Here is a 119,850-nt window from a genome sequence, read left to right as displayed (position 1 = left end):
CTTTACCCCCTTCCGGCCCTTCCAAGGCCACGTACTGGGCGGGAGGGAGAGGGAACGAGCAACCCCCGTTGCTCACAGGAGGGGAGAATTGGGTGGAACTGCCCTGAGCTGCTGGGCACTTTCTGTTCCCTCTTCCCTGCTCCCCTCCCATTAGAGGGCCAGATTAACCTTTTTTGGGCCTGGCACCAAACATATTTGTGGGCCCCCATGGGGGCCATGGAGCATGGTGCAGGGGGGGTAGGTCCCTGGAGTGAGGGGCTGGACAGGGGCATGGCATGGCAGGGGTGGCCCTGCTTCGCCCAGCCCAGTGCGAGGCCACTATTTACAAACTGGCAGTTGACAAGCGCACAATGGCCCACCCGGCCCTGTGCTGCCAGCATGCCCCTTCCCCTTGGGGGTGGGCCCATGCCATGCCATGCCATACCACACAGCCCCTCCCCAACACCGGAACCCCCCCCGATTCCCTATGGCCAGCACCCCCCCAGACCCTGCCACAACTGCCCAGCACCCCACCCAGAATCCTCACTCCCTAGTGCCCCAACACACAGAGGTCTTCCCCGCCCCATCACAGCCTAACAGTACCCCCACAGGCCCACCAGATACCCACTCCCCCATGCCCTGCCTCCCGGCCACACTCACCTGCTCTGCTGGGAAGTGACTGTGTCTGCCGAGCTGAGATGGCAGTGCAGCCAGCGCTGGTCCCGGGGTGGGGAATCGCTCTGGCCCCTCGGGAATGGCGCAATCAGCCAGGCCAGGGCCTGTCCCCACCAGGCTCCCTCAGGACCCACTTGCCTGGAATGGCCTAGCCAAGCCCCCCAACACTGTCCCCACCCAACTGGCTGAGACTTGCTGGGCTTCTGCACCAGTCCCATGAGGCTCAGCTCCAGGGAGACAGGTAGGGCCCCACAGGTGGTAGGAAGCAGAGACTGCCCGGAGCCAGAGGTGTACTGGGGTCCGGGCAGGAGGCAGAGAGAAGATGGCAGGTGGGGCCAGGGGACGGAGAGGTGCCCTGGGCCGGGCAGGCCAAGAGGAGCATGTGGTGGGCGGGGTGGGGTGGAGGAGGGAGCCAGCGGGCTAACAGGGTCTCAGGGTGCAGTGCAAGCAGAGCAGGCCGGGGCCCCTTCTGAGCATGGGCCCAGCTCCATGGCTCCATTGTAAACCCGGCACTCAGAACGGATTGGGCCCCTGAGGGGAGAGTTTTGCCTGCTTCCTGCAGCAACGCTGATTGGCTACTCTTCCATGGTGTCGGGGCAGTGCGAGAAGCAGCCAATCCGAAGCGGAGCTGATTTTTGCACAAGGGCTGGAGCATTTCATATCATCACTAGATGGGCTCCTGCCCTGGCTGAAATCATAAGAGTTGGCAACATTCCAACTGAACTTTTTCATGCAGTAATTAGTTCTAAAGCCAGATTCTGCCTTTTACAGCATCAAGCAAACCCTGCCAGTGGAATCACCACGGTAGGGGAGATCAGCAGGTGACAGAGGATCAGGTTGGCTGGCCCTGTGCCAATCTCTCCTTCCTAGCTTGGGAAAGGAGAGCATGGCCAGGGAGCCACTGTATCCAACTGATTCCCAGTGGCTGCAATAGCCCCTCAGGGCCACAGACAGCAGGTGTAAGCGTAGTCCTGAGGTTATTCTACCATGTGCCAGGAAGTTCAGGCCCACATGCACTGGCCCAGGATAGGGGAGCCTCAGAGGCAGCTGAATGCCCAGCTCAGCCAGCCTGCTCAATTTGGCCCTTCACTTTTAAGTTAGTGTTTTGCAGACACAAATATTTTTGGCAATAGAAATACATCTCTCTTGAGGCAGTTCAATAATGAAACTTTCTTAATAAAAACACAGATCTTATCTAGCACTTTTCAGCTGTAGATCTCAATGCGCTTTACAGAGGAGGGCAGGCTTGGTATCCCCATTTTACAGGGGAAAACTATGACCCGGGGAGGGAAAGTGACTTTCCCTAGATCATCCAGCAGACTGGCCTACAGCTGAGAATTGTACATAGGTCTCTGAGTCCCATTCTAGTGTCCTATTCATTAGGCAACAATGTTTAGTGGCATAGGGAAAATAAGAACCAGCCCAAACTACTGCCTGAAACTCAGACAGAATGAGTTTTGAGGTTCAAAACATTTACATAGAGATAATAATCTAACTGCACTTCTGTATTCTGGCTGGGACCAGTACTGCAAGAAGGGCTGTTCTCACAATGTCTCCAGCCTGACCAGAAGTGGGAAGGATTGGGAATCTGGCAATGCACAATAATTTTAACCCCACTTTCACACCATCCAGAGACTTAGGGCTTGGCTACACTTACGGTTTGCAGCGCTGGTCATCCAGCTGTGTAGGAGCAGCGCTGGTGTGTGGCCACACTCACAGCTACCAGCGCTGGTGTGTGGCCACATTTGCAGCATTTCCAGCGCTGTTGGGAGTGATGCATTATGGGCAGCTATCCCAGCGTTCAAGTGGCCGCAACGTGCTTTTCAAAAGGGGGGGTGGAGTGGGGTCTAGTGTGACAGGGAGCGGGGGGAGAGAGAGAGAGAGTGGATTTTTGGAGCCAACACTGTGTGTTAGCTTCCTGACTTGAAAAATCAGAATATTTTTCCGACCCCTTAGTCTTAACTCTTAATTGCAAACAGCCTGCAGGCAACACAACACGACTCCCCGCTGTTTCCCTGCCTGCCTCTCATTTGATTGTTTACAGCCAGGTAAGATGATCACAGCAAACAGGAGCTCTATTTGTTTTTTAGATAGCAGCAGCGGCAACGGAGGAGCTCCACAGAGCTGTTCACAACAGGGAGGAGGATCTTATTTGATTGTTCACAGATTGATCACAGCAAACAGGAGCTGATAAGCAGCTCCGGTAGAAACGGAGCTCCGGAGGTTCACAACAAAACAAAGAGAGGCTGCATAACAAAACAAAGGGAGTAATTTAGTTAAAAGCATTCTGGGGTATCTCCTTATTCCCTGGAGGCCAATAAAAGCGCTGGTGTGTGTCCACACTTGATGAGCAGCGCTGGATCACCAGCGCTGCAATCGCTACACCCCAACCTGGCCAGGTGTACAGCCAGCGCTGCAGCCAGGGAGTTGCAGCGCTGGATGTGCCTTGCAGGTGTGGACGGTTACTAATTGCAGCGCTGGAAAGCCTCTACCAGTGCTGCAACTTGCAAGTGTAGCCAAGCCCTTAGATGGTTTGAAGAAGCATCCAGCTGCTTGGGTATTTACCTAAACTGGACTGTATCTTCCCCAACTTTTATCTATCATTTAGAGCTGTACATGTCTCAACTTTCTAACAGCACCGGCCATGACCCTTAGAGGTGGGATGCACCGAGTCATCTGGGAGTCCAGAACAGTGAGGGACTAGCAACAAAATGATGATTTATTATTTATACCTTAACATATTGATGATCACAATTCCATTTGAGTTCCAGGCTTTGTAAATTGGTCTGTGATTGACGGTTGGTAGTAGGAATAAAAGGGGTAACTAAGTAGGTGACTAGCTACTGGACAGGGACTGAACATATGCCTAAATTAGTGGCATATGTTCACTGGGAGGGAAGACTTGGAATTAGGTCATGAATGAACGAACAAGGCTTGGAGAGGAAACATGGGATGGTATCAGCAGGAAGAGTGGAAACAAAAACGTGTGTGTCTTGGCAATTTAACAACATTATGGTAACCTTTGTCCTCCTCCTACGTAGGGCTCTGTCCCTCCCCAAACACATGCATGTGTTTGTTACTCCCTTGCTTTGTCTCGTCGTCTCTTCTGAGTTTGTGGAAATTTTCAGGACAAGAGCACGCCTCTCTCGTTTGTTTGTGAAGCCCCTAGCACACTTCTGGGTGGCCAGAAATATATTTTGGGTGACTTCAAGAATATGCTCAAGTATATTGAAAACGGGGTGTTTACGGTCTGAGGAAGCTGCCATTTGTGAACCCAAATCTCATTTTCAGGACACAGGTGGGGCTATGGTTTTACTTTGGGCAGTTAAGGGATTACATTGTTAAATCAAATATTAACAAGAAAAACTTTTTTTTGTTTATTCTGCAGAAACTGCTCTTTCATATTGTAAGTGGCATAATGCCATCAGCAACAAGTCTGGAGAAACCATGTGCTAGGACAAATGTTCCCTCGATGGGGTCAACAGAATGAATGCAGGCAGGGCAGGGGTGTTTTTTACTTAATAAAAATAAGATGTTTACAAGTCAACTGTGTAGCCCTGTTCAGTAACGGAATCAACATCCTGCCTAGATTAAATGAGAAGCTGTAAAATGGCCACAGGGGCTGCACAGGATTTTCTCCTTGCATTCATTTTCCAAACCAGTTCTAATCAGAGAGCTGATGGGGGTATAGTCTTTAACCTCGTTGTCAGGAACAGTAAAGATATGCAGAGCGTAACCATGGGACACTGTGACACCAATACCCTAGCAACTGAAATCTACAAACAGCAGCTGGAGAGCACATTCTTTCATCATTTCATTGAATTATTGATTTGTTTTTAACACAGAGAATACTGCACACATTTACAGGGATTTTTTTTCCCAGTGTAAACAAGTCTCATTAGAAAGCTCATAAAACAAACATTTCAGATATAGATGGGTAATTTGGTCTTGGAGTGTTGCCCTGTGCAGATGTCAGAGAACACAGGGCCTTATCTCCTTTGGATAAGGAATGATGTCAACAGTAGCTGTGTTAACAAAGAGGTCAATAATGACCAGTAAACATAACCCAAACAATTGAATAACTGAGGAGTGGAGCATTTGGGGGGAGGGGAGGCTGATGCTATCAGAATGGCTTTAAAACAAAAAACGTCATTGCTTTTGTTGGGGAAAACACAAGACCGGGGAAGGCTGAAGGATCAAGTTAGCTACAGATTTTATCATGGCAGAGAGATTTATAAATCTCATGTATACACCATATCACATCTATTCCCAAATACCACTGGGGCTGAAGGCCTTACAAATAGTCTCTCACCATATAAAGTAAGATGTGCTGATACGACTGTGTATGTGAAATCTCCCACAGAGTGCCTGCTAGAAAGACAAATCACTTAGGAAAACACTAAGATCTAATTAGATCACAACCCAGATTTTAACAATAGTTGCCATTCATGTACAAAAGCAATTCTGTCCTCTCCCCCCGCCCCCACCCCCTTTCTCATCAGCCAGTTCTTCAAACATTTCTAGGATTCCTCACCTTGTATTCCCCAGCTCATTATTTCCTCTTCAGACTTTTAATGATCAGTTCCTCTCTCTACTAAGTTATGTCTTCACGGCCAATATCACAATATCCCAGGAGGCAGGTGAGCAAGTGGTTTCTTTTACAAATCATGTCAGTAAGAATCTGGACATCAGTAAAAAGGTGCCTGGAGAAGTCATCACTATTGTGCAATGCTGTTTAGTGCCATGGCCCTGCTGTGACAGTCTCAAAGCCACTTGAACCATGTATCCATGTGCTGCCACCAAGCCACGCGGGTGGCCGGCATCTCTTGTCATCACGTCAGAGTGAAAGATTATGCCCCTATTCTTGGAATTTTCTTGTTAATTGGCTGAAACCTTAAAGAAAACTAATCAATCTCACATGTCACCTACAGTAATCATTAAAGCTCATTGCTTTCCAGCAGTTACCACATACTGGAATCTGAAATCCTGCAGTCTTTCCCTATAGGAGGAGATAGCAGTGTTAATTGTTGGCAAAGGTTGAATTTTTAATGGTTTCCATTGTAGAGAACCCTTTTACAATCTATCTTCAAATTTCTGAACAAACTTTCAAGCACACCTTTAGCTGTTGAACATAACCTGCAGTTTTCTTCTCCATCCCTTTTTCCTGCCCCTCTCAAAGCGATCAACCCTACATTTCGGTATCGCTGCGAATTCAATACATAGGCAGCTCTGCTTTTACTTTGCACATGTACTGGACCACTGAAGAATATGTATAATGAGATGTTTGTCTCTTTGTCAAGAGTTTTGAGAAGTATCTAAAATGGGTAACCAATCTTTGACGGACATGGCACTGCAAAACAGAGTGGAAAAGGGCCATAGAATTATTTTGTGTGCTTTCAAAGGTGTGTACGCTACAAACCCAAATACTTCGAGCAGATGACTGCATGATGTATTTACTTGAGATGTTGCCAAACATTGCTTCAAGTGGCTAGCCCAGTTTCTCTTTTATTGTTTTATTGAACTGCCTTCTAAAAGGTCTGAGTCAGGGCATGCATCAGGGAAGAAGTTTAGAGGTTAGGCTGCAACTCGAAAGGCTTAACCTTCAAACAGGATTATGGATTTATCTCCTCAGTTTCTAACTGTTGAAAGAACTCGCCTTTTAAAAATAAAAATAATTAAGGCCTCTCTTGCAAACACACTCATTAGTCATTTTATCCAGGACAGTCGTCCCATTAAACTCAGTGGGGTTTTTCAGCTGTGTGCAGATACTCATGTGTTTACCTGTCTGCAGAACTGAACCTAAGCAAATGGATGCCTAATTCAAAAGAACAGGAGTACTTGTGGCACCTTAAAGACTAACACATTTATTTTAGCATGAGCTTTCGTGAGCTACAGCTCACTTCTTCGGATGCATAGAATGGAACATACAGACAGGAGATATTTATACATACAGAGAACATGAAAAGGTGGAAGTATGCATAACAACAGGAAAAGTCTAATTTGTTAGTCTTTAAGGTGCCACAAGTACTCCTGTTCTTTTTGCGGATACAGACTAACACGGCTGCTACTCTGAAACCTGTCATAATTCAAAAGAGTATCCCAATTTGGGAAAGTACTGAAACTCACCTTTAATTCCCTGTGACCGAATACATTGCTGTATTCACACCCTACACACTACTATAATCATCTTTGTACAAGGTTTGCCGTGTAAGGTATTTGAAAACTCAATTTGCTGGTCAGTATTGTCCTGATAAAATGTGTGGTAAACATTGTATGTGAAGTTATAAGAGTTCCCTGCATGATGCTACCAACCCATGTTCCAAACCCCACACCCCTGTCTTGAACAAAGGAGTGTATGTTTGCCTTAATTTGCATTTAAGTAGTAAATAGACTCTCTGGTGGGGGGCAGGTCCTGACCTGAAGAATATGGTCAGTAACCTTGCTGGAAGCATGTGCTGAGACATTCAGCTTGACTTTAATGTAGTTTAAGTTGGGCACTAGTAAAAGTGTTTTATTTTTATTTTTCTTGTAACCATTTCTGACCTACGCCTCAGTACCTGTACTCAAAGTCTCTCTTTTATAATTAATTAACTTGTTTTATAGTTTCATCTAATCCAGTGTGTTTAAGTTGAAGTGTCTGGGTAACTATTTAAGATAAGATGGTATAATATTCCCTGAAAAGAATAATGGACTTAAAATATTTGTACTGTCCAGGAGAGGGCTGGGCAGTACAGGACATACATTTTTGGGGGAAGATCCAGGACTGGGTATGTCACAGTCTCTCTGAGGCAGGTGTTTAAGGTGCTTTAAATGGTCAAATGCATAACTGAGACCTGTTGGCTGCACTTGTCTGCTGTGTCCATCTGCCACACAAGTTATAGCATGAGCAGGAATGCCTTAAGTGAACTCTGTCCCTCCCCTGTGCCTCATTCTTGATCAGGCAGGACTGTGGGTAGGGCTGTGATGGCATTTAGCCTCCACCTCACTGAAAATGTCAGTAAGTATTAGCTAGGCAAGAACTGCAAATCATTACAGCAAATATTCACTCACATATTTAAACAAGATAATTCAATTTGTTTGGCCTTTTTGTGTGTACAGTTTCTATGACTATTCCAACCAATTAGCCTCCTGTCAGGAATGCTTGTCAGAAGAGGGGATTTTAAGCCTTTATTGCACAATAGTCACTCAAAGTACATTTCAAATTTGTAACCTGATTTTCAAGGTTAAATGTACCCACTCAGGGAAAAGCAACTTGAATTTTGAATACTCAGAGCTAATTGCTCATGGACAAGGTACAGATCAAGAATCATTCACAGACAGTATTGAGGGTGAAATTTACCCAGTGCAGAGGATCTGCAAGAGGCCTATGTACCACTTATGCCCTCAGAATAGGACTTAAATCCAATTTAATTGATGCACAGACCTTTGCACTAGGTGAATTACACTCAGGAAGAGCAGCCACTACAGGAATTTTGACCAGCAGTGAATAATTTCAAATACAGAATAAAAAGAGAAAGCCTTGAGCCAGTCATGGCCAATCTGCAACCAGAGTAAGGTAAACACTGAATACACTATTCACATAGATTATTCACCCATCTCCAGTTAAGATGCCAGTTCATGTTAGCTATGGTGGGAGACAAGAGCTGCCTCACAAAACCATTAGGAACTTGACTACCAACAACTCATTTCACATGGGCAGTTGAAACGCCATAAGAGGACATTTCAAAATTCATAACTTTGTAGATGCTAAAAATCCTCATCTAAGGCTGTAGTGTAGACATTGCCTATGTCACTCGTGGGTGTGAATAAACCACCCCTCTGAGTGACATAAGTTACACCAGTATAAGCGCTTGCGTGCCCAGTGCTATGACTCCCACTGACATAGCTTCTGCTGCTTGCAGAGGTGGTTTTATTATACCAACAGGAGAGCTCTCTCCCATCAGCATAGAACATCTTCACCATGCCCGCTGCAGCAGCACAGTGGCATCAGTACAGCTGCAGCACTGTACGTGTACACTTGGCTGCACAGACACTGGATTTATGGCTTATTACAGCAATCTGTAACCCCTAAGCCCCCTTTTTGTCCTCTGACCACAAGGGAGTTAGTGAGCCACTTCACCTCGAATGGTCTCTTATGCTGAACTATCTGTTCGATCTTGCATTTAGCTGTCGCACTCTGGGTATCTTTCCCAGACCAGAGGAAGAGCTCTGTGTGGCTCGAAAGCTCATCTCTCTCACCAACAGAAGTTGGTCCAATAAAAGATATTACCTCACCCACCTTGTCTCTGTAATAAGAGGACAGTGACTTCTGATCACCAATGACCTGGGCTTCATTTAACTGGCGGTACCACTGTGCAAACACTGCTCTTCATTTGGTGAGAGGCTGGCTGCAAACCAAACCCTTAATATTAACTTGGAGGATTAACATCTAGATGAACATTCTCATAGCAGGGCAACTTGTGTGACTGGGAGAGAGACATTTTGAAGTACAGCCCTATGTGCTGATGCTTCAGGGATTAGGAGTTAAGTTTCATATACTGTAAACTCTTTGGGGCAGAAACATTGTTCTATGGTTGTACTGCACCACCCAACAGAATGGTCCATGATTAGGGCTCCTAAGCCCTACAGTAATACAAACAACAAAGAGTTTCAGTATCGGTTGATTATGTGCTTGAAGTAAAATGCTTTAAAACTTACAGCTTCACATTTGAAAGAGTCCAGCTCGGATTCCATCAGTAAGGCGTGACAAGAAGGTTTTGTACGTTGTTTTTAGATCAGAGTTTTAGAAAATATGCCTTTCCCCTTTAATTTAATGGGTAGCAACTTTCCCATATCAACTCCTACTAAGCCAACAAAAGAGCAATGCAGCCACAATCTGAAGAATATCAAACAATGAGAAACTCAGGAAATGACTGGTATGATCAGTCCAGCAGCTGAAAGAATTTTTTAATAAATAAGAGTGGAAAAATCTAATACGTATCCCAACAGAGGTGGAAATATTGTCTCTGGTTTCATTAGTGAAGCAGCAGCAGCTAATCTTAATATCAGTCTCTGCCTCATGATAAAAGTTGTGTAAGTACTAGCACAAAAAACGCAGTCTAGCCTATTTTAAAAGCATCTACACTCATAGGAAGGCACCAACTTCTTGGGTGTGAGGGGAGAAGATTTGATACTGTACTTGGAAATTCCCAATATTTAAAAAAATGGCTTTCCTTATTAGAGAATAATTTCCTTACAATGGTCAGTTAAAAACCCAACATTTATACAGGTACCACAGAGTAGGTATCTGACCTTACCCCAGCTTTTGCCTTTACTCAGGACAGGAAACAGCTAGAGAAATAGCTGAGCAAATTTCATATATGGCAGTGGGGTAATTGTTCCTAAATACTGAAATAATGTATTCATTTATTATTTTATTTTATAAATGAGCCCCTAAGTAAGCCTCCAATCACATGAACAATGAATCACACAAACATCAGTTACACAATTACCTCTGAACAGGGTCAAATGATAAGCTCAGGAGAAGTTCATAATATGAAAAGACAGAGACCAACATTCCCTCTATTTTTTTCCATCCATGTGCGGAATGAATTTTGCGGTGTGCACGAATATGGAGGTGTGGCAGGGGCGGGGCCAAGAGGTTTGGAGTCTGGGAAGGGGCTCAGGGCTGGGGCAGAGGGTTGGGGTGCAGGCTCTGGGGTGGGGCCGGGGCAGAGGGTTGAGGCGGGTGAGGGCTCCAGCTGGGGGTGTGGGCTCTGCGGTGGGTTCAGGGTGCAAGCTGCCCTGGGGCTGCAGCAGGGAGCGAGAACTCCCCTCAGCCTTCTCTTCCCACAGCAGCACCTGGGCTGGGGGAGAGTGTCTCTTGCCGCTGCAGCAGGGCTGGGGGCGTGGACGAGGCACCTCGCCCCACCACAGCCCTGGAGCTGGGAGGGAGAGGTGTCTCTCCCCATCGCAGCCTTGGAGCTGGGGAGAAGCGTGTGTCCTTGCCATGTCGCAGCCCGGGGTTGGGGGAGTTACGTGTGTGGCCCCCTGCACGGCCGCGCAGGCAAGCATCTTAGAGAGAATTTAGACAGAGACGTGATAACAAGAAAAAGCACAAAGAAAAACAAAGTACATAAAAATACATTCCAGTCAAAAAATTAAATATCAGATATGAATGTGTAAGAAGAATGAGACAATTTACTACAACTAGGGCAGCAAAGCATTAGGGACATCAGTTTGCCAATTTTCCCTGTTTATTTAGCCCAGAAAACTCGTTTCAGCCAGCCTGGAGGCCAGAGAATAGGTATAACTTAGATACAGGTGCTGAGTCTTGGTCTTCTGGGATGGGGGGGGAGGGGGTTAAGTCCCTAGGCACAGAAACAAACCACTGTGACAACACTCAAAAGGTTAAGAAGTGTATGGCGAGAGAGGGGGAAGATTTACAAAGCACAAGTATTTTCCAAAGTCTTGATTCTTCAATGTAAAGAAACACTATCTTGAAACTGTTTGGGCCTGGGGAGAGGCAAGTTTACTTGCTGTGCACTCTCTTTTTGTAGGAAAAAAATTGAGAATTTAGATCATTTCTTTCCCACGTTCCATAGGCCAGGTGCAGAGGATGGAATCAAATCCAGCTTCTGTTCCATCTGTAACAAGGCCACAGTCATTCAAAATCATTTTTTTGATTGACCAAAAGGGAGGCTGGGGTTGCACGGCATTCAGAAAAGCACTCAATTTCTATTCAACAACTGTTTAGAAGTTGTAGAAGACTTTCCCCACCATCTAATGCAGCTGATTCTTAAAAGGACCCTGAAGACTGAATCTTCACCATAGCTCTGTATAGAGTAGGGGTGGGAAAACTATGGCCCGGGGGCCGCATCCGGCCCTTCAGATGTTTTAATCCAGTACTCGAGCTCCCGCCAGGGAGCAGGGTCCAGGGCTTGCCCTGCTCCAGCACTCCAGCCAGGGAGCGGGGCTGGGGGCTTGCCCCGCTCCGCATGGCTCCTGGAAGCAGTGGCTTGTCCCCGCTCCAGCTCCTACACGCAGGGGCAGCCAAGGGGGCTCCGCATGCTGCCCCCGCCCCAGCACCACCTCCACAGCTCCCATTGGCCAGGGACTGTGGCCAATGGGAGCTGCCGGGCCATTCCTCCACATTGGAGTCAGAGGGGAGACATGCTGCTGCTTCTGGGAGCCGCTTGAGGTAAGCACCACCCAGAGCCCGATCCCCTCCTGTGCCCCAACCCCCTGCCCCTGCCCTGATCCCCCTCAGTCCCAGCCCGGAACACCCTCCTGCACCCCCAACCTCTCATCCCCAGCCCCACCCCAGAGCCCTCCCCCCCATCTGGAGCCACACACCCCAACCCCCTGCCTCAGCCCAGAGCCTCCTCCTGCACCCTGAACTCCTCATTTCTGGCTTCACACCAGAGCCCACACCCCCAGCTGGAGCCCTCACCCCCTCCCAGCCCCCAATTTTGTGAGCATTCATGACCCACCATACAATTTCCATACCCAGATGTGGCCCTTGGGCCAAAAAGTTTGCCCACCCCTGGTATAGAGAATCCCTATGGAATGGCTAATCCCCTTGGCAGTGCCTTATTCCCGACTTAGGAGTTGTCCATTCCTGTTTGCACTGAACTATACTGGATGAGCGGAAATATCCCCAAAAGTACAAAATAAAATATTAAATGAGTAAACAGAGAAAAACGTTAGAATGAAATTAACCCATCCGGGACTCTACAACTTCATAAGTTGTTCGCTCTGTGTGTGTCTTAAAGAAAAAAGTGTCCTCAAAAGTATACCTAATAATAATACCTAGCTCAGTGGTCCCCAACCTTTCCGTGAGGCGGGCACTGGATGACTAGCCGCTGAGGAGCGTGGCCGCCGTACAAGCAGCCGCCAAAATGCCGCTGAGAAGCAGCAGCATCAAGAGACGTTGCCACTGAAAATCAGCAGCATTTCGGCGGCAACGCTTCTGGTGCCATGGTGCCCGCGGGCACCGCATTGGGGACCTCTGGCCTAGCTCTTACAAGGGCACTTTTCAGCAGTAGATCTCAAAGCACTTTACTACAGAGGCCAGCGCCATTATCCCCATTTGACAGAGGGGGAAAACTGAGGCACAGAGGGGGAAAATGACTTACCGAAGGTTGCCAAGTAGGTCACTGGCATAACCAGAAACAGAACCCAGGTCTCCTGAATCCCAGGCCTTTGCTCTTTCCACTAAGTCAAATGGATGTAGAATAGTCAGGGAACAGTTTGCTTATAGCTGGATTGCAACTAGTGTGCTTGTGGCAGATTTTTCTAGTATTTTAGATATTACCAAAAACATTTAAAATGTTATTGCCCCCATGTGTGCAACAAGAACATTGTTTAATAAAATAAAGTTTGAACTTTTAGAACATTTTTACAATTCATATCAAAAAACCTGAATTTATTAGATGACCACATTCCTTTAGAACAATTCACTTCAACTCATACAAATAATAAAAATTAAATAAATCAGCAAAACTCCTCTGTATAAATAAAATATATTTTGTCTATATATAGTGAATTTCAAATAGGCCCCTTTCCCTGTGAAAACTATAGGTAGATGTAAATTTTCAAAATGAAGATTGATCTTAAAAAGGAAAACTGTAATTTAGAGACCACCACACTAATTGAGAGTTCATTAAAATGTTTCAATATCAAAAACAAATTAGGAAAAATCACTTTTTGTATAAATAAAACAAGCCATTTGAGAAAATGAGAAATAGTTCAAAATACAAGTACAGAGAACTTCACCCATTTTCTTCCAAAAAGTGGATTTGGGAAGAGGCTACCCTAAGGCAAACGTCTCTAACTGGAATTTTGGCAATTTGTAGCAGTAATTTTGAGAAACAAGTTTTACTTTCTTTAAAACAGTTTGAAATGTGCATATAGAAAACAGACTTGTGATATCTCGGAGACCTGTCATGTTACCCAAAGGATGATTATTCATCCTGGCTGCCTTGACCATCTGATCCCCCCCAAACCCATCCCCCTCTTTGGTCTAGTGCCCTCTCTCACATCCTCTTCAAAATGGTCCTTGCCCCTTCAACTAGCCTCTCCTCAGCAGCTGAATGGCCTCATTCTCACTGCCCAGCTGCTATTGCCCATTGGCTACTTCTTCAGCAAGAGCTGCTATGATCTCCATGCCAAAAGTCCTCCCTAAGTCTCTACGGCCACCCATCTGCTGTCATGACAGGGTGGACGACGGGGTAGGGCCAGGCAGTAGGAAATGATTACTCATGTGAAGAGTGCAGGCAGGAAGACAGGGTGACTCTGAACAGGGGGAGGCAGGTCTGGATAAAAGTTATCATAGTTATTCCACCTTGGCCCTCAAAGTGGCTACACCCTCTTCTGCCTCTTATAATACCCCGTAAACGGCTCGCATAAAATCAGGAATTCAGCCATTCCCCAGAAGATATTGTGTATCAAAATTGTTCATCCCTCACAAGCCAATTGTAACTAGGATATCTGCTTTCCTAAAGGCCCTCTCATCTGCCTTTTTAGATCTGTACTTCTGGCTACTTCCCAGTATGAAAAAGGTTCCAGTTGCTCAAGTCTTTATATTAGTATCTTGAATTGTTCTTTGAGCAGTCTGCCTTCAGTATATCATAGCACTGCTGTTTCTCAGAACGGAAGATGTGATGCATCAGACTGCAAGGGAACTTTGTGTTGAAATTGGCTCTGAGGAGTCATTTTGTTTTGGTGAAGAAAAAGTGGCAGTTCCACTTTGTGCCATTTCAATGCCTTCTTTTGCCAGTGCTGTCCTTTTGAAATGATTGGTAGATTCCGCTATAGAAGCATCTGGTCTTCCGCTTTCAGGGGGACTCAGTACCTGATCAGAGATGGCCAAACTGTTTGCATTCATAGAACACACCAGAAGAGTGCTGTTTCTTGTGGATCCCTCATGGAGATTTTGCAGAGATGGGATCTGCTTCATGGAGCCAAGACTTCCCCAGTGAGATTCCTCTAACGACTGGTTGCAGTTAGACTGTAAGTCTGCTCAGAAGCAAAAGTGAAAATTAATCTTGAAAGTGCTCTGTAGGCTAGCTTTCAAAAGTGAGATTCAGTCCCTGAACATCAGATAGCAGAGATTTACTTTTTACGTTTTACTTTAAAAGCAGAAGAAAATAGACAGTCACAAGTGAATATTTTCGTTCTGTTTTAGTTGAATTATTCAAAGAAAAATATAACAGCATTTCAATGTAAGGTAGTTCAATTCAGTGATACTCAGACTGTGGTTCGTGAGCCGCAAGTGGCTCTATAATGCAGCTTGTTGCAACACATGATATTAAAACACTGTGCGACTTAGTTATTAACCAAAGTTATTAACCAATCAGGATGCTTTTACTATGTTATTAACCAATTAAGTTATGATGTTAACTTAGTGTAAATTGATATTTGCTGTTATATATATATATATATATACACATATATATATACACATATATATACACACACACACTCTAAGTATTTCCCCTGTCATACTGTTTAAATATGAATAGTACTCTAGTAAATGAAACAATGAATTCATGCTACTGTGGCTCTTCTGGGTAAAGATGATTGCTAATTTGGCTTCTGAACCACTTTGGTCTGAGTATCACTGGTCTAATCATATGCAAGGAGCCAGCCAACAGAGCTGGAAAAAGGGGAGTTTGAGTGGGAATTAGTAGGAGGAGTTGGGGGTCAGGGGAAAAAGGGGAACGTGTGTGTTTGTCTCTCTGTTGCTGAGCTTAGGTGGGAAGGCTATGACAGGCTGCAGAAGCAGGAGGGGTAGTGAGCCAAGGAATGGAAGAGGCAATGTGGATGACTAGATGTGGAAGCTGAGGAATGTACATTATCCTGGAGCGGGTACCTGAAAGGTGCTTTGTTTGGTGTAAAATGCTGCCTGATCAGATGGAAGAGAAGATTGGAGAGTTGGAAATCCAGGCAGAAACTATGGTTGAGTTTTGAGGGAACTTGAGCAGATGATGGAGGAAAGGCAAGTGGAGGTTGAATGGAAAACTTCAAAACTTGCAGATACAAGCTGGACGGGGGAACTTTGAGGGTGGATTGCAGGATGAGGAAAGTGGGCAGTAGAAGCATGTGATAAAAGTATCAGGCAGAGGAAATAGAAAGGATAGTGAAGGAGAAATAGAGCTCAGGGATAGGTTTACTGAGTTGGAAAATTAAGAAGGGGCGTAGCAGGCAGTAACAGAAGATGGGAGGGCAAGGAAGAAGAAAAAAGTAGCTAGTTCTAAAAGAAGAGGGGAAGAGTCAATGGAGACAGCCAGAGGTCAGAGCCCCAGAAGGACAGAGGATGAGTTGCAGAAGATTGCATGTGAGAACAAAAGACAAGAGGGCTTGCAGCCAGAAAGAACAGAAAGAGGAAGGCCAGAGAGCTGCACCAGGAAGAGGCAGGGCTACATGACTGGGGACTCCCTACCAAGAAGAACAGACAGACCTGTCACCAGAGCTGATCTGAAGAACAGAAGGGTGTGCTGGCTACTGGGAGTAATATATGGGATGTGGACATAAGGCTGAAAAGGATCCGAATTGGAGCAGGAAAGAATCCACAGATTATCTTTACAAGGGGACAAATGACACAGCCAGATTCTCAACGGAATGCATCAGTAGAGACTATGCCAAGCTGGGGAAGACACTTAAAAAAATGGAGGCTCAGGTGATCTTCAGTGGGATTCTACCTGTCCCTAGAGGAGGAGAATCAAGGAGAGACCAGATTATGATGATTAACAGATGGCTCAAGGAAGTGGGGCTATAAGAAGGGCTTTGGGATGTTCAACCGCTGGGAGGCATTCCTGGGCAGAGGACAGTTCTCATGGGATGGACTCCACCTGAGTAGGCAGGGAAATAGACTGCTGTGATGGAGGTGATTAAAAGAGCTTTAAATTGGGAGACTGCTAGGAGATGCTCATGTAATCTCCATGCCTGATTCTAACATTGAGTGGGAGGAAAATTACAGAAAGGGCCCAGCAATGGAACCACAGAGGGTCAGAAAATGGACATCAAGAAGAAAAGATTGTTACTGTCAGTGGTATTGGCACTGTCAGGCAGGCGATACTGGCAGTAGAATGACTGTACCAAATTGAGTGAGGAATCTGGGTGACGCCAAGTACAAACAACGAAGATATCTGTACACCAAATACAAGGATCCTGGGTAACAAAATGGAGGAACTAGAACTTCTAGTACAGTAAAACCAGATATTATAGGAATAACAGAAACACGGTGGAATTGTAGTCATGACCAGAGTACAGTTATGGATGGGAATGTGCTGTTCAGAAAAGATAGAAATAAAGGTAACGGTGGAGCAGCAGCATTGTACATTACTGACAAGATAGACTGTAAAGAAATTAAAAGTGATGGAATGGATAAAGTGGTATCTGTTTGGGTCAAAATCACTTTGGGAAAGAAAGCTAATACAGGCGCCACTGTGATAGTGTTTGGAGTATGCTACAGATCCCCAGGATCCAATCTGGGATATGAATAGTGACCTTTGATATCTTTAATGAAATAAAGATTACAGGGAATTGTGTGATTATGGATGACTAACTTCCCAGATATAGACTGAGGAACGAGTACTACTAATAATGGTAGGGCTCGGATATTCCTGGATTTGATAGCTTACAGATTTCTTCACCAAATCAACATTTTAGATTTAATATAAGTAAATTGCAAGGTCCTCATAGAAGAACTGGTTGTACAGAACAATCTTGGTTCAAGTGATCATGAGTAATTCAGTTTAAACTAAATGAAAAGAAAAAAAAATAGGTCAGCAAGTAGGGTCCTTGATTTCAAAAGGTCAAACTTCAAAAAATAAGCAAAGTAATAAGGGAAATGGATCTGAATGTGGAAGAGGCTTGAAATTACTTTAAGTCAAAGTTGCAGAAGCTATTTGAAGTCTGCATCCCAAGCAAAGGGAAGAAAATTCATAGGAAAGGTTGCAGACCAAAACAGGATGAACAAGCATCTCAAACAGGTGATTAAGAGGAATCAGAAAGCCTGCAAGGAATGGAAGATGGGATGGATCAATAAGGAAAGCTCTCTCTTGAAGGTCATAAAATGTAGGGTTAAAGTGAGAACTGCCAAAAGCCAAGCAGAGTTGGACCTTGCAACTGAAATTAAAACCAATAGTAAAAGGTTCTTTAGCCATACAAATAAAAAGAAAATAGGGAAAGAAGTGGGACCACTAAGTGCTGAGGACAGGATGGAGATTAAAGATTATCTAGGCATGACCCTACACCTACATGAATACTTTGCCTCAGTTTTTAATAAGGGTAATGAAGCGCTATGGGGTAGTGGCTAATGGAAATGAGGATGTGGAAGTAGAAATTACTATCACATCCAAGGCTGAAGTCATTCTCAAACAGCTTAATGGGAGCAATCGGGGAAGGGGGAGAAGTAAAAATCTCCATCCAAGAATATTAAAGGAACTGGCTCCTGCAGATAACACAAAGTTGGGAGGTATTGCCAACAAGGAGGAGGACTGGAATATGTAAAAAGATCTGGACAACCTTGAAAACTGGAGTAATAGAAATGGGATGAAATTAAATAGTTCAAAGTGCAAGGTCATGCATTTAGGGACTAACAACAAGAATTTTAAGTTGGGGACTTATCAATTGGAACTGACAGAGGAGGGGAAAGACCTGGGCGTATTGGGCAATCACAGGATGACTATGTGCCACCAGTGTGATGCAGCCATGAAAAAGGCTAATGCAATTGTAGGATGCATCAGATGAGGTATTTCTAGTAGAGACAGAGAAGAGTTAGTACCATTATTTTGATAAGTTTTGAGGCACTGATGAGATCTCATCTGGAATACTGTGTGCAATTCTGGTCTCCCATGTTTAAGAAAGATGAATTCAAACAAACAGGTGCAGAGAAGGGTTGCAAGGACAGCAAAGGAATGGAAAATCTATCTTACAAGAGAAGACTCAAGGAGCTTGGCTTGTTTACCTTACCCAAATGAAGGATGAGAGGAGAGATGATTGCTCTCTATAAATACATCAGAGGGATCAATAGCAGGGAGTTATTTAACTTAAGGGTCCACGTTGGCACAAGAGAAAATGCAGATAAACTGGCCATCAACAAGTTTAGACTTGAAATTAGATGAAGGTTTCCAACCATCAAGAGGAGTGAAGTTCAGGAACAGCCTTCCAAGGGGAGAAGTGGGGGCAAAACAAACTCTAATTGGTTTCAAGACTGAACTTAATAAGTTTATAGAGGGGATGGTATGAGGAGGTTGCAGACAATGGTATGTGGCCCATCTGCAAGTGCTAGCAGCAAATATCTCCACTGGTTGGAGATTGGGCCTTCGATGGAGAGAGCTCTGAGTTAATACTGTACAGTGAATTCTTTCCCAAGTGTCTGGCTGGTGGATCCTGCTGACATGCTCAGGGTCTAACTGATTGCCATATTTGGGGTCGAGAAGCAATTTTCCCTCAAGTCAGATTGGCAGAGACTCTGGGAGGTTTTCACCTTTCTCTACAGAATGGGGCATGGGTCACTTGCAGGTTTGAACTAGAGTAAATGGTGGATCCTCTGAAACTTGAATCATGATTTGAGGACTTCAGTAACTCAGCCAGAGGTTATGGGTCTATTACAGGAGTGGGTGGGTGAGGTTCTGTGGCCTGCAATGTGAAAGAGGTCAGACTAGATGATCATGATGTTCCCTTCTGGCCTTAAAGTCTGTGTGTCTAATGTAATGTTTATTTCTCGACTGTCTATGTACATACAATACATCAGAGTAATGAAATAATGGTGAAACTGAGTTGTGATAGTTTATAGATTTTCAAGATTTATGGTAAAATATAAAGTTTTAAATTTTCAGAACCCAAAAAATTATTTGTGACAAAAGTACGCCATTGTGGCATTATTTTTATAAAGAATGTTAAAATGCAGATTTTGGGATATTAGTTTTTTTACAAACTTATAAATCTCACTGTTACAGCTGCAACAGAGCAAGTTGCAATAAATACCTATTAGAAATGAATGTATTATGCAGTGATTGTCACTGAAAATCTATTTACCAACTCTAACTTCTCTGTGTTATGTGATACCTAAAAATATTTCTTATATTTAAAATCGGAAATAGCTTCAGTAACTTATCTGTTGGAAAACACTGACTTTAGTCAACAATATCAAGTTTGTACTAAAAATTGATTTAAGAAAAAAAAAGGAACTAATCATACATGCATAGGAATTACTTTTTAAAAAGTTATCTTAGTATGGATGTTTATGATCAGTTCAGCCCTGGTGGAAATTTATGCCACTCCACTGAAGTCAACAGAGTTGCCTCAAAATTTCTCCTGAAAATACCCAAAGTGATTACTCCACATTAGCCAAGCACATTTAAAGTTAGAAGAATGAAAAATGCATTAAAAACTATCCACTTTACTTTGACATTCTTACAATAATGGATTTTCTATAAAGAAAAAAAATACTTCCTGGCTAAGCCTTATAAGAAAGGTGGTACTCCATAGCAAATATCATGGCAGTTACAGTACAGTATTCACTGTGGTGATCAGGATATAGTATAAGTTAAGATTGGGCTAAATGAATATTTAGACCTTAGGGGGGAAAACTGCACAGTAATTCTTCTGTAATTAAAATCAAGTGTTATAAAAAGATCTTACCTCCAAAGTCTGCCATTTCAGTATCACTTATGTCCTTGTTCTGATGAATATTCTCACACAGAGTTTCTTTAGTACTTTTTGGCATAGTCTACAAAAAACAAATCAGATCTGTAAATTAATTCCATCTATAGATTGCCAGGTCACTTGGGCATAGGCACCAACTTTCTCCAGCACCGGTGGGTGCCCACGCCCCTCCGCCCCTTTCCCCACCCCTGGCCCTGCCCCGACTCCACCCCATCCCCGCCCCTGGCCCCGCCCCCATTCCAATCCCATTCCCAAGGTCCCAGCCCTAACTCCACCCCCTCCCTGCCCCTATTGGATCCCTTCCCCAAATCCCCGCCCCAGCCCCGCCTCTTCCCCCAGTGTGCCACGTTCCCCTTCCTCCCCGCCCTGCGAATCAGCTGTTTCATGGCGCAAGCGCTGGGAGGGAGTGGGGAGAAGCAGGACATGGCAGTACGCTCGTGGAGGAGGCAGAGGCGAGCTGGAGCAGGGAGGTGGGGCGGGGCCATGGGGAGCTGCGGGTGGGTGCTGAGCACGCACCAATTTTTCCCCATAGGTGCTCCAGCCCCGGAGCACCCACAGAGTCGGCGCTTATGCACTTGGGCAGAGTCTAATGCCGATATAGCATGCCACTGCAGCTTTTCAGAATGATGAAGGCCTCTCCTCTAACAGCCTCTCAGAAGTTTTTCCAATATACTCTCTGAGTATGCAAAACCAGGAGTCACCTTGACTTAAATTGTACAATGAGCTTTTACCCAGTATGCCCACTATCACTACTTTTTACCACAATGGTGATCTCCGTAAGTTAGAGCACAGCAGGTAAATAGGAGCACAGGATCACTGGTCGGGTCTAGTATGGTAATGCCTGTCTAACAGTGGCCAGTACTTAGTGCTGCACAGGAAGGCCCAATGAGCACTGCTGTCGATAATTATAAAATAATTTGCTCACCAGAAAAGTTTCATTTGAGGTATTGGCAGTTAGGGTCCAATTTTACTGCCAGTTAAATCAGAACAAAAACACCCATTGGCTTCAATAGTGCCCGATCAGGACCTTTAGGATACAGCATGCAGCAGTGAGTCTCAGAGCCCAGGTCGACAGACACGGGCCTGCAGGGCTCAGGCTACCACTCCAAAAATAGCCGGGTAGACACTGCGGCTCGGGCTTTATCTCCCTTTCTAAAAGCCTAACTAATGTAATGTCAGAGGTTCTTGTTACTAATATAAGCGTCTAATCCTCCGGGCTGCCACGAGAGGCAATGTGGAAAGCTCTCCACTGCTCTACGATTCCTCTGCCCTCCACTGTTTGTATCTTCACCTCCCAAGAATATCACCAGCATGGGCAGCGGGTGAATCGCAGGCTTGGGGAGGCTAGCCCCCGGCCAGCCTGCCCATCTCCCTTCCCCCGCTGGAGCTCAGAGCCCCCCCTCCCTGACAGCCCCAGGCCCCGGAGCACTCAGGGAGCGGGCAGGCAGCGCAGCCCCCGGCCCTGGAACGCCGGGTGGGCAGGCAGCACAAGGACCGGCTCCCGCTGCTCAGAGTTCCTGGCTATAGACTGGCTCCCAGTGGCCCCAGCCCAGGGCAAGGGCACTGGAGCCCTCCCAAAAGTGGGGGGGGCCAGGGGCCCCCACCCAAGGTGGAGGCAAAAACAGTTCCCTGCCCATGTCCCAGGCCCCCCGCCCAGGGCAGGTGGAGGGACCCCAGCTCCCCACAAGGCTCTCCTCATGCCAGGCTGCGGCTCTGAGGCCCTTTGGCCCAAGATGGATCAGGGAGAGCCACAACGGCAGCTGGCATGAAGTCGCGGACCCCCCTCCTGCCCCGGGTAGCTGTGGAGCCTGGGAGATGGGGACATAGGCCGGGGGCTGCTCTCAGCCCCCACGCACCTCGAGCAGGTGGAGGGTCTGCTGTGGCCAGTGGTTTCCCCACGAATTGAAATTAGGGGGAGTGTTTGAATTTGCAGGGGGTGTGTGTCAGGGCCGATGAGGGGTGAGACTGTGAGGGTGAAGGTGGGCTGTATGGCACCATAGTAAAAACTGAAAAATGTTTCATGACCATTTTATTAGATTTAACGGATGTTTTAAAATCATCACACAAATTAAAGTTGGCTACTCAAGCCTTCTATGAAGCACTACATCTACATCCTTGGTTTCTTGTTATAATTTTGCATAACTCTGTTAATGAACTTCTTGAATGCAGTATGTTCATCTTTGGTGGCTTCTATTCAATTCCATTCAATGATGAAAAGGAACGCTCAACTGAAGCTGTTGCGACTGGGAGTAGCAAGAGATGAATGCTTACTTCTTTCATCCCAGGAAACATAGCACAAAGATCAGGTTGAGCCACTAGTGATGATAAAAAAGAAGTTGAAGTCAAATCTTCATTCATTTGTCATATGATATTCCACTCTATGTTCAAATTCTCTATTCTGTCCTGATCACATGGCAGCCCCATTGCTGGTAGTACCTCACTCCACTCAACTGTCAGTGTTTTATAGGACAGGTAGATTTTTAAGAATCAAGTCTGTGTACTTTTTCAGTTTTCTTAACAAACACTTCGTGTCTTCACGTAAGGATTCAATATAAATGCCTTCATTAGTCAACTTCTGGATTGAAGTCTTTGGGTACGTCTACACTACAGGATTATTCTGATTTTACATAAACCGGTTTAGTAAAACAGATTGTATAAAGTCGAGTGCACGCAGCCACACTAAGCACATTAATTCGGTGGTGTGCGTCCATGGTCCGAGGCTAGCATCGATTTCTGGAGCGTTGCACTGTGGGTAGCTATTCCGTAGCTATCCCATAGTTCCCGCAGTCTCCTCCGCCCCTTGGAATTCTGGGTTGAGATCCCAGTGCCTGATGGGGCAAAAATCATTGTCGTCGGTAGTTCTGGGTAAATGTCGTCAGTCATTCCTTCCTCTGGGAAAGCAACGGCAGACAATCATTTCGCGCCCTTTTTCCCTGGATTGCCCTGGCAGACGCCATAGCATGGCAACCATGGAGCCTGTTTTCCCTTTTGTCACTGTCACCGTATGTGTACTGGATGCCGCTGACAGAGGCGATACAGCAGCGCTACACAGCAGCATTCATTTCCTTTTGCATGATAGCAGAGACGGTTATCAGTTGTTCTGTACCATCTGCTGCCATTGTAAATTGGCAAGGAGATGACGGTTATCAGTCATTCTGTACTGTCTGCTGCTGTCATGGGTACCCCTGGCTGAGGTCGGCCGGGGGCACAAAGACAAAAATGGGAATGACTCCCCGAGTCAATCCCTCCTTTATGGTATCTAAAAATAGAATCAGTCCTGCCTAGAATATGGGGCAAGTGTACTAGAGAACCAGTGTATCAGAGAACCAGAGAGCACAGCCGCTCCGTGTCAGATCCCACAGAAATGATGAGCTGCATGCCATTCACAGGGGGTGCCCCTGCAACAACCCCACCTGTTGCTTCCCTCCTCCCCCAGCCTTCCTGGGCTACCGTTGCAGTGTCCCCCCATTTGTGTGATGAAGTAATAAAGAATGCAGGAATAAGAAACAGTGACTTGTTAGTGAGATAAAATGAGGGGAAGGCAGCCTCCAGCGGCTATGATAGTCCAGGCAGGACATTAAGCAGTGTGGGGGAGAGGAGCCCAGCATCCCGCTGCTATGATAGTCCAGGCAGTACAGAATCTTTTCTTTACACATGAAGGGCGGGGGCTGATGGAGCTCAGCCCCCAGTTGCTATGATGAAGATGGTTACCAGCCGTTCTGTACCATCTACTGGGAATGACCGGGAGTCATTCCTATTTTTACCCAGGCGCCCCTGGCTGACCTCACCTGAGGCCAGCCAGGAGCACTCACGGGCTGATGATGATGATGGATAGCAGTCATATTGTACCATCTGCCACCACGGGGGGCGGGGGGATGCTGCAGTTCACTGCTGCAGCATCGCGTCTACCAGCAGCATCCAGTAGACACAGGGTGACATTTAAAAGAGTCAAGAGACGATTTTTTTTCCCTTTTCCTTCTGGGGGTGGGTGAGGGGGGTAAAGTGATGAGCTATGCCCTGAACCACCCCGGACAATGTGTTTGACACTACAGGCATTGGGAGCTCAGCCAAGAATGCAAATGCTTTTTGGAGACTGCAAGAACTGTGAGATAGCTTGAGTCCTCAGTCCCCCCTCCCTCCCTTCATGAGCGTCCATTTGATTCTTTGGCTTTCCGTTACGCTTGTCACGCAGCAGTGTGCTGAGTCCCTGCTGTGGTCTCTGTCTGGAGATTTTTTTAAAATGCTTTGGCATTTCGTCTTCTGTAACGGAGCTCTGATAGAACAGATTTGTCTGCCCATACAGTGATCACATCCGTACGGTCCATGCTGGAGCTCTTTTTGGATTTGGGACTGCATCGCCACCCGTGCTGATCGGAGCTCCACACTGGGCAAACAGGAAATTATATTCAAAAGTTTGCGGGGCTTTTCCTGTCTACCTGGCCACTGCATCCGAGTTCAGATTGCTGTCCAGAGTGGTCACAGTGGTGCACTGTGGGATACCGCCCGGAGGCCAATACCGTCGATTTGCGGCCACACTAACCCTAATCCGATATGGTAATACCGATTTCAGCGCTACTCCTCTCGTCGGGGAGGAGTACAGAAACCGGTTTAAAGAGCCCTTTATATCGATATAAAGGGCCTTGTAGTGTGGATGGGTGCGGCGTTAAATCGGTTTAACGCTCCTAAAATCGGTTTAAACGCGTAGTGTAGACCAGGCTTTTGCTTCTTCCAGTACTTTTTCAATGGATGGCTCTCCGATTGATCCAAATGTAGCTTCTATTGTTGGACAAAGATCTACTACTGTTGTAGCAGATGCCTGGATGGCATTGTTTTATGACCCAAGTGGTTTCAACAGTAGATTTATGAGAGAGAGAACAGCAATAGTCACCTCTGAACGTAGTAGCAAAAGTAATCCACCAACCTCACTACTTAGATCCATCCCATCTTGGTAGATACTTTCCAAAGCCAATAACAATGGCTGGAGTAATTTTAAGACAACAGCCAAGGATCGCTCATGAGAAAGCCAGTGGGTTTTCCCAGGTTGGACTAATTTGAACTTCAGTCCCAGTGTATCTTCTATATTTTCCAAGATATTCAGTCTTTTTGGACTCTTGCTGAAAAAAGAATATAATCAAGACATTACATTTATAGCTTTTTAATTGTCTTTTGAAGATTCTGCAATTCGTACTAGTGCTAGTTGGAGTAGATAGCCTCTGCAGTGTGTATAGGAGAGATTAGGGTTACACTTTTCTCTAAGCAAAGCTTGTACTCCACCATGTCTTCCAGAGAAGTTTGCAGCTCCATCAAATGCACAAGCAGCCATCTGTTTGGGGTCCAATTGACAAGAATTTAACTCTTCTAAGATGTGGGTTGTCACACATGCAGCCGATGTGTCTTCTATAACTTGAACATCTAGAAATGCATCTACTGGCCTACCACTGATATCAAGATAACGTACACAGTGACTTAATAATTGATGCCCATTTGCATCGGTGCATTCATCAGCTATGTATGCAAATTTTTTGAATGTGGTGAGAGAGTTCGTCACTTTTTCAACAGCTGAGTCTTTCACTGTTGCACTGCATGCTTCTAGCCAGTCAGCTGAGTTTCTTGCTGAAAGACAGTGAGCATTTGCTGGTCTTGTTCAGAACCAGTGTTCAGTTTCAGGATGAACAAGAGACAATGCACTTAACATTGACTTCCAGTTTATAGTGTGTGGTATCTCTTGCTTAAATAGAAAGTATGATGCCACAGCCATGTTTATTTGCATGAACTGTGTTGTGTCTCCAGCATTCTTAACAGCCTCATTAAGTACTTCTAAAATTGGCTTTGAAAATGGGCTTATAAGGCTTTCTGCATGTTGATGCACTACAGAGGCCTGGTGTTCTGCTGCCTTTTCACGTAGTTTGTCAGCATTGGCTTTGCTGATCGGTCTGACAAACCAAGCTCCTCCACTTTTACCAATCATAGCATTGGAAAGCTTTCCTTCTTCGCCAGAGGTGCACCAGTAGCCATCTTTTGTAACTTCAGTAAATGGGAACTGTAGTGGGGTGGACCCCCACTCCTGCCCTGAAGGGGTAAAAAAAGCCCTGGGAGGGGGCTGTGGCTGGAGAAAGTAGTTTTTAGGCTGGGCTGATTGGGGGAAGTGGCTACAGCTGGGGCCACACCCCAAACAGACTCAGCTGGCCCTATAAAGGCAGAGAAGCCAGGGGCAGACAGGAGTCTCTCTCTGTTTGTAGAGGGAAATGGGCCTGGCTGCAGGGGGCTAGAGACAGGGTACCTGAGTGGAGCAGGGCTGGGGAAAGGCAGAGGAGCTGGGGAGCTCCAGCCTGGAAAGCCCCAGGCTGCAGCCTAGCCGAAGACCAAGGGATACTAGGGGTTGCAGAGGGCAGCCCAGGGGTAGGCCAAGGCAGCAGGTCCAAACCCAACCTTGCCAGTGATGAGTGGGCTGATACTGCAGTCTGCCCCAGGGCGCAGGGGCTAGACAATGACTGGCAGTAGCCATATACTGAGGCGAGGTGGGGATAGAGGATGGGGGTTCCCCAGGGAGGGGGGGACCCTGAGAGAAAGGGGTTACTGCCAGAGGGCAGCACCCCATGTAAAAGGGCACTGGGTCCAGGGAGGGACACAGGGGCCAGAGGACAGATGGATCACTGGCCTGCAGAGGGCGCTCTGGAGCTGGAACGAGCTAATTCCCAGGAGTCACCAGCAGGAGGCGCTGCTGGGGTGAATCCGCCCATCTACAGGAACACTTTGACCGACAAACATCGGGAACTGCCTTTACTTTTTGGAGACACTGTTTCTTCAGTAGGTAGCTGTATTTGTGCTTTGGGCTGGTTGGATGTAGATACACCACTTGAACCGTCAGATGACATGATATATTCTTGGTTCTTGATGTGTTCTTCACCTTGGTTAGTTTTTGAGGCCTTTGAGTGGAAAAATTGTTGTATTGTTTTTTGTCTTTTCATTTTCACTTTGACCTGCAACATATAAAAGAGATATGAATGAAGTAAATGTTTTGTTAGGATAATGCAGATTTAACATAAGGATAATGCAAAATCCACCAAAACACATAACAGGTCTAGATTTCTTAAAACAACATCATTTAATTTAAATTGGCTTTTGAAAAGTAAGCCATCATGGGATAAGAGGGAAGTCCTCTCATGGATCAGTAACTGGTTAAAAGATGGGAAACAAAGGGTAGGAATAAATTATCTATTTTCAGATAGGAGAGAGATAAATAGTGGTATCCCTGAGTGGTCGGTACTGGGACCATTACTGTTCAACATATTCATAAATGATCTGGGAAAAATGCATAAACAGTGAGGTGGCAAAATTTGCAGATGATACAAAACTATTCAAGATAGTTAAGTCCAAAGCAGACTGTGAAGAGTTACAAAGGGATCTCACAAAACTGGGTGACTGGGCAACAAAATGGCAGATGAAATTCAATGTTGATAAATGAAAAGTAATGCACATTGGAAAACAATCTCAACTATACATACAAAATGATGGGATCTAAATTAGCTGTTAACACTCAAGAAAGATCTTGGAGTCATTGTGGATGGTTCTCTGAAAATATCCACTCAATGTGCAGCAGCAGTCAACGAATCAAACAGAATGCTGGAAGTCATTAAGAAAGGGATAGATAATAAGACAGGAAATATCATATTGCCTCTATATCAGGGATCGGCAACCTTTCAGAAGTGGTGTGCCGAGTCTTCATTTATTCATTCTGATCTAAGGTTTCGTGTGCCAGTCATACATTTTAACATTTTTAGAAGATCTCTTTTCATAAGTCTATAATATATAACTAAACTATTGTTGTATGTAATGTAAATAAGGTTTTTAAAATGTTTAAGCAGCTTCCTTTAAAATTAAATTAAAATGCAGAGCCCCCCGGGCCGGTGGCCAGGACCCGAGCAGTGTGAGTGCCACTGAAAATCAGCACGCGTGCCGCCTTTGGCACGCATGCCATAGGTTGCCTACCCCTGCTCTATATAAATCCATGATACATGCACACCTTGAATACTGTGTGCAGATATAGTCACCCCATCCCAAAAAAAGATATATTGGAATTGGAAAAGGTACAGAGATGGGCAACTAAAATGATTAGGGGTATGAAAGAGGAGGAGAGATTAAAATGACTGGGAATTTTCAGCTTAGAAAAGCGACGACTAAGGGGGGGATGTGATAGAGGTCTATAAAATCTTGACTGGTGTGAAAAAAGTGAATAAGGAAATGTTATTTAATCCTTCATGTAACACAAGAACTAGCAGTCACCCAATGAAATTAATAGGCAGCAGGTTTTAAAAAATAATAATAAAAGGAAGTACTTCTTCACACAACATAAAGTCAACCCGTGGAACTCTTTGCCAGGGGATGCAGTGAAGACCAAAACTATAACTGGATTAAAAAAAGAACTAGATAAATTCCTGGAGAATAGGTCCATCAGTGGCTATTAGCCAGGATGGGGAGGGATGCAACACCATGCTCTGAGTGTCCCTAGCCTGTTTGCCAGAAGCTGGGAATGGGCAACAGGGGATGGATCACTGATGATTACCCGTTCTGTTCATTCCCTCTGAAGCACCTGGCCTTGACCACTGTCGGAAGACAGGACACTGGGCTATATGGACAATTGGTCTGACCCAGTATGGCCATTCTTATGTAAAAGTTAATTATAATAATAAAAATGTTTAGTACAGAAACTCCCCAATATAATGACCTCTCAAGATAGCAACTATGTGAGATAACAACTTTGGCAAATAATGCATTTTAAAAATCTTGGCCATATTTATATTTATGTAAGTTTCCATTCACAGTCACAAATCTAGCATTCTGGAGCAAAGTCACTAAAATATAGTCCAACAAACAAATGTTATTTAACATGCCCCTCACTTTCCCCTCCACCGCACCCCACTCACCGGTGCTGTCCTTGGTCAGTGGAGACTCAGAGTTCAGAGGTGCTTTCACGTGAGTTCACCTCCCAGGTGGGGGGCAAGAAGGCACCTTGCTTGTTCCTCCAGCTGCTCACTGTTCGCTCTGGCCACTGTTGTTCGTTGTGCCACCGTTCACTTCATTGCTCTGTTGCCAATGGCCCTGCACAGTCACCTTCTGCTGCCACCTGCCACTGTGACCTCTGCTAGTTGGTCTCTTGAGGTTCCACCCAGCTCTCAGAGATTTCAGCTAAGCTCTCAGTAGGGGAAACCTCACTGCTAGTGCAGTCTGGACTGTCTCTTCCACAGAAACACCGTCCCGCAGCAGGTCCAAGCATTTAGACCTGATTATCAGTCATTTCAGCTGTAGTGGTCATTTAACAAGACTATCTATGGAGCCTAATCAGCTTTGTCTTTAAACAGTGGAGAAGGGCAGGTCAAATAATATTGTGACTCAGACAGACCATCAAGCCAAACACCTGTCCCCACCCTCTCTCTTGATGCCCTCAATCAGCACAGGCTAAGTACAGTTCTACTGCCCTTTACTCATACAATAAGAATGACAACATTTCATTATCCACCCACCCACCCCACCCCCACATTCAAGTGATTTGTAACCCAACCCCAGCCAAAATCTATCACTTGGGCAACACAGCTCTGTTTGCTGGATACCTAGGTAGATTAGGTGTGAATGTAAATACAATCTCGTCCTGAAGCATTTCCCCCCAGCTCATCACTAGCTGTCAGGGAGAGTTCATTTAGACTTTGCTTACAAATCATAATTTGAAATTATTAGGTTGGCCAACATCACTGAAATGAATGCACTGACATTGTCATAAAAAACAACAGCTGTATAGAATGTCAGGGTTGGAAGGGACCTCAGGAAGTCATCTAGTCCAACTCCCTGCTCAAAGCAGGACCAATAAGGAAGCTAGTCTATGTTCATATTTTTCAAATCTATTATACTTTTTCAGATACACTTATTTTATCATACACTTTAAAAGTATATAAAGTGTGTATTAATGTTTCAATTTCAATTCAAATTTCCAAACAGTCACTAAATTGGCATGTAACTAGTTCACAAAACTCGGTGTGGGGGGTGTTGGGGAAATTCAGGGGGGATGTAGGGAAATCACTGGCTGTGGGCTCCCCACAGCTGCCCTGGCCCAGGGTGGAGCCTTGGGGGGGAAGAGGCCGGGGTCTGCCCCGGCGAAAAGTGGACGGGCCAGGCCAGACCCGTCCACTTTCAAAAAGTGGGAGTGCTATGAACCCCCCGCCACCCCACCCCCCGGTTCCAGTGCCACTGGCCCAGGGCCTCAGCCACATGGGAAGGAAGAGCCACAGCAGAGCACGGCGGGAAGCAGGAGGTGGTCTGGGAGTGGAGTGTGGGCAGGGCTATGCAGGCAGTTTGGGTAGGCTTAGCCTTCCCCCGCCTTTGATACTCGCTGCCCATTATCACCAGTGTCCGCCATCGCAACTTATCAGTGCTGTTCCCAGAAGCAGTGGGAAGTCAACGTGATTCATGACAGTTCTGACAAATTTGCCCACAAGAATCTAAATAGCAGAAGTGAAACTGATCAGTGCCTTCTCATCTTTGCGCAGCTGCTGCTTACAGAGCTAAGAGCACCAGTAGATATACTGTGTCCTGTGGCACCTTATAGACTAACAGAAGTATTGGAGCATAAGCTTTTGTGGGTGAATACCCACTTCGTCACCACAGGTGCCACAGGACTCTGTCGCTTTTTACAGATCCAGACTAACACGGCTACCCCTCTGATACAGTAGATACACTGGGGCTGCTAGTGGACAGCATTGCATCTGTTGTATTCAGATGATATTTGGAAAATTATTTTCATTTTCTAAAAGGTCCTTATGGTTATGAAAATCAAGTTCTGGAGAAAGGCCTGGCAAGGGAATGAGTGGATTTTTCAAGCCCTATCAATATATAGGGAATTTATTTTTACGAAGTTTTAAAAAAAATCAGAACTGGCACACAAAGAATTAAGTGATAGTATTACTTGGATGATTACCACTTTTACTTTAATGCTTTTTTTTTAAGTCTTCACATATTTCCAGTAAAGAGCTGTCTACAGACTTCCACCTTTCCTTATCTCAACAGTCATCAGAAAAACATGTGGCTGCAAAAATAAATAGCTGTGAATAAATTAGTGAACAATGAATGGCTCTTTTATGCTAAGGTCTGGAACACTTTATGGTTTGCCTAACCATTGGGAAAGGGACTATCTAAAATAAGTTTGCTATGACAACGAACAGACTGTTTACTTATCCTTCCTCCTTTTCCATTACTCTTCAATAATATTAACATCTGATAAGGATGAAAATTAGAAACTATGTATAAACTAACACACCAGATTGTAAACTTTTCAGGGCAGCGATTGTGTCTTCTTCTCGGGTCTGGACAGTGTCTAGCACCCTTTGGACACAACCACGATCTAAAATAATGTTAGGTGAAGATCAGCAAATCTTCTCAAATGTTAATTTGAACGTAAGGACAGTTTGCAGACCCCAAGGAAACAATGTTCCCAGGCACTTAAATTCGTAAATTTACCCTCTGTAGGCGGGAGCCATACAATTCCCCATTATTCAATGAAGACTGAAGAAAAGTAAGACAAGAGAGCAGAGGAGAGTTCTGTGTTTTTTCCACCTTACTATCCACTCTGATACTGGTTGGAGTGTTTTATTGTGGGCAGGACACTGACAGCCATTTGCTCCTGAAACTTCTGGGTTCTTATCAGATCGCGGTTATTTTTATGTCAGGAATTTTTCCTTGTACAACAAGTACCCCAGTGCAGGTGTCCAGTCAGTCACTTCTCCATAGTTTAGATGTTTCATCATTTCCTGGTGCTGTCAAGTGTCTTCTGTTGAGTGAGGATTAGAGGAGCAGGGCAAGCCCTGAAGAACAGCCTCTACGTGCAGTGTGCCTCATTTCCGAATTCTCTCCAGGCTGTACCAACCAGCGTGTAGTATGTCCAGACTCTACTTCTATAAGCTAACCAGCTCAAAGACAGCAGTTCTTCTCTGTGGCAAGAAGGGCGTCCCCAACCACTGTTCCATCTCCTTTCCTGTCCTGCTCAACTCATGCCTCCCATGTACCTTTGTTGTCCATAACTCTGGAATCATCATTGACTCCGAACTCCCTTCTTCTCCTGAAAATCTGCCTTATCACTGTGGTGACTGACTATCTGTTACTCACCCCTTTAACAGATTGTGCCAGATCTTAAAAGTCTTGTTATCTGCAGTTGGAGTTGGAGAATGAACACAGGGATGGAGTGGACTTGCTGCAGTATAGAATAAGGGCCCTAATGCTGTGCTAACTTAGTTCACTTTGTTACGACTGTTGTTTCTTACTCCAGTTGAAGTAATTTGCATTTACTTGAAGGCATGACTGACTTATCTCGATCAGGAGACAAATCACTACCTCCACAACAATGCTCATGTATGCTACTGTCTCTACTCCACCTCTGCTGAAACTCTCATCCATGTCACCGCCATAACTACTGCAACTCCATTAGCCATGGCCTACCCAAGTCCCAGCTCTCCCAATTCCAGCCCAGAGATGGCTGATGCTTTCCTATTCTTCATGTACAAAGCAGCACCACTTTATCTCCTCACTTTCCTCAAATAGTTCCACTGTCTCCCCATTCATTTCAGGCTCCAGTTCAAAATACCCATTCCTGTTTATTAAAACCCTACATGGACTTGTGCCAACCTCTCTCTTTGCTTCTGCTTTAACACTTTCTTATACAACACCTGCCTCCTCTTTGTCCCCTCACACAGCTGGGTCCAGGAGTCTCCTCTCCTGCAGCTCATCCCATCTGGAATAAGATTTCACACTACTTCTCATGCCTCTTCTACATGTCTCAATATTTTGAAGAAGTATAGGTTCTGCTGATGTCCCTGCCAGATCATGGTCCCTGTCCTCCTTCCTGAGAGACAAAAGCAAGTGACATGACACCCTGGTTACTTACTTGTTACCTACCAATGGAGAGACAGCCACCTGTGCTCCAAAAAGATGCCACTGAGAGAATTTATGGTGCAGAAAGAGCACAGGCAACATCTTACACATCTGTATTTTCAGAATGAACTATACAGAATGCTCCTGCCTGTTGCACAACTTAAAGGCACACCTTAGAACACAGATGCATAGGATGGTCATTATTTCTCTTCTGGTGCACTTCCTGGGCAGATGGAGACACTCTGCCATACACCTTAGGTATTCGCCAGCAGCCAAGTAACGTATGCTCTCTTGTACGTAATGCCTGAACTAAAATACTCAGAGCCCTGCCCCCTGGGCTTCAGATAAGTCTTTATCTTCTTTAGATAATCCACAGGAAAATATAGATCAGTTTAAGCCTCTAGAAGACTATTCTCCTCATCCTTGCTATTACACTAATACTGCAACAGAAAGAAAGCTCATTATGCATATGCATGTGTACACACACACACACCACCCAAGCTTCCCAGGTAAATCAGTGAGCTCAGCGGTTCTCAACTGGAGGTCTGTGGCACCCTGGGAGTCCGCAAGACTTTTCAGGGGAGGTGCAGGACCCCCTGGCTGAAACGTGGTGCCCAAGCCCTGGCAGTGGCGCGCGGCAGAAGCTGGGAGCCCCAGCACTTCCCCCCAGGGCTGAAGCCGGGAGCAGCAGAGGAGCCCTGGAATGTCCCCCCACCCAGGGCTGAAGCCGGCAGTGGTGTGGGGGAGAAGCCAGGAGCCCTGGTGTCCCCCTGGTTTAAGCTGGGAGCGGTTTAAGCTGGGAGCAGCACAGGGCTGAAGCTGGGAGTCTCAGTGCCCCCTGCCGAAACTGGGAGCAGCGGGGGAGCCCTGGCGTCCCCCCCTCAGGGTGCACCTCCCAGGCTGAAGCTGTGAGCAGCACAGGGCTGAAGCCCTGAGCCCCGGTGTTGCCCCCACAAACTGCAGTGCCTTACCCAGAGTGGGGCAGTCTCAGGGGCATCTCCCCCCATCTCCAGTCCCTTTCAGGCCCCATACTCTGGCCAAGTCATAGGTCAGAAGTCAGAGCCAGGCAGTGCAGGGCAGCTGCTCCTCTGGCTGGTGGTGCCATGGAGCAGGCAGTTGTGGCATTCCCCCGTCTGCTGCTGGTGCCCAGGGTTGTGGCTGCTTCTCAGCTCCCAGATATCTTTGACCGCTCATGCAGCCGGTAAGAGCTGCCTGGGTGGGGGGGACTCTGCTCGAGGGCGGCAGAGCCTTCGGGACGCAGCCACCGCAGGGGGAGCCCTCCCAGCACACAGCCCCCACCTACACCCTCCCTGTACCCTGAGCTACCCTCTGCCCACGTCCAGCCCCTAGCTACCCCATCCCTGCACCCTGAGCTACCCCCCTGCCCACGCCCAGCCCCTAGCTGCCCCCTCCCTGCACCCTGAGCTACCCCCCTGCCCACGCCCAGCCCCTAGCTACCCCCTCCCTGCACCCTGAGCTACCCCCCTGCCCACGCCCAGCCCCTAGCTGCCCCCTCCCTGCACCCTGAGCAGTTTTCAAACTTTTTGAACTGAGTCTCCCCTTTGAGTTATATTTTTTGGTTGCATCACCCCTGGATGGCCTGCTGAGGTGAGTCCGGGAGTGGAGGTGGCACTCCCTTCCTGGACCACATTGTGCAGGGCAGCCCTGCCGTCCCTTCCCCCGCCCCCAAACAGAAGTCAAACTGTGCCTATGCCCAAGGATCCCCCCTGCCGTCCCGGAGCCCCGAGTCCCTCCACCCCCACCCCTGCTGGGCGCTGGAGTTTTTATAGCATGTCAAGGGGGGCCTCAAAGAGGAAAAGGTTGAGAACCCCTGAGTTAGATAAAAGGCATATGTTAATCCACATGATAGAGGGATCAATTAGGTGACAAGTTTTAAATTAGCATCCCTCGATCTATAACATTTAGCTATAAATAAAAATATTACTGAAAGAAAATTCTGCACTTTAATTAGAAGGTTTACAAAAAAGGAGACTGCACGGAGGACAGTAATATTATATTATAATATTATAAATAATATTGTAACAATATTATTTGAATGTAATCAGAGCATCTAATTACCCACCTTGCTCTGGTTGGGTAAGATTGTTTACTGGCTAATCAAGCTATTTATGGATAATTTAAAGTTCATCTCTGCTTATTAGGATTTTTTTTGCTGAATTACTACGACTGCCAATTTCTCCAAAAGCCTTCTGATGCAATTGTAAGAGAGGATAATGACATTAAGGATTTCATAAGGAGACTCCAGTAATTTTATTAACTGATTTTCATCTCTCTAATTAAAAGTCTTGTGCTCAGCTGTAAACATTTTGAAAGTGGAGGTCGGGGCACTGGATTAGGCGCTACATTTATAGTTCTGACTGTGCTAAAAATTAGTACAGTGCGCACCTGCTCTTATCTCTGCAAGGCTTGCATCTGCTTCATCTTTTTAAGATGGTCTGAATTCTGATGGTAAGATTCATTGCTGATAAATTAAGACAGAACATTTTTGCTTGTAAGTAATAAATGTATCATCATTACCTCTGGACCAGGAGACAAATTGGTAAAGGAAGCAATATCAGATGGTTCAGTACAGATGATGCTTGGGGGTTTAATGGAGAGCTGTCCAGTTTCCTGATACTGTAGAGCACTAGAAAAAAAGCAAGAGGAAATAAAAAGAAATGTCAGCTAAGAATTGAATTTCACCCTGATTTTACAGTCTCTATATTCAAGCAATACTTCTATTTACTCCCTGCGCAGGACAAGACTGAACCCTTATTTGTGAAAAGTGGCTTATGTGCAAGCATCTGGGTATTTATTACTTTTTAGCTAAAAGTTTCTCAGTGCCTACAGTAAAATTTCATTGGTATCCCAGAGTTGCATAACATGTAACAAGTCTGTAAAAACAAATGCCTTTTAAAACATGATTTAAAAGAAACCTTCCTTTACCTCTAACTCATCATTAGACATATAAAACTAAGTTGAGGCCTGGTCTACACTAGGACTTTAATTCGAATTTATCAGCGTTAATTCGAACTAACCGCTCAACCGTCCACACCAGGAAGCCATTTAATTCGAACTAGAGGGCTCTTTATTTCGAATTCGGTACTCCACCCCGACAGGTGGAGTAACGCTAAATTCGACATGGCTAGCTCGAATTAGGCTAGGTGTGGATGCAAATCGAACTTAGTAGCTCCGGGAGCTATCCCACAGTGCACCACTCTGTTGACGCTCTGGACAGCAGTCGGAGCTTGGATTCTCTGAGCAGCCACACAGGAAATGACCCGGGAAAATTTGAATTCATTCTCCTGTCTGGGCACTTTGAATCTGACGTCCTGGCTGGACATCGGGGGGAGCTCCGCAGCACCTGCAACGATGCAGAGCTCTCCAGCAGAGGAGTCCGGCCAATCCAAGAATAGAAAGAGGTCCCCAGCATGGACAGACCGGGAAGTCCTGGATCTGATCGGTGTGTGGGGCGAGGAGTCTGTGCTGTCGGAGCTGCGCTCCAGCAAGCGGAATGCAAAAACCTTCGAGAAGGTCTCCAAAGCAATGATAGAGAAAGGATACAGCCGGGATGCAATGCAGTGCCGCGTGAAAATCAAGGACCTGAGACAAGGCTACCAAAAAGTCAGAGCGGCAAACGGACGCTCCGGAGCCCGGCCCCAGACATGCCGCTTCTACAAGGCACTGCATGCCATTCTAGGTGGCACTGCCCCACCAGTGACCGTGGACTCAGTGGATGGCATAGTGAACCTGGACAGTTCCTCCTCGATGTTCGCCGATGGGGAAGATGAGGAAGGGTCTGTGGAGGACGGCGCAGGCGACAGCGAACACAAAACCGCTTTCCCTGACAGCCAGGATCTCTTCATCACCCTTACAGAGATCCCCTACCAAACCTCCCCGGCCGTTAACCCGGACTCTGAATCAGGGGAAGGATCAGGCGGTAAGTGCAATAAACATGGAAACATTTATTTTTTATAAAACAGGTATAAAAAAATAGAAATGCTATATATAAAATTTTCAATGAAAAACTATACGAAAAGTAGGTCCACACATATAGGGATTGAACAATAATCCTCCAGGGACAATTCAAGAAAGGTCTCATTTAGGTCCTCGAAAAGCCTCCGCAGGAGGTTCCTGGGGAGAGGTGCCTTGTTGGGTGCTCCGTGGAAGCACACTCTTCCGCGCCAGGACATCCTTATGTAGATGGGAATCATCGCCTCCACAAGCATGGCCGCATATGGTCCTGGTCTCTGCAGGGCTTCCCTTAGCATCCGCTCTTTGTGACTCCGAGGGACCCGCATCAGGGTGATCTCGTTCATGAAATGCTGCATCTAATTAGGGCAATTAGTGTATTGTTACTGTTGTGAATGGTTGACTTTTACTTTGCATAACAATGACCCTCGCTTAACAGCCACGTGTTGTAGGCCACATAGGAAAAGCATACATTGATCTTTCCCGTGCACTGGCGGGAGTGGCTGGAAAAGGGTCAGAGTATATGATTTCCAGATTGCCTTTAGCGGGAGGGCACAGCTGTCCATTAACTGATAAGCAGAATGTACTGTAAGGCTTACCAGGACTGTCTGCTAGACGGATTCAGCTGTCTCTCCCCACTTGTCCGCTCTCCTGTGCAATGCCGCAGCCAATGAGAGCGTATTCCGAAATCTCGAACTTGTCCTGAGATCTCATGAGACTTGTTGCCCTCTATGGTCTTGTTCAGAGAAACTGACTAGACTGTGTTCACTTTTCGCAAACATGTATCTGTTCAAGGAAATCAGTTACTTTTCCCATCACACAGCTTCAGCTCTTTCCCGGACTGCCCCGGCATCCCCCTCGCAGAGGCTGGCGCAGATTAGGCGGCGAAAGAAAAAGACTAGGGACGAGATGTTTGCGGAACTGATGGCCTGCTCCAGAGCCGAGGCGGCAGAGCAGAGACAGTGAAGGGAGACCCTATGTCAACAGCATCGCACACACATCAAACGGGAGGATAGCTGGCGGCAGGAAGACCAGCAGGCGACTCAAACGCTGCTTGGCCTAATGAGGGAGCAAACGGACATGCTCCGGCGCCTTGTTGATGTTCTGCAGGACCGCAGGCAGGAGGACAGAGCCCCCCTGCAGTGTATCTGCAACCGCCCTCCCCCGCCAAGAAGTCCTGCCCCCCCCACCCAAAAGTACAAGACGGAGGGGCGGTAGGGGCCGTGAGAACTGTCACTGCACCACTGCATAGCGCTAATGTACCACACACCTCTCACGCTATACATTTGTAGAAGTGCTTCCCTTACAGGCTCACCCAGTCCCAAATCCGAGTTTCATCCCCCCACTGTGTATTAGATTATTAAAAGCTGTTTGCTGTTATTCACTGTTTCGGTCACGTCTTTCGTGTCAGAGGATTTTTTTGTGTATGGGTGGGGGAGGGGATTTGTAATTGCACGGTATAGCCTACATTACCAGGGTACAGACTTGGGGGCATGATCAACTGCAGGGCACACACACACTGCAGTCAGTAGGCACCAGGGTCACTCTGTGTGGTGTATGCTGCCCTGGGTCATTCTGTGATGTGTATGCTTGTCCAGGGTCCTAGCGCCTGCCACCCCCTTAATGTTAAGGCACGCTGCCCTTACCATGAACTTCCACCGTAGCCCCGAGCCTCTCCGCTGCCCTGAGCCCCAACAAGAGCCCTCATCCACGGACAGATACTCACCCTTCCCCCACACCCCTCACCCCTTCCTACGCCCAAACCTGCAGCCCACTGCCGTCATCCAAACCCCTATCCAAAGAAGGCACCACTCGCCCCTTCCTGCAAACCCACCCCTTCCTGCAATCCCTCCCCTTGATGCACAACCACTTGCAACCCTCCCCCACCCCAGAGACCTATGTAGGAGCAGGAGGATGTCATTCCTCTATGGAACAAGCGGTCTGTACATCAGTGCACACCGTGCCCAGCACAGTATGCGTCCATGTTTCAACACCTGAACAGAAATGCAAAGTAAAACAAAGATTTATTAATAATGAGTGTAACAATTAATTTGCTTTAAAACGTGCTTTGGAAGTGGGGGAAACTTGGAGAACGGGGTATGTAACCGCAGATCGAAATCGACACATACAGACACAGGCCCAGGGTCAGTTTCTCTTGAAAGCAAGTGGAGAGTCATAGGTTACCCTGCTCTCCGAGGAAACTTGCTTTCAAAGCCTCCCCGATACACAGCGCTTCCCGCTGGGATATTCTCTCGGCACGGGTGTCTGGCTGAGCGTAAACTGCAGCCAGGCGATTTGCCTCAACCTCCCATCCGGACAAAAAGGTCTCGCCCTTGCTCTCACAGAGATTGTGGAGCACACAGCAAGCAGCAATAACTACGGGGATATTCTTTTCGCTGATGTCCGAGCGAGTCAGTAAGCTCCGCCATCTCCCCTTGAGACGTCCGAAAGCACACTCCACCACCATTCTGCACTTGCTCAGCCGGTAGTTGAAGAGTTCCTTCTCTCTGTCCAAGGCGCCTGTATAGGGCTTCATGAGCCAGGGCATTAGCGGGTAGGCTGGGTCCCCGAGGATCACTGTAGGCATCTGCACATCCCCAACCGTTAGTTTGTGGTCCGGGAAGAAAGTACCTGCCTGGAGGCGTTTAAAAAGACCAGAGTTCCTGAACACACGCGCGTCATGAACCTTGCCCGCCCACCCAACGAAGATGTTGGTAAAACGTCCCCTATGGTCTACCAGTGCTTGCAGCACCATTGAAAAGTAGCCCTTTCGGTTAATGTACTCGCTGGCCTGGTGGGCTGGTGCCAGGATAGGGATGTGAGTCCCATCTATAGCCCCACCGCAGTTTGGGAATCCCATCGCAGCGAAGCCATCTATGATGTCCTGGACGTTTCCGAGAGTCACTACCTTTGAGAGAAGTTGCTCAACGATTGCGTGGGCTACTTCAATCACAGCAACCCCCACGGTAGATTTGCCCACGCCAAAGTGGTTCGCTACTGACCGGTAGCTGTCTGGCGTTGCAAGTTTCCAGAGGGCTATGGCCACTCGCTTCTGCACACTCAGGGCTGCTCGCATCCGGGTGTCCTGGCGCTTCAGGGCAGGGGACAGCAAGTCACAGAGTTCAAGGAAAGTGCCCTTACGCATCCTGAAGTTTCGCAGCCACTGTGATTCATCCCAGACCTGCAGCACTATGCGGTCCCACCAGTCCGTGCTTGTTTCCCGGGCCCAGAATCGCCGTTCCACACCATGAACTTGACCCATTGCCACCATGATCTCCACGGCGCGGCGTACCCTGCTTTGTGAGAGGTCTGCGCCACTCTGTGAATTCCTGTCCTCACCGCGCTGCCGGAGCCTCCTCGCCCGATTTCTCAGCAGCTGACTGTGGAAGAGGTGGACGATAAGGTGCAAGGAGTTGACAACGGCCATAAGTGCAGCGATGATCGCAGTGGGCTCCATGCTCGCAGTGCTGTGGCGTCCGCGCTGTAACCGACCAGAGAAGGGCGCGAACAGATTTCCCGCCGGAGCTTTCAGGGAGGGAGGACGTGATTGACGGTTCAATGACAACAGTTACCCAAAAGCACCCTCGACACATTTTTCCCCCAGGAGGCATTGGGAGCTCTACCCAGCATTCCAATGGGCAGCGGGGACTGCGGGAACTGTGGGATAGCTTCCCACAGTGCACCGCTTCCAAAGTCGACGCCAGCCCCGTTACTGTGGACTCAGAAATTCGAATTAGTGTATTTACTGTGGATACACAAATTCGACTTCATAAGGTCGAATCCACAAATTCGACTTAAGTAGATTCGAAATAGTCTTGTAGTGTAGACAAGGCCTCAGAGAAAGTCAACTTAATCTTTTAAACCCAAAATTACAAAATATTTTTACTAGACCTTAATTTCTGCAATCGCTGATTTGAAAGGTCTTTGTGCCTAAAGTTAAGCATTTAAATCCATATTTAGGGTCCCAGGTAAGACGTTTGATTTTCAGAGGTGCTAAATACAAATATTTCTGCTTAAAGTCAGCAAGACTTGTGAATGTTTAACTCTGAAAATCAGGACACTTATGTACCTGGATAATTTAGGCAATTCAGTTTAAAAAATCTGGCTGCTTCGCACTTAGATGGCATCTTTCCTCAAGTGATCTTGAAGTGCTTTGCCTACAGTCATTACGTTTCCTAACACCCTATGGAGGCATTCCATCCACTTTACAAATTGATCACCAGGCACAGAGAGTACCACAACACATATAGTATCCTCTGCTGGCCTCACCACAGAGATATGCTGCCAGCAATTTAGTAGAAAGCTCCAATTCCTATCTTACTGGAAGTAGCGATGCAGAACAGAATCAGGCAGAACAGTGGATTGTGAGAAGATCTCTGCAGTACCACATCTTAATACTATCAGTAAAAATCTTTGCAGTTCTCCCACTGCAAAGACACTTCCCTGATCAGAGATAATTTCATATAATGTAATTTTATAAGTACAGTTAAAAGTATGGTATCTTTACTTCCTTGGATTGTGGGATACAATACAAGAAGTAACATTTCTTTAAACAAGTGGTTTTGTTAGGGGTATCCATTACACATATGACTGTCTTCTAGAAGACAGGTTTCAGAGTGGTAGCCATAGGCAGACTCCATGGGTGCTCCGGGACTGGAGCACCCACAGAAAAAAAATGTGCGGGTGCTCATCACCCACCGGCAGCTCCCCGCCCCACCCCCCCTGCTCCAGCTTACCTCCACCTCCACCTCTTCCGCGAGCGCACTGCCGCATCCTGCTTCTCCCTGCTCCCTCCCAGCGCCGCAAAACAGCTGATTTGCGGGGCAGGGACGGAGGGGGGAGAAGGGGGAACGCAGCGCACTGGGGGAAGAGGCAGGGCCAGGGCGGGGGTTTGGGGAAGGGATCCAATAGGGGCAGGGACTTTGGGGATGGGGTTGGAATGGGGATGGGGAAAGGGTGGAGTCAGGGCGCGGCCAGGGGCATGGGCACCCACTGGCACTGGAGAAAGTTGGCAACTATGGTGATAGCCGTGTTAGTCTGTATCAGCTAAAACAATGAGGAGTACTTGTGGCATCTTAGAGACTAACAAATTTATTTGGGCATAACCTTTTGTGGGCTAGAACCCACTTCATCAGATGCATGGAGTGGAAAATACAGTAGCCAGGTATAAATACACAGTACATGAAAAGATGGGAGTTGCCTTAATTAGCATCGACTCCCCACTTGGTAAGGCAACTCCCATCTTTCCATGTACTGTGAACCAATTTAGTTTAGTGGAGAAGTTCAAGGTTAGTTTAAATCCCGTGACATAGAACGTGCTATGAGAATACCTGGTTTCACAGCATTCTGCTCTTACATGTACTTTTGCTGCAGGAGAACATTACATCAGAGTTAACATTATAAAACCACAGTCTTCTTTTAGTGTTATTCTCTGTTGCTTATCTATAGCTTGAGTCAATTAACAGCTCAAAGGCAGCCAATACAAAATATTTGGATTTTCATGAATACTTTCCAAGCCTCAAGACAAAGAAAATGCCTTAAAAACAAAACTTTAAAATAGCAGTTAAATTTGATATTGACATCAGTGACGCAGAGGTTACACATGCCTAATTACAGAGCATGTTTGTGCACATACCTCTGAACACCAGGCTGTTATATAATTCACGCTGTTAATGGCCAATTAGTTTTAATTTTTACAAGCAGCTGAAACAATAATTCTTCAAAATACCAGTGTTATTTCATCCCCTAAGTATGCTGCTTCAGGTTTTGTTGCATCTTATCATCAGAGAGTTAAATCAAGCCTACAGGAGTTATATTTCAGGTTTCAGAGTAGCAGACGTGTTAGTCTGTATCTCGCAAAAAGAACAAGAGTACTTGTGGCATCTTAGAGACTAAAATTTATTTGAGCATAAGCTTTCGTGGGCTACAGCCCATTTCATTGGATGCATGCAGTGAAAAATACAGTAGGAAGATATATATATATCTTCCTACTGTATGTGTATATATATATATATATATATATATATATATATATATATATATATATACACACACACACACACACACACATACATACAGTAGGAAGATATATATATATCTTCCTACTGTATTTTCCACTGCATGCATGAATAGCTGTATTTGTTTCATTGGATGCATGCAGTGGAAAATACAGTAGGAAGATATATATATATATTTTCCTACTGTATGTATGTAATATATATATATATATATATATATATACATACATACATACATGTATATATACATACATACATACATGTATATATACATACATGTATATATATATATACATACATACATACAGTAGGAAGATATATATATATCTTCCTACTGTATTTTTCACTGCATGCATCCAATGAAGTGGGCTGTAGCCCACGAAAGCTTATGCTCAAATAAATTTTAGTCTCTAAGATGCCACAAGTACTCCTGTTCTTTTTGCGAGATACAGACTAACACGTCTGCTACTCTGAAACCTGAAATATAACTCCTGTAGGCTTGATTTAACTCTCTGATGATAAGATGCAACAAAACCTGAAGCAGCATACTTAGGGGATGAAATAACACTGGTATTTTGAAGAATTATTGTTTCAGCTGCTTGTAAAAATTATATATATACACAAAGAACATGAAACAAATACAGCTATTCATAGTCATTGTTGGGTTAAAAAGAAATTTAGGTCACTAAAATAATAATTAAAAAATCACCCATTCATGCAGCCGACCGAAGCAGCTTTGGACATTTTTTTTTTACATTTCTTGTTGCCAAGGGCTTGTCCCTTAGCTACTTTAATTAATATTTCCTTGGAATAAATTCCTTATTAGCAGAGTGATTATTCATTGTGAGTAAGAGCTAAGATTACTCAAATCAAACAGCTGTTCCTGGGTCCTGATTTGAAATCGTACCAAGAGGTATGTAATAATGTAAACACTGAAATATGGGAGCTTTATATTTACATGTCAAACATTTTATTGTGAAATCTGGATATAAGGTGGCTCCATCTAGACCTTTAACCATATTGGAGGAGTTAACCCAAGAGCAAGCTGAAACAAAAAGTTTAATTTCTAAGATATATACAATTTTGATTGAAAAAGATGTTGATAAACGGTGGGAGAGGGATTTGGACAAAGAAATTGATCTGGATGAGCGAGTATATCGTTAAGGGAATATACATCTTCAATTTGTGTAACTCAAAGAAAATGTTTATAAATTGCTGTATAGATGACATTTGATTCCAGTTAAGAGTCATCATATTTTTGCTATTAAGGAGGTGCTTTGCTGGAGGAGTTGTAGGGAAAGGAGAAAATATGTGGGGAGGAGGGATAGCTCAGCGGTTTGAGCATTGGCCTGCTAAACCCAGGGTTGTGAATTCAATCCTTGAGGGGGCCACTTAGGGATCTAGGGTAAAAATCAGTACTTGGTCCTGCTAGTGAAGGCAGGGGGCTGGACTCGATGACCTTTCGAGGTCCCTTCCAGTTCTAGGAGATTGGTATATCTCCAATTATTTTAGTCAGAGGATGGAGATGGATGGCAGGAGAGTGATCACTTGATCACTGCCTGTTAGGTTCACTCCCTCTGGGGCACCTGGCATTGGCCACTGTCAGTAGACAGGATACTGGGCTAGATGGACCTTTGGTCTGACCTGGTACAGCCGTTCTTATGTATGTGGGAACACATGTTGAGTTTATGTCCAGGAAAAAGAAGGTTTGGGAAGGAATTATTAGAAGAGATTCATGTTATGACAAAAATCTGGCTTTCTAGAGATCCCCCGATCTGCTTACTTAATGCTCCAGTAAAGGATCTACATTTTAAACAGAACAACAAATTAATTTTTTTATTGTTAGCAGATAGACTTTGTATTGCACATTACTGGAAAATGTGATTCCTCCTCCTATGTAATAATGGTATAGCAAAATATGGACTGTCCTTGTAATGGAGAAGTTTTCATGCCAAGGATATACACAAGAGAAGCACCAAAAAAAAGGATAGGCATTTAGAAGTGTGGTCATCCTTTCTAGTGTACTCAAAGGAGGGAGGATCCCCCACTAGCAAACCAGAATCTTCAGCCAGGTTGTTTGAATATTAACCTGATCCTGAATATGTACAATGTAGCATGTACATGTTTTATTGTACAGTTGCCTTAATAAAAAGATGGAAGGTTTCTATCTTCAGGCAAGCAAGATAAATCAGGAATCATGGAAGAAGCCAGTCTCAACTTGCTGCCTCTATTGCAAGAAGTCATTTACTCTAACCTGTGCTCCCAGTGTGATCTGCCTCCTCACTGCTTGTACCAAATTCCTCCTTTAAACTGGGAACCACTAATGGGGAGCTGGATTATATCAGAGAGGTCAGGCAGGAGAGAGGAGACTTGGGTTGAAATCCTGGCCCCAGTGAAGTCAATGGGAGTTTTGATATGGATTTCAATAGAACCAAGATTTCACTATATGGTGCAAGGACGGGGAGATAAAGCCAACAGCAGAGTGCAGAGAGCATGAAGATGTCAATCATGTTGAGTGCTAGGACAACAAATTGGTTTCTCATTTGGGAGAGAAAGGGAAAGGAAGACAGATTTTAAGCCCTCCCGCACAGAGCTTTATGGAGGAGTGCACTCTACTAGGCTTATCATCCTGGACAGCTACCCTTCTCCTATCTCTTCTGCCTCAGAAGTCCCTCTCTCATTGCCTGCCTTCTGATCAGCCTGTCCTAGCAGGCTGTTTGTGCTGAGCACAGCTGCAGCCAGGAAAGCAGGCTGACAGCGTTCCAAGAATGGAGACCACCATTTCCACTAAGTTACCATTGTGGAGAAGTAAATTATGAGAAAAAAGGAATACTTTAGTTTTTTTTTAAATGCAGCCATGCTTGAGATGTTACCAAAGGTGTGTGTAAAGTCTGGAGTTGGTATGGACTCTAGTCTGTTAGCTCTGAAGAGACAAAAGTGTTAGGCTCCCAGGACCAAATCTTATACAGGGGCCACTTTTCAATGCTTCCTTTTCAAATTTTGCAAGATGATTGTCTGAAAACGTCATAGAAAATTCAATTGTCCTCTAAGAAATTAATATGCTAAATTCGGTGAAGCAATCTAATCTTTAAGGTATTTAAAAGAGGGATTTTACCCCCGAATTTCCTACAAATCACAATATTACCTTTACTGTGAAGCTGCTACCACCACGATTTGTCTTTATATGATACAAAGTCATTATTGCTAAATACTAATAATGAGCATGGTATTACACCACACATGATCCCTGTCCCAGACATCACAGTGTTGATTTGAATCGAACACCAATTTTTAAATCTTCAGACAAAAGTTATTCACTGTAGTTATGCACAGCTAAGGGAGGCTTTAAACATGGATACATTCTATTAATTTTTATATTTAACTCACCCAGATCGAGATGAAACTGAAACCTCACACGCCTTTTGTTGACTTGCTAAAGACAAATCCTAAAAAAATCCAAAAAACAAACAAAACCCCCACCACGTGTTAGAATTTTGTAGCTCTAGACAGTCTCTAGACAATAGTTTTGGGAAGTTTTATATTGCTTTGAGCAAATGAGGCAAAACAAATATTTGTATAATGCTATTAAAATACATTTTTAAAATGGTATACTAATCTATTAAACAAATAAACAAACTCTTTACTTGTTACTGAATAAGCCTCATTCTGTGGGTGGGCAAACTCTCCTGTTTTAATACAAATAATTGATCTTATTTATCCAGCACTCAACAATATGCTAGGTATCTCTCACACGCACACGCACACACACATGCACGCACTCTGTGCCGCAAAAGGCTTACAATCTAGAGGTCAGAAACCACATTACACAGAAGAAAACAAGAAATGGGAAGATTAGAGAAAAGCAGGAGGAATGGGTGGCAACATTTTTACAGTAAGTTATGCATTCTTCTTAAGAGTGTAGATGTTGAGGTTTCGTTTTACATGTTGATAGGATCAAATGTTCAAAACAATATTTGTACCTGAAAGTCAGAACACACGACATCTAGTAACTCTTTGAATATAAAGATGACTATTAAAGAAAGAAGTTATTATGATGGACAATAGCATTTGCCATTTTTAAGACCAAGAGAAGAGGCACTCATTCCCACATGAATACATTATTAGATGATTCACAGTCAGCTGCAAGATTTTTGTCTTCTGGTGTTGTTGTTACAGTGTTGCCATTTATGATTTTAATCAGAAGTCATGATATTTGGTGCTTTTCTTAAACCTCCACCTCTTAGACTCAAGTGATTGAACAAGTCAGCTTTCATTTAAGGAAAAAAAAAAGGTAGTAAATTTATAGCCCTCATGATTGGGAAGGAAAGCTTGAAAACATAAACCTGAAGAGCTCAAAAACTGGAAGGCAAATAAAAAGAACTCCACCTTAAAAACAAAACGGAATGCTCAGAATTTTTAAGCCAATCTCATACATTTTGGGGGGCATGAATCAAGACTTCTAAATGCTAGGAGGTGGCAATACCGATGAGACAGAGTTTTAGGTTAAACTGCAGACAGTCCTCAACTCTTTTATAATGTTTGCCTTGTTTGCTTCCCTAGCTTCAGCTCAGAATGTTGGCATTCTGTAGCCCTTCAGCTGCTAACTAGTAACAATTTTTAAATGTGGACACAAAGCTGAACTCTAATCATATGACCTCAGTGTTTATGGTCTTTCTGTGCTTCGGCACCTCAACATTGGTGATTTTGCACTGCCACTTAGCTGGTGGAACTTGTCAGGTGGACATACTGAAACAAACCCAACATGCCCAGAATGCACATCCATATAAATGGGTGGTGCAGGCAACAGTCGGGTACACCATCAGCTTGTTTTTTTAATTTAAACCCATGCTGGATGCAAACTGATTTTTGCAGGGGGTTTTTTGGTTTAAGGTCCATCCTTCATCATGAGATAGCACTTACCAAGCATTTCCCAAGCTACCTATAGTAAGACAATTTGTTGGGAAAAAAATCCCTTATCAGCATTTTAGCTGACTTGGTGTAAACTTTTCCTGAGCTCATCTGTTAGCTATCAAAGAATCCTTCCTTCTCAGGTGATGGAATCCCTAGATTTCTGGCCCACCATATCAATTTCCAACGCTAACTTTGCAGAACTCACAGGCACCAGAAAGAAGATGGATTTCTGGATGCAAGAGGGGGAAACAAGGTCCTACCTGTAGGGGATCCATTCTGACAGATGTATTTTCTGTGATTTCCACATCACTTTCTAGGTCCCTGGTATTCTGCGTGTGTCGCTGCTCTGTCATATACTCAAAAGTACTCAGCTTCTTGCCCACTGTTTACAACAAAGAATATAAAACTACAATTTAATTTAAACTTATCCCATGTAGCTATGCAATTTACAGCGCACACACACAAAAAACCCCACAGCACCACATTTTAAATAGGAGACTATCCAACCTTCCTACGCCATCTGAATCAAGGACCCACAATGTGTATTTCTTTGTTTCTGCATTTATATTTAGCACACTTGAAAGGACGTGAAGTGGCCATTTTGTTTCATCTCTATCATCAATAGCATCTAGTCATCGTAGTACTTGGTAGAATTGTATTTCCTTATGGATATTCTGTTGTAATGAACTTCAGCTTCATCGATCATCATCATGTGGGATTTGGCATTAGAAACTGTAAATCAACACACTTATAATGATGTATAAGTGGAAAAGTGTCCCTGAAATGTTGTACAGCGTGATGCAGCTGCAACCAGTTGTTACTGGCAGAATGACAGACAAGTTTTCAAGAGGCTGCACTATACCATGTTCAGAGCACAGGAAGTCCTGAAAAGATTGTGAACACCTAATATTTCTTTCAAAGAGGGGAAGATAGAGTTAAGAAACTTCCATCTAAGCTTTGAATAGCAAGTAGAGCTGTTCAAACTGAGCTATTTCATTCTGGCTGTGTCTCTGTGTGAAAGTTCTCTTCAATTTCAATCCATGCTGATGGAAACTTTGAAGTTTCACTTTGGAATTTCCTGTTAGAAAGAACCCAATATCACTGAGTACTTCTCCACACAAAGCATGGTCAATCTGTGGAACTCATTGCCAGGGGATGTTGTGAAGACCAAAAGTATAACTGGGTTAAAGAAGAATTAGATAAGTTGATGGAGGAAAGATTAATCACTGGCTATCAGCCAAGATAGTCAGGGATGATACTTCATGCTCTGGGTGTCCCTAAGCCTCTTACTGCCAGTTCCTGGGATGACAGGGGATGACTCACTCAATTACCCTGATCTGTTCATTTCCTCTGAAGCATCTGACATTGGCCCCTATTGGAAGATAGGACGCTGGGCTAAATAGACCATTGCTCTGACCCAGCATGGCCATTCTTGTGTTCTTAAATAAAATGCACTCAAAATGGCCAACTTTCAACACTGAAAACAGGCCAAAAGTCTGTACAATTTTGATACAAGCTAAAAAATTTACCCCAATTGATTGTTAATCTTAGCAACTCTGTCTGCATATATGATTGGTATTTCAAGATGGTGATGAAACATGAAACCAGATGAGATTCATGTGGTTTTACATTTCAATAAAACTTTCTTTTGTCAATTTCTACCATCCAGTCTCACACAGTAACCAGATACTGGTACATTTCCCCAAGAACAAGGAAAATGTAATGGAGCAGGAATCTGATTGCTTTTTCTCATCCATTGTCTCTGAATCAATACATTTTGAAATGAATACATTTAAGGAAAAACAAGTGATTTAACTTTTTAGATCTGCTTGCTGTACCAGTAGTTCTAGCAGATTTGGAAGAAAACCAAGCCACAAATTCCTTTCTCCCCGTCATAAACAGATATTTAAGGGTTAAGGTCTCTTTTACCTGTAAAGGGTTAACAAGCAGTAACCTGATGAACACCTGACCAGAGGACCAATCAAGGGACAAGATAATTTCAAATCTCTGTGGAGGGAAGGCTTTGTCTGTGTTTTTTGTTTGGGTAGCCGTTCTCTTTTTGGATCTAAGAGAGGCCAGACATATCTTCAAGTTCTCCAAGTTTTCCTGAAGTATTTTCTTCTATTCAGTATAGTGAGTATTAGAAAGGCGGTTTAGTCTTAAAATTACTTTCTACATTTGCAATTGTGTGTTTGCTGGAAAAATATCTTTATTTCTGTTTGCTGTTACTTTGATTATTCTGAGGAGGAGGGAGGGGAAAAGTCTCTCCAGGTTTATAAGTTAAACCCTGTAATATATTTTCCATCTTGGTGTTACAGAGATAGTGTACTTTCTTTCTTCCTTTTAATAAAATCTCTTCTTTTTAGAACTTGATTGATTCCTTCCCTTGTTTGGATTTTCAGGGGAAGGGGAGGGGGGGAAAAGTGAATCCCTCTTTGTTTGATTCAATAAGTTTGAATCAAGGTATCTTTCCCAAGGACTAGGGGAAGGGGAAAGGAAGGGGGATAGGAAATCCCTCTTTGTGTTAAGAGTCAAGGAGTTGGATCTGTGTTCCCCAGGGAAGGTTTGGGGGAACAGGGAGTGTGCCAGACACTAAAAACCTGGCTGGTGGCAGCAAGAACCAGATCTAAACTAGGATTTAAGTTTAGAGGAGTCCATGCAGGTCCCCATATTGGGGACGCTAAAGTTCAAAGTGGGGAACAAACCTATGACACCCCCGTTCCTAATCAACAGCAACAACAGGCCAAGCAGCCTGAAGACAAGACGGAAAAAATCCTGATACCTTTTTAAACAAGTTTTTTCACCATTTCCCATAGCAGTTTCTGTGCAGGCTGAGGCACTGCTCTAGAGAAATAGGCTGTGTACATAGGCACAGAGGCACCACTCAAAATTTTTCCCTGTGTACACACTGTCAAACCCTGTGGAGCCATCCCCACTGCACCTGATGGCCCCAGCACCTTGCCTGCCTGGTCTGCACCATCATCAACCCTGGTCTTCTAGCCCAGCCCACCCAACTGCAGTGTTCCTTCCCACCTTGAGAGAGGATGCAGGCTGTTGGAAGTGGGGCGAGGATGGGCAGGAGTCCTGATGAGGAGGAGCAACACTGGCTGCCCCACTGCCCACTATGACCATGCCTCCTCCATCACGACAGAGAGGCTGTGAGGCCAGAATTGAGTGGCATTGTGGCCCACACCCCCATGCACAACACCATTCACACAATTTTGGTCCCTTTTCCCTCTTTTCACGACAAGGTTTGTGGGGCCAAGGTTTGGTGGGGCCAAACCTGAATGGGTAGTGGGTCAGCTAGTGCTGCTTCTCCTTGCCGCTACCAGAGGTATGCGCGATTGCAGGCCCCACTGCATGGGCACCTGGAGCATGGGACCAGACATCATGAACCCCCTTTTTTTCCCCCTGCGCCAAGGTTCTCTTTGTGTCAGGTCTGGGTGACCTCATTATCCTTACAATGGACATTTCTACACAAGGATTTTCAGCAAGTACCTTTGCATTCATTCTGGAAAACAAGTACAACTGACTTGGTTAGCCTGTTTGGTAGTTCCCATCCCCGGACAATCCCTGTGCCTGACTCACGGATGAACTGGAAGTGCTTGCAAAGATCTGCAGGAGCTTGATAGGAGATTACTGGGTAATTCTGGCAGGTGTTTGGGTTTTTTTAAGCCAGAGTATTTTCCTTTTTCCTGCACTTGCGGAATTCCTGAGGCCGTTTTCACCGTTCCCTGTTCTCACTCTGTTGTTTTCTTTGCGCACCTCACAGCCAACACAGCTGCCCTCGAGTCCAAGCCATGAGTACACTGCAGCTCTCCCTGGCTCCATGCGGGGGTCCCGGGAGGAGGGACGTGTGCGGGGGGAAGAAGCAGCCCCAGATTTGTCCCCTAACTCTGGGAGCAGAGAAAGAGGAGCTGTGGCAGAGTTTAAATGTGTGGCCAGTTCTGGGATGTTTGAAAGCACAGAAGAGGCTGCCCTGCAGCAAGGAAAAGAGCCTCTCTGGGGGGCATGAGGTTCAGGTGACTCAGGAGGGGCTCCCTGGCTTGGAAGCATGCTGCCCACAAAAGCAGGAGTTAGAGCCATAAACCTACCAATACCCTGCCAGGGGTAACCAGCCAGCTACAGGAGTCCTCTCCCATGAGTGACTCCAGGCCCACTTCTCTTTTTTCAGGGCACTGTGTAGCTTTCTCTACCTGCCTGAGAGAGAACTAGACCTGTGGTGAACAAGCAAGCCCCTCATATAGAGGGATGACACCACCAAAAGTGTTCCTTGTATTGCCTCCACCTGCTGGCTGGGAGGTACTATTCCCAAACATCTGCATTGATTGACCAAGAATCAGCAAACTTCTCTCTAATCATAGCCTGGCTGAGAAAAGTAGCTATAAATGCAAATATACAACAGTGTAATATTAAGTTGCACTAAAATATAACTGTTTTTTTCTTTGTCAAAGCCTTTTACATATACTAGTTTATTCTTTTTGGGTGCATTGCAACAATAAAGTGCACATACCTCAGTGCTTCAAAACATTAGAGTGGAATTATGTATCTCAGTAGCAATTCCATAGTTAAGGTGTTAAGACTTTTTCATAAAGCTAAATTTTATACCATTTGCCCTCTAACATCCATCAAAAAGTGTCTTTCCACTTGATTTTTGTATGTTTGATGTCCTGCCAGAGAAGAATCATGTATTCTAAAGTTAGAGATGGACTATACGCTGGCCATTTAAGATCTGAAACCTCCAAACATTACTAGTATTTCATTTTGCAAAAAGTTTTAACTTATTTGCCATTTCATTTAAACAAATAAAAACAACAACAACAACAACATTAGCCTATGAATTCCAAATGTGTTGCATTTACTAATCCTTAAGGAGAGTTAGCAAACCAGGTTCTATTAAAAACTTTGCTGGGAGGTTAACTGAATACTGTGTGCACGGTAGGGAAAAACATTCCAAGTGCTTCAGAAATTCTTCACGAAAATGATAACTTTCCATCAAGAACCATGCATAGTTTTCAGCGTCATAGCAACTTTTATGCATAGACAGACATTTACAATTAGATCATAAACTACAGTGACAAATCCTGTACTGCCGGAGAGTTCTATTTGATGACACAATAAGTCACTTCCATCTCTTCTACAAAGGAGAACTGACATGAAAAAAATGAAGCATAGCATTATGTTTGCATTTACAGCAAGTGATTTCAAAGGGTGATTGTGGAAACATACTATACATTTCCTAATTTTCAAATGTTTGTTTGGAATTCAGATGTTCTAAAAATTTTATATTAAAATAAGTAAATAAATAAATGAATCTCTATTTACCACCTTTACTAAATTAAAAGTTTTCTGGGAATAGAAGTTTTGTGGCTATTAAGTTCAAAAAATATTTGCAATGTTGTAAATATCATGGATATTTAATTATATCTTCCAACCTACCTACACAGCCCAAAGAGTTAATTTTCAAGAGGTATGTGAATATCTATTTCAACAGGTATGGATAATTTTTAAATGTATCATGTTTTGCCAAAGCAATCAAAGGATGATTAAAAAAATATTATAAAAAGTCAAAGTCTGATTTCTTGAGTAGTCATGGGACTATGGCAAAACATTATCAAGAAGCACATTTAAAAAGGTCAAATATCTTGGTAATAATTATTTTAGTACTACCCCATACTCTGGACTTTAAAAAGAAAAACATGAAGAAAGCTAGGCTACCGGTGAAGTACTCTGGAACCTTTAATCTGATCAAATACAGTAAGAAGGTAAGAGAGTCACTCGAAAAAGCATAGAATGCTGTGGATTTCAATAAAGATGCACCCACGTCACTGGTAATTAATCAGTTTCCTTCTTGAAAAACGAAAAACACTCAAAAGCCCCCAATTTTTTTTTTTAAAAGCTTAGGTCAAAATATCTACACAGAGAAAAAACAGTACAATTAAAGTATGGAATGCAGTTTTGCAAAGCACGCTGTACAAGAGAACCTTTCAATGCTTAGCACACTTCTTGACATGCCAATATCTAGAATGCTTTTCCATCTCAGATATTTGAAAAAAGCTGGTTCTTCTCACCCCACATTCTTGCACAAACAGAAAGCACAACTGGCAAGGTCAATTGGCTATATGATCAAGTTCAAAACGCCATTACATCTGATATCACTTCAACTGAAGTGCATTTGTGGAAGTGAGGCAGGAAGAGGTGATGATCAAGAGAGGGGTGGAAAGAGTGAAGGTTCCATTCAGAAGCTTTGAAATTACATGTACTTCATATTATTTTGAAAACCGGTTAGGGAAACAAATTTGGGGAAAAAAATATGAATATTTTAAATGCTACTTAAAATATATTTAGTTTGTAATTGCAAGAAGATGCTTTAAGTGATGCACTGACACTCAATATACTCTAGATGTTCTCCCCCACTCAAGTGGCACAGAGAAACTTTCAACTTCACTGTACCTAAAAACATACATTGGATGCATTTGCATTTTATTGTTAATGAACTGTTATGTATATCCACCAAAGCAGTGGAAAATTAAAAATAAAATAAACAAATACTAAAGAAAATAGTCTTCCAGCACTTCTGAATGTCTGCATGTCAAACAACATGCAAATAAGAATCAAGTTCTTTTCTTTGGAAAACCAAAAAGTTGAAGGGACACAAGATTACAAATATTGGTCCAATATTGACCAAAAGAAGATACTGAAAGATAGTTAACCACATGAAAAGTATGTATTTGTAGATTAATAGATTTTTAAGGCCAGCAGGGATTATGATTATCTAGTCACAAACTATAGAATTTCATCCCATAATTCATGCATCAAGCCCAGAACTTCTCATTGAACTATCATATCTTTAGGAAAGGCATACAAACTTGATTTTAAACTGCCAAATAAAGTGCATCTTTGATCCCTCTTTAGACCTTCTTAAAAGTAAACCCTTTAAAAGGAAGCAGAACTATTTCTTTCCGCTTTATAGGAAGAGTATACATTGCATTTTGTATGCAGAATCTTCCCCAGGGTGATGTTCACTCTTTGGTAATTAAGCTAATTCAAATAATCAAGTCTTTGTCTTTTTCTGTCATTGGTAAATTTCCTGGCCAAACTGCATTTGTGCATGCAAAATGTAATGCATTATTGGGGACAGAGTTGCCTAACACTTTCAATTATAACTCTCTGTTCTCAGTTGCTTATAACTAACGCGCTTCAGCCACTGAGGCTGAAGTTCTCCATACCTGGGTTTATAGATATTTAAAAGAAAGTTAAAAGATGGAACCTTTGTAGTCGTTGATCGCAACAGACTGAGAAGGATTTTCCTGAAACAATCACTGCCCACCTGCTTATAGAGAAATATTACATACAGAGGTAAAGATGAAATATCAACAAGTGTCCCAGCAGCAGGAGCGATGCCATTCCCAGGAGCACAGTGATCACCGCTATAGCCAGGATTCCAGCTGCTGTAGTCTCCGCAGGAGCAACTGGGAGAAAGGCCAACCACGTGTTGTTTCCAATGACTCCTACCAAGGCAAAGTAAAGGGGGAAATAAAACACTTCGTCCTTCTGGTAATGGAAATAGGAAAAAACAAGCTACCCACAGTCTCTCCTACAGCTCAAGTAACTCTCTTTTAACTGGGCTTTTTGACTGGTCTTTGCACAAGACTATTCACCTCTTATTTGTTTTGATCTAAAAAGAAATTCTAAAACAGAACCAGAAGGATAAATAGACTTTCCTAGCTCTGTTTACTTGGACTACTCATGGGTCCTCAAAAACTGAAGAGTGCAGGAGTGTAACAGGCTGGGGGTAAAATTTTCCAAAGCAAGTAAGTGAATTAGGAGCCTAAGGTCTCATTGACAGTCAATGGGACGTAGGAGGCTAAGTACTTCATCACTTTTGAAAAAATGGTACTTAGAGGTGCTTTGGAAAATTTTACCCTAAAGCACTGTCCCAGCATTTCTGGAGATCTGGATTCACATATTGATTCAGGTCACAAATCTAGTGGTCTGAGCCAGATCCACCTCACAAAGCTCTGGCTAACCATGGCACAATTACCTTCTGCTCAAAGAGAATCTCAGAAATGGAATGGTAGGAAGGTATTACAGGTCAGGATCATGGTGTAACTAGAAGAGTTACATGGGGAAGCTTTGCATCACACACATCTTGCTCCAGCAAAGCCTCTCTTGCATGAGTGCCAGATTGACCTATACTTCTCCCCCATCTCCCCAACTAATTTTTGGAAGTCTAGAAATCATACATCTCTCTAAATCATTTAAAATAGCCATGCGTTTAAATCTCCATTTCCAGTGTTATGGAAGACAGAAAAATTGATATAAATATCTTTTTTAGATATTAGGTATTTAAGAGCATTTCTCATACAGCTAGAAACAAAATTTAGATTAGGGCCAGTAGAATATCTGAGTAATTTAAGGATATTTAAAAGCACTTTAACTTTACATACTCTTTCTACATATCTGTGTGCACTCCTAAGTCATATGTATGCAGTAAAACTCTTCTAGTTGAATGTGAAGACAGTTTAAATTCATATGCTTTACACAGTAAATTAGTTGGCTAGACAGGCAAAACACAGCAGCCACTGTTGGACCCAGAAGTCCATCATATACAGGGACTTGTTTTATTACCAGGTCAGGAATATAGTGGTCTGTACACAGGGGGTTATATTCCCTAATCTTGGGGAAAGATATGAAATCTTTAACTTTCACCAAGAAAAGCAGAAGAGACAGGCAGAAAAAAAAACTCATTTTAATTTCTCATCTAAAGAATGACATCTTTAACAACACAGCATCCTCCCAGCACTGCACTAGTGTCAACCTACAACCTTCTGACCAAGAAGTCCTATTGACATCTTCTTTCAATGAAGTTAATACATAACTGGATCTCTGGGAGCAGTATCATTAGACAAACTACGTAAAAAGTACACAGTATATTTTAAGTCAGTGGAAAAATACTTTCAAACTGAGGTGCTGTGCGTAGTTCTGCTGGATTCACAAAGTACTGGATGAAGACATAAAGGATCACCAGTATCAGGAGGAAGACACCAAGAACTGCAGAGGCAACAGCATTGAAGAAAAACCTATGTACATAAGAGAAACAAAACACTATACTCAGTGGATGACCAGTCTTGCAGCTTCACAGAAATGAAGCTTTCATGAACTTCCACTGATTTAAAAGAATAAATATTTGTTTATTTATAAAATACCTTTCAAGTAAAAAATACAAGTATGAAATTTCATCATTCTCAGTTAAAATACTTAATTCACATCCCCAAACACCCACACACAAATGAACACTTAACTCCCTCCACTCCCCACAGGCCACTGCATCAAGAAAAAGCCTATGTAACCATATGCCTTAGGCATCCACTGAAGGTCAAACAAATAATTGGGCTCTGTTGGTTCAATGGTATGAATTTCAGCATCTTTGGCTGCTCACCAAACACAGCCTGCCTCCAGCCCCCAGATGTTTAAACCTGATAGCTTGTGTTTCTCAAATGACTTAAGCCAATGGAATAGAAGAGGCAAATTTGTAAATTAGCCAAGAAGGAACCAAACAACATAGGACTTCCATAGATGAAAACAGACAGACAATCTGGGTTGTGCCGTGACAAGGGAAGCCAGGTTCACCAGTGCTGTCAATTGTAACTTCAGGGGCTGTAATGGAAGAGAAGAAAATTTCCTTTTTGTCTCCATTGCAGCCATTGCATAAAACTTCAAAAGTGATTTATGATATGATCAATCAGATTTGGAGGTTGGTTTCTGTCACCACCACTCAGCCTTCTGCTCTTCTCTTTCCATTACCTCTATCACAGGCTGCCTGAAGAAAAGGTTGACCTGTGAGGAGGGTGCAAAGCTGAGGGTATTAGAACAACCCTACTGACAGTAGAGGACAAATAAATCCGTGTTTAACCGGACCACTGGAAGAGTAGTCCACATGCACTGACATTGAATATTCTCCCTTAAAGAGCTTTGAAACCCTACTGGGCCACCTGTCTTTGTGGTTAAGCAAAGAAAATGGTTCCACCGCACCAGAGAGAGCAATGGGTAAGCCCTGATGCCAAACTAAAATGAGAACATTTACCACCCCCAGCCCCTCCAAATCAGAGATCAAATCCAAAGCAAGCTAGCTTTAAATTGAGTGCCAAAACCCGTTAGGGAGAGCCCCATGGATGCCATCTAAGATCACTCCTGAAGTATCATCCACATTTGCACTGGAATCACCCAGAAGAATAAGCTTCTGACTCCAACACACGGTTGTGGTACTTGAGCACAGCTACACTCCAAATCCCTTATCCATCCACTGCTGCCCAATAAACCCTAATCTGTCTCAACAGGGTATATGACCCCAGAGTATTTTATAATGGCAACAAGACTTTTTTCCACCCAATGACTCCCAGGCCACCTACAACATACCTGTTACACCATGGGATTGGAAGCTTATACCCCAGAGCCATCTGCTCCTAGCCAGGGTAATGGGACAAGATCAAAAGATTGTTCCACCCACCAATCAAATTAAATCCCTCTAAACATAGCCCCCATTCATCTCTCTAACATAGACTAAAGAACCTCACCTACTTCTCATTTTCTAGAGTCTGTTTTAAAGTGTGGCAAAACAAAGAACCACTCGAGTTACTCTGGCTTCACTACAAAAATATAGACTCTTGTCATTTTCCACTCACACTCCTTTTGTTACTCTTCTGTTCAAACAATTCAGCTTGTGGCATTTTAAATGTGAAATTTTTCTTTTCCATTCAGCTTGTGGCATTTTAAATGTGAAGAAGAATTTACACAATCTTCACCATAAACCCTATTCAGGGGCTGAAGCAGCTCACATTTCGTTCTACTCTTTCTGTAAGTGCTCACATATATCTTTATATATCCATAGAGTAGGTAGCAGGCTCTCACTTTAAAGCTTCTTTCCTCATGACCAATAGTTGGCTACTTTACAAACTGAAGACTGGCATGCAGAATTCAAAAACAAGAGGGATTTGGTAAAACAAATATCACTTGGGTTTGCTTCAGTCTATTTTACCTTCCTTACAAGAAGGTAATAATAATATTACACCTCTACCCCGATATAACACGGTTCTCGGGAGACAAAAAAATCTCACTATGTTATAGGTAAGACTGCGTTATTTCGAACTTGCTTTGCCCCCCCACGTTTCCTGTTCCCTGACCACCCGCTCCAGAGACCCCTGTCCCTAATCACCCCCAGGATCCCACCCCCTACCCGACCCCCCCGGCACCCTGTCCCCCGACTGCTCCAACCCCTATCCACACCCCCCACCCCCCGACAGGCACTTACTGGCAGCAACTGCATGGCCCCAGCCCGCTCCACGTTGCCAGCTCCCATCTGCGGCGCTCCGCTTTCCGCTGCCGGTAAGTGCAGGGAGGTTGGCAAAAAGACGCCCGCTGCACTCACCGGTGGCGGGAAGCAGAGTGCTGCAGCTGGGAGTTGGTGGAGTAGAGCGGGCTGAGGCCAGGCTGCTCCACTTCTCACCGTTGGTGAGTGCGGGAGGTTGGGGAAAGGACACCCGCCGCACTCACCGGTGGCGGGAAGCAGAGAGATGCAGCCCCAGCCCACTCCGCTTTCCTTGCCCCAGCCGTGTCACTTGGGGCGGAGGGTTGGGGTTGGGGAAAGGTCCCGCCCTCACCTGCGGCGGGAAGCAGAGCTCCGCGGCTGGGAGCTGGCAGAGTGGAGCGGGCTGGGGCCGGGCTTCTCTGCTGCCGCCGCTGCCGGTGAGTGCAGGGGGGGGAATCCCTTCCCCCATGCCTCCTCCCCTGAGTGACACGGCTGGGGCGAGGGAAGTGGAGCAGGCTGCTCCCGGCCCCCCGTTAATCCCCTGGGCCACTCTGGGACTGTGGGGCCCCATAAATTGCCCCCCCACAGCTCCTGCCTCCTAGACCCTGGGGGGTGGGGAGCCCCTGACCACCCCCGAGACCATTTGCCTCTTATCCAACCCCTCAGCCCTGGCCCAGCACCCTTAACAGGCTGCTCAGAGCAGCATCTCAGAGCTTTACCGCATTGTATGCGAACCCGTGTTATATTGGGTCACGTTATATCAGGGTAGAGGTGTATATGCATTTCTTTTATTCACTCTGTTCTATGTAGTATAAAATCCAACAAAAGAAAAAAGGAAATTAATGTATTTACTGTATTCTTTTTGGACTGATGCTGCAAATTTGAATAAAAATGAAATGCCTACAGTACAACAAAAGATTTTTTTTAAAGCACAAGTTTTGTTAATTACAGAACAGCAACAATACACTTAGTACAGATCAAACAATACCAACTAAGGATACTTATTTAATTCAAAGATCAAGTCTTGCAAGATAAGAATTAACTCTCAGATTGGTCAGTGAACATATATCTGCCATAACTATTGTGACTCGATATAGTGGTCGAGGAACTTCCTGGCTAGCACATAGATTGGTACAGTGGACTTATTAGAAACGAACTGCAAACACAGTAAAAACTGGATGTTTCTGGGCCATATGTGGGAGGAAAGGGATATATTTAAAACTGATTTCCCAGGGAGGAGTCATTAACTTGACCTCACTTTTCCACCATTGAATAAAAGGCTGCTGACATAGGAATGTTCCCTCCAAATCAGCCAATCCCTACCAAGCAGTTAAATGTCCTCAAAGGGGGCGGGGGAAATCATCTGGTTCATTGTGAAGTACGCTTAGCGCCCATTGATTTCTTCATGACAAATCAATATGATCAAAGCTAGCTCATATTGGCTTACCAGTAATTTCTGCCTCCCACACAGTTATTGAGCCACTTACAGTGGTGATCGAAGTCCGCAATGCACTTATTACAGGCACTACAGTGTTTGGCTTTTGGCCCTCTAAAAACAAAAAGATATAAATAAAATGGAATGAGAATTAGTCAGCAAAACAGGCCACACTTATGGAGACACGGGCAGTCTCCGACAGACCGATGTCTTATAACAGGTTTCTATACTACCCCCCAAAAACAAAGAAATCACAAGCAGTCCAAGACACATAGCCCTTCCCATCCCCCCACAATTCCTCACCCCTCTGCATTCTAATCAGGATTCCTCTGGCTGTACTCCTATATGGCCGGGCCACCAGCAAGGAGCACAGGAGAGACAGTCTCCCTGCTCTCAGTTTGTGTCTGATATCCCAGGATCCTTTGGCGGGTGGGAAGAGCAACTGCAGGTAAAGTCCCACTAAGGCTATGTCTACACTATGGCTTATGTTGGCATAATTGATGTCGCTCATGGGGGGTGAAGAAATCATCTTCCTCCCCTGCCCCCTTCCCTGAGCAACATAAGTTACACCGATTTAAGCGTCGGTATGGACAGCGTTATGTTGGCTGGAGAGTTTCTCTGGTCGGTTTACAGCGGCTACACTAGAGAGCTTACAGCAGTGCAGCTGCACCACTGTAAACTCTCTAATGTAGCCAGGCCCTAAGTCTCTGCAGAGCTTGGACGGAGCACAAGGTCACAGTGAGGATGTACAATCTAGAACAGGTCGGAGCTGTGAGTGGATGGCACATGCTCAGGGCAGACAGACTCTTTGGGAATTTAGCTGTCACACTCTTACAAGTCTCCACTAACTGTTTGCGAATAGAGATTATTCACAAGTATGTAACTTGGCTGGATTTGGGCTCATTTTCACAGGGATGGCAAAAAGCACATCCCAGGGCAACCCTCCTGCCAAATTTCAAGTCCCTGCTCTGAAAGGACAGACCCTCAGCAAAAAGGTTTTTGAAATTTTTTTCCCCCTAATAAACATGGACAGCACAATATATTTCCCCCTGTTCTCAGAAACAGCTGAATCATATTAGCTGAAACATTAAAATCACCCTGGAGCAAACCCCTGGTATGGAAAATTTCAGCCTGAAAGGTGAAGTCTGTGAAAGTTAAAAGCAATTGAAAATAGGATCTTATAAGGGAATTGCCAGGCAACCTCAACTATAGATGGTGCTAATTCAAAGCCACAAATTTCTTACTAACAGGTCAGTTTCTCTCTAACCTGGCCAGCAGGAAAATGACTTCATAACAGTAAAGAAAAATATAAAACGTCTCTGGATTTAAAGAAAAACAATCCTGATCTTTTTTATATGTTTTTACTGCATAACTTACACATCAACTTCACAGAGATAACAGTGCTGGTTCTGAATGACGTGCTTGTGCTTGCCTCTGTCAAAGACTGGCATGGGGCTGCTGTAGTTTTTCTTGGCCAGCACATTTTGATCTGCTGGGTCAATGGTGATGGCAACAAGGTGAGCAACTAAGTGATGCGCAAAAAGGATGCCGATCACCTGCATTATTGTTAGTTAAGGAGAAAATAAGTGTTTAGGATAAAGAAAACACACAAAGATGAAGAACAAGGATATACCCCTTTCAATAGCTTTTGGCCAACACACGCCCCTGTGCCATTTTAAAGAGTCCCTCTTCCCCACCCCCGCTGCCCTTATTCAGTGCTTGTAAGACAAAGGAAGGATAATGCACTATGACTTGTAAAATGGAAGAAATGTAGGTCTAACTTCCATGGCCTATGTTCCTTCTCTCCCTCACCTCCCAGTTGCCTGTACACATTTTCAATATTACAAATGAATAAAATGCATTTCAGTCTTACTTTATCTTAACAGAAGGGACAACTACCTCCCCCCCACACACACACACACCAGTTTTAACTAATAAGTGGCATGCCACAGTATCAAAAGAGTTAGAAATGGAAGTCACCAGGTTTATCTACTAAGTTAGTTCAATCCCCCTGACAATACAGGATTGTTCTTGGCAGCACATTTTTTGGGTGTTTTGTCCAGGCTATTTTTGTAAGTCCCAAGGCAATGGGGCCACCATTACTTCTTTTGAGAAACCATTCTATAGCCAAATACAGCTCATCTTCAGATTCTCCTCCCCACAATTCAGTATAATTTTGCCTCTTACCATTTCTATTCCTTACCTATGAGTTGTGACAGATGCCTGTAATTACTGCCTAATATTTATAATTAGGCATTCCTTCAGACTTCAACATGAAGAAGTCCTGTAGACTTAAAGAACAAACTAATAAGGTTCTATTCAAGTTACTCTTGAAACCCTTTTAGACTCAATTCACCCCCTCCCAAGATAAAAGCCACGGAGGAATTCTTGGGAGAAAACAACAAGAGGATTTCAGTACATTGCCCTGATAGGAATCATATTTTACCCACACTCCAGGGTTGCCAACTTTCAGTTTGATCACTAATCTCGTAATATTTGTTTTTTTCCTTAAAACCTCAGCTCCTGGAGCCAGTTGATTATGTGAGACTTTAGGAGAATGGGTTGAGAGCCACAAGCAAGGACCATGGGACATAAACTGGCAGTCAGGAACTTACTGTTACCCCTTTCCCGAGAGGTAGTGATCCCGGGCTTTGGAATGTGCCAGTCACTTGTTAGAAATGAAGTTTCTAACAAGTAACTAATCTAGTGACAAAGATTCAGGGTATTTCTTATTCCCATTTATTTATTTACAAATGTTCACACAAGTCATGTTTACCTGGGATGGAGCAAACAGTTCCAAGAAGCTCACTTGCAAAAAAAACCAAGTCAAACTATCGCCTGGCAAAGCAGCTCCCTTTCTAACCCTTGATTGATCTGTGTCCCACTTTCCGCACACCGTCTTTTCCACATCTCCCTACACTCTCACCTGGCAAACTTGTCAGCCCCAAATCACATGGCACGACCACTAAAATTCCAAATACAGAGCATGACTATTCAGTCTCACCTGAACTAGCTAAGCACTTTGTCTAGCTGCTTTGCAACATAAGAAAGTAGTTCAACTATAACCAGATCCCCAAGTATTTCACAGAATTCACCTCTTGCTACAGAAGTTAGTTGTGCAATCACTAGGCACACAATAGCGAGAGGCAAATGGATTATCTTTTTACACTGGCTGATTTTAGTGATGATTACCCACCCCCTCACACCACACACACACACACGCCAAAAAAAAGTCAGACATCCACCCTTGAGCACCACACTGTAAACAGATTATTTTGTGCTAGGCTTAAGTCATAGAGAGAGTCATCAAACTGCTGTAGTTTAGTAAACGAGCAGAATTCATTTATGAAGCACTGAGAATAGCTGCCATATCATGTTTTTGTTTTGTTACCATGGTAGCAATTACCAATACTTTTGAAGAGAATGAACACTGTGACATGACAGAGAAGGACAATGGGAAGGTGTGTTTTCTTAACCAGAGCAGGAAGTCTCATTGTGTGCCCCAAAGCAATAATTTCCTACATTGTTTAAAGTAGAATTATTCCCTATTAGACACAGAACAAGCACTGTATCACAGTGCTAGATCTGATTCAAGAGTAAACAAAGCCCAGGGAGCTAAAATAGAAGTTACAAAACTTTGCCTCTTCACAAGTGCTGTACTACAGTTTAAACTTTGAGAACAGAAGATAAGGAAACTCAGCATAAGAGAGAAACATTTTTGGTGTGATACACAATAAAAAAAATGGCTGGATACAATATTTCTAACAGAGCACGAGTTTTGGTTAAATCTTCTTTCAAAGATTTAAATCTTAGTCTCTGAGACGGAGTCTCATAGGCAACATCAGGATATATTACATGATTTTTTTGAAGTTATTTTGAAAATGACATACAGTCACAGACTTAAACAACCAGCAGAATTTTAAAATATACCTGGCCTGTAAGTCTTCCGGCCTCAAGAAGGAGATAAACGAAAAACCCTTGTGTATGCATAACTTGATCAATTTCTCACCTAGCAGTTCTTTAAATAGTAATTTTATTAATGGTGTGTTTCCCAGGTTCAGGAGGAAGTAGCTCTTCTACATCCAACTGGTGATAGATATCAATCTAAGCAGTCTTCAAAAGGCAGAGAGATTGGACTCTGAGTGCATGGGCCAAGAAATATATACACAATATACTCTCTTTTTTTGTTTTTTTTAACCTCACATGCAGAGCATGTCACACACCCCTCACCCCCTCAATACACACACCCTTTGTAAGGCACAGTTTGAACTCTGGATCCACTCCCAAACACAATTTCTTGTTCACCAGAAGGGAGCAGCTGGGAAGGCTGCAGGAACAATTGATGAGATTGACCTGTAGCCTGCCTTAAAACAAGTTATTACCACAAAAAGCCTGCCAAAATGTGTGTGTGTATCTGAGATCCATGAAGTATGCTTTGTATAGTCACACTTTTTATATCTTAGATATGCAGAATAAGCATTTAATAATGTGCCATTATCTTAAGATTACTTCTATTGAAGACTAAAATATTAGTTTCTCACCTATGTTTTTATGTAATTGCAGTACTTTATTGTATAGATGTGTATTTTTCATATAAAAAGTGACATTCATATATATAAAGTGTACATATATACTTCACACTCACACAGCTATATTATATACATACACACAGATTTCCTTACATATTATATAACATAGGTTTTCCAGCTATCCCACCCACTGCATGCAAAATTCTTCTCAGAATGGTACATACAGTATCCAAAATTTTTCATTTAGATAACCATAAGCTACATTACACTACACAGTGTAGCCTGACACATCAAAAAGATAAAACCCCCATAAAAAAAACTGACCGACCAGGGCAGTCATCGCAACAAAACTTCCAATGATGAATAAAGGGTCAGATCCTCAGCTGGGGTAAGTCATTGCAGGTGTACTTAAATCAAAGGAGATATGCTGATTTACACCAGCTGTGGATCTGTCCCAAAATTCTTAATCTCTATAAGATTATTTTTTATTCGAACATAAAGGAGGGCAAAAAGGTTATTTTAATAAGTTTGAACTCCTCATCTGACCTACCACTTTCTTCCACAAATGCAAATAAATCAATTCAGTTTGAAGCGAAAACATTTCTTACTTCACTGTCAAAAACTAAAAATATAAATTTTATCTTCCATTGTTTCCCAAAATTTGGCACCAATATTTGGCAGTTCTTCCATTAGAAGTCTGAAATCTTTATGTCCTTGTTTGCATTTCCTGGACTTCATCAGGAAATGTGACAACATGATGACACTTAAAATCAGCCTTCTTTTAGTTCTGAACTTGTTTCTAAACACACAAGTTTAGATTCTTATTAGTTCTTATTAGATTGCAAAAAATTAAAGTTCTAAGAAGCCACTCCGTCTACATGCCCCTCTAAAATTTCTATATATTGGGAAACCAGAAGCTTTTTCTATGGGTAAGAAAGGTTCAACTTTCACATTTAAAGCTGTTAATGATATTGACAGGGCCATAAGAGGATTATCTTGATCAGCTCCTCCTTAAAGTCTAAAAGCCAAAGGTGGCAGTGCTGGATTTATTATGCAGAGCCTCCAAACTGATGCATAGCAACATTATCTTAAACTATTGTACTGGAGAGGGTACTATAAAAATCTGCATATCGGTTTTAATTTGATTGTGGTCTTTAAAGAGATCTGTATGATCTCTCTCAGTTTGTTCTACAGATATGCTGTAAATTTTTTAGTTATTACTATCTGAAATAAAATGCATAATTTGATCAAAACAACACATTGAAAATGTGATGTCCATGTGCTTAGTGTAACCCCTTCCTCATAAGATCTAGATGAACTAAATCCAGCCAGTAGATCATCTGCACAAGAGAAAGACTCATCTTTAGAGGGGGAAAAACACCTCCAGACAGTCTCTCTCACCTCTGCCCATGTCACTGGGACTTAGCAACCAACTCCTTCCTTGGTCCTATATTACCATGAAAGTGCCATACCTTGGGAAGTCTTTCAGAGAGGGAATGACCCCCAATTCTAGTCAAATAGAGATTAAAAAAAAAGCGGCAATTTATCGAAGTAAAGGGAAGGCAGAGGAGAAAAGAAGGCAGAAATACACTTCTCTCACACTTATAGAGAAGGTTCCCCTTGCCTTTTAATATGAGAAAAAAAAATTCCAAGGATTCTCAGACTCCCCAAATAGTCACTTATTTTTCAGAACTTTCAGGAAACACCCACCTGAACCTCAGGGCAGTAACCCTCCCTTTTCCCCAAACAAGCCTTAAAATCCACTCCTAATATGCAAGAATATCAATTTCCTTAACAACAAACCACCACCACCAAAAAAAGCCCTCAGTTGCTCTGTTCCAAGGACCTTCCCCCCGGCAATGACAGCACCAGCAGGAACCAGTGAGGACCTCGGCAGAGTGGACTTCAGCCAGGCTCTTACTCTTTTCAAACATGTAAACCTGGTATGCAAATTTAATTTAACAGCTTTTTTTAAAAAGTAGGAATTCTTATTTCCTATGAAGTAGGAAAAAACAAACAAAAAAATCTTTGTTGTAAGATTATATTGCATTTCCAGTGTAAATCTGATTTTGACTAGTAGAGGAGATAAACGGCACCACTAATGCACTGTTTTCCATTATAAACACAACATTTGACTACACACATATTTTATCCCTTACTATAAGAATTATCATGCTGTTATAAGAAAACTGTATTGACATCATATCACTTCCTAGCAACAATCTATGTTTAGTATATAAATAGAACATAAATTACTGGTGTATTGATGCTTTCCCTTTCATAACATTGTTAACTCCCCCGCCACCCCCATCTCAGTCACAGGAATTTCAAACCAGTTTCAAATGTCCCTGTTTGAAGGTACTATAGAACTCAAGATCCTGATTCATGATTTAATGAAGAGCAAGCACCGTGTAAAGTCATCCGATTAGAAACTGCTTCATGTTACTGAAAAGCTCACTATGAAAACGCTAGCATTTTGTACGTTTGCTATCCACTCTGAGCAGTTACAGCTGAGTTGAGTTTTGATTCTGCAATGTGCAGGATGCCCTTCAGTCAAGGAGCACTGCAAGTGAACAGTACACCACAGAGTTGTGCCCCAAGTCTCTTTTGCATTAGACCAAGGCGGGGGGTGTCAATCTTTTCAGCCTGAGGCTCAAACATAAGATTTCACAAAGGTCAAGGGGGCTACAGTTTGTACTTGGGAACAGATTTTCTTTCCTGTTCCACTCTTCCTGGAACACTCAGGCCCTGGCTACACTTCAGAGCTTAGAGTGCTGTGGCTGCTAGCGCAGACGCTGTGAGCCAACGGGAGAGAGCTCCCTCAATCGACTTAATTACTTTGGCCCCCGTGAGCGGAAGTAGCTATGTCGGCGGAAGAAGCTCCCCTGCCGACATGGTGCTGTCCACACCGATGCTTAGGACGGTATAACTTACATCGCTCCAGGGGTAGCTTACTCACACCCCTCAGTGACATAACTTGCACTGACTTAAGCTGTAGTGTGCACATAGCCTTAAGCCGCTCAAAAGGGAGTGGAAACTACCCTTAAGTCCCTGGCTGGGGATTTCTCAGCAGGTGTGGAAACAGCATAGTGTGCTCCTACACCTCTCTCCCTGCAGCCCCTGGCACAGAGGTCATAAGGGAAGGGAGAAGGGATGGAGCACACAGCTTACTCCGCTAGCATGTGATACCTTGGCATCTCAGGGTGCTTTAGTCTGCTGTGGGACAGAAAGTCAGGGTGCAGTAACTAGCTGCTGTTTCTCAGCTTCTTTTTTTCCCCTTTCCCTTGAGCATTCCTGGGTGGCGGGCCAGAGAAGGACTTAACTAGGCACTTCCCCAGGCTCAGGCTGAGTCAGGCCTGATCTACACTACGATTTTAGGTCGAATTTAGCAGCGTTACCGCGATTTAAGCCTGGACTCGTCCATATGATGAAGCCCTTTTATTTTTTTTATTTTTTTTACTTAATAGGCTCTTTAAATAGATTTCTTTACTCCACCTCCGACGAGGGAATTAGCGCTGAAATTGGCCTGCCGGATCTAATTTGGGGTAGTGTGTATGCAATTTGACGGTATTGGCCTCCAGGAGCTATCCCAGAGTGCTCCAATGTGACCGCTCTGGACAGCGCTCTTTACTCAGATGCATTGGCCAGGTAGACAGGAAAAGGCCCGTGAACTTTTGAATTTCATTTCCTGTTTGGACAGCGTGGCGAGCAGATCAGCACAGGTGACCATGCAGAGCTCATCAGCATGATGTGCACATTGCCGGGTCAATTTCTTGTTTTGATCCACTCCATCTATCTTTTACATCTTAGGCTGGCAGCAGACGGTACAGTACGACTGCTAGCCATCGTCATCTCCTAGATGCTCAGGAGAAGATGGGAATGACCTGGCTGAGTCACTCCCATGTCCGCCCAGGTGCCCCGACCGACCTCACCAAGGTCGGCTAAAAGAGCACCCAGGAGTACGACGACGATGGCTACCAATCGTAATGCACCGTCTGCTGCCAAAAGGCAATGAGCTGCTGCTGTGTAGCAATGCAGTCTCACGTCTGCCAGCACCCAGGAGACGTACGGTGACGGTGAGCTGAGCAGGCTCCACACTTGCCGTGGTATGGCATCTGCTCGGGTAACCCAGGAAAAAAGGCGCAAAACGATTGTCTGCCGTTGCTTTCACGGAGGGAGAGGGGGGCCTGACGATATGTACCCAGAACCACTCGCGACACTGTTTTTGCCCCATCAGGCATTGGGATCTCAACTCAGAATTCCAATGCGCAGCGGAGACTGCGGGAATTGTGGGATAGCTACCCACAGCGCAACGCTCCGGAAGTCGACACTAGCCTCGGTACTGTGGACTCAGTCCGCCGACTTAATGCACTTAGAGCATTTTGTGTGGGGACACGCACAATCGACTGTATAAAAATGATTTCTAAAAAAACAACATATAAATTTGACCTAATTTCGTAGTGTAGACATACCCTAAGTCAAGCACTTATTCTGCTCTTGGTAGGGCTCCCACTACCCTGGAAGGGAGCAGCCAGAACTCCCCTCCCCTTCCTCACCTATGATGATGGATACACTTGTGTCACAGTAAAAATAGGCAAAATTCACAGAGAAGTCATGATAAAAATGTACAGTCAGGGTACAGTCACGGTGGGGCTGAAGCCCAAGCCCCGTCATGGAGGGCTGAAGCCAAAGAAGTCATCTGGAATCCGTGACCAAATCACATCCTTACCTATGACACAGCAGATGCTCAGAACATTCCCAAGTTGAGATCTGTGCTAGAGCTGGTCACAACTGTCAACCAAAAAAATCTTTTCTTTTTGGTGGAGAAAAAAAATAATAATGCAGATTTGGTGACGAAACATTGTGCTGGATTATTCTGGTCAATAAAGCCCCCGAAAAAAATGCCCTTCCCTCCCCGCAAAATTCAAAGTGTTTCTTTTTGATGTGTTTGTAATGAAACTTTGACTTTTTGTCTCTAAACAACATTTTGTTTAGAAATTTCCTTTAAAGTTAAAAAATGCCTGAAATCAAAACAAAATGTCTTGTTTCCAACTAAACGTTTGTTTGACACACAATAAATCTTTCAGCTTTTTGATTGCCGAATATTTTTTTTTAAATATTTTGATTTTGGACCAACCCAAAGCTAATTTTTTTTTTTAAAAAAAGTTTGGAATTGCCAGTGAACCAAAAACTATCAGAAATTCACCCATCTCTAACCTGTGCAGATCCTAGGGCTGCAGAGGAGGGAGTGAGAGGTGGCACCCCTAGTACCGCCTCCCCATAGTGACTGGGCTGATTCAAAACACTTCAGTTTAAAAGTCAATCAAATGCCCAACGACTCATGGGGTGGACTTGCTCTGCAACTCTTCCCCTTGGGCCTCCTATCCCATCCTCCCTGGGGCAGGATCCATCCCCTTTAGCCACTGGAATGTTGGGAGGTATGCATCTGTCCCACCAGTGCTGTCCATGGAGGTAAAATTAGCTCCCTATTCCTACTCCGTACTCACTACTCCCCTCTTTATACAACCAAGGATCACATTAGCCCATTATTCCTTTGTAGTAAATAGTTTTATGGTTCTTTATGTCCAATGTAAATAATTTTCCAAAAATTAAAAGAAAAAAAGTGACGGAACACCAAATTTCTGTGGAAGGTAGGTAACTCTGGGCTGAAGTGAGATGTATGATTGGGAATGTTTATCAATACACCAATGAGTCCTTCAAAGCCGTGGAGAATCTATACCCTCCCACCTGACTGCTGAGCAGCTCATAGTTTAGAACAAGGCTCATACCAATGGCCTGATCCAAAGCTCACTGAAGCCAATGGATAGACTCACACTGACTAATGGGTTTTGGGTCATATCCAGTATTAGTTGGCAAAGACAGATTTTTTTTTAAATATGGTATTTTGCAGGAAGTGAATTTTTTATATAAAAACAACTATAACAAAACCACCTTCACTAAGTGTGGTTAAATATACAATTGGGGAAATGTAATTCACTCCTCTAATGCATTATTTATAGCATAAGCAGTGCATATGTAATTTTAACCCAGAACCTATGCAGAGCATGTCTTGGAAGGGAGGGAAATAAAAAAAAAAAGGATACAGCATAGGCAGCATACTTCCATCCATGTGGAAGCAAAGGTATGTAGATCCCAAACCCTACAATGGCCAGGTACGTGTAAAACAGCAGAGCAACAATCTGAAAGGTATGGAGTGGTAAAGACCAGCCGTTCACCCTGGAATGCTGGGGTGGAGAAACCAAGTCATTTCTACTGTTCAGCTGTTCAGGTCCTGTCCGCCTTAACCTCCTGCCATAGCAGTTCATCTGCAAGAAAGCAAAGAGAACTTTATATTCCCTGTTCAAAATATCTTCTGTGCTTTTCAGAGTAACAAAATAAATGCTACAACATAAAGGGCAAGGGATGCAGACCAAAAAATGCAGTAGCATTCTCTCAACATTTCTCTGTTGTGCTGCAACATTTTCTTGTCAATTCTGTTCTTGTACAAATGATCACACTGAGTTTATCTTCCATCCAGTTTCAAACCAGACTCAATATGCAAATTACATCGCACTGATCCCCTTGTTTACAATGAGCTGTATAATACAAGTCTCTTGTGAGGGAAGTAGTTCACTCAACAATTTAATAATAAACCTTTGATAAGCAAAGCAGCTAAGCTATAGCATGGTATTGATGGTAGGTATCTTGGCTATACAGGCAAGGCTCTACAACTATTAGACAACTCCCAGTCCTCATTGACACCAGTAATGTATTTATATTCTGCTTAGTTCTGTTCCAGTGATGATTTTCCTACCCTCTTTTTCACCTGCTTATTTCTTCAGCATTGCAACATATAAGCAATCCACAAATAGAATAAATAAAAATCCACTAGGATTACAAGTGTGTTCAATATCCCTTCCATAGTCTCTCTGGAGCACTCTAAAGCAGATGGATCTCTCAACCCAGTGTGCAGGTCCCATTTAAGAAAGCTCTTCTGGGAGGTCTGAGGGCATTCCTTTACATTAAATTGCACTATGGGAAACATGCAGCCACACATAGGATACCATGCATGGCCTGCTGACATGTGTTGCCACCTATGTAGAATGGGTTAAGAAAAAAGTTAGGTAAAGTCCTAGTGAGTAAAACAAGCCTACATTTTTATACATTAAGACAGTTATTAAATGAAATGTCACAAAAGGAAGACATGAGGCTTCTATGATATGTAGACTGAAAGGATGCTCATCCTAGAGCAGGGGTCGGCAACCTTTCAGAAGTGGTGTGCCGAGTCTTCATTTATTCACTTTAATTTAAGGTTTCGTGTGCCGGTAATACATTTTAATGTTTTTTAGGTTTCTCTCTATAAGTCTATATATAATATAACTAAACTACTGTTGTAGGTAAAGTAAACAAGGTTTTCAAAATGTTTAAGAAGCTTCATTTAAAATTAAATTAAAATGCTGATCTTAAGCCGCCAGCCTGCTCAGCCCGGTCCCGGCCTGGGGTTCTGTTCACCTAGGCCGGCAGCGAGCTGAGCGGGGCCGGCAGCCGGGACCCCAGACCGGCAGCAGGCTGAGCGGGGCCGGCAGCCGGGATCCCAGACCGGCAGCAGGCTGAGCGGGGCCGGCAGCCGGGACCAGCGGCGGGCCAAGCTGCTCAGCCCACTGCCTGTCTGGGGTTCCGTCCGCTGGCTCCTCCCAGCCAGGGTCCCGGCTGCCGGCCCCGCTCAGCCTGCTACCAGTCTGGGGTTCTGGCTGCCGGCCCCTTGCCAGCTGGGGTCCCAGCCGCCGGCCCCGCTCAGCCCACTGCCAGCCTGGGGTCCCGGCCCTGCCCACATACAGTGGGTACCTACCTTCTCCCTGGTTCTGGCCCATTCTCTTCCTCTCTCTCTGCACTGAGCTGAGGGTGTGGGTGCACTGAGCACAGGGCTTGGGGTGAAGGAGCAGGCTGGGGGTTGGGGTGCAGGGTCTGGCCAGGAGCTAAAATGAGGGAGGGGGCTCAGGGTTTGGGTGTGGAGTGCTTACCTGGGCAGCTCCCATTTGGTGCAAGGGGTGCAGGTGGGAATGTGTGTGTGGGGGGGTGCAGGAGCTCCCATTTGGTGCTCAGGGTGGGGAGTGCAGGAGTCAGGGCAGGGGGTGTTGGGGGGCTGGGTATGTGTGTAGGGTGCAGGAGTCAGGGCAGAGGGCTGGGGGTGTGTGAGGGGGTGCAGGAGTCAGGGCATGGGGTGTGGGGGGGCTGAGTATGTGTGGAGGGTACAGGAATCAGGGATGGGGTTGTGAGAGGATGCAGGGAGCTAGGGTCCAAGGGGGTGCAGAGGTCATGGCAGAGGGCTGGGCTGGGTTCAGGGGGGTGCTCCCAGCCCCCTGCCCTGAGTGGCTCACAGCAGGGGGCTGGAGGGATACGCCCTGCTCCTACCCCCCTTCCCCAAGGCCCCACCTCCTTACTGGTCTGAGCAGCAAGGGCACTGGGGCTGGTCTTCTCCCCTCCCTCGCAAGGGCCATCGGTGGCAGGGAGGGAGAGGAGGCGGGGCTCAACGCAGCACACTGGGGTAAGAGGCCGGGGAGGGGGAAGCTTGGCTGCCGGCGGAGCCTTCCGTACAGCAGCAGCCGGCAGGACCAAGCTTGATTCTGCCCCCTGCCCCTGCCCGAGAGAGCAGTAGGCGGGGGGGCGGAGAAGAGCGGGCTGGGTTGGGCAGCATTTTTAATGGCACGCTGCTGCCTGCCAGGGTCTGGTTCAGCCCGCTGCCGGGGTTCAGCAGTGGGCTGAGCAGGACCCCGGCAGGCAGCAGCGTGCCATTAAAAATCGGCTCGTGTGCTGTCTTTGGCATGCGTGCCATAGGTTGCCGACCCCTGTCCTAGAGTATGTGGTTAGGAGGCTGTTTGATTTTAACTGAAAAACAAAACAAAACACAGAATAAACTACCAAGCTAAAAATATATTACTATAATGTCTGCAATCAAGTGTCCCTAGATTCTTAAAACACACACACACATATATATAATCAATTTAAAATATTCATATGCTATGAAAAAGTTAAATACATATATTAACACATAAGCCACTAGTGAAAGATAGGCAAATTTGTTTTTCTTTAATAGTCAGCTAATAACCAAGAATGATCTCTATGCTGACAAGAGTTTTGATTTGATTAAACAGATACAAATTCACTACTACTAACATCCAAGGTGACTGAGGGAGAGATAGTAACAGATTCTTTTCAAGCCTTAAAAAACACTTAACTAACCAGTATAAATATATTAATACAAAACAAATGTAACTAACATATACAGAGTACTCACTTCAACCATTTTTCCTTATCTTTACATCTGAAGCTTTTCTTGCTGAAGGCTGAAACCTTTCTTTGCAAAGAAAGAATCAAACCCTTTCAAACAGCATCAGGATTTCTCAATGATGGAAACAAAGTTTGTCTTACAGCATTCTGCTGCTGCTCATCGATGTACATTAGTGTATTTTGCACATAGATTTCAAACCACTGGTCTCCATTTATGTTAGGGTATTGCAGCATACAGGAAAAATCCCTTTAGCTTCAGGGAAGAAATTTGGTCTTAAAAGCAGTTTTGTCCTGGAGACTGCTAGCAAATGTCTGTCAAAGGATAGTCCAGCACATTCAGAACCTGCAGTTATATAATGCTCAGCAGAACTGACATAGCTTGAGTAGCAAATTCTTTGAATTATTAATAAGAGAACCTCCTCCAGGCACAAAGCTTCTCAATGCAGTGGTCATACAACAAATACCCAACATTTTCAATACTTATCTGCCTGCCTGCCCCAAGCAGTCTTTACAGCTTGTATAAATACCTGCTGAAATTCTGTTTGAAATCTAAGATAAAAAGCCAAACACAAACCAAAGTATTTTATTCCAGGATTGTGTAATTTCACAGAAACCTTAGTAAAACAAACTGAAACTACCACACACCTCTGGAGGAATGTTTACTTCCTATTCTTTTTTTTGTGGAGTTTTAGCCACATAGTAAAACTTTAGGGTGTGAGTCTAGAAAGTGTTAAACTTTGGCTTAACAAATTTGACTTCAGTGGATGTATTACCATACGTTTCCATGCAAGTTATGGCACCACTAAACACTTTTGAAAAACCCCTTTCCTAAGGGCTTCTGGTAGTTAGAGACCTACTCCCAGGTGATCACATCCAAACTTACAGTTGAAATACTGTGTTTACAGTTTCTAGCTTACACAATTTAAAATGCACTGTACTAAAGGCCAGGAAGGCTTTTATTTAACCATAGCATATACACACAAATATGAATTTATCAAAAGTACACATCACGTTGTATATCTGTTGTATATAATTATAACTGGTTACATTCTGCATTTAGGGTTGCCAACTTTCAACTCAACAAAACCGAATAACCTTGCCCTGCCCCCTCACTCCATCCCCCCTCACTCTGTCGCTCGCTCTCCCCACCTTTACGCACTCGCTCTTTTTCACTGGGCTGGCTCAGGGAGTTCAGGTGCAGGAGAGGGTTCGGGCTCTGGCTAGGAGTGTGGGCTCTAGGGTGGGGCCAGAAATGAGGAGGTCAGGGTGCGGGAGGGGGATCTGGGCTGAAGCAGTGGGTTGGGATGCGGGGTGGGGGAGCGGTGAGGGCCCCAGCTGGGGGTGTGGTCTCTGGGGTGGGGACAGGGATGAGGGGTTTGGGGTGCAGGAGGGGGCTCTAGGCTGGGGGGGGTGGAGCCAGGGGATCGTAGTATGGGAGGGGGCTTAAGGCTGAGGCAGGGAGTTTGGGTGTCGGAGGGGGTGTGGGCTCTGGGCTGGGGGTGCAAGTTCTGGGTGGGGGCAGAAATGAGGGGTTCAGTGTGTGGAAGGGGGCTCCAGGCTGTGGCAGGGGGCTGGGGGGGTGAGGGTGTGGGGTCCAGCTGGGCTCTGGTGTGAGGTCGGGAATGAGGGATTTGGAGTGCAGGAGGGGGCTCCAGAGGGGGGTTTGGAGTGTGGGAGGGGGCTCTGGGATGGGGCAGGGCTGAGGGGGGGGGTGAGGGCTCCGGCTGGGGGTGCAGACTCTAGAGTGGGATTGGGGATGAGGGGTTTGGGGTGCAGGAGGGGGGTCTGGGTTGGTATCGAGGGCTTCAGAAGGTGGGAGGGGGATCAGGGCTGGGATGGGGGGTGGGGCACGGGAGGGGTGTGAGGGCTCTGGTTAGGGGTGCAGACTCTGGGGTGGGGCTGAGGGAGCTCAGGGCTGGGGCTGGGGGTGCAGGAGGGGTGTGAGGGCTCTGGGGTACAGGAGGGGGCTCCAAGCTGGGATTGAGGGGTTTGGAGGGCGGGAGGAGAGAATCAGGGCTGAGGCAGGGGGTTGGGGCATGGGAGGGAGTCAGGGGTTCAGGCTCCCAGCGAAGCTTACTTCAAGCAGCTCCCGGAAGCATCAGCATTTCCCCCTTCCAGCTCCTAGACGCTTCCCCCGCAACTCCCATTGGCTACTCCCAGCCAATGGGAACTGCGGGGGCGGCGCCTGCAGATGGGGCAGTGTGCAGAGTCACCTGGCCGCACCTCCACCTCGGAGCCGGAGTGGGAACATGCCACTGCTTCTGGGAGCCATGTGAAGGCATGGCAGGTAGAGAGCCTGCCTTAGCCCTGCTGCACTGCCAACCAGACTTAACAACCCGGTCAGTGATGCTGACTGGAGCTGCCAGGGTCCCTTTTCAACCTGGCATTCTGGCTGAAAACTGGACACCTGGCAACCCTATCTGCACTGCTACCCAGGAATGGTTGTTTCAGTTTTGCTGCCTAGATTGACAGAACTAAACACACTTTTGATCATGTCTGGCAAATTAGAGGACCGCAAATTTTATGGAGCAAGTACTTTTCATACTTGTCTGTATAGAACCTAGACTGCAGTTGGTGCCATGTAAATAATAAGCCGGGCTTGAAAATCCACCTGGCTACTCCTACTGGTAAACTGGGAACTTTCCCCAGTAAATACAGGGGCCTAACCAATCATTTTCTGTACAATTTAAGCTTTCACTTAAAAACCTAACAAATGTGAAGAGTGTAAACTTATGCACTGCTGTCTTCTTGAGTCTGCATAAAAACCCCTGCAAATCCTGTGCTGCAGGTCAGAGCTTTGCCAAACAGCACCAGATCAGAACACTTGATATTTATGGTAAATATAAGCAGTGATTCTTTGCTGTTATTCAGAAACGTGGGCAGAAGTGAATGTGTCAAAAAATTATATCAGTTTCAAATTTCTGCTGCATCTGGTGGGGAAAAAAGGAACTATGAGTAGAAGCACCAGATGTAGGTACTGGAGTTATTTACAGGGGAGAAAGTCCCCTAAATGCAAAGGCTGTAGGACTGAAAGTATCAGAGATCTTTTCTTCACACCTCCCAGTCACGGCAGCAATGAAATTCTGTGGGAAAAATGTAATTTGGGTGAAAAGCAGAAGGAGAAGTGAGAAAAATAATCCATTCTTCCTTCCAGAAGCTGGGGTGGGGGGTTTTCAAGTGTGACAGAAATCTACTAGTCAGCAGCTCATATGAAAGACATTTACAAGCAAGATCTAGACTGCACAAAAATAGAGGCATCTGAAAGATTAATAAACTATTATAATTTACAAACCCTCCTTCCTAACAGGAAAAAAGAAAAAGTGAGGAGTCCCTCCCCAACTATTTATTGCCATTTACTACCAACAAAGCACTCAACTTTGTACAAGACAAAAGTGAAGACTGACAGAAAGAACAAAGTGGTACAAAAGAATAAGAAAGAGACAAGAGTAATCAGATGAAATCAGAGCTGGTTGAGAAAAATTCAAAATTTTGATGAAAAAGGCAAGTCAAAATGTTTATATTTCATCCCATCCAGCACCTTGGTAAAGCTCAGCTCCATCAAAGACTGGGAGTGGCTGGGTCATTACAAAACATAAACTTAATTTCCCCAATACTAATTTCCCCCTACTGTTACTCACACCTTCTTGTCAACTGTCTGTAATGGGCCACTCTCTTACCACTTCAAAAGTTATTTCTCCTCCCTTGGTATCCTGCTGTTAATTGATTTATCTTGTTAGACTGACTTTAACACTTGGTAAAGCAACCCACATCCTTTCATGTATTTATACCTGCTCCTGTATCTTTTACTTCATACATCTGACGAAGTGGGTTCTAGCCCACAAAAGCTTATGCCCAAATAAATTTGTTAGTCTCTAAGGTGCCACAAGGACTCCTTGGTTTTTTTGCTGATACAGACTAACATGGCTACCACTGAAACCTGTCACTTAGAAAGTAGGGGTTTGTCTACACTAAAAACTTACTTTGGCATAGCTACATCTCACAGGGGTGTGAAACATCCAAACCCTGAGAGATGTAGCTCTGCTGACCTAACCCTGGAGTCGACAGCGCTAGGTCAAGGGAAGAATTCTTCTGTTGACCTGTCTACCTCCCTGTTGACCTAGCAGGGAGGTAGATTAACTACAGCAATGGGAGAACCCCTCCTAGCACGATAGTGTCTACACTGAAGCACTACTGCAGTGCAGCTATGGCATTGTAGTGTTTTAAGTGTATACATATCGTAAGTCTACATGTAGTACAAAACCTTGGAGAATGAGGCAGAGGGGGATAACAAGGGTAGCTCGTCTCAGGATTGCTAATCCCCAGAGCTCAAACATCATGGGACTTCTCCCCCACAAATGCAATTTAAAGCAATACGTATTCCGTGTTCTTTGGGCAGGACTTCTGACTTTTGAATACGCAATGGAAAAGTCCTCCTAACATCCCTCTCCCCATTTCTGTGCAACAGGTACCAGGGTAAAACTTTAACCTGAAACCATCAGAAAACGCTCACAAAAATGGGGCTGGTGGCCACTTCCTCCAGAGAAGGACTTCATTCACTCTAACCACTGGCATATTATCCTTTCGGTATCTGACCCTCTACATCCTCACCGTTCCCTCCAACATCAGTATGCTCCCCTTCATCCAGGGGAAAGTCCAGCCTAGTGCTATCCTCTCTCGAGGCAGGCTCCACTTATCTGCCTACGACAGGCAGGAAAAAAGCATAGGCTTCTCCTCCTGGATGATCCCATCAGTGCTACACAAAAGGTTTCTTCAAATGGCTGAGAGAACTGACACAAAATAAATATTTTTCCAAATTTGTATTTACATCCTCCCACCGCTGTTCACTAAGAGACTCCAGGCTGCAGTGGGAACAGTCTCCAGTATGTCTAAGTGGACAGGACCCGAGGCTAGGCAGGTATGGGTTTCAGCCTGCAAAAAATCGAACAAATGCTGCCTTGGCACAGTGCAGGAAAAGGAGACACTTTCCCCAGAGTGCTGCCTGCTCAGCTAGATGGACAGAGGCCTCTGGTGGCCAGCTGCATGAATGGCAACAGCTCAGCTAAAATTTTTCAACTGCCTTCAAATTTCTATCATGAGAAGCATAGAGAGGTCCCAAAATGGTGATGCTCAGAGTATCATTCCAAGGGCTCGCAACGCTTCAAGATCCACAGCCTTGTGTTTTCCAGAGAAAGGGCCAGATCACCTGCCAGTATCGCATGCAATGGTGGGATTCCTACAAGGCAGGTGGTGCAAGCATCACGGAGCAGATGGGGCTCAGAGTGCTCACCTTATTAACATGGAAATTTCCCATACCCAGCCAAAAGTTCCTTTAGGAAGAATCTAGAGCAGTGGTTCTCAGCATTTTTAGGCTCATGACCCATTTGTAAACTTTGATGCCCTGTTGCAACCCAGTAAATAGCATCAATGCAAGAAAATGTCTGGTTTACTAAATATTTCTTACCCACACTATATAATACACAATAATGTAATAAGTACTAAGTTAGTACACCGTGCGTACCATAGTGGCTGCTTCTGCCCTGCAGGGCTGGCGTGGCTTGGCTCCCCACCGTGGTTGTGGCGCTGCAACCTCAGAGGTGGCAGCACCACACAGCATTGGCCCGGTAGGCTGATTTGTGAGAGTTGTGTTGTGGCCTGGTATATGGGGGTCACTGCACCACTGTAGCGGGGTGGTTACCTGCTCCTGGGCTGTTTCAAGCCCCGCAGGGCAGGAGTGGGCTGGGGCTGGGGCAGGGAGCAAAGCCCCGGCTGACTGGGGGAAGTGGCTTCAGCTGAGGTCATGCCCCAAACAGACTAACCGGGCCTTATAAGGCGGCCAGGGCAGCCAGAAGCTTAGGACTCTCTCTCTACAAGCAAAGAGAGAGGGGCCTGGCTGCTAGGGAGCTGAGCAGGGCACTGGGAGTGGAGCAAGGCTAGGGGAAGGCTAGAGGAGCTAGGGAGCTCTGGCCTAGGAAAGCCCCAGGCTGTGGGCCTAGCTAAGGGCCTAAGACCAGTACCAAGGCTGCAGAGGGGCAGCCCAGCTATAGAGAGAGGCAGCAGTCCAACCCAACATTGCCTGTGATGAGTGGCACATACTGCAGTCTGCCCCAGGGAGTGGGGCTAGATGGTGACTGGCAGTAGCCTTACACTGAGGCGAGGTGGGGTTAGTGGGTGGGGGTTCCCCTGGGTGGGGAGACCCAGCGTGTGGGGGTACAGCCAGGGGGGCAGCAACCCAGAGAAAGGGGTCCTGGGAGGGACATAGGGGCCAGCGGTAAGGCAGACCACCAGCCTGCAGGGGGCGCTCCAGGATGCTGGAAGAGCTAATTCCCATGGATGACCAGCAGGTGGCGCCGCAGGGGTGAGTCCACACCCTTACAACCACTCACTCTAATTTCTGCCGACTTCTCCCTCTCCCCATTGTGATTATGGAGGCACTCTGACTGTGCACCAGGATGCAATGCCCAGAGCGTCAAGCTGAGCTCAGCCAGCCCAGCAGAGCCACTGCTGTGGAGTGAGTGCAGGGTGGGATCTGCAATCTTGCACCTCGCAGGGCCTAGTCCCCTCCAGGGGACATACACCCAACATACACACCCAGGCCTCCCAAGTGACCTTTTGACACATTCTCATGACTCAATTTTGGGTCTCAACCCACGTGTTGAGATACTCTGATTTAGAGGACCTGATCCAGACAGGCTACATACGTCGGTCTCAGAACAGAACCATCTCCATCTCCTTCAATGGAGAATTATTCTAAGAGCAATGAAGAGGGGAACAAGGCCAGTGAGTTTGAGGAAGTCCTTCACATAACTTCCCCGTGCAAATCGATCTTCCTTCCACCTAACCAAATGATATCCCTCTTCCAGTGCCCTCAATATCCTCCCTCATTGTCCTCAAATTGCTCCTCAAAACCAATTTTTTATTTTGATTTCCATCACCAACTTACACTCCTGAGCTGGGAAACATCAGTAACAAGATATTTAACTCTTCCCACCTTTCCCTTCCTTTATTTATCATCTTCATTGTCTAAAGTTGTTTGATGTAGATTGTAAGCGCCTCAAGGATGGGACATTTAGTTTTGGATTTGGGCTTGTTGTTTTTTCAAGTCTTTGTAAAGGTCCATACAAGGTTCATGTGAGAGCCAGTGTGGTCTAGTGGACAGGGCTCTGGATTGGGAACAAAGAAATGTGTTCCATTCTAAGCTGTTCCACTGACCTGCTGTGTGAACCTGGGCAAATCACTTCATCTCTCGTTTCCTCTCCCACCTTTTGTCCATTTAGACTCCAAACTCTCTAGGGCAGGAACTGTCTCTTGCTATGGGTTAGTACAGAGGTGGGCAAACTACGGCCCGCGGGCCACATCTGTCCCGCAGGACCATCCTGTCCGGCCCCTAAGCTCCTGTCCTGGGAGGCTCGCCCCCGGCCCCTCCCCCACTGTTCCCCCTCCACTGCAGCCTCAGCTCACTGTGCCGCTGGCGCAATGCTCTGGGCGTCGGAGCAGCGAGTTCCTGGGGCAGTGCAGCTGAGGAGCCGGGGCCTGACCCGGTGCTCTGTACTGCGTGGTGCAGCTGCCTGTCCTGGTGCAGCTGCGCTGCCAACCACCGGTGCTCCAGGCAGCGTGGTAAGAGGGCAGGGAGCGGGGGTGGGGGGTTGGTTAGAGGGCAGGGGAGTTCGCGGGGTGGTCAGGAGCTGGGGGTGTACATAGGGGGTCAGGGTGGTCAGAGGGCAGGGAACAGGGGGGTTGAATGGGAGCAGGTGTCCTGGGGGGGGCAGTCAGGAAGGAGAGGAGGGGTTGGATGGGGCAGCAGGGGGCAGTTAGGGGCAGGGGGTCTGGGGGCGGTTAGGGAGAAGGGGTGGTTGGATGGGCAGGGGTCCCGGGAGGGCAGTCAGAAAGGGGGGGGGGTTGGGCAGGGGATCCGGGGGCAGGCAGGGGACAGAGAGCAGGGGGGTGGATGGGGCAGGGGTACCAGGGGGGGCATCAGAAACCCAATACAGCCCTCAGGCCAAAAAGTTTGCCCACCCCTGGGTTAGTACAATACCTAGCACAATGGGGCCCTGATTTCAGTTGGGTCAGTAGATGTTACTGTAATATAAATACGTCGCACTATTCTATCCATGCAAACTATTCACAGTAATAAACAAATGTGTGCATAAGCATGCACATGTGGTTTATTATAGATTTTCAATATACTCTGTAATGGCACAGTCATTTTCTTATTCGCAAGTCAAAGAGACAGAGAGGGGGAAAACACTGCCCCTGTACTACAGACAAATCTCACACACATTTACTTAAGTGTGACTCTGATTCCTCACAGATTTAAACATTATATGCAGGGCTGGTAGCACCACCTATTGTTAAGGTTGCCTGACACTTCCCATTACAAGACCTTGTTTGCAGTTACTTACAACTTTGCCAAACTTTAACTGTTTGGGCTGAAATTTTCCATGCCAGGTGCCTGCCTCAGGCTGAATTTTTTGGGCTTTCAATGCCTCCCTTCTGTACTCTCGCAACATGGAGGAGGAAGCTGCCCAATTCAAATGCAGAGGGGACAAAAGTCAGACCTGGGGACAGGTGGGGTGGGGGACTATACTGGGAGAAGGAGCCCTGGGAGGAAGGAGACATCTTGACAAGGTGCCAGGATGCAGGGGGAGAACTGGGATTGGCTGGGCAAAGAGACCGGGGCAAAGAGCCAGGCGGCAAAGGGACAAACAGGAGTGGAGAAGACTGGGCCTGGGATGGGAGACTACTCCTTGCCCAGCCAGAATAGATCTGTGTAGCTCAAAAGCTTGTGTCTCTCACCAACAGAAGTTGGTGAAATAAAAGTTATTACCTCACCCACCTCATCTCTCTAATCTACTACTGCTGTCAGATACACTTTTACTTTACAGGGCAGAGGTCAGAATGGTTGAGCTAAACGTTCCAACCACGCTAATGACCCATGTGGGTGTCAGTTATGCCACATGATGAAACTTCTGTCTTTTCAGTTTCAAAAAACCAGGAAAATACAAAAACTGTTATAAGAACTTTATTCAGGTTGCAAAGTCAAACATTGAAAAGTTAGGAAATGCCTGAATTAAGATGCTGGTACACATGATTTCATGGTTAAGGCAGTTGACTGCTGCCTTGGGGAATTTGATTATATCTCTGCTTCTGCCAGATGGTTCATACATGCTGACAATCAAGTCACTAGTTTAACACAAGTACACCTCTACCCTGATATAACGCCACCCGGTATAACACGAATTCGGATATAATGCGGTAAAGCAGTGCTCCGGGGGGGGGGGGGGGGCGGGGCTGCACATTCCGGTGGATCAAAGCAAGTTCAATATAACACGGTTTCACCTATAACGCGGTAAGATTTTTTTGGCTCCCAAGGACAGCGTTATATCGAGGTAGAGGTGTATGTTTAAGTGACCACCAGAGGCGAAAACACTTCCTATAACTATGTAAATATTCATTGTGTCAGAGAGAGAGAGAGAGAGAGAGAGAATGAATGACTCAATAGCCTGGTGATTAAGACACTGGCCTGGGAGATAGGAAATGTGGATTCAAACCTCTCCCCTGAATCGGAGAGGGACCTGAGTTAAAGTCCTTGCTCCAGAATGGGGAATCAACCTTTAGCCCAGTGGTTAAGTTTATGAAGGGGGACAGATAGACATAATTTGCTGCCCCTAAAAACAAACAAACAAAAAACTTTTCCGTGAAACAAGCTATGGGGTCAAATTTGCAACTAGTTTCTGGTCAACCCAAGAGTTAGTTTATTCACTGAAAAATGATTTGCATGAAAAATTTCACCCAACTCTATTAGTGGATTATTTTTGCTGCTTACATTCTTAGCCTGTAAATGGGGACAATACCCACCCCCTCATCTCCAACAGAAGTGTTGTGAAAATAAGTTGTTTGCTAATTCCTCCTACTACAGTGATAAGCACCATAGAAAAGCCCATGAGGAAATTAATAATTCTGTTTTCAGAGCATGGTTCAAATAGTGGTGAATAAATACGGCCCAAGGCCACACACTGAACGATGAGGATGAAACAAAATATTCAGTAGGTGCCTGTTAACATGTGCACTAAATGATGCAGGGCCCTCTGGACAAAATAGTATCAGTTCATGTCATTAGAGATTGTATCACAATGTGTACACATAAGGGGGCTGAACTAAGGTTTCACAAGCAACCTTAATTCTGCCGGCGATGGGTTGGGTCACAGAAACCCTTTGGGACTGCCACCTGATGTGCTGAGACTACCTCTGAGCCAGTTTTCCCTGGCAGCTTGGGACTTCAGTATCCTGTCTTGTTGAGCCAGACACATGAGCCTGCTGCAAACACAGACCCAGGTCTGAACCACAGCCCCCGAAAACTGCAGACTAACTGAAAACGGCTTAGAAAGAGTTCCTGTCTCTAGCACCCAGACACACAGTTCCCACTGGGATCCAAACCCCAAATAAATCAGTTTTACTCTGTATAAAGCTTATACAGGGTAAACTCATGAATTGTTTGCCCTCTATAACACTGATAGAGACATATGCACAGCTGTTTGCTCCCCCAGGAATTAATTACTTACTCTAGGTCAATTAATAAGCAAAAAGTGGTTTTATTAAGTATAAAAAGTGGGATTTAAGTGGTTCCAAGTAATAACAAACAGAACAAAGTACATTACCAAGCAAATAAAACAAAAACATGCAAGTCTAAGCCTAATACGGTAAGAAACGGATTACAGATAAAACCTCACCCTCAGAGATGTTCCAATAAGCTTTTTTCACAGACTAGACTCCTTTCTAGTCTGGGCCCCATCCTTTCCCCTGGTACAGACCTTGTTCCAGCTCAGGTGGTAGCTAGGGGATTTCTCATGACTGCAGCCCTCATTGTTCTGTTCCATCCCCTTATATATCTTCTGCACAAAGCAGGAATCCTTTGGCCCTCTCTGGGTTCCCACCCCTCCATCTAAATGGAGAAGCACCAGGTTAAAGATGGATTCCAGTTCAAGTGACATGATCACATGTCACTGCAAGACTTCATTACTCACCTGCCAGCACACAGGTATACAGGAAGACTTTCAAGTAAACAGAGCCATTTACAAACAATTGTCACCATTAATGGCCCACACTTTGCATAATTACAATAGGATCTCAAAGTTATATTTCATATTTCTAGTTTCAGATACAAGAATGATATTATACAGATTGGATGCCCACACTCAGTAGATTATAAGCTTTGTAATGATACCTTACAAGAGACCTTTTGCATGAAGCATATGCCAGTTACATCATATTCACACGCATTAGCATATTTTCATAAAATCAATTAGAGTGTGTCACACTGAATATATATAAAAAAACTTTATACAGTCAACATTTTTAATGAGCGGCTACTCAATATAAAGAGCTAGGCTCATATAAATCTATAAAAACAGACAAGATTAACTTACATATGTGTCTCCTATTGAAAAGTAAGGCATGACAAAAATAAAAATAAGCCTCGTTCATAAAAAGAATCTAAAAGACTTTTATTAAAGCAGAAACAAGTGATTTTTCTGTATCACACCTAACTGCCCAGACAAGCATTGCTCTTTGTACACCTTGACAAGCATGAAAGGAAAAAAAAAATTTTACACCTCAGGGTAATCTGGGATTCACCTAAAATTAATCAGATGGCCATTTACGTATCAACATTAGCAAATATTTCACCAATAGTTTTAGCAAAAACAGCCAGAGAAAGCACCAAAATGGACTGGATGACAAGCATCACATCAACTTCATTTGTCACATTAGCTGGATGCAATTTAATGCAGAAGAATTTAAACAATGTGTCTATGGCAAAGAGTATTAGAATATGACCACAAAGGTGCTCATACTATATAAATACTAATCAAGAAAAAGTTAGTTGTAGAGGGTTATTTTTTTTTTTAAACAGAGTATTGAAAGGAGGGGTGTTGCTTTTCTTTTGGTTCTTCTTTTCAAAAACACAAGACAATCTGTATTCTTTGATAAATAAATTAGGAGGAGCTGTTATGGGGTAGACAAAATTCTTAAGGGCATAAAAAAGACACACTAAAGACTAAAGAGATCAGGATTAACTTGAGATAAAGAAGGATGAAATAAGTGCTTGTCTACATAGGGAAGTTATTGCAAAATATAACTAGGGTGTGAACTGAAAGTGCACTAGCAATTCAACACCTGCTTCCTGTGTGGACTCTTTTTCAGCACCCTAAGTCATTTCCAAAGTGGAATAAACTAAATTGCCAAGTGTCCATATAGGTAGCTAGTGTGGAATTCCAGGCTATTTTCCCTGTATAAACAAGCCCTTAATTTAAAGAGAATGTCTTCACATATAGACTAACATGGAAATTAGTGCAATGTGAAAACAGTTTATAGAAGCAGTTTAAATGAAGTTTCAGAAAGAGAACTGTATTTGCAAGTACAAAGTAGTATTTGTATTTCAATTTCACATTTAGTGCATCTCTTTTCTATGTGATTTACAAATGATACACAAAGATCTATGAAAAGTCCTGCTTGATAGTTCCTTAGTCTAAATTGTAAAAAAAAAGAAATAATAAAAAATAGTTTTTACTGTCTGAGTATTTTTTATTTATTTATTATTGTAATATAGCAAATAGTTCTAATGGAAAAATGACTGAAAACCAAATGATCTGTTCAGGGGCCACAGAAGAATCACACATGGATAAACTAGGTACTAAAACTGCAGTTCTGTATATAACTGCTGCGCAGAGCTCTGAGTAATTCATGCTAGTTAGCTTCAAGCTTTCCTGGAAAAGTTCACTATTTGAGAGAAATTTTAGCTGAAATTAAGATGGTTTCTTGTTAGACTTTGTGCTGTTCTACATTCTAAAATAAATGAATAGGCATTGTTCATTCACCCAGGCACTGCATCAACCCATCCCATCCCCAATAGTTTGTAACTGAAAAGAATTGAGAGAATGGTTTAGGGTTAATGTTTACAAAAAAAGAAAATATGGAGGGAGGTTCATTTTTGAAGGAATGCACAATCATCGTTCCAGATATTTCAATATGTTGCAGTATACTTTTAATGCACATAGAGGGCCTGATTTTCAGCCCCAATCAGAGATGTGCATGGGCCTGTTTTGCACATGCACTATTGCAGGGATAGGCAACCTATGGCACACATGCCAAAGGCGGCACGCAAGCTGATTTTCAGTGGCACTCTCACTGCCTGGGTCCTGGCCACCAGTCGGGGGGGCTCTGCATTTTAATTTAATTTTAAATAAAGCTTCTTAACACATTTTAAAAACTTTATTTACTTTACATACAACAGTTTAGTTATATATATTATAGACCTATAGAAAGAGACCGTCTAAAAATGCTAAAATGTATTACTGGCACACGAAACCTTAAATTAGAGTGAGTAAATGAAGATTCGGCACAACACTTCTGAAAGGTTGCCAACCCCTGCACTACTTGCAATCTATATGCGCACAAAGAGTGGCACATCTAGCTATTTGCACATAAATCAGGGATTACAAGGAATTATTTTGGGGATGTTCTATGGCCTGTTTTATACGCAGGAAGGCAGACTAGCTGATCACAGCAGTCCTTTCTGGCCTTAGATTTTATGAAGTTGCTTAGAGCCATAGTGAATGCAAGTAGGAAAGTGTGCAAGATAAGTGCAAATTTCAGGGTGAAACATCAGGCCTTGAGTGGATGAAGGAGTTATACCCTCTCTCTCTTTGGCTTTAGAAATCATGACAACTTTTAGATTATTCCTATTGCCACAAACAATTTTAGTCTAGTTTTGGAAGCATACTCTTTATAATTTGTTTTTTAGGTGTGTCCCTTTTATACATTAAGAGATTGTTTACATAGAGAATGTATGTGAATTTATGTCACACCAACGCGTGCCACACACTAACTTTTAGTGCACAGTGGTGGGGTCCCCATGGCCAATTAGTATGTAGCATATCCTCAGGTTGCCATGCAATAAGTCTCAGTGTAGCCAACCCTTAGTTATGGCAATTCCATTGCCAAGACCAAGTGAGTTCTACTATGACTTCTTCATTGCACACCCTTCATGTAGCTACATTTCAGGTTCTTGACTTGTTCGGCTGCATCGGGAAGCCAAGGGCAGGGGGGAAGAGAAGAAGTGGGGCAGCCAGGCTTCCCAGGAGGAGCCTCTAGGCAGCAGCCTGGTTGGCAGCGGGAACCTGAACAGGCACAGCCCAGCTCGAAGAGAGGAGCCCAGGCAGCTGGTCTGGGAGCCGGGTGCAGCCTGGCTGGAATGACAGTCAACAGCCGATGCACGTAATGCAGCGTCTACATAGATGCTATGTCGCCCTAACTACACCAACATTCGTGGAGCTGGAGTTATGTCGGTGTAGTTGGGCACTTACATTGGTGGAAGCAAGGCTACAGTGTATACACTAACATAATTAGGTCGACGTAAGCAGCAGATGTGAAGTCTCTATGCATAGTTTTCCATAGGCATGAAGTGAGCATGCTGTATGAAGACCAGCACCTGCAAAGACTCATAAACATGAGATGGACTGGTTACCTGAAAAATCTTAGAAATAATCCTCAATAATTTGGAAGAGATTCAGAGTATTTGTCAAACTTTGCCATATCCATTCACAATCTGTCCATTGAAGCTTGAGGGCTGTTGAAAAGAATTTGGATGATTTGCCAACTTTCCTTAGCTGAGATTATAACAACAGTTTTAAAATGTTTTGCTCCTATGAACAATTACCTTCAAAAGCAATGAATGCACCTTGCTAAAAGGAGTTGAATTGATTACTGTTGCCTCTGAAGAACTTCAAATATCTTTTTTTTTTTTCCTCAGATTTCATCCAAGCACATTGTTTTGAGAGATCCATGTGACGAAGCATCAACATTAACATGTGCCACGGAAAGAGCCAAAGTATTGTCCCCAAATTTTCAAGAATCCATAGTCACTGACCACTTACAGGATCCCAAAATGTAAATGAGCATTAGTGGTCCAAGATTTATCAAATTGATTGATCAAACCAGGGTGAATTCCAAAGGAGAGATTTTCGGAGAAGAACTCCAAGTTATACAAAAGCTTGTCAGCAATCTATTCCGCCACCTCACCAGGCTTCTTGAAATTGTAATCACTGTATGCTTTGATTGACCTACTTGGATTGGATATTGAGAAGATGAAAGTTAAAATGACTGTATTTAAACCACTGATAAGTAAGAGAAATTGAAAAGAATTTGAAGACATTCTAAATCAGCGGTGGGCAACCTGCAGGGACATTTTGGCCACTGCTTCCCACAGCTCCCATTGGCCAGGAAAGGCGAACCGCAGCCACTGGAAGCTGCGGGTGGCCGTGCCTGCGGACAGTCAATGTAAACAAACTGTCATGCGGCCTGCCAGCAGATTACCCTGATGGGCCACGTGCGGCCCATGGGCCACAGGTTGCCCACCACTGTTCTAAATGTTGCCATGGAAAAGAGAGTCTTTCCAATTTGTGTCTGAAACGTCAATTGCGGTCTTGTTGTTTGGAGCATTAACTGCAGCTTGTGAGATTTCCTTTTCTTTTGTTTGAAAATAATTTCACCTCACCAAAGGATGAACATGACCCATGAAAGTAAGAGAGAACTAATTCTCCTATCATACAAAAGTGACTTCAGAACTGAACCTAGATATTTTTGAGGAAGAATTCAGATGCCATTATCCAAGTCAACTTCAAGTTTTTATGAACAATCTTTACATAAACCACAGCAATTTCATCTTAAGAGCTATACTTTTATATTTCTGAATCTTTGAATGCTTGAATAGGTTCTACTGAACAATCACAAATATGTAACTTATTTTTCCTGATTTCACAACCATACTTTTTTTTTTAAAAGAGGCTTCTGGCTGAGACTGTTTTTCACTAACTGCATGAACTTCTAAAGGCAAGCATAACTGCCCCTCTTGTCATACAGTCTAACCTACCTGCCCTCCCCCTATGTAGATGTCCTAACTACAGGGCTTTCAGCGATATCTTTTAAAGGTTGCAATCCAAGAATATGCATTCGGGCAGAAAATATGAATTAGTAATCATTATTCAGATCTACTGAGAGTGTGATTATTTTGACACATTCACAATTTGAGCTACACTGGATTCTTAGCCCTTGTAGACACTTTGTTAAGGTGCAGAAATAGAAACAGAAAACTGATTATATTCATATACTGGAAAGTAGTAATTTTAAGTATTATTTTTGTTCCCCACAGGGTTTATTATTCATGTAGCCATAAGCACACAGGGCAGTCATTAATACTTATTCTGCAATACCTAAATATCCTGTTTACTCAGAGATAGTCATAATTAAGCTCTCTCACTATGAAGAAATATCTAAAAAGCAGAACATGACATTTTCAGCTTCCCTTTATCATAAACACTTGCATTTACAGATCTGGATTCTGGACTCCAGTTTTCATGTTACAGAGAAACTGTTTGACTACCTCCCTCCTTCCCCCAGTATTCTTATGGTAGATTTCATGACAATACTTGCTTAGCTTCTTAAGGTGGTCTCAAATGTGATCTCAGAAATGTATCTTCCCTCCAGTCATTCTTGCTCTCTTTCACTAACTTCAGAGTCTGCCTCAACCTTGTTAAACATATTCCTAAAAGCCAGTGAGATCAAACCATACACTGGTTTGTCTGCCTCCTTTTTGCCACACTTTTATCATGTTTCTTTCATTGGATCTTGCACAACAACCTGTCTCTATTAAGTTCAAAGGCACTCAAAATGACTTTGAGAAGCCTTTCTGGTAACCCATACAGCAGTCCATATAGCTGTGCAGAAAATCTGGCTAGTCTTCTCAGTTCTGGGAGCAATAAAAGGTGGAAAAGAACATATTGTGTGGCCCAGCAGCAACCAATTAAGCTATTAAGAAGTAGGCTTTACTCTTTCCCTGGCTCCTCTCTTGGTGTTTTTAGATCAAGTAACAGAAGGAAGTCAATAGAAAGGTGGCCATGATGTAAGACAAGGATCACCACTTTTTATAAGTTACCTGTTTTATGTTGATCCTCTCCAGATTGCTGAACTTCACTCAGAAGCAACTGACAAAAGGCCAACTCCCAAAGACTCCATCCACAATTTACACTAGCCACATTGTATGTCGAGACAGGATCTTGTAAATTTAGTTTGTACTATAGATTCTAGCGCAATGTAGACATGTTCAATGAAGCTGGTAATTAAATAGAAAGACTTGACTGAATTCAGTAACTAATAAATACTCGGTAATATGTACCCTATATTGGAAACAAAAACTACAGAACCTGTATCTTACCTAATTAAAATTAGGGTAAAGTGAGCAACAACATCATCAACCAAAAACTGTTTTTTTCCCCTCCAAGTGTAACAGAAAACAGGAATAGGTTGTGAAACAAAACCAGCACTAGGACAGAACAGAGACAACAAGAGCAAAGCTTACTCCAGGTACTATACATTGACTTGAAATTTAACCTTAATACCTCTCTTTCTACAACATATGAGTTAGAGTAGAGTAGAGTAGCTTTTTCTTCCAAGTGCAAGGAACGTGAAAACTGAGGGTGCCACATACAAACTGCAGGAAGCTTTTCACATCACTTCTTAAAAGATCACTTCAGCATAGCAAAAAAAACCACACAAACACACTCTACTTTGAGCAGTCACCAAACCACAAACTCCCAAATGTTTTCTTCACAATTCCAACTCTACCCTTGGGCCAGCAATAGCTAGTATGATTAGTTAAACTTATCGATAATGATGAAATAAAATGAACCCTGCCACAAGGGCATGCTATCCTTGTATACTTTGCTGGAAAAAGGATACGACATACAATAGAATATCAGAGTTATGAACACCTCAGGAATGGAGGTTGTTTGTAACTCTGAAATGTTGATAACTCAGAACAAAACGTTATGGTTGTCTTTCTAAAATTTAAAGCTGAACATTGACTTAATACAGCTTTGAAACTTTACTATGTAGAAGAAAAATGCTGCTTTTAACCATCTTAATTTTAATTAAACAAAACAGTTTCCTTACCTTGTCAATATTTTTAGAAAAATAAAGGGAAAGGTTTTTTAATAGTTTTTGTTTTACACAATACTGTACTGTATTTGCCTTTTTTTTTTTTTTGGTTTGTTTCTCCTGCTGCCTGATTGCGTACTTCCAGTTCCAAATGAGGTATGTGGTTGACTGATCAGTTCACAAATCTGGTGTTTGTAACTCTGAGGTTCTACTGTGTTCAAGACACTGCCTAGTGCAGGAAACAACAGAGACTATGACAGAACAAAAGTGCCTCTCAAAAGACATCAAACCTAATAAATATGAACTTTGACTATTATATTGTCTGTGGAAGATATTTCAGCAAGAATGAAAAAATGTGGTATATGGATTATACTGAACTAAAATGTGTAGCAGCTTCCTGTGAATTTGTGGATGTCCATTTGAGGCAATAGCTGCCTGCCAGCCAAACTTAGAAAAAGAAGTATATGAAACTCCCTTAATCCTACTTGTTATAGTCTTATATATAGCTGATATAAGCAAGTATAGCAGATTATACAGGCTCAACAGAATGGAGTTAAATAAAGCTAGTAATGAGACCGCCCTGGCCATTCATGCGGAGCCCTTTAGCCTTGCTCACCAGTATCAAAACCAGGCATTCATAAGGTAATAACTGAAGAGGTTTATCATCATACATTAGTTGGGCCCTACCAAATTCACAGTCCATTTGGGTCAATTTCAGTCATAGGATTTTAAAAAAAATCATAAATTTCATGATTTCAGATATTACAACACTGTGAAATTTCAGATTTTAACTGTAGGGGTCCTGACCAAAAAAGGAGTTGCGGGGGGGTGGGGGTGGAAAAGGTTATTGTAGAGGGGTTGCAGTACTGCTACCCTTATATCTGCCCTGTTGCTGGCAGCGGCGCTGCCTTCAGAGCAGGGCGGTCGGAGAGTAGCGGCTGCTGGCTGGGAGCCCAGCTCTGAAGGCAGAGCCGCCACCAGCAGCAGTGCAGAAGCAAGACAGGCATGGCATGGTATGGCCATTGTTACTTCTGCGCTGCTGCCTTCAGAGCCGGGCCCTTGGTCAGCAGCTGCCACTCTCCAACTGTCCATCTCTGAAGGCAGCAGAAGTAAGGATGGCATGGTATGGTATTGCCACACTTACTTCGACACTGCTGCTGGTGGGGCGCTGCCTTTAGATCTGGGCACCCGGCAGACAGCGGCGGCTTTTGGCCAATCGCCCAGCTCTGAAGAAAGCACAGAAGTAAGGGTATTATACTGTGATCCCCCTACAAATAGCCTTGCAACCTCCCTGCAACTCCCTTTTGGATCAGGATCCCCCAATTTCAAAAACATCGATCACGTCCCGTGAAACCTGTATAGTACCTGTATAGGGTAAAAGCACACAAAATATCAGATTTCACGGGAGGAGACCCAATTTCATGGTCTGTGACGTGTTTTTCATGGCCATGAATTTCATAGGGCGCTCTACATTACTAATATCCACAATTGCCTGGGCAATCCACCATGACAATGCCAAGAGAGTCACATGTAAGAGAGAGTAGATGGGATCTGGTCTGGGATGGACAACTCACGGATTTTTCATTAAACAAACAAACAAAAAACCCATGTGTTTTATTTTATTACTTAAACAGCCTGCCTGCAAGCGTTCAGTTAGTGGTCTCAACACAGGCTCCACCTACCAGGAGTTGAGTCTCAGTTTCCAATAAAGCAGAAAGTCATGGGAGAGGACTTTGTCTCTGTGGCCCGAGTATGCATCAACTCTTCTCCCTTTGCATCAAATCTGTTTTCATTTTTGGAGCCTTCACACTTGGAGCCCCACTTACCTCCATCACCTGATGATAGAGTCCCTCTGCTGCAGGACTCATTGTAGTTCAAATGTCTACCAGCATGCAAAGAGATATACCCTACAAAAACCATCCCCCATTCCCAATTAAGCAGGCAGCTTGTCCTCAGAGAAGTCCTATCCTGGCAAGAAGAGAAAGTGGCTAGCCAGACAGAAAACTAAAGAGAGACACCCAGCACAGTTTCACAAGCGTACGGGTAAGTAAAATACGTGATGTGGAGAAAAGGAACTCTGCAAGGAAAGAGTCCTATGCAAAATTCCTCACTTATTCTGGGGAAGAAAGAGGGAGCTCTTCACCTAATCATAGAAGCTTCATTCTTGGAGGCCACTAAAACAATAGAACCTCACCCTGTTATTCAACCTACCTAGACTGGAACCCAGGGCCGTCTCTAGCTATTTTGGTGTCCTATGCAGCCCCCCTGACGGGGGGGGCTGTGTGGGGCCCTGCCCCAGGCCTCCGTGGAGGGGGGACGGGGGGCTGGCCCCAGGCCTCCGTTGAGGACGGGGAGGATGGGGCTGGCCACTTCCTGCAGGAAGTAGAGTGACCCAGCCCCAGCCTGCTCTGTTCCCCGGCTTGGGAGGGGGGAACCGCCCCCCAGCACTCGCCGGCAGTGCGGCTTGGAGCCAGGGGAGCAGAGCAGAGCAGGCTGGGGCCAGGTCACTCTACTTACTGGTGAGTGCAGGCCCGATTGCTGGAGTCCTCAGTGGGGGCAGGGCTGGGGCGGGGCTGGGCTGGAGCAGGGGCAGGAGCCCTGGGGAAGAGCATGCAGCTGCGCATGGCACCAGGAAATTTCTTGGTGCACTATGCAGCTGCGTACTTTGCGTATGGGTAAGGACGGCCCCGCTGGAACCCCTCCTGAGATCTTGTACTTGGGGAAGTAGAAGGAAGAGGCAGGCGAAATCACGTGGGACAGGGTACAATGGTGAATTGCAGAGAACTACAAGCATTACAACTGATTGGTTTTCTCAGCATTTTTTTTTTTAAACTCAGGGTATGTCTACATGGCAACTAGATACCTGTGGTTGGCCCATGCAGACAACTCGGGTTCACAGGGCTTGGGCTGCAGGCTTGTTTCATTGCTGTGTAGATTTCTGGGCTCAGGCTGCAGCCCAGGCTCTAGGATCCTGCGAAGTGGTAGGGTCCTAGAGCTTGGGCTCCAGCCCAAGCCCGGAAGTCTATACAGCAAGGAAACAGCCCCACAGCCTGAGCCCCGTGAAAGCAAGTCAGCTGGCAAGGGCCAGGCGTGTGTGTAGTTGCTGTATAGACATACCCTAAATCAAAACCCACCCAACCCAGGCATTACTTTGATCTAGCCTGAAGTATGCTAGACACTTTACAGAACACAGTAAAGGCAGGAACCCTGCCCCAGAGAGCTTCCATTCCAAATGTACATTTATAACATTAAAAGTTATAACTAGTAAAGAAAAGGTGGAAGCATGGAGGAATAGCAAAGATTATGGTTAACACCATGCAATTGCTTGTTTATCTTTGTCTGCATGTTGCAATGAGCAGGGAATTTGAGGCAGTGCAGAAAGCTGAACAAGGAGATCAGAAGGGTTAGCATAAAGGCTGTAATCCCACAGAGTGAAGGTGGGGACTGGAAGAAGAGGCAAATTGGGACATGAACCACAGCTCCCCGTGTGTGCAGAAAGCATCTAGCACATTTAAACAAAACAACAAGAAGTGAAAGAAGGAGATGGCAAAACAGTGTTTGGGGTAGAACAGTGTTTCCCAAACTTGGGACGCCGCTTGTGTAGGGAAAGCCCCTGGCAGGCTGGGCCGGTTTGTTTACCTGCCGCGTCCACAGGTCCGGCCGATTGCAGCTCCCACTGGCTGCAGTTCACTGCTCCAGTTCAATGGGAGCCGCTGGAAGTGGCGTGGGCCGAGGGACATACTGGCCGCTGCTTCCAGCGGCTCCCATTGGCCTGGAGTGGCGAACCAGGGCCAGTGGGAGCTGCAATCGGCCAGACTTCTGGACACGGCAGGTAAACAAACCGGCCTGGCCTGCCAGGGGCTTTCCCTACACAAGCGGCATCCCAAGTTTGGGAAACACTGGGATAGAAGATAGAAAGGTCAGATTTTTACTAGTTTTTGCTGATAGACTACATATTTCAAAGAGCACAGAGATGAAAAGATGGGAGGTCTGGCCGTGGATGGCGTAGGGTGACCAGATAGCAAGTGTGAAAAATTGAGACCTGGGTGGGTGGGTGGGTGTTAACAATGTCTATATAAGACAAAGCCCCAAATATAGGGACTGTCCCTATAAAAATCTGGTCACCCTAGAATGGCGGAAGGAAGGAAGTAGGCAGCAGGAAGGGGATCGGAGGTGAAAAGTAATGAAAGCAGGGACAAAAGGGCAGGGAAGAGGGGAGAAAGAAGGTCGCCAGAGACAAGAGGGCTGCTGAGATGGAGGAGTAAGAAATCAAACACACAGCTAAAAGGCAGAAGAACACAGTACAGAAATCAAGCAATGCAAGGAAGTGGTAAGTCAGCCTGTTATCTAAATGAGGCAAGTGAATCACAGGAGAACTCAAGGGATGGGAGTGAAGTTGTGTGGTGATGACAGAAGGGAGAAGTCTACAGGCTCTAGAGGTCATGTCTGCTGGTCAGTGGAGTCCCAGCAGCTCTTTTTAAAATCCAACTCCTGTTTTGGTGTCTGGTGGAGAGTGAGGAGATGGGATCCAGGGGACCCCCTCCAGCAGCTGTAGACTCAGGCAGCAGAGCAGGGTACTATAGCAGTTGGAGGGAACGTGGAGTCTCAACTTATGGACAATATATAGGTCCTCATGTAGCCCTTCTACTCATGGATGTTCTGGTGTTAACTTGTGTTTAAGGTTGTAAACAAGTAATCTCGACCAGAGGCATCAAGCATTATACCTAAGGAAGGCCACAGCTGATCTTCAGGTATGAGATATTCACCAGTCACATCTGTGACCAACTGGGAAAATGTCTATTATTTTTATAAATATTATGTATGACTCAGTTTCTCTGCTCAATTTTGTATTGCAGCCTGTCTGAATCAAAGAACGCTCTAAATAGGATATTACAGAACCTAGCAAGACAGGTAAAGCAAAGAGACTCCTTTGAAGCTGGTTAACAATGGCTAGAATATCAAGTGATGGGAGAATTTACCTCCCTGGCTCCATCCAGGCTAGGATATTTTACTTTTACCCGAGTAAAGCCTCAAATCAAAAGGCCCTTACCAGTTAAAAAGGTACCTTTGCCAGATAGGAAGGGGCTTTTGGGATGAGCTCAGAGAGGCTGGCCAGGGATGTGTCAATGAAAAGGCTGACAGACAGAGACAAAAAGATTAGGCAGCAATGCAAGCACTGTAAATTGGTTCTCCAAACTCACAGACAGGGAATATACCAGACATGCCTGAGTTATGGATAGAGATGCTAAGCTTAGGTAAGGGAATATGCATGTAAAAGCCTCTTTGTTATTTTATATCTACTTTTCTAAGCACTGTGCATGCTGTCACATAGGCTCCCAAAGAGAGACCCTAACTAATAGCCTCAGTCTCATATGGATTATTCTTTAGTGGTTTCCTCTCTTTAGTAATTCCCTCCAACCCAGAAGCAAAAGATCCTTCTGTTCAATTAAAACCACAGCGTACACTAGCAGTTCTCTTTTGTTCCTTTTAAGCAGTAGCCTCACCTCAAAAGCTCTGTTTCCTTATGAGGTTTCCCAGCAATTTATTTAACAGTTAACTTAGGGCATCTGAAAAAGGCCATTTTATTGCTTCTCCACAGGTTCAATGCCTCATTATTATTATTACAAGTTAAAGCAAAGGGTTTGTGCATATCTTCACATTATTTTCTCATTTTTAATTTGGCCTTTAATTTTGTTTGGCCAAACATGAAATGGAATCAATTTCAGTTCTTTGAGGTTGCACTGTTACCACCTCACTTAAATGGACAAAAAGTATGAACTGCAACAAATATGCACCCATCCTCTTTTCTTGGAGTGAGGAGGGCTATGAATTTTCATAGGTCATGCTATCAGTAGACCTCTCGAGAAGTTTTAGTCTGTAAAATGCTGCCGCACCTATAAATGTGATAGGAAACCAAAGCTTGTTAGCCTTGACAAGTTACTGTAGCTGTTTTATCCCTTACCTGGTGATTATCATACCACCTCTTCAAAAATTCTTCTAAATCAAATAGTAATAGCAAAAGTAGTACAGCAAACTGGCACTCCCTGTGCAGTATTCAGCTAACACCACAATCATGGGCATACTTTGAACTTAGTTGATGCCAGACTAGTGGACCCAGGAAAAATACTGACAGAAACAGACGAACACAGCCATAAGTAACCCCTAAGGAAATGGCCTCTCTCAAGCATACAGTAACACTTCCCTCCTTTTTCCATTTTGGTCAGACTTCTTGTTTTCTTTACTTCTATGTAAATAATATCTCAGGCAGCCATCATCTTACTTGTAGGTCAATGACGCAGCAGCAGGGCCATGCATAAAATGTTCAATGTCCCCCCAAACCAGTCACTGTTGGTCACGAGTGATTTGTGGTCACCAGTCACAAGTCATTTGTGAAACAGGGTAGTGCGTATCACAGCAAAGTTTTTTGGGAAATCCAGAGCACAAGAAGCTCTAGACATGGATCATTATTTTGATGTTCATGTAAAGAAAGAGGCTTTTTTCTTCACTGAGATTTTAAAACATCTTCAATAGTTTTGCAGTGTAAAAGAAGTTTTTTGTTGCTTATAATGTACACGAAATATACAAGCTAGGCAGACATACTTATATAACTGGATTTTAAAGCACCAGTTTTTTTGCTTTGTGATTTTTTTTCTTATTTGCTGTGGCATGGACTTGAGAGTATTCAAAATGAGATCCTGAAAGTAATCAAGCACGGCAAATGTACTCCTTTGCCATATAATACACATTTATAATGAAATGATACAGTGAAATTCCATTTATAGTGAAATAGAATGAAAGTCCAAAAGTTTAAAAACAATTTCTGACATGGTACTTTTGCAACCAGTCTGATCCCAAAGTTTATTCTGTTGCCAGTTCGGATACACCGTGCTAATGGAAATGCAGGTCATCCTCACAGAAACGGGCAATTGGTGAAAGAGCTCCAACCTCCAGCAGCACACCTTGCTAACTACTGACTGATGTTAATGTGTAAGAAATAAGAAAAGGGATTTCCAGATGTCAAAAAGAGAACAGTGGGAGTACATCTGAAATACCTAGGTGTGGTCTTTAGAAATGTGTACATGCTTTTAAAATAATGAGTAATATTCATGCTCAGCCTGGAGTTGCAAAGCACTAGAAACTTAATCTGGTCCCCCTGCCTAATTGCTATGTTCTAAATTCTACTCAAGTTTGAGTTAATTTTTTTTAATTTCATTTTTATTAAATTACTAAAGATTTTGAGGGGGTGGGGGGCAAGGGAAAAGGTTTCCAAGTCCAACTGAAACAAATCTGGGTATACATTACAACAAAATACAACAAATATGCAACTTACCCAGTACCAAAATATGCAGCAGCACTGACAATAATGATCAACAAATCCCAAAGGTTTGTAATGATATAACAGGATGCTTTGATATCCTTTTGAGAATCTAGACCTTTGTGGATTGCAAACATTAGAAATGCAGCAAGTAGTTGAACTCATGTCACACGTCTTCTTTAACAACGAAAAAATGAAAGGAAAACAATCCTTCTCCGCTTTCATGAAGTCTCTGACTTTTGACTAGATTCATGCAAGATTTCAGCCCTCAATTATGTCAGATTAAAGGCTTTTCAAAGCACCAAGAGCACTTTCAACTAAGATGAATAATAATTCCTGTCTTTCTCTGCTCCGTTTTAAAACAGAAACTCACATTCTGAGCTTTTGAGTTGAAGAAAGAGGAAACCACAAGGAGGAAGTGCAAACGGTTGGTGAGGATGGTCACATCTGAGTAAAAGGTTAGCATTTGCAGGAGAAAAAAAAAATAAGATTCCATCTCTAATACTGGACTGCACACACATTGCTTTAGTTTCTTTTCCCACACACACAGCAAAATCAACGAGAGAGTCACACATTTCGTTGCTTCTGTAGCTGAGTGCTTTATACACACCAGGGACAACTTGCATCCTTACATTCCACTTTACAAGATTCCTGGGAGCCACCTTCCTCTCTGTATTTCAGCAACTCCTGAAACCTCCCCTCTAAATCCTCTTCTCACACCAGGGGCTCTGTGTGCCTCTCATTCCTCTTACCATACCAGGAATCCCCACTGTCTCCCCATCTAGAGGTTCTATTTACTCCTTTTCCCATGCATTGCTAGGTGCTCTGTGCCCACCTGCCCATACTAGGGACTCCATTCTCCCTCCCTGTCAGGCATCGTGCACACCCTATTCCCCACTATGCCTCCCTTCTCCTCCCAATCCCCATTCTTATTTCCTTCCTTTTTGTCATTCAGGGTGTCAACATGTTAAACTCTGTTGGGCCAAGCCAGTGGGATATTATTACACTGGAAAGTGTCAATGGCTGCCGTCCACTGGTTCTTGGAGCTACAAAATTTACAGAAGTGGCTGAAGCTGCTGGCCCTGCTCAACAGATGGGGGCGGGGGCTGTGTCTCCCTCATTTTCCTCTTCTGGTTTTCCAATTTCCCCCAAAATCAACAGGATTCTGCCTGCTGATGCCTAGAACGTTTGCTAAAGTTTTGGCTTTGATGGGATGCGATGTTCAAAAAAAGTAGCACATTGCATCCACACAGAGAAATATTACTGAGCTGAGCATAGGGTCTTGCAAGCTTCGCCAGTGAGTCTTGTGAGAAAGAATTTGAAGTGCTTATAACGCAAGTTTTACCCAATATGGATTTATTTTAATTGATTTTTTTTTTAAAGTCAGAGAATATGGAGAATTTAGATTCCTCCCACTCCCAACACCATCCTCTTCTTGGTTTCAGGCAACAGCCCCAATACTTACTGATGAGTTAACCCTTTCAACTCCCTCAGGGCTGCAGAAGTGGCAACTACTATAGGCTCCAACACCTATCACAACCTACTACAACTGTCATGCAGGCTTAATGGTGGAACTGGGACAGACAGGGAAGATATAGGGAAAGGGCAGTTCTGAAGGAATCTGCACGTAAGGACCATGTTCCCTGGATTCTGCAAAGCTCTGCTCTAAACGGGGCTCACTGCACCACAGGCTACTTAGGCGTTTCTGCCACTATGCAAAACCATCAGAGCCATTCTCCACATCCACAGAACAATCGTGAAATGTTGCAGATGCCGCTGAAGTAGCAACAGCAGCCATGGAATAGCTACACTGCCCCCAATTACACAATGTATCACACCTCTGTAAGACCCCCTTGTACCAAGTTTGTCTAGTAGGGCTTTGCATCAGGGGATGGGAAGAGGGTTATAGGAGAAGGATCTGCCTTTATGCCTCCATATTACAGGATATACCCATAGGCAGCGAGTTGTATAGGCTCATGATGCCCGGGCTCCAGCAATATTCAGGGCCTGGGGGCTCGGCTCCACCAATGTTTGGGGCTTGGTCTCTCCCCTAGTTCTGCCTGCCGCCCCCACACACCTCCCCCGAGTGTCCCTCAGCCCCCACTTACTGCCCCCGCTCGCCTTCCCAGGTCCCTGGAGCAGAGTGGTCCCCGGAGCAGAGCGCCCCCATCTCTCCCCTGCAGCTCCATACTGACTCCCTGCATCAACTGCTGCCACAGGGTCCTAGTGCCCCCAACCACTACTGCCAGGACGGACTGACCCTGAGCCTGCCCTTCCCCCTCAGACCCTTTCATTTTCCAATGGGACCCTCCACCAGCAAAGGGCGCCCCCTTCAGCCCCCAGTCTCCGCTCCTGCCCCATGCAGGACAAGGGGCAGCCCCACCCCTAGTGAGGCTACAGTGAGGGGCAGCAGCAGGGGAGGAGGCACACATGTGATGGCAGCCCCCACCCCGGCGCCCACCGCAGGGGAGACAAGGGGGCTTCCTGTATCTGAGAGGGGCCCTAGGAGCACATGCAGATGTGGGGGCAGGAACGGGGGAGAGGGACACCCTGACAACAGCACCCCTCTCCCCCCCCATCCCCCACACATAGGGTGCAGACAGCAAGTGTGAAAAATCAGGACCGGGGTGGGGGGTAAGAGGAGCCTATATATGAAAAAGGCCCAAAAATCAGGACTGTCCCTATAAAATTGGGATATCTGGTCACCCTACCTGCACAGCAAGGAGGTGGCTCCTGGAGCAGCTCCAAGGCAGAGGGCAAGAATAGCACAGGGCAGTGTGTGGGAAGGACACCTGAACTGCCCAGCAATTGATAGCCTGCTGGGCGGCAGCCTCACAGGGAATTTAGGGGAGCTGATAGGGGGGGCTGTTGGCCCACCCTGGTTCCAAGCCCCCACCAGCTAGCTCCAACGGGCTGCTCAATCTGCAAGCTGTGGACAAAGCAGGTGGCTGCCAAACAACACTATAAGGGAACATTGGGCAACTTTAAACGAGCATGTTCTCTAATTCAGAGGTTCTCAAACTGTGGCCCACAGACCACCAGTGGTCCACAAACTCCATTCAGGTGGTCCGTGGATAGTTCCCTCTAAGGTGCACTCCGGGGCGGCCACACATGAGAGAATGAAGGGCCACCCACCTAATTAGTGGAGCCACGCAGGTGTGGCTCTTCTATTTAGGTGCCTGGACCCTGGAGAAGATGCACATGTAAGGTGAGGTGGTGGCCTTGGGGGGAATAGGTAGGAGGGGGCAGTGGTGTGAGAAGAGGGGGTGGGGAGAATTTGGGACGTGCAGGGCTACGGCGGCCAGAGAAAGAGGCTCAGGGCTGCGGCCGCTGGGGAGAGACCCCCTTCCTTCCCAGTTTCAGCTCTGTGGCTGCTGTGGCAGGGGAGAGACCCCCCTCCTTTCCAGCCAGAGCTCAGGGGCTGCTGCGGTGGGGAGAGAGGGAAAGAACCCTCCTTCTTCCCAGTCCCAGCTTGGGGGCTGCTGCGGCAGGGGAGAGAGGGCACATCCATTGCATCAGAAAGGTTAAGACAACTGATATTAAAATATGATCTGTGTGCTTTTATGTGTAGAAAAAAAAGTTTATTATTATTTAGGGTTTTTTTTTATATAGCACTTTTATCCAAAGCACTTTACAATAGTTAGCTAACGGTACATACAACATCTGAAAAGATCATTAAGCAGTCCGCCAAGACCCTCAGCAATTTTCAAGTGGTCCGCAGAAAACAAAGTTTGAGAGCCACTGCTCTAATTGATCAGCAATGTAACAACAAAACAACGTTAACCGGGACGACTTTAAGTGAGGAGTTACTGCATATTGGCTTACAAGGCGGGGGAGAGGCAGGATTTGGACCTGTTCTGGGCACCACCAAAAATTATACGAACCTGCCACTCCTGGATATACCTCTTAAAGGGTTCATTTATACCTAATGAAATTAGCAACAAGCAAGCAGCTGTTTATCAGCTACAACACTGCTCTCAAGGCAGTGGGTTTTATTCTACATGTAGTCCCTTACAGTTGATATGAGTTAAAGAGAAATTAAAAACATTATATGCCTAGCATTCTGATCTTTTACTGGACCATACCGCTTTTTATAATTGTATCTAGTACAGCTCCAACACAATAAATCTCCTCACTTAGTACAGAATTTGGCAGTTAAGTAGCACCTGTCTCCAAGACTAGTTAAAACAGACTAGAAGACTTAAATTTTACATCAGTTCAAGGCACATTATTTTAATTCTTTAATGCCTTGGAATACATTTGTCACAGTTCTTTAATTTTCAAAAGGAAATCATTTAGATCAAGTGTAGCTATCTTAAAGTTAATGCAAATAAATGATTTGACCTACCTCATCTCTTTTGGTGGGTAATGCAAAGAAAACAAAGTTTATATTTTAGGCATTATATTTAACTGTTCTTACTTCATTGTCAGTGGAAGGGGGGCAGAAACACCTTGCCAATTCCCTAGAATGCAATGCAGAACACTGGGAAGAAGCCTTGCTTTCTTCTGTAAACCACTGTTGCACTATATTTCGCCTAAGGATAAATTATGCATATTATTTATTGGTATGTTTCCAAGCACTAGTCTCTACCAAAATTAGAGTTAACATAACTGTAAATTACAAACTAATTAAGTTGTATATCAAACTTGATCAATTTTAAATCAATCTATCAATCAATCAATCAGCTGCCAGTATCTCCAAATTCTCAGCAACCCCCCAAGTAAGTTTCAAACAGCTCACCTGTAACCTAGTAACAGGCTGTATTCACAGCAAAGGAGTATTTACACTGCTAAAAATCCACACTGGAACTTCTCCCATTTTTTAAACCTCAGCCTCATGCACTACCAAAAAAAAAATAAATAAATCACATGACAGGGCAAGAAATATAACCACCTTTATGAAGTCCTTATATTTTAGAACTTTAAAAATCTTTTACAACAATTTAGCAAGTATGAAGCAACTCTTTAAAAGTGTGACCAAGATTTTCAGAAGTGACTAGTGATTTTGGGGGTCTCGATTTTTGGGTGTCTAAGTGGAGATCCCTTTAAAGGGACTTGATATTCAAAGTGTAGATGTTCAGCAGTTTCTCAAAATCAGGCCCCTTTAAGGAGTCTCCAGTTGGACACTCCAGAATCACTAGTTACTCTCTGCATACGCAGGGGTCTGCCTGCATGGATCCATGTGCAGGATCAGGGCCCTGGTTAAAATTATGAATGAGGATATGGAGGGTGGAACTGAGATTAATCTGAATTTATACATTAAACCAATTGGATACAGACAGGATGCTATAGAGAAACAAAAAAACTATATTTAGTAGGCATGAGTTTATTTTAAGTCTTTGTGACCATCTTCAATTATGGTAACTGCTCAGCCACCAACTTAACATTGCTCAGACAGGAAATGTTGGGAAAGTGTTTGCTGCCAGACCACAAAGTAGTTGTGCAGTCATAACTTCAACTAGCCACACTAAACTATGATTAGAACCAGGCTCCTCATCCTTCTAATTCAAACTCACTTCTATACTCACTTCTTCCACATTACCCTCCACTGTTAACTTTGTACTACCTAGGGTTTCCACCTTTCTAATTGCGGATAACTGGCCCCCCCGCCCACATTATGTACTCTTCCCTCCTCCCACCCCCCTCACTTGCTGGGTCCTCTCAAGAAGCCTACCTGCAGATAGGAGGCAGCTCTGGCTGAGCAAAGGCTGGTGTGGGTTAATGATTGGATGCCTTGCCCTGCCCTCGGTAACCGGACTTTTGGTTCGGGTGCCATTTAGGATTGCCAGGTCCCCTTTTTTACTGGACTTTTTGGTCAAAAAGCAGGCAACTGGCAACCCTAAATGATACCCGGACACAGAAGCCAAAAAATTGACTGTCTGGATAAAACCCAGATGGTTGGCAATCCTAATACTACCCCTAGGATTTAGATGAATGTTTATGGGGAATAAGTTATAATATTGCTTTACCAACAAGCAAACACTAAACAAAAGATTTGAGACTAATTAAAACCATCATGATCCTGCACACAGGAAAGCCTACTACAGTGTTTCAATGCTTAATTAATGCTCAAGATATTTTCAAGAGAAAGTGGGTGAGTTAATATCTTTTATTGGACCAAGTTCTGTTGGAGAGAGAGGCAAGCTTAGACAGAGCTCTTCTTCAGGTCTAGGAAATGTACTCAGTCTCATAGTTAAATACAAGGTGGAACAGATTGTTTAGCATAAGTAGTTAACACATATTTCAAAGAGGACCATTCAAGGTCAAGTGGCCAGTTAACACCCCTCCAGCCATACGGGGGGAAAGTGGTGATGGTGGAGGCTGTGGGGGATAGTGGGTTATAGATTGCTGTAATAAGCCATAAAAAGCAATAAAAATATTACCTCACCCATCTTGTCTCTCTAATATCCTGGGGCCAACAAAGCTACAACAATATTGCATATAAGATATTTTATTTAGGTAAGGCAGGTCCAACCATTTCTCGTAAGAAGCCAGACAACTAGAAGGCAAGGTTCCTAGCCAGGCTGGACTGCAGTTCCAATGAAAAGACTTGACCTTCAGTCTGTGTCTGCAGGACTAGGACTGGTAAAGAGAAAGTAACATTTACCTTCTGCGCAAATTAGATCTAGAACTTACTGAGACAATATTAAGGAAACTCAAGGCTGCCATTTTTACAGAGTTACTTTTCAGAGTGGTACCACAAGTGTGATCTATTTAAGGTACCACAAGTGCGATCTATTTCGGAACAGCATCAGTTTTCTAACCCCCTTGAAATCTTTCATTAAATGTTGCTAGTGTCCACATTGCGTATTTGCTTCTCTAGTGATCTCAGCTAGAATGTCTGAGCTCCTCTTTTTCAGCAGAATTGTCGTTCAGCACAACGCTAGTAGAATAACTCTTGATAAGGCAGGTGGTGCAAGTACAGCTTTACAATTCATTATGATGAGAGTTTAATCCAAACTAAATTCTGCAAGGGGCATATTGTGAAACTGAAAACATGTACAGTAACTCCTCACTTAACGTTGTCCCAGTTAATGTTGTTATGTTGCTGATCAATTAGAGAACATTCTCGTTTAAAGTTGTGCAATGCTCCCTTATAATGTTGTTTGACAGCTGCCTTCTTTGTCCCCACTGCTTGCAGAAAGAGTAGCCCATTGGAGCTAGCTGGTGGGGGCTTGGAACCAGGGTGGACCTGCAGCCCCCTCATCTGCTCCCCTAAGTTCCCTGTGTGGCAGCTGCCCAGCAGGCTATCAATTGCTGGGCAGTTCAGCTGTCCCTCTCCCCACTGCCGTGTGCTGCTCCTGCCCTCTGCCTTAGAGCTGTTCCCGGGAGCCTCCTGCTTGCTGTGCAGGAGGTGAGGGGGAAGAGGGGTGCTGATGTCAGGGTGTCCCCCTTCCCCCACTCCTGTACCCCATCTCCACAGAGCAGGGGGGAGGGAGAGGGACAGGACTGGGCTCAGGATGGAGGGAGCTTGCTGGCAGCAGCTGCTGTCTCAACTTGCTGACACGGTTTGTGTGTCTGTCCCCCACACACACACATGCAGCCCCCCCTCCAGCACTTCGGAAATTGGAAGGAGCGGTGTGCTACAGTGGGATAGCATGGGTTCATCACCACATTCAGTTTCCACAGGGAATGTTTACATCCACTGCCATGCTGTGTCTCCTCCCTCCATTTGTGCTGCCCTGTGGAGTGTGAGGGTACATTAACAACAATGTGTTAACCCTTGAGGGCTCAGACGAGTGCTAGTTCATCATTTAGCCAGTAAGGCATCCCCTGGGAAATATCCCACTCTCCTCCACCCCCTGGACTTCACCACCTCAACCAAGCTTCACAATCATCACTGCTGTGTACAGTATTAAATTATTTGCTTAAAACTTATACTGTGAATATGTGTCTGTATATATAGTCTTCTGTCTGGCAAAAAAAATTCCCTGGAACCTAAACTCCCCCCTCCCCCCCATTTACATTAATTCTTATGGGGAAATTGGATTTTTTTTTTTATTCACTTAACATCATTTCACTTAAAGTAGCATTTTTCAGGAACATAACTACAACATTAAGCAAGGAGTTACTGTACCATTTTTCTACTAAGTTTTAACATAAGGCTAAAGTGTCACAGCAAATTAAACAGCATTCAACCTCTAGACCATAATTTCAAAAAATATTTCCTAAAATAGGCGTACATTGTATGTCTAAGTTTGGAAGACTTTCTGCAGCAGTCTAAGTGTTCAGAGATGTTTCTCTAGATGTCTCAAACTGTTTCTTTCTTTATGGATCTATGCCAGTGCAGAAATTTTATGGTGGAGCTCTGTCTTGCCAGGCCCCTTCCATCTCCAGTATGGCATCTTCACAAGTGGGTGTGTGCACTCAGAGGCACAGGGCCCAGCTCCACTGAACTTGGGCCAGCTGAGAGTTCCCCTCCAATAGGAATTTTTTGCTGAATATGTGCAGCTGGGTTACAGTCCCTCCGTACTATCCACTTTGTGAATTCGGCCCAATATCTTTTCCATTGGTACCCAAAATCAGAACTGAAGTTGTATTTAAAATTCAAAAAGTGATCCCTCTGCGCCCTCCCCTCCCCCCCAAAAAAGCAGGCTCACTTCCCTTGCTCATCCAGCATTCGACATTTCTTAACCTAAACTAAGAGTCTGTCTACACTTGCCGGTAGCTCGGCACTGCTGCAATGGATGTAGTGCGTGTCCATTTAGCAGGTCTGGTGAAGACACGCTAAATCGATGGGAGAGCACTCTCCCATCAATTTGTGTACTCCACCTCCTGGAGAAGACGCTCTCCCATCAACACAGCGCAGAGTAGCAACCGCGGTAAGTTTATATAACTACATCAACTTCAGTTACTGAAGTTGCATAAGTTAAATTGATTTGCCATGGTAGCGTATACCAGCCCTAAGAACTGCTATTCTAGAAAGCAGATTGACAAAAACAACAACAACAAAAAGATGTGCACACAGATCATTGTAAGTAACAGATTTAATTTGCCTAATTTCTTGGTGGCAGAGAGAAGACTATATCTCCCCCTGCCTTCTAGTGTATCGGCACCAAAACTAAAAAACTTTCAGGACTGGGGGGGAAAGAAGACAGGTGAGCAAGGGGAACTGTCTAATGATTCCAAATAAAGCTTTTAAACCTAATTGCTAGCAATAATTTATATCTCTTTTCTGAAAAGAATGATACAGACATTTACATGTCCATCAACACACCGAACTTCAGTGAGTAACTGCACAAAAATTCCTGGTAACTGCACAAAAATCAAGTGATCTAGAAGTTACTATGGAAGTTATTATGAAACTATGACAAAGTATTAATTGTTCACATTTGCTATCACCAATACTTATAGTTATCTGTTAAGTTATTACCCTTAATTTTACAAGAACTATCTCTCATGTTTTCTTCCGAGTTAAAAAAAACAAGCAATGAGAGAAAGCAGCTTCTTTTCTAGAAGAAAAAAAAATCTAGCATCCAAGGTTACTAAAAAAAGACTAAATGCAAACTTTGAATTATAACCTGTGCTGGTAGGATACTGTAAATTCTTCAGGAAGTAAATGGACATCACTGCAGATAGAGCTTTACAAACAGATCACATAGTTTTGCCAGCTCACTAAAGCTTACACACCAGTTCTACAACTTCATGAGAGTGCAATAGGTGTTTGCCAGGTATGGGGTGTGGGTAATTAACAAAGCTACATAAAAGGAATAAAAGTAAGTCTGCTATCCTACTCCAACTGAGAGAGTTTAGAGAGAATCTCTGAGAGTAGTCATCCTCCACTGAACAGCCAAACAAGTCTCCACCAGTGAAAAAGAAAGAAAGTATCACTAAGTGTTTTACATAGAAAATAAAGGGTAGTGGAAAGAGAGATGGTGGCAGATGGAATGAAAAAAAAATAATTGTTTTTCAAAAACCACAGCACATTTGCAATGAAGTCGAGATACAAAACTTCTAAAAGACAATGTATACATAACCTAATTCAAAATAAAGGTAGTTATGAGCTGATTAACAAAGTACTCCCCTTAATTTTCGTGAAAGTACTTGGGTGAACTTTGAACTGTAGAGTATCTACATCAGGGATCAGCAACCTTTGACACGTGGCCCACCAGGGTAAGCACCCTGGCGGGCCGAGCCGGTTTGTTTACCTGCTGCGTCTGCAGGTTCAGCCGATCGTGGCTCCCACTGGACACAGTTTGCCACTCCAGGCCAATGGGGGCTGTGGGAAGTGGCGGCCAGCACATCCCTCGGCCTCAGGGTGCCTACCCTGGCGAGCTGCGTGCCAAAGGTTGCTGATCCCCGATCTACATTTAGGTGACTTGCTTATTCAGTATTAATAAGCAGCATCTGAAGAAAAATACGCTAGGGATCTGCTGTGTGCATTAGCCATCAAAAGTTCTATAAGAATTAGATTTGATCTCATGAAACTTGAGGGGTTGAGGACTGCCATAAAAAAAAAAAAGCTGTGTCCAACAACATTACAGGACTATATTAACTGAATTTAAACACAACCTAAGTGCGTCCAATCAAGCTTACCAAGATACATCATCTTCCTCAAAATGTTGCCTTTGTACAGTTAAAAAAAAAAAAGTTAGCTTGTCTAACAATCAGAACAAGTGTGAAAGAGAAATGGCACCCCAAATTTTTTCTTTAAGTCATGCTCTGAATGTATAGTTTCTGGATCATAATTTTTAAAAACAAATTTATTTGTGTTGCTACCCCCACACCCGCCACACACACACACACAATTACATACCAATATTTTGACTGGGTAAAAGAAACAAAAACATGCCCTGTCCTCTGGTTCAAGCCTTTACAGGCATAAATACTGAAGACTGAGAGGAAGGATGGTCTGCTGGTTAAAGCATTGGACTGCGACCCACACTACTGTTAAGTGACTTCCGGTGCGATCCTGGGCAAGTCATGAGCAGTGTACAGTCATGGTATGCTGTTGATCTGCACAGGGATTCTTTATGATAACCAGAATAAATTATTATATGAAAAAAATATTTTGTTCTTTAGCAAGTCAAAACAACAGCAGATATATATAATAGTTTATGGTCATGTCTTTCACTGTGCCTGTGACTGGCAGATCAGTGGCAACAAGCTATAGTGAAAGTTGCCTACATAGTTTTATAATGGATCCAGTTTACTGGCTGTCAGTCCTTAGAGAATGAACTTGAAAGCCTTCCTGTTTGTTGCTTAGAATGCTGGATTGATGCTATTAAATACGATATTACTGCTATTAATATGTAACTGTGCTCTTGTTGCTAGTAAGTATTAATCTCTGAAAATTCCTCAGTTACTAAAGAACTGCTTCAAATAAATTTCTCATTGGCATATCATTCTTTGAGATAGTAGAGATTTTTTTTTAAAGTGAGACATCTTGACCCACACTGCTCAGATTAAAAAGCAAACATAAAGAAGAATGATTAATTTTATTCCCAAAGTCTATTGTATTAATTAGGGCTAGTAGTAGCAATATTATATTGTTAATTATCTCTGTTGTTATGTCTCTACAAGTACTTTTAGTATTTTGAGAACTTTTGGAAAAAAACTAGAACTTTCATGCATGTACAGCAGTTCAGACTGTTGCTCCTCCTCTTTAGCTCAAATTTAATTTTGTATGTACTGGGCAACATACATTTCAGCCAGCCCCAAAGGAGCTGGATTTCACTGTCCAACATATGCTGGTCGTGTCAAAATAAAAAAGTACCAACACTGTCTTTAAAAACAAAAACAAAACACTGATCTTAACTATGGATATTTCTCCCCTAAAAAAACCAGACAAAAAACATCTCAAATTGGTTAGGGGAGCAGTATAGAAAAACAGCCAGAACCATTTTAGTAACAAGTTTTGTTAAAGTTTTTTCAGGAAGTTTAACTGAAATAGTTAAAAGAGCACCTCTTGCCCATACTGTCGCTCCAACCAATTTTAAAACTGGACCAAATTTTTGGGAAGATTATTCTAGTGCGGTACAGACATGGCCTCATGAGATGTGTTTTATGAATGCACCCATGTGCAAACATTTGGATACAAACTTGAGATTCTGTGATCTGCTTCTCAATTCTCCACAGTATGTTTAAATTCAAATACATTTTACCTGTAAACACAGACACATATTCTTGTCAAAGTTTGGAGACATTTTATAATAGTTGAGCAGAGAAGCATCATGGCAAATTAGAAACATCACTCAAATATATCAATTGCTGGGTAGTTTAAGTATAGTGTCTCAGCAAAAACACAGAATACCATAATCTGAGTCAGATTAAGCAGCCTCTCTCAGAGCTTTTAGAAGTTTCACTTAATGAAAATAAAGTTTCCTCTTACTCTAACACACAAGCCTATTTCCTCTAGAGAAATAAGATTTTCCATCAGGTCAAGATTACAAGGTTGTCAAACTGAGTGGTTTCAGTTTAATCATGAGAGCAGATTTTTCCCCACAGTAATTCTGTGTTACAGTCTAATTAGCCCAACACTGGAATAGTTGACAGAACTGCTGGAAAGAAGAGGGCAATTTGCATCAATGTTATTAGTTCCTCACTTTCACATCTAAAGACTTTAACCCAGACGTGTAAGATATAATGGCCATGAACAGTAGGCAATGGAAATTAAACCTAACCCCTCCTGCATGACAATTGAGCCACGAACTGAACTGTTTCCACAGGAAAACAAAAAGACAGAGCTAGATTGGAAATGCCTCCAAAAGTTGACTGAAGGAAGGTCATGAGAAATGTTTCAAGAACTGCATGGAGAAATTGGCCTTTAATGAGAGGATTGCAAAGAACAGTTGTGTATCAGTTCAGATTTTCTCATTAATAAATTGTTCTTAGGGACATTTGCTAGTCTCATGCAGAAAGTCCATTATCACTCCTTTCAGCACTAACATAGTTTGTTCATATTTAAGTAAAAACAAAACAAAAAATATCCCAATGCAAACAGCGGCAGCAAGCATATTTCTATCAGTCCATTCCCCACTAGACAGCACCTGTGCAGCCAGCTCCTGAACTACAGCCCTTTCCTGCCATCTCTTAGTGTTTACAGAATTAGGCCCAACTCCTGGAAGAAAAAGGAGGCAAACTCTGAACAGGGCTGCCCCACGATCTCCTACAAGCCCGCAGAGTTGTTCCAAGTTGCAGTGCCAGCCAGTGGGGACCACAATTGACTTTCCTGGCCCCACAATTATTGCAAAGGCAAATTCTCCTCTACCTGCGAAAGCCCCAACCGGAAGCAGAGCCTTGGATGGCTCCAAAGCTGGGCTCGCTCACCCCCAGAAGTGAGGCCAATAAAAGCTCTGACCTCATCCCCCCCCCCTTGTCTCCCTGAAGCCCCGAGCCCAGCAGCAGCAGCAGCAGCCGCCCCCCTCCCCCAGACACACACCCCGCAGCTGGGCTGACCAGGCCAGCCCCGGGCGAGGCTCTGCCCTCACACACGCCGCTTCCCCCGGGGGCTCTGCGACGGCCCGCCCGCGCAGCCCCCTCACAGCTCCCGGGAGAGCTGCTGGCGCCCTGCCCCCGCGCCTGCCGCATCCCCGCCTCCCGCCCAGGCGGGTCCCACCTGCCGGAGACACACCGCGCAGGCCGGGGGGGCCATGCCCGCTGCCGCCCGCCTCAGGGGAGCCGCTCCCGCTGCAGAGCCATGGCCGGAGCCAGGGGCCGGGGCAAGTCTGGTTAGTTCCCCTTAAGGCAGCAGCTGCCTTTGCCGCTATGGAAACCGCTTCAACTTCTCTGCCCGGCCAGGCCGGAGCGTCTCCTGGGTCCTAAAGCTGCCCCGGTGCGGGGCTGGTGGGGGGGGGGTGACTCCCTCTCCTGGGCAGAGGCAGCTCTTGGGTGCCCGGTAGGGTGGGGTGACCAGACAGCACGTGTGACAAATTGGGACAGGGATGGGGGGTATAAGAAAAAGACCCCAAAATCGGGGCTGTCCCTATAATCTGGTCGCCTCGTGCCGGGTGAGCATGTGCCGCCTATGCGTGCCGGAGACCAGGCCGCAGAGCGAACCCCACAAGAGGGAGAGGAAGGCGGGGCTGCGCCCAGGCCCAGGAGTCTAGGATAGAAGCCAGTCAGTCAGCTGGCCTGCCATACCTGTATGTTAATGGCAGGGCAACATGCCCTCTGCTAATGGGCGCTAGAGCCAGCTTCTAAGTGACGCACATGAACCTGAACTGCACTCTTAAGGGTGCTGGACTGCAGGGCCGGCTTTAGGCCGATTCCCCGGAATAAGGCCCCACGCCTATGAGGGCCCCGTGCCTAAGAGGGCATCACGCCTTAGGCGCCTTTTTAATTTTTTTTACTCACCCGGCGGTGGTTCGGGTCTTTGGCAGCCGGGGGTCCTTCACTCGCTCTGGGTCTTCAGCGGCAGGGGGTCCTTCAGTGCCATGGAAAACCCGGACCGCTTCTGGGTATTCGAATTGGGCCCCTCAGTTCCTAAAGCCGGCCCTGCTGGACTGTTCGCTGAGCAAAATCACATCCTGCTGCCGCAGCTACAGATAAGGTGACTAGATAGCAAGTGTGAAAAACCAGGATGGGGTGGGGGGATAATAGGTGCCTATATAAGACAAAGCCTGAATACTGGGACTGTCCCTATAAAATCAGGATATCTGGTCATCCTAGTTATAGGGGCCTTTACCCAGGGCCGGCTTTAGGAAGTGCGGGGCCCAATTCGAACAGTTTCGACGGGGCCCTGGCAGGGATGACTTAAAAAAAAAAACCACACATAAAAAAAACACGTAGGGCTTGTACTCACCCGGCGGTGCTCCAAGTCTTCGGCGGCACTTTGGCAGCGGGTCCTTCACTCGCTCCAGGTCTTCGGCGGCACTGAAGGACCCGCCGCTGAAGTGCTGCCCAAGACCCAGAGCAAGCGAAGGACCCGCTGCCGAAATGCCGCTGAAGTCCCGGAGCGCCGCCAGGTGAGTAAAAATTAAAAAGGCGCCTCTAGCCAGGGAAGGGATTTTCACTGGGCGCGGGGCCCGATTCGGGGGAATTGGTGGAATAGGCCTAAAGCTGGCCCTGCCTTTACCTTGTACAGTGTGGGGCCCTAGAGCCACTGCCCTACTGTGAATACTTTAGCTGGAAGATGGGCGTGCTGTCCCCCAAATCCTCAATTCAACAGGAATTAGGTGCCTAAATACTTCTGAGGATCTGGGCCTATGTCTCTAAAGTAGCAATCTGAAAGGGAATTATAATTGGGGCAAGAGACATCTTATTTGGATTTTATGTTCTAATATTTGTGACTGAAGCAGTGCCCTAGCTGCCCCAAAGGAAAAATTGCTGTTACTCCCCCTCCCGCACAACATTTGAAATGGTCTAAAGCAGTCTAGGTGCACAATTTTGAAGAATCGTCGTGTATTTGTAACCCACACACCTCCTGGGTGTGGTGTTCTGTCCCATCTAGTGGCACCGAGACCGCTTAAAGAGAGAGAGAAAATGAGTCTGGTCTACAGCCTTAGCTAACAGGCAGTTGGCTTTTAGCGCATGCAGTAGAGGCTCATGCACTAAGCTCTAGATGTTCCCGGTTTGATTCCACCTGCCGTTGACTAGGGTCTGTTGGTATTACATATTGTTGATAGCCCTCAACAAGCCACTGTGTGAAGGGTGCCATACAAGCTATGGCCAGAATGAGGTTAAAACAGCAAACAGTTCTGATCACCAGTGTGAGTGGGTAAAAGAATGATCCTTAGCCCTCCACAGGCTAAGGAACCTCACTGGCGGGTATAGAAACCCAAAGGGAAGGTATTACTTGAGGAAGAGAAACAGGATGTGGTTCTGTTCTAATGAAGTCTAAGCTAAAAGGAAAGTGGCAGGACACTATTAATGATTATATTTGTTATAAAATAAGTTGCACTGCATCTGTTTTTCAGCTCCATCCAGCCCCTCATGGCTGGCTGAAAGGGTCAGTAGCCTGTACTTCAAATTTAATAGAAGACAGCTGAGACATACCTTTTTCTAAAAATACTGAAGAAGCTACCCATCACCCAGGGGCGGCTCCAGGCCACAGCACACCAAGCGTGTGCTTGGGGCGGCATGCTGCGGGGGGCGCTGTGCCGGTCACCGGGAGGGCGGCAGGCAGCTCCGGTGGACCGCCCGCAGGCGTACCTGCGGAGGGTCCACTGGTCCCGCGGCTCCAGTGGAGCATCCGCAGGCACGCCTGCGGGAGGTCCACCGGAGCCACGGGACCGGCGACTGGCAGAGCGCCCCCTGCGGCGTGCCGCCGTGCTTGGGGTGGCGAAATGGCTAGAGCCGCCCCTGCCATCACCCATTCCCTGGGCCAAACGCCTTTCTGCTGTGCACAGAAGTGTTTGCCTTTGTGGCCTTTCTGCATAACATGTTGCAGTCCAGTTAAGCTATTAGTTTTGCTGACTATTTTTTTGTATTTATTTTTTGTTTTCTGTTATCCTCTTAACATCAGTTTGGGATTTCTGAATCTATAATATCTGTAACACTGGCAAACCAGGAGCCAGCTCTTGCCAACACTGCAGGTATCAGCTGAGCACTGACAAATTTATAGCTGGAAACCAGACCAACTCACCTGTATGTTAGTATTGTTCAAGATAGGTTTTAGACTTGTAAGGATGTTTGTAGTGTTTAGGCACTGTAAAATACTTGTAAGTTGCTGTGTGCATTAATCTTGCTTGTAATGTCTGTATCCCACACTATCAGGTAATATGTAAGTTTTGCTTTACAACTGTAAAAATGCCTGCTCTGAACTTTTGAACCTAGGCAGGAGGAGTGATTTTTTGGAGTAAAGCAGACTCCAGCTTGCCTGGGTGGCAAGATAGACTGGAGGACCAAAAGGGACTGACTCTATGATCAGACTGTCATAGCTCTTCAGGGGTTCACATTTGTTACTGGGTTGGTGAAATCTAATTATAGATCATACCATCACTATGGGGTGTTTGCCCTGCTCCCGGTCGTGAACCACTCCAGACCGTCTGACAAATGGTGTAGTCTTTTAGTAAACTAAGGATTTATTAACTAGGAAGAATAAATGAGAGAGTTATTTACAGGTTAAAGCAGGCAACATATGAGTTGCAGTCTATGGTTCCAAAAGGTGGCAGAGCTGTAGTAATCTGTCAGCACTGAATGTCTTTTAGGGCTAAGCCAGGTTGACCCTGGGGACCTCTGCTTTTGTTTCCTAGCTCCAGCCCTCTGAGAATCCAAACAGCGAAGAGATAAAGAATTTTCATATCAGCTCTCTTTATTTCCTCTTCCTAATTCAAGCTGATGGGATCTGCTTCCTCGTACATAGCACCACTCTATTAACGTGATCCAGGAATCTGTTAAACATGCCTTCTTCCCTTTTAGCATATTATTATGGGATTAACTCTTGATATCCACTTGAATTTGCAGCAAATCAAGGATAGAAGAATGCCATTAAAATTTAATCTGATGAAAGTTGCATCTGATGAAGTGGGTTCTAGCCCACAAAAGCTTATGCCCAAATACATTTGTTAGTCTCTAAGCTTCTACAGACTCCTCGTTGTTTTTGCTGATACAGACTAACACAGCTACCTCTCTGAAACCATTAAAAATTAGGTATGTGTATTTTTTCACCTCTTAAAAGCTAGGCAGGATTCAGACCTCCAGTGTAAGGAAGGACTAGAACATGTAAACAAGGCCTTGTCTACACAAAAAAATTGCAGTGTTTTAACTAAATGTGTGATATTCAAGCCAGTTTAGTTAAAGTGGTGCAAACCTGTGTAAACACACTTATTTGGTTTTGGCTTAAGCTGATTCCTAGTTGATTTAAAACAACCCAAAATAAGAGTGTCCACACAGGGATTTGAACCAGTTCAGCTAAATCGGTTTGAAAAATCACATCTTTAGTTAAGCTCGTGCAATTCTCTTGTGTATATCAGACCTAAGATTTCTTCTGTCAGAAGTTTATTATATCTTTAAAAATGCAGAGCAAACACTGTCAACTAACAGGGAAGAATAGTTAAACTCAATATTCATAAAACTGCTGGAACTGACATTGTGTGCTTACCATCACTCAGATCGTTTTGTTTGTGTACTCCATCCCTTTCCCCCATGCTTCGTCTTGTTTGTGAAAGGTCCAGTTCTGCAGCAGCCCATTGATTTCAGTGTTGACTGGAAAAGAATGCCATCTGCTGAATTACCAACACTAATTCCTGCTGCTACCAAGTCTTCCATGGTGGTTTGACCTGGCATGATGTTGCTTAGCTTGTGAGATCTGATAGATCACAGCACAAGGTGATAGAGCTGCAAGTACTTGCTTTGATTTGTGCATGCTGTGCTTTGAGAGTTAATGTATAAAAGTGATTGCCTTTCTGCTTTCTATATAACACTAATAATATCAGTGAGGAATGTTGGACTATAATGTATGTACAGATGTATTTTATCCAAATTGTTATAGCAATCTTAAAAAATATATATTTTTAAAAGCACTTACATTTGCTTCTACATTTTACAAGTGTGTACAAATATCTTAACACCTACTCACCCAGTTTGCATATGCAGCCAGTAGTTCTTTTTGTAAGTATGCAAATTACATATGGATTGTGAGCCTTCCTTGTTGAAAATGTGGCTATTCAAGTCTAACAATTAGAGTTATAATTATCAGACTTCTGGGACTCAAACTTCTGTGTGATATAGAACATTTAGCTATTACTAAATAAAGGGAAAAAGACATGGCTCAGATTCTAAATCTGTCATATTTCAGGTAATAAATAGAATGAGCAAATGCAGCTACTTCAGAGAACAATTTAAGCCTCTGAAAAGCAGGTTAGATGGTGGAGAAATTATTAATTTTTATATGGCTGGATTACTGACTGACTTGATTTACAAACTGGTTATTAAAATGCTATTACACTATGTGAATTAGTCCCTCTTAATTTAAATTGCAAGTTCACTAGTAACCCTAATCAGCCTGGAAACATATCTTAAACCTAATCCAGAAGCAATAATAGTCTCCATAGCCCACCTTTATTTAAAATCTTTTTCGTTTCAATGGACTGCAGCATATTGCAGTGGTTCTCAACCAGGGGTCTGCAGCCCCATGGGAGTCCGTGAGCCCTTTCAGAGGGGCTGCGGGGGCCCACAACTGAAACCCAGTACCTCAAGCTCCAGCACTGAAGCTTCCCTTCTTCTGTTGTCACACAAGCACATTCAACAGGATCATTGTGGACATTGCTTCACCCGTCAAACTCAGGTTAACAATTTTATCCTCTAGACCTTTTACACACTACACAATACACTTTATCCAGCAATTTGCCTGCAACATCTGCTCTGTTGGGTGGACTGTATCCGGGTCTTAATTACTGAACCATGTTAATGAAGTGTGGGTTCTCAATCATACGGAAAGGAGAGTTTGTTGCATAAACAAACTGGGCAATTTTTTCATAAGTTACCTCTTTTTGTAACCTGCTCCTTCTTATCGCAAACTTATCTATGGGTGTTTCTGCATGATGGAGATTTATTTTTTCTTTTTGCTATGGGTGATAGACTGGCTATGTGACATACATGATGTTCCTGAAACACTATCATTAGCAGATAACTCTGAAACTCTAGAAAATGATGTTGATCTTGAAGGTGGATAGTCTTCAGAATCCTGTATGTTGAGGATGGATTCTCCTAGATAAAATAAGTCAATGCAGTTATTTAATTATTATTACCATACTGCTCATTTAGTATTACTCATTGCATTCACTGACACTCAGTACTACTTTAAAGGTGAAATTGTTAAAGGCAGATCTGCCTATTTCAGCTATATATTTTTAATCACAACTGCATCTGAAATGATAGTACTATAGAATAACTACTATATTTTTTGCTCAAACATGAGAATTCAAGAATAGTCCAGAAGGAAGACAGGCAGTCCTTAAGAAAGAAGTATGAAATAAAAAAGT

At 44.5% G+C, this 119,850-nt stretch overlaps 1 protein-coding gene across 5 annotated transcripts; it reads right to left on the bottom strand.

The window, feature by feature from the left end:
• Positions 1 to 13,030: 13,030 nt before the first annotated feature.
• LOC123363099 (palmitoyltransferase ZDHHC11-like) lies at positions 13,031 to 113,665 on the bottom strand. Of its 5 annotated transcripts, none has more exons than XM_045003847.1 (11): positions 113,559 to 113,665; positions 71,499 to 71,720; positions 62,243 to 62,421; positions 60,878 to 60,979; positions 57,081 to 57,205; positions 55,478 to 55,633; positions 48,383 to 48,504; positions 46,599 to 46,657; positions 35,761 to 35,869; positions 20,287 to 20,374; positions 13,031 to 14,652 (listed from the first exon to the last, which is right to left on the bottom strand). In XM_045003847.1, exons 1-11 carry the CDS (start codon positions 113,577 to 113,579, stop codon positions 14,303 to 14,305), a joined length of 1,533 nt encoding a protein of 510 aa, XP_044859782.1. In that variant the 5' UTR covers positions 113,580 to 113,665; the 3' UTR covers positions 13,031 to 14,302. The 5 variants fall into 5 exon arrangements, with proteins under 5 accessions (XP_044859782.1, XP_044859785.1, XP_044859780.1 ...); XM_045003850.1 differs by having other exon boundaries at positions 71,631 to 71,720; XM_045003845.1 differs by having other exon boundaries at positions 113,544 to 113,661.
• Positions 113,666 to 119,850: the final 6,185 nt, after the last annotated feature.

Source organism: Mauremys mutica, chromosome 2 (assembly GCF_020497125.1).
Source record: "Mauremys mutica isolate MM-2020 ecotype Southern chromosome 2, ASM2049712v1, whole genome shotgun sequence".
NCBI lineage: Eukaryota > Metazoa > Chordata > Testudines > Geoemydidae > Mauremys > Mauremys mutica.
This window is presented reverse-complemented; position numbering and strand designations above follow the sequence as displayed.

Bases quoted from the DNA above. Each gene is read 5' to 3' on its own strand.
- LOC123363099 (XM_045003845.1), bottom strand. From the start codon at position 113,579: ATGGCCCCCCCGGCCTGCGCGGTGTGTCTCCGGCAG. The intron at 62,422-71,498 runs GTATCCTTTTTT...ACAATAATGCAG, and splicing joins GGAAGTATGCTGCCTATGCT to GTGATCGGCATCCTTTTTGC. The intron at 20,375-35,760 runs GTAATGATGATA...TGTTTTTTGTAG, and splicing joins ATTTGTCTCCTGGTCCAGAG to ACTATGCCAAAAAGTACTAA.